This window comes from Apteryx mantelli, chromosome 5 (genome assembly GCF_036417845.1).
Source record: "Apteryx mantelli isolate bAptMan1 chromosome 5, bAptMan1.hap1, whole genome shotgun sequence".
In the NCBI taxonomy this organism is placed as follows: domain Eukaryota; kingdom Metazoa; phylum Chordata; class Aves; order Apterygiformes; family Apterygidae; genus Apteryx; species Apteryx mantelli.
The window spans coordinates 80,284,749-80,428,927 of record NC_089982.1 but is presented as its reverse complement, the minus strand read 5'-3'; the positions used below and the strand labels follow the sequence as shown (position 1 = coordinate 80,428,927).

Genomic DNA, 144,179 nt, shown 5'->3' with positions numbered 1-144,179 from the left:
CCATTTATTTGTAGATTTTAAGATCATATGGAAACTTTGCAGTCACCTACAGTGACATCTGCATAGTCTAGCAGATGCTGCCCAGCAATTCCTAAATCAGTTCCAATAAGTTGCGGTTGACTCAGGGCATCTTTCTCGGAAAGACATTCAGTCTGATTTAAAGACTATAAGCAACAGAGAATCCACCACATTCGTTGGCAAGCTGCTGCTATAGTTAGCTATAAAAAAAAGGGCAAAATCTCACCAGCAGAAATCAGAGTTTTGGCATTTGGAATTTCAGCTGCACTCACGTTTAACCTGTACATCATTCACAAAAGAAGAGGGTTAAACTTCACTTCTCCCATAAATCATGAACATCTAATGATAAGTCATCCAAGAAATTAGGTAAGCTATTTCCCATTTTTAAATTTTCTGAAGTCAGGGCAGAGTGCACAAATGCCCTTGCAGGGAGCATGAGATGGTTCATACAAGACACGTTCATTCTTTTTTAAGCCTAAAATCTTAAAGCTCAGAGGTAGCACCTATTTAAAATACGAGAGCAAATCAAGGCATAAAAAGTCAGCTCCTTTACCTTTGTTCCCCCATAGGGTTTCTTCTGAAGCCAGCAAGAGTCTTAGAAGAAACAAGACTTACACCGACTCCATTGCTCAGAAATTGCATGTGTGGCAGGACTTCCAACAGAAAACAGAAGAATTTTTTTCTTCTCATGGCCCCAGTTTTGGCCAATTGCTTTGCTATACTTACAGGAAAAAGCAGAAGTCCTTAGTTAGCCCTATGAAAAGCAGACACACCAAAATGTAAACAAAGTTTCTGTTTATTCTGAAGTCAGAAAAATCATTCCAAGAGAATAATAAATGTGGGATCACATGTATTATTTACTTATCTTTAAGAACATTGTTGTTCCCAAAACAGGCTGGGTACTTCTCACTTCTCTTGATCAACTCTAGCTGCAAATCCATCTCATCAGCTTCAGTTAATTTATCACCGCAGTTTGACAATAATCCCTTTCTTTCTGAAGATAATCCATGTTTAAAGGCTCTGTTATATAATACACAACAAGCCAAGAATATCTTGCAACATTTGGAAAGGTGGGGTAGTAATGTTCTGCCAGATTTCTCTCAGCATTTAAACACCATTTTTTACATGCCAAAAGTTCCTTCAATTACTAATAACTTGTGAGTTTTAAGACACATAATTTATATCTGAGAACAATTAGGAAAGACAGATTAGAAAAACTTGTCTGTATTTTGGGAGATGTTACCATGAGAAACATCACTGAAAGAAAAAAATGGACTGAAATTCAAACATGTCCTGGCCCTTTGGGAAGAGGTCAGTGTCAGACCAGAGCCAATTTCCTTCTGAAGATAATTCTGGGAGAGAAAGAAAGATATTTTAGACCCATCCCCAAAACAGATGGGGGAGTGAGTGCTTGTGGATTTGAAGAAGCAAAGGAGGATTGTGAAGGCAAAAAAAGGGGTTTACAGTTCAGTGGAACAGAATATCCCAGACAAAGGGAAAAGACATAAAGCCCAAAATACTAAAAAAGAGATGGAAGGAGATCTGAAACATTCACAGGACAGTGGAAAAGAGTTGAAGGAGAAGTATAAAGATTTGAGCAGGGTATTAAGGATGAAACCAGAGCTATCAGTGAGCTGGACACAAAACATCATCTTCCACCATTCATCTGGGGCTGTTAAACATGGTTTTCCACAGCTGAAAGTGGGGAGAAGAAGCCAGAGTAGCTAGAGCTTTGTAGTATCTCAGAGCAGCAGTTTGTCAGGTTTCTCCTTTGCATTGGCAGGCAGGAGGCAGAAACAAAACACAAAGCTGAGCAAGAAATGTCTAGTTAGACCTTGTGAGCAGAGAGGAAGGGTCACGAGAAGTGAATCATCAAGAGAAGGACCTGCCAGGTTAAAGCAGAAAAAAATATCTGCTCTACTGACAAAAGACCTATTGGGGGCCATGGCAGGGATGGCTGGGAGTTGGGTTCCCACCACAGTCAAGGTCAGGCTGACCCTGGGAGCTAGCACAGAGAGAAGTGTGTAGACTGGAGCCAACAGATGAATGGGTCAGCAGCAAGTCTTTGGCTATGTGACCAAAATAAGCGTTGCCCAGCTGGGAAGTTGCATCCTTTCTTTCGGCAAAATGTCTCAGTACAAAGGGCTAGCATTCAGCAGTCCAAACCCTCAGGTCAGCACAGGGGTGATAAGTTCAATAGAATTCCTGTTTCTATTAGAAAAATATCCATAAATTAGTTTCTTTTTATTCATGTTGATATATGAGAAAACACTACCAAGGGAACAACTTCCTGGTCTTCCCACCTCCCAAACATACACTCACATTTTCACAAAAGTAAAGATATTACTCCAAATTTCTATTCTCTTCCAACTTCATATTTAACTACATTGTTGTTCACTGGTTGTCTAGCTAATTGTTTTTAACCCCTCTTTGATAGTTACATAATTATCTGATGTACCTAGAACAGAGTAAAACCTTTAAATGCAGAGGGAGAAAGACGTGCAAAGGTCATTCCCTCAAATCTGACTCTTTGGAATACTCCTTCCAGATTAAACAGCACTGCAGAACTCTGATTTCCCACAAATTCAGTGGGGAAAGACTTGTAGGCTCAGAACGTGGAGGCCACCTCGAAAGTCTAAGACTGTCCCCTCCAGTCCAACAAAAATGAGAGAAACGTGATGTATATCTGCTTGTAATCCACAAAATATTCTATTTAATTTAGTTTTGCATTTCTAGACTGACTATAGTGAAGGACCCAAATATGCTTCATGACCACCAATATCTATAGCTTTATGATTAATGAATAATTTAATACTGTCATCTCAGTACCTCAAAATGGGAAAATAAGGCACATTAAGAGTAAGACACTATCAGTCACGCAGTAGGCCTGGATAAAGACTTGGGACAGAGCCCAAGTCTCTCCTGTTATTCTGCTGCAAGATGCGTGGCATCAAAGGGTAGTGTCTTTGAAACATGAACATTCCTAAACCTCTCTGAAGCCAATGGACCTGATAGCAGTCTTTTATTCAGGATAAATGGGGAAATAGTCTCTTGTTTAACAATTGGCGAAACAACAGAGGTTACAGTCCACATCACTAATCTACATGACAAGGCTGATCTATCAGTTATGTTGTCTTTGGTGTTTTTGCTGGGAACTGAATACAGCAGTAAACACTGCTCATGGCTTGGTAGAGCTGTATGTGTCTGCACAGGTGACAGAGGAATTAGTGGCAGGTAGAAAACAACGGGAAAAACACCTATAGAATGAAAACACCAAAAAGGGGTAGAATTACTGGAGAAGAAACTTGGCATTGTGAGCAAGGGCACTGACTCCTGGTTGATTGCTGCAGGTCTCTCAGAATATTTTTCAAAGGCAAACATGATTGCACTTCAAGAAATACCTGTCATCAATTTCTCCTTCCAAAGAAAACAATCCTGCACACCAGAAATATTGACTACGTGGCAAGCAACCACTAATGTCAGCAGAGGAATCAAGTTTCCCAGGAGAGAAAGGATGAGCTGATATCTCTGCAATCAAACTGGAACAAATAATGGAGGTATTCACAAAACTCAACAATGGCCAAAAAATAATTAAAACAAGATTGAAGCTATAGTTGGAGCCTTCTAGAAAGGAACTGAGTCAAAATCTTATAGCTTCCCAGAAAAGACAGACATATGACCAGCAGTTAGAGAAAAAGGTCTTTTGGGTCAGGAAGAAGCGTGTGTCTGAGTAGACTGAAAAGCTCTACTAAAACAAATGCAGTTTGGACTGGCACATAAAAAGAACATAAGAACAGCTGTGCTAAGACAAACTAAAGATTCATCTAACACAGTATCCTGTCTCTAACAATGGCCAGTATTAGATGCTTAGGGAAAAAGTATAAAAAAGAAACCATAAAATGATTCTTCTTCCCCTGCTCTTCCCTCATAGATTCTGGCACTCAGCTCTTTACGGACTTCCAGGTTGCACCCAGTAATGGATCAACATAATGACCAGCAGCTGGGTATCATGGATCAGAAAGTTTCCCATAAAAAGGGGAGACCAACTAACATCTTTTTCAGTTCGAATTCACTAATAAAATCGAACTGCAGCAATCTGGCCAGGATGATAAACAGAATCACCTCAAGTATCCAGCTATGAAAGTGACACACTGCACACCCACCATAAAGACACAGATTCATCTAAATCTGTTGGAAATCTGCCACCAATGTGAGCTAGCCAAAGAAAGGTTCGAGCTGGATGGAAAGCAAGAGAGAAGACCCTACGTAACAGGAAGACAGCCCAAGGAGACTTGTGCTATCTCATCTTCCATGGGTAAGAGAAAGAGAGACATGGGTAAGGTTCAGAGAAAGACTTCCAAGGCAAAGAAAGTGGTAATAAATAACATAGGGATGCTCATCTGAACTCTGACTTGCCTCTTAAATCAAAGAAGAGAGGTCCAAGATACCTCACAACATGGAAAACATTGCCATGGTGCTCCAATTTTTCAGTCTAGAGACCCTCAGCAGCCGAAGGACCCACTGTAGCAAGGAAGCCCCCTTCTGTGAGCCTGATAGATTGCTCTGTCCCTGTCATGTCTGAAGCAAAGAGATTCCAATTTGGCTCATGGCATTTCTGAGCTAACAGGGAAACAATGAAACTCAACTAGCAAAAAAAAAAGAGAGAGAGAAAGGGAAAATTGGCAATAATGCCAAAATTAGGGAAACAGACCAGATAGAAGTTATTGTTACAAAATTTCTCTGCTTCATGGCCAACACTGTTATATATCTCAGGCTGGCCAGAGAGAGCACCATGTGTCTTCAGTGGAAGCTTCTCTTCTACTCAGGAAATTGGAAAGAAGGAAATGAAGCTTCAGGAAGAAGCTAAATTGAACAAATGGCAGCAGTCAATTCATTGTGAAGCATAGAAACCTTATTCTAGGGAACATTGAAGTATGCCTATTCATGTTTAGGAATGGAGGACGCTCCATTTGTTATATCATGTTGGATCTTAATAGCGGACAACGGCCAAAACAAGGGAAAGACATATCAGAGCAAGCAATTTAAAGGGACAGGATTTTACTCTGGGGAAAGAACCCATTGGGAGGCATGTGGGGCAAGTATTTGATGCTTAGGCCTGTCATGGTCAGCCTATTCTTTTGTAGCCAGGTAATACCATGGAGCTCACTAAGACCTTTGAGCAGAAGTTGCTGTTTTCACTACTGCTCTCTGATGAGAAAGCAAACGGGCTGTCAATAGGAAAGTGAACATAAAGAAACATGACTCAGTTTAAAAAGGTATTTTCTAGGAAACCCAGAGAGAGGGAGAAGTCTCTTCTTACAAAAAGAAAATGGCGGCTCACTGGAAGAGTCAGCTCTACAAACATTTTGGACACAGTTTTCTGTGACATTCTTGGCTTACATGGGGTCTTTACACACAAGTCACAGAGAGCATGTTATACAGACTTTAGCACTGCCAGGAGCTCCTTTCAGGTAAGGTAACAAGCTTTCCTCAAACAATTTACTTCCATGCAGTAAATCAAATTCTACTCCAAGTCCTTTCTGTTCATATATTAACACTATCCTCACACTGTAAGTGGAAGCATGTGTGCTCCCTGAAAGAAACTCTGAAACACAGGTACGCTAATGCTCAAGATGCCCCTTGAGCCTTTTAAACTTTGAATTCAAAGCGTTTCATCAGATTTATAAGATTCTGTGGATCAGAAATCCCACTCTCGCCTCTGCACCAACAATCTGATCACGTAGTAAGATTCAAAAGCAGTCCGTCTGGTTACATGCATTAGACAAAATGAGGTGTGGATCAGACCAGTGGGAGGTAAAATACCTGGTAGACAAAAAGAAGCAAATCAAATTGTAAATAATTAAATCTCTGTCTTCTCTAAACTACTTATTTATTTCTATTAAGGAAGCGTGAACCAGGACACACTGGCAAGAGAGGGAAGCCAGGGTGAGTGCTGTGTAGAAAGCTGTGGGGATCTCAGAAATAGTCTTTGACAGACCAGCTGTCACAAAATTCTGAGAATTTAGGCCAAATGAGGGAGCAGTTAAATACCTCTGTTTAACAAGCCCTGAAACTGTAGAAGCCATAGGATGCAGGCACTGTTTGATGGGCTTACAGGTGACTGATGGGTTTGATGGCACAGGAACTTTGGCTGCAATATTTTGGAGGGATTTTTCTCGCTGGGACATTTCTTTAAAAAGGGTCAGTTTGTAGACCCAATTTGTAGCACAGTCACACAAAGAGACATACCTACAACATGCACGAGCAAACTCATGCTTGTGCACAAGCAAACAGCCAGGAACAGTCACACTGTGGTCTCCAAGAGTTTGTGAGAAATACCCAGCTGCAAAAAACACCAAAAAGGCAGTAGGTAAACAAAGCACTTGCAGCACACTTGGAGGAAGTCAAGGAAGCAATCTGTGAGGGGACCAGCCTGCAAAGGACTTGGAATTACCTGCAAGGAAACAGTCTCCGGTTTTGTTAACAGTGCATCCAGAATAATGCTTTTTGTCAAAGAATATTAGATTGCCATCTGTTTTTCCTAATGAAAATAACCTTCACGGCCCTCAGCTTGGGCTAGCTGTATAGACCAGAATGCAGCAACACTTACTGGTATGATGACACTGTTACCTGAAGGCTTCAGCCTGCTGTCAGCACTACACAGACAGACAGTAAGGAAAAATTACTCTTGGTGCCCAAAACTGTCTATAATATAAACAGGCATGGGATATTTGTAGGGAAAGGTCCAGAGGGCTGAGTTAAGCCCACAGATAGAGAGTGGAGCAAAACCAGAATCCACTTCTCATCCTCGGCTGTGTTTGATCCTGCTACTCCAGCTCTTCTCAGGAGCATCCTTCTATAGCCACCCTGCAGAAAATTTGTAGCTGGCTGTTCAAAATAAACACACTGTTTTCAAAAGCCTTAGCATTTCACATGTTGGATTGAGTGCAAACAGTTCATCACTGAAAAACTCATAAACACAAGCACATTTGGAACATTTAGCTCTGTACTCACTCATGTTTCACTCTTTATGTTGCTTCATTAGAGACTTGTGCTTAACTGTTCTGTTTTAAACTGATGAAATCAAATTTTCACGATGGGAAGAATTTACACTGAAATGCAGTCTGAGCTCATGAACTATGTCTCTAAACTGCAGACAATTTGATAGATGGTGCACTGACCACACAGGCAGGTTCAAAAGAAATTGGTTCAGAGTTCTGGATAATTTTGAAAGTATTTTTGATCAATGGTGTTTGGAAGTCTCAGGAACATTAATTCCATATCCAGTTTGCCAAAATGTCTACCTTAGACACAATTTATGAGCATACGTGTCAAGATATATTTAAAATCCTTTGAGACTTCCAAGTACATGAATAACACACATATCATTACTACCTTTTTTTAACATAGCATCATATAAATCAAGTGAGAGAGCCAGGTTTTCTTAACTAAGGAAAACCACTGCACTTAAAATAACAAAGGTAGTACTTATTTATCAATGTACAATGTCTAAAATTCCTATTAAATTCTGTCAAGAACAATTTAATGCGGCTCACTATCAGGAATTGCAATTAACACGCACTTAGTTGGAGGTTAAATCTACCACTTTGCTGTATCTGTATTTTTTATTTGTAAGCTGAAGGTTAGGAAGCCCCGTCTTCTTTTCTGAAAAAGTGTGAAAATACAGAAAAAAAAAAAAAAGGAAATATGATCTGAATTTACCAGCTGTCTTTTAATTTGGTCAATTATCAACTCTCTTGCATCAGTGTATCATAAGGTGTTTATCCACAAGGTATTTAAGGACTGTAATTTATCAGAAACATTCCCTCATGCTTCCTGAAACGGCGATTGTGAATCAGAAGGTTTTGCACTTTCTTGTTAGCCAGTTCATGCTATCTGATGGGGAGCATTGTCAGCAATCTAAAATGTTACTCGCTCCAGATAGGGGATAATGGTATTTGAGAATATAGTGTCAAAAAAGATTAGCATTGCCATTTTTAAGCTTCAGTCAGGTGGGAGAGTTACATGAGCAAAAGCTTGAGATAAGCCATTGTATTATAAGCCTCCCAGAGCAGCTATTTTGAGGGCATATCTAAGCCTGCTGAGACTCTGTCCAGAATGGACACAATTAAAGCATGTTAGCACTGTCTTTTTTTTTTTTTTTTTTTTTTTTTACAACTATCTTATAAAGTTGCCAGGAGTATTTCTATACTTATTGAGTCTTAGAGGGAAAGAGGAATCTTAACTGTTGTTTCTTAGATAATCACCCAACCAACACAATCATAACCTCAGTGTTTTGTGGGTTTTTTAAGAAGAAAAGAAACTAAACGGGCCTGTAATTTCCTTGACAGAATGATAAGGAGCAGTGTGTCACTATAAAAGCTTAACTTCATTCAAATTGGTTTCCTTGAGACTGACTCACTGCCATCTCCCTAAACAATTGCAGCTGGATCCCAGTGCAATTCTTCATAATAATAATTGCATCTATTCTTACTGTCAAGGAGACTCTTATGACTTTTTTTGGAAGATCCCCCCATTACCTTTGGCATCATTCAAAAGTCAATTCTCTTGAAGAAAATTGCTCATAGCTCTTTCTTTCTTAAAGGGCACAGCCTTACATTTTTCACTCGGTAGCAGGTATTTTTTGTTCTTAGCCTCCAGAATACACAGTTTAGAGAATGTTTTTCAGAAGGAACCACTCCGTCTACATGACAAACTGCTTAAGTAAGAAAACGGTGGACAGAAAGCAAGAATACCAAGATGCTACTATTCTCCCCTTCTCTCTCTCCTTGCAATGCAGGACACCCAAAATAGGCCTGGGGAAAGCAGATCTATAGCTCTGCCTTCTTGTGAATCATCAGCTTGGTGGAAGTGAGAAAATTTTGCTCACCATAATAGTTCTCCAAGAGATGCACTTTAGCTGTGATGGGATGGCTCCACATTGTCCTTTAATGAGTATGAATTCTGCTGGCACACAACAGCAGGCTTTCTCATTTGCTTTAATGCAGCAGCCTTTGGCTTCCCCAGGGCTTTGTCTGCTTAGGGTGCTCATAGAGAGACAGCTCTTTCCAAACCTCCACGCAAAACTCTATCCACATCCAGCTTTCCCCTAGCACTGGACACTTTTCCCCTTACTGCTTCCCAGTCGGTCTCTTTAGCTTCCCTTCCAAGTGCAAATCTCTCAGGTTTTGAACTCCTCCCCATAGTCTCTATCTGCACTCTTGTATCTCAAACACCTGCTTTCTACCTCCTGCCTATTGTTCAGCCTCTTGTATATTCCATGGTATTCAGCTTCCTTACCCTCCCCATCTTCTGCATCACTTAGTACCTCAAACCCTTAATTAAGCATGAAAATCTCATTGCACAATCATGGCGGATGGATTCAAAAGGACAGTGCAGCTCAAGGACACATCAAGATATTTGTCAACAGAGTAGGTAAAGATGTGAGCACACTGGCAGCTCATCCAACCTTTCTACTTCCTGTACTTACAAAAAAGTGTCTTGAGCATTCCTAAGAGGTGAATTGCAGATGTCCAAGTAAGAGAAAAACAGTGGCGATAATGCCAAGGTGCCTTCTATGGAGGCCATAAAGGGCCTCTGGACAAAATGCAATCTGAATAATGTTAGCCTTCTTTGCTAAATTACTTCTGCACAGTTTTAAGTTGAGTCTTCCTTCAGCACTTACTGACTTAAAGTCTAACCCGTATTTAGTAACACAATGAGTTTGCAGAACTTAAAGCATCATATTCACATGGGTCCTTGGGACCTCTGACATCTTGGAACAAGAATTCAAGCAAGAGAAACACCACACGGAAGACCATGCTACCCCAAAAAATCTTTGGAGCATCAGGTGAGGCATATTTATTGGCGTATTTACTTTTGACTTAAGCTTAAACCTATGTCACAGAACAGTCCAGACTTTAAAAGACTGTCTATACCAAAGGGAAAGTTCTAAAAGTGTTACCTTGTGCATGTCAAACAATGCAAAGACTGAGAGGCGTATATTTTATGTCTTTACTGAGAAGAAGGCTAACAAGAGAAAGGAAATTTCCAATAAAGAAGATTGCACATGACTTCTGAGTCTGGTTCGTAAAATAAATTTGTTTTGGCAAGTCTGAGCAGCAGAGAGTGTGCTGTCTGAATTTGGGGTTAGTTTCAGCTTATGGAAAATTTTATTTTTGAAAGAACAAAAATATATTAATACACTGTAAGTCAGTAAAGACAGCTCAGGACTGAGAATTGGCAATAGCCAAAGTTTTTCCCTTCTAAAATGTTGCCTGGGGGAATTTAAAATGGTATACCTCTTTCATACCTTACTTCATCTTAAAAGAAAAAGACATTACATCCACATATAAATGCTTCTTCCCGAGTGTTGGTGTAATCACAGACCATTTGTATTCTTTTTTAGAGATACTATATAGAAAATGATTACTGTAAATACTGAGACAGAGAGTTTTAGATGTCTCAGAGTAGGCCATTTTAGAGAAAGTTTCCTGCTTCTCCCAAAGATTTAAGGGCTGTCAGTAGAAAGCAAATGGAAAGAAAGGTGGTAGTAAGAATTTTCCAGTTAAGTTTCCTACCAAGTTGTCTTCCAATGGGCACAGGCATTTAGGTCTGTGTAAGGCAGGGCTTTGCTTGGAGCTGACCACTGTGAAATGCTGCAGAGGGGCACAGTGGTTCCTGTCTCCTCTCACTGGCTTTATGATCATGTCATTGACGGTGCTAGAGACTTTCCAGGCCATGTAGGAGGACATGCCTTGGCTCACAAGCGCAAGTATTCTAGTTGCCTTTTGGTTGGCCATTTCCACAGTCATATTCACACTTTCAGCAGAAGCAAGATGGTTGGGGCTAAGCCAGGATAACCTATGAGAAAACCTGACTGCTGGATTATTCTCTTCTCTGAAGATGGAGGGTAATGCAAGCAAGGTCACTAACAGCCACAGTCTTCAGCCCTGTTCCTGTGTCCCCTTAACATATAGAAAGAAGGAGAACAACACTATACCATCAGGGAGGGCATAGGAGAGTAGCACTGGAGATGCCAGACTCCTGAGTGGACATCCCTACAATGACAGGTACCTTTTCTGCAGACTCCAGGGCGTCTGCTCAGACTGACAAAGTTGCCAAAAAGTCTGTAAGCTTCCCCTCGGGTACTCTTTGCTCCTGTTTCTCCCTTGCACATCTCCCACAGTGGAATGCTGCAGCCTTCCATCTGACATGGAGATTTAACAACAAAACTGTTGGCTGCTCTGAGGAGACTTTCTCCATAGCCTTTCCTACAGCTATCAACCATGATTCAGGCAAAGTAGCTTTCAAATTTTCACGTCTGCCTCTCTGAAGTGACTTCAGAGCTCTAATCCATTACAAATCATACTTTGATGCATGAGTGTTTGTCTTGGTTTTCAGCATTTTAAGAGCATTGCTGTAATATACTAATTATGGTTACATTTGCAAAAGAGCAGCGACAGATGTTGTTGCATCGCACTGCTGCTGCAAACCCTCTGAATCTAGTCTCAGTAGAAACTAGTACTAAGAAAAGCTTGCCTAGAAGTTCAGCATTAAATTTTATACAGGAGGTAGAAAGAACAGACAGCAGATCAAATATACTGGAAACTGAAGGGAAATGTGGGGGTGGAAGAAAAGTGGAGGTATTTTGCTGTTCTGTAACTGCTGCCCCCGAGAAAGTCATTCCATCCGGAATTTTACTGATGCCATATCCTTTGTAAGATCTCAAAACCAACATTTTTAATATCTTTTTAAGGCTAACCATGTCTGAAATTTAAAGCCCTTTGGGGAAAAATAAAGGATGGACTTCAAAGTAACAAAATGCTAAATCTGGTGATTTGTTTTTAATGGAAGTAAAAACCTGCACGGTTTTATACTTTAAAGTGTAATAAGAAGAGAAATGTCATGAGTAGAGTTCAATTTTTACCCATGGAATTGTGCCCCTGATTTAAGAAATTCCAGCTTAAATGCTTCCACCACCACTGAAAAATGTTTTACTGACCTCCAGCTCATTGTACAGAAGAGGTTCCACAGTATTGCTAGGACTGGGATCAAAGAAGTATTCAAGGTTTTCACAGCAGCTAGTTAGCTCGAGGTGAGCAATATCCAGCTGGCTAATGTCTGGTAATCCAGCAAGTGCTGAAACCCCTTTTTTGTGGGCTTTTGTTCCGGATGGGTTTCTACATATTGCATCAAAATCAATTTTAGCTTCAGAGAAATGTCTGATCTCTCCCTCAGTAAAGAGCATTGCTGCACCTGGACCTGATTCCTCTTAGGTCAGACTTCAGCCTCACAGAATGACCAGCCTGAATACTGAAGTTCAGATGTACTTACCCAGAGAGACTTTTGGTGTTACGGTGAAAAGAGTCCTAGCTTTTCATGAACCAAATCTTTTCTATGTGTAACACTGCATGAAATGAAAAGATTTTAATGAGTTAAATCAAGAGCAAAATCTAGCCTATCTGCATGGTTTAAAAAAATATATTTATTTTTTATTTTTTTTCTCACCAGTTCAGTTTTCAAGTACTTGGGCCTCTGGTTTTAATATTTTGGGCATGACACAGAATTCTGAGTGCTGCCACCAAACTGATGTTTATCCTGAGACGCTCATCAGGACCTGCCTCATAAGATAACATGGATGCAACAAATATCATCATTTATATGCTCAGTCATTTTCAATTGTACATAGTGGGAAACTGCTCTCTTGGATAACAGAAGGTCTGTAAGTTATTAAATTTTGACCATTGAACCTACTGGTACTTAGCAGGGATGTTAAGATTAATGTTTATGATGTGTTTTGGAGATGAAAGTCACACCGAAACATGATTTATGATTTTGGCTGTTAAGCCAGCAGGGCTAACTGGTGAGAGCAGCCTTAAACTGCAGTCACATGTGAAGACTGATCTACTGTGCCCAGTCTCTGGCTGCAGCCTCGTGTGGCATTAGTTCTCCTTAACAGGCAATAGCAGAAGGGTGCCAGGAAACAGGATCTTAGCAGCTAAACTGGGTGGCAGAATGGTGGAGCTGTATGTTTTCAGTCTGTTTTAGCTGGCAAAAATATCAGCTAAAATGTGATGCTCAGGCAAAGGTAGAGCACATTGCAGTGACAAAAGCACTTACATGCTCTCTATAGCCCAGGTCACTTCTATGAGTAGCCGAGGAAATGAGGCGTAGCCATATGGCCTTCCACAGCTCAGTCAGGATAAATGGTAAAATGGATAATGGTAAATAGATAAAATGGTCTCTCTCTCCCTTCGTGTTGATAATCTGGATGATCTCTGCTCATTTCAGAGCCAGAGCTGTGTGCACAACCCAGGGTAAGCACCAAACTGAGCATCTCTAAGAAAAAACATAGCACCCAGCCCATGGAAGAGCCTATGATTAGGGGAGCACTAACCCAGGAAACAGAAGACCATCATTTAGTTTTCTCACCAAACTCCAGCCAACAGCCTCCTCTTGACTGTCAAGGTATGGAATAGCCTGGCTGAAAGGGAAAAGGAGGTCATGCTCCACCTGTCCTATTGAAAATGTGCCACAATAAAGCCTATCAGGCAAGAGTTATATGGCCAAGAAGAAAGTAAGATCTGGATCCCGGATCTTCCCCTTCCCATCTGAGTGCCCTTATCTGGAGGCTACAGTCCACCTTCCTTAATCATTCTCCCAGGCATAGCTCAACCCACTAATAGCTTTGGCCAAACTAGTCTTTTGAGACATGACTTATTAACTACAGAACTGTTCAGACATCCTAAAGCAAAGACAAAAAGCTCTTTTGATGACAGAATCACACAGAATCCAACAGAATCACAGAATGGTTGAGGTTGGAAGGGACCTCTGGAGATGATCTAGTCCAACCCCCTTGCTCAAGCAGGGTCACCTAGAGCACGTTGCACAGGATCGCGGCCAGGTGGGTTTTGAATATCGCCAGAGAAGGAGACTCCACAACCTCTCTGGGCAACCTGTTCCAGTGCTCTGTCACCCTCACAGTGAAGAAGTTTTTCCTCATGTTCAGATGGAACTGTCTGTGTTTCAGTTTGTGCCCATTGCCTCGCGTCCTGTCGCTGGGCACCACTGAAAAGAGTCTGGTCCCATCCTCTCGACACCCTCCCTTCAGATACTTGTACACGTTAATAAGATCTCCTCTCAGCCTTCTCTTCTCCAGGCTAAACAGGCCCAGCTTTCTCAGTCTTTCCTCATAAGAGAGATGCTCCAGTCCCCTAATCATCTTTGTAGCCCTTCGCTGGACTTGCTCCAGTAGTGCCACATCCCTCTTGTACTGGGGAGCCCAGAACTGGACGCAGTACTCCAGATGTGGCCTCACCAGGGCTGAGCAGAGGGGCAGGATCACCTCCCTCGACCTGCTGGCAACACTCTTCCTGATGCACCCCAGGATACCATTGGCCTTCTTGGCCACAAGGACACATTGCTGGCTTGTGGTCAACTTGGTGTCCACCAGCACTCCCAGGTCCTTCTTGGCAGAGCTGCTTTCCAGCAGGTCAACCCCCAACCTGTACTGGTGCATGGGGTTATTCCTCCCCAGGTGCAGGACTCGCCACTTGCCTTTCTTGAACTTCAGGAGGTTCCTCTCCGCCCACCTCTCCAGCCTGTCCAGGTCTCTCTGAATGGCAGCACAGACCTCTGGGGTATCAGCCACTCCTCCCAGTTCGGTATCGTCAGCAAATTTGCTGAGTGAGGGGGCACTCTGCCCCTTCATCCAGGTAGCTCATTGAGGAAGAAGCTGAACAAGACTGGACCCAGTACTGACCCCTGGGGGACACCGCTAGCTACAGGCCTCCAACTAGACTGCGCCGCTGAGCACAACCCTCTGAGCTCTGCCATTCAGCCAGTTCTCAGTCCACCTCACTGTCCACTCATCTAACCCACACTTCCTGAGCTTGTCTATGAGGATGTTATGGGAGACAGTGTCAAAAGCCTTGCTGAAGTCAAGGTAGACAACATCCACTGCTCTCCCCTCATCTACCCAGCCAGTCATTCCATCATGGAAGGCTATCAGATTGGTTAAGCATGATTTCCCCTTGGTGTAGCCATGCTGACTACTCCTGATCACCTTCTTTCCTCCACATGCTTGGAGATGGCCTCCAGGATGAGCTGCTCCATCACCTTTCCAGGGATGCAGGTGAGGCTGACTGGCCTGTAGTTCCCTGGGGCCTCCTTCTTGCCCTTTTTGAAGACTGGGGTAACACTGGCCTTCTTCCAGTCTTCAGGCACCTCTCCTGTTCTCCATGACCTTTCAAAGATGATGGAGAGTGGCTTAGCAATAACATCTGCCAGCTCCCTCAGCACTCGTGGGTGCATCCCATCAGGGCCCATGGATTTGTGGGTGTCAAGTTTGCTTAAATGATCTCTAACCCCATCCTCCTCCACCAAGGGAAAGTCTTCCTTTCTCCAGACTTTCTCTCTTGCCTCCAGGCTCTGGCGTTCCTGAGGGCTGGCCTGAGCAGTAAAGACTGAAGCAAAGAAGGCATTCAGTAACTCTGCCTTCTCTGCATCCTTCATCACCAGGGCACCCACCCCATTCAGCAAAGGGCCCACATTTTCCCTAGTCTTCCTCTTGCTACTGAGGTATTTGAAGAAGCCCTTCTTGCTGTCCTTGACATCTCTAGCCAGATTTAATTCCAAACGGGCCTTAGCCTTCCTCGTCACATCCCTGCATACTCTGACAACGTTCCTATATTCCTCCCAAGTGGCCTGTCCCCCTTTCCACTTTCTGTATACTTCCTTCTTCTGGTTGAGTTTTGCCAGGAGCTCCTTGCTCATCCATGCAGGTCTCCTACCTCCTTTGCTTGACTTCCTACTCATAGGGATGCACCGCTCTTGAGCTTGGAGAAAGTGATCCTTGATTATTAACCAGCTCTCTTGAACACTCCTTCCTTCTAGGGCGCTAACCCATGGGATTCCTCCGAGTAGGTCCCTGAAGAGGTCAAAGTTTGCTCTCCTAAACTCCAGGGTTGCAATTCTACTCAGTGCCCTGCCTCCTCCTCACAGGATCCTGAACTCCACCATCTCATGGTCACTGCAGCCAAGGCTGCCTCCAACCTTCACATCTCCAACCAGTCCTTCTTTGTTTGTTAGTATGAGGTCCAGCAGCACACCTCTCCTTGTTGGCTCCTCCACCACCTGTGTCAAGAAGTTGTCACCAGTGCTCTGCAGGAACCTCCGGGACTGTTTGTGCCTAGCTGTGTTGTCTTTCCAGCAGATATCAGGTGGTTGAAGTCCCCCATGAGAACCAGGGCCTGGGATCGTGAGGCTACTTCCAGCTGTCTGTAGAAGGCCTCATTGACTTCCTCTTCCTGATCAGGTGGCCTGCAGTAAACACCCACAACAGTGTCACCCATGCTAGCCTGCCCTTTAATCCTTACCCATAAGCTCCCGACTCGCTCTTCATCCACCCCTAGGCACAGCTCGAGACATTCCAGTTGCTCTCTCACGTAAAGAGCAACTTCACCAACTTGCCTTCCTGGCCTGTCTTTCCTAAAAAGCATGTAGCCATCCATGACGGCACTCCAGTCATGCGAGCTATCCCACCATGTCTCTGTAATGGCAATGAGATCATGGCCCTGTGACCGCACACAGATCTCTAGTTCTTCCTGTTTATTCCCCATGCTGCGTGCATTGGTGTACAGGCATTTCAGAGAGGTGATCGAGCAGGCAGGTAACATAGAACACACTGCTAACACAGTGTTAACAATTCAACACATTTGGAAAAAAAAAAATAAAAGGAGACTAAGTTTGGATCTCACCAAGCTTCCTTTGTCCAGATCTCCTGGAATCATGAGCACAAAATTCATACAACCACAGCATCTTTTCCCCAAGAAACAGTATATTGAGGCTTTATTTGAGGAGAGGACTGTTTCTTATTTCAGGAGAGAAATAGAGGCAGGACTGGGCAAACTCCCAGCCATCCTTTAGAGATATCCCCATTTTCTTGGTGCTCAAGACAATTAGTATACCTGTGTTAATGGTGATTTGCTAGTTTCTGTCTGTGCTCACTTCAGCTGTGTCTGAGCTGCTGGCGGGTGAGCTCCATGGCATTTTGACATTCTGGGTTGCTTAATTATCCAGATCACCTTCATGTGGAAACAAGAGCAGACACTCAGACAGTGTGCACACTGGTCTCTTTCTAATACATTGGCAGGATGTAATAAGTGCACACTAAGACCCAGCAGCTGGGAATTATTTCACACCTTTTGGGTGTATCCATTCAGTTTCTGGAGGATTTTGGTTGGAAGTTTGGCATAAACTTTGTTAGCACAACATTGCAACACTACATACATGAGTGATGTAGATTATGACCCCTCTCAAGATGTTTTCCTCTCTTCTGCATCATCCCAGATCTCTTAGCCAAGCAGATGTTCACCATTATTTTGAGCCATGGAAAAATGCATGATCCACACTAATAGAAACAATACAGAACATGGAAGATGTCTAAACTATTTTCTGTTTGCTTTGTCTTGCAAGTAATCAGGAATCTGATGTTTCTGATTCTGAGCTGGAACTAGAAAAAGGACACCTCACATTTTGGAGGGATATCACTATCCAATATCCAATATCTCCAGGCACTAGACAAGATGAAGCCTGCCTGCCTCCTGCAAAACACTTTCCCATTTTTATGAAAAAAGCAACATTTTTCTGTGAAACATTCAGAGGAAGAAAGAAGATATCTTTCTGATGATATCCACTCAGTTTCTTGCTCTAGCACATTACTGTGTCTAGTAGGAGTGTCTGTAGGAGGAAAGATCTAACAGCTCTCAAGATGCAATGGCTGCCAGACCCATTGTCTTTCTGGAGGTAATGTTTGTTCTGTAATTATATCACAGGTTCACTTTCAGACATGAAACTTTCAATTTCTATGAAATTTCAGAACTCACTTCTATCTAGTATGAAATACATCCCTTGAAGTTTTCCAGGAAAATGGTCAGAGATAAAAATCCACCTATTGTCCATTGTTGGCACCAAAGGAAAGCTGCTGGAACATTGTGCGTAGCCATTCACTCCCCCACCTTTCCTTCCCAGGATTGTCCAGTATTAGCAGAGTCATCATTGACCCAAATAAACGCATTGTTCCCTGAATCAGTCGTATTCTGAACTGATATGGCTCCTCCCTGACTATTCCCTGCTTGGACTCCATTACCACAAAGATGGTCCCCATCTGACTTGGCTGTTCCTCTTGGAATAACCCCAGATCTTCTCTTTACTCTAAGCAATTTGATCTGTTTCCTTCTTTCAGCAACAGATTTACTCATAAAGCACCAGAGAACAAAAAGCTTACCAGAGAAGGAAGGTCCAAGCAACCTTTTACTCTCCAAGGGCTCACCGTTCTTCTCCCACATCAGGAGATGTAGTAATTAGGTAGAGTTCTATTCAGCAGCAAACTAGCCTGTTTACAACACGTTTAAATGAAAACACAGCAGCTGCAACTGCAGCCATTTCACACACTCATATGAAAGGCAGGGGTTATTACGTGGAGCTCCTCCTTCTACTTCAAGCCAAGCAAAGCATTAATGCACAGCTTGCGCTGTTCCTCCTGGTAAAGACAGGATCAGGTAACCAATGACCTGGTTACTCATCAGCTTCTCAGAGGGACCCAGGGATGCTGCAACTGCTGTGGAGAAGCCAACTTTGAGGCCAGTGTCAACGACTGTCTCCTTCCTCCTCTGCCAGGCCCACTAACACTGCTGGTTGGCACATTTTGTGCAGTTTCAGGAAATGGCAGTTCTGCTGAGGGTCAGGCTTTGTGGAACAGCAGCTTTTTTCCTTTTCTGGGGATGTTTTTCACACCCTTCTCCCTCCTAACCCCACACTTCCCCTGGGCCTCTTCCAAGAACAACCCGCCTGCCATTCTCCCACCTAAGGCACAAAGAGCTTCTTTTACCAACCCACAGGCTGTTCAGGATACAAAGAAGTTAAACTAACAATGCTTCGATGGAACAGCCCATTCGAGGCAGGTCTGGGTGAGTCACAGAAGAAAAAAGACTAGGACAGGATTTAAGAGGCCACCTACCCCTTTCCTCCAAGGCAGCATAAGTATTTTCTCCTATCGCGTTTTCTTAGGCCTCTGCTATTTCTGGTCCTTTGGAGCAGAGCAAGCTCTCGGTTTCTCCCCAGGAATGACATCAGTTGTCAGGATTTATCACTCCCTGCAAGAAGTTTGCCCAGTCCTTGTGCTTATTAAGAGAATACAACACCTTTAATTTTGAAGTTTAACCCCAGAAAAAATACCATCTGAAAATAGCATTTAAAGTGCATATTCAATTGTTCCTTCTTGTAAAGAGGCTACTGATTCTTCTCTGAAAGTGTTTCTGTTTATAAGATGTTGTTTACCTGCTGGGTGAGCTCAGGGCAGATTCAGACTGAGTGAATGCCAGATGTACTATATGGCAAGTGGCATCATTTTTGGGTACCTGCTGTATGTAGAGATTTAGAAAATCTAGATTTCTAAATTTGAAGATCGAGAAAGACATCTGAAATTACTGCATTCAACTGCTTAAAAATATGCATGCTAACTCCACATCTGGGTTTGCATTCAGCCAGACAGAAGTGACATTCATCTCAGCACTACTATCATGACATCACCCATCACTTCTGCCCCTTCAGCCAGTCATAATAGAAGCATCCACCTGGTAATCCTCATTTTGCTGTACAAGTACAGTTTTACTCTATCACAACAGACATTGCTGAGACTGACCTCCAGCTCCTATCTTTTGGTAAGCCTGTTTCTTAGCTTTACATTCCCTAGAACGTGACCCCATATGTTTTATTCACCTAAGGGAGATAGAGCCCCACTTCACTAAAAGGATCAGCTCACCCTGAGGCACTGACATAGCAAGTCAAAGTCTGTCAACAACTGTTGCATCTTCTCCTCTTCAGACTAAGGACATGGCTTGTTCTGGTCTGTGAAGGTATCCAAGATTCATGCTTTCAGCTCCAAAACTCTGCAGCCTAGGATCTGGGCACAAGCAGTGACTGCGAAGAGGAGGTAGGAAGGCAAAATGGAAGAGGCATGGAGGAGTAGGGACCATGCCACAGTTGCTATGGAAGGGAGTGGCAGCAGTACCTACTCTTCTCAACACCTGGTATTTAGGAATGTGAGACCACAGAAATGCAAGGGAACTCCTCCTCTGCTGAGTCTGATCCTATCCTGTCACTGACCCAAATCACAGATAATCTCTTCCACTATCTCTTTGTGCTTCATTTGCAGACTGTTTTGGTCTTTTGTCCATGTTAGTCTAATTAGAAGGCTGTTCTCATTACTCTAATGATTAGGAACTGTCTTCTACCATCTTTTCAAACTAAATATAAACATAGTCCATCCTACTAGCCCTTCACACATCTCAGAATATCAAGCGCATCTGCAGCATTTACTGACCTCCAAACAACCTTATCTACAGTCACATTGTATAAACAGCCCCAGGACTGGGACAACATGAAGCATGGCAGCCCTGATGTGTGGGGAGGACAATCTGCCGCTGCTCCAGGGCATGGAGGTATGGTGGAGCCAGGACCACCTTCCTCCCTGGGCACTACAGAAGTGCCTGGCTGTGATGCCCTTGCTCTGTTACTACACATGCACAAAGCCTGGGGAGTTCTGCTTTTTATGTGAAGGTGAGGCACTTCCAAAGGTAGTAAAACAACCTGTAAGAACACAGAACACATATTAAAATGCCAAAAGCAGTTTGTTTCCTGTATCTCAAACTACAGAGACCACTGGGGACCAACGTGGAGTTTTCTCCGGTGTGGTGTCACATGGAGGCCAGCTGAGTAAAGAGACTAATAGCAGGTTTTCTCGCTAATAAACAAATAACATTCCTCAGAAGAGTCTGTTAAATTAAAGCCCACTACTGTTTAAGATCTTAACTGGTTTGAAGCCTGCAGCTGTTCAGATCTCCTTGCGCCTTCACCTGCACACGACGACGGCAACCTGCAGACTCCTCAGCCCTTTTGGCAGCGCTTGATGTTAACCAGAGCACGCTGGACACAATCAGGCGTAAGTAGCCTTGCTGCTCAGCTGCCAGACGTGGCTGAAGAAAAGGGCACCTGTATTCCGTCCCTGTGCCAACATCATTAAAAAATGTCACAACCATTATTCTCAATGGGATCAAAACAATTTTCACATCAAGGTCTCAGGAACAAAGGAAACCCGTCATCTACAGGGTAAATATTAATGACCCTTGAACAATTTGTAACCTAATTAAATGCTTATATGGAATATTTCCTGTGTATGTAAAACCTGAACATTATTTCAATTGGATACAAACCTCTAGGTATATTAACTACTGTAAGAGAAAACAGAAGAAGAAAACCAACCTGAAGCAACCTTTAATATTTTCATACTAAAGATATAGTTTCAATGTTGAATAGATTAAAACCAGGCTAGATGGACTTAGTTCATCCTAGACTACAGTTGCATAACACTAGCTGCAGATCATTGTTGGCTGATAGCTCTGAAATTATTTCTTTTTTTTGTTTGTTTGTTTTAGGGAGGGGACTTAAACTTGAACCAAAACTGGTCTGAATCTTTTTCTTTTTAGTTTTTCTTTCTTTTTTTTTTCTGCCTTGAACCAAAACCATTATTCTGAAGTTTCATTGAACTTGTCCTGGAACAGCTTCAGTCATGGCTCAATTCAAATGGAAACTAAACTGAAAAATGCACTGGTTCCTCTCTCTCTGGGTTTTAAAAATTTATTTTGTAATAAAGCTGCGTGGAAGAGGAAGCTGCAGAGTTCCACTTTGTGAGGGAGTCTGAGAATTCCAGACATGAGAGAAAAAATATGAGCAAAACCCAAATATTTCAAGATTTTACATGAAGGAGAATTATCGCAAATATGGCCTTTTTAGTTCACTGAAGCATGTTATTTTTTTAAAAAAGACTTTGATTTAATTTCTTCTTAAAAAGACTACAAGTACGCAAAGTAAATAAAAAATCAAAATAAAAACATGTTTCAAAATAAAAACTTAGTGAATTCCATTTCTAAAATATCCAGATGGAGTATTTCAATATTTTTATAACATTTTAATGATTTTTCCTGCTATGCATGTAATTTACTTCCTCTGCAAAATGCTTTAATTTGGGGATCTACTTCAACAGAATTTCATTCCATCAAAATTTCCCTGGCCAGTTCTTTTATAATAAAAGCTGTGTTAATTATGTGCATGTGGAAACTGGTTTTTGTGGAAAGTACAATTTATTAATGGTAAAAGCATGTGGGAGCATCATAGGATAAAATTAATTAACAATGTAGTTGAAGAGCTACTTCCATGAGATATTTAAGCATGGAATTAGCCTCATGAAATTAATGAGGATAACAGGATTCCTTTCCATCATAAAACTAATCAAAACATGCTAACTTCTTTACCGAGTTGCAACATAAAGCAGTGGATGCAGAAGATCTGGGCTGTGCTTCGACCTCTGACATAAATGTGACAAGTGACTTTTCGGCCGCACAGGCATTATAAAGATGCACAGAATTTTTGAACAAACCAAGCTTAAAAGCATGAATAAGAACAAATATTTGAAATTCTTAGGAATTCTTAAAGAAAGGGGTCTGAGCACAGCAATGTAAATGCCACAAGTAGCTCACTCAATAGAGTATAACCTCCAGGTTAGTATCCATATATAAGGAACATTAACACCTTGATTCAGATTTATGCTAGTTAAAACTGCTTGCTGCTCTGTTAATCAAAAGAGAACATTATCCAGGAAATTATAGACACAAATAATGATGCTGTTCTGAGGCTCCATCAGTTCAGAATACATTTTTACAATAAACTCCTGATTTTAGCTTGTAATAAAAACATCTGCAAACTTCCAAGGGGTTTAGTCAGCTCAGACCAATACAGCACAAGCAGTGGAGGTGAAATCCGGGCATGATCTATACAGGACTCTTTTTAATATACATTTTCCATACACAGGCTTATATTACAGAACAGCTAATCAATGGAAATATTGTGCTGGCATCTGTGGGTAAAATATAGACCTTGATGTTGACACCTTTCAAATATTTATAGTGGTTATTGTATCAATGCCTTAGTGATCTTTCAGCCAAGTTATACACACATGTCCACCTTTTCAAAAAGTGGTCTCTCACACTAACAGCATTATTTTTTGCTGTGGGCTGCAGTATATATCAGATTTGTAATAAGAATGTATTTGTGCAACTGCCCACCTCAACTTCAGAACTGACGTTTGGCCGTGAAAAAACCTGATGTGCAAAATGTTCAGTTGCAAATGTTGAATGCACCAGTCCTAATTCCACCTAAATATTTCAAATGACAATGACCGGACTTTTAAGGATGGCTTAGGTCTTGGTCTGCCCTAATTTGGTGTTTTCCCTCATCTGTTCAATGTCAGAGCAAACACAGGCTGGGTCTGGACCACAGAGCAACACCTCCAAGCTAGCCCTGATCCAGGAAATCTCTCTGCAGCAATAGTACGTCTCATCTTTACCATTTCACAGGGTCACACTAACGCAGCTGTGCAAGGCACGATCACTCCCACCTTCTCCTGCCTCATCTCACCTGCTCTGAAGCTCCCCCAACATATGGCAGCACATCATCAACAAGCAAGGATTTGGGGACCTGCGAGTGCTAAACATAACCACAATGCTGGGTGGGATTCACCTTATTCATTTACAAACCAGGTGTCTAGATGAGCTGCCCATCTCCAGCTGGTGGGGACGGAGGGGTGTGGAAAGAGGGTGACTGTCCCACAGGAGCAGAAGGACTCATCACCTGGAGCCCTCCCTCATGCTCTGCACTGTACAGTGGACCTGGATAACACATTTGAGCTGAAGGCTGAGCCCATGGAGAGCCAAGGTTACAACCCCACCTGGCCCACACTGCAGTCACCTGGCTCTGATTTTTATTTGAAGCCCAGACTGGCTTCAGCCTTCTGGTATCGCCTTGGACAAACCATTCTCTGCCTTGATTCCCACCCTTAAAATACAAAGGTAATACTCCTGCCTGCCAGCTGGTCTTGTCTGTTTAACTTGAAAATCCTTCTACTGACTGTGTATTGTAGTCTTTTGCTGGTGTCCATGTGCTACAAGCCATACTTTACTCCAGTGTCAGGAAGCTGCCCATGATGACAAACTGGAACATGGAAAAAGAGACATTACAGTCCCCTTAATAAGACCTCATTTGTCATTTAAAAGTCCCCTTTCATTTTTTTTTTCCCCAGCAGACAGGAAAGTGAAAAAGGATCCAATTTGCAGCATTCCTTGCTTATTGCGTAAAAAGGTAAAGCCCAAAAACGTCCCAGGTGGACACATGGAAAACTGCTTGTATGACACTGGCCCAACACTTTTCACAGTGCTGTGAATACTTAATTAGAATAGGCATTCGTGAAGTGCAGACACTTTCATGGGTATTTTTCTTAGGTGCTATAGTTTCTCACTATTCATATGCAGAAATCAGATCAGTATCTCATTCATTGCCCAGCCAATTTTTCTGGTTAGATCTCGTAGCCAAAATAACAACCTTATTTAGGATCTGCATCAGTGTTTTAACAGACTTGGACAAGGCTGCCCTGTGTCCCATCTCTAAATATTGGCACTCAAGCTGCACTGGTTGGAAGCAGTTGCTTTGTATACGTGTATACACACAAAGATTTTCTGTTTCTGTTGCTGACAGAACGAAAATACTGTTCGTCTACTGAGTAAGCAATGTGGATTTTTTTCTTCCATTGCTTCAGCCACTGCAGAGGTCCTTATATCTGGAACTAAGATACACACTTTTCTGGGGGGTGGGGGATGTTGTTCAGTAAAAAGTTGACAACTGAAATCTAGCAGGCTTTACCCTATGTTGTGGTTAATCTGTAAATGCATGGGGGGGGGGGCAGTGCTTGCTTAAGGCTTGTGCCTCAGAAAAATTCTCTTAACTCTTATTTGCTTGCTGTATTAATATGCTAGACCTCCTTGCAATGGTTCACAGACACCTGCAATCCCCCCAGAAAGAGTATGGACGTACAACCTTAAGTTTGATTTGGCCATCGCATTGGAGTCACCAGCATGACTTGAAATTGTTGCATCTGTGCAGAAGAGGTAAAAGTTCCTGTTTGCTTTTCATCTGTGGATTTTGATCTTGTCCCAGAAGTGAGTCCATTAACTTGCATTTGCCTGTTGCAGGTCTTCCACGAGGCACTGGCATAAGATATTTCCCAAGAATAGCAGAAGGTGGAGAATCCATTGTCACTCCACATGGAAATTTTTCTCAAAGTTTAATCGTTCTTCTGTAAAAAATGTGTTTGGCTTCAATGTGGTTGTGAGTCTGTCCATAAGAATGAAGGAACCATTGGTCCCAGTACTTTGTGTGTGTGAAAGAACATACAGACTGAAATTAATTCATCTCTTGACCTTTTTTTCAGTCATCTTCTGATAACCTAAGAACTTGCTTCATAAATCCTGCATTACAAATTATTTTCTTTGGCCCTGAAATAAATTTTGCTGCAATAGAATCTTTTTTCTGACCTCTCTCCCATCTCATGACATCTTTACTAAAATATGGATACTAGAAAGAGATGCAGTATTCCATTATCTGTCTTATTGAAGCTTTTAACTGAGGTAAAGTCACATGCCCTACTCATCCTCACTGCTTCTCTGTTTGCCCAGAAGAATCATGTCTTCTCTAGTGGTGTTCAGAAGAAATCACTGTCATCTTGTGGAGCACTTAGTAGGGATAAAATTTAACATGTGCAATATTGGAGAGATTCCCCTCACACCATGAGGAATTATTAGAAGCAGCATGTTTAACAGCTTTTCATTGCAGTTAAATCATTGGCAATGTCTCAGTGACACCACGGGTAGAGGCTTGTCACGGTTTCCATTAAATTTTTCTGTGTTTTGGAAAGTTTTAGATTACATTGCGAAGAAAAACGCAGCACTTGTTTGCCAGACAGGATGTAAATGGCTTTGCAATTTTCAATAATGTTCTAAGCCATACTGAGTGTAAGAAAAAGCATAATGTTCCCACACATGGGGTTAGCTTACTATGATGAGGACAGTTTTATGGCCTTTATTTACTTGAAATGCATCAACAAAATATGAGAGGTTTATTTCTGTTGTTTAAGTGTTGCTTGATCAGCAGTATGACTTCTATTTTTATGGACATCTTCTGGGAATCACAGAGGACTCCAGTAGGCAGGTGCCCAGCTCTTCACAAAAACATTAGTATATAAAACATTTAAGAATGGCACATTTTCTCCCAGCTGTTTGTCAGCCATTTGAATTGAACATTTGATTGTACCACAAGCTGCCAAAATGTCATTTAAGTAAATTGTTTTCGGAAGAAGAATAGAAAGATACAAGTCATGAGAGCTGCTAAACTGCTGGGGGAGAAGCATGCGCAATCTTCATTTTTTTCATTTCTGTAACAACAAACAGCACTTGATGACTTTTTCTCCCAGCGCTTCTGGAGTTAGATGCAAGAAAAATGTCTTGCATGGGTAAGGAGTTAGTTTGCAAGCTATTATAGGTACAAGCAATGGTACCATCGAGCACAGCAGACACCCAGAGTACTGCTCTAACAGACATTCCTTACCTCCACATAGTGTAACTTAGCTTGTTATTTTACTACATATGTATGTATGCCTGTATGTATAGAACCACATTACTGTATGTGGTAGAGTGCCAAATCTTGGGCACATGTTTTCAATATTACATGCAAAAAATTTCAAAGCACAGAGATACACACACAGTCCTTGCTGGTTGGCAGGCTGGGAAAATGTGCCTTACAGAAACATGCCAGGCACTCACTTTTCTTAAGTTCTCAAACAGATCAAGGGGAGATATGATTTCAGTGTCTAAAAGATTACACTTTTTCTTTAAAGACAGTATGTATCAGATATCAAAAGGCTTTTTAATATAGCACAAAAACAGACTGAAAATTAAAGGCGAAGACATCCCAACGAGAAATATGGCACAATTATCTAACTGCCTGGGTGAGTCTGAGGAAACAAATTGCCAAAGGAACCGGTGGGTTCCCCTCTCTTGAAACATCCCTAGATGCTATCTGCTTCACGCAAACACGTCATTTGGCTGTGTGTAGAAGTAACTGGATGATACTCCATGGCTCTGTCATAGCGAAGGGCAGAGACAAAGCAATAATACCTTAAAATATGTGACTATGAGGTTGAACAACCTCTCCTCTCTACCCTCAGCTTTCCCAAAATGTCCTAGGGAAATTGGCAATGTTGTTTACTATATGCTGTCTGTGTCTATGCTGCCATTTATTATTAATAATTTTTTATTATGACAGCACCCATAGTGCAGGAGGCACTATCTATGCCACAACATGATAACCATCGGGAAGCCAGATTGTTTCCAGCTAAGGGCCCTTGTGTTGAAATCCAGGATCAAAGACCCCTTCAACCATGTTATTTCTTTTTAGAGCTAATGGGACTCCACAGAGGCCTAGGATCACTCACAAGCAAATTCCAGGCAGATATAAGTGCTTAGGAAAGCAAGCAAATGTAAAGAGGAATATAATCTTCACGTATACTTGTAGATTTTTATATACACAGTTAAATGGAGAAATCTGTAGCCAGTTTTCCTGGACTGAGAACTATCTGCTTTAATGTGAACATGCCCCTTTTTTCGCAGAATGGGGGAACTCTGAACCCCTTCGCAATTGCATTTGTCTTCAGCATTCTCTCTTTCAAAATATCAGTTGTCACCAAATATGTGCAGACACTAAACACCTTGGGTGGGATTTTCAAAAGCCTCAGTCTCCTCTTAATTCTGCAGCTACTGAGGTCAGCTGAAGTTTTACAGGAACAGATCTAAAGGATTGCTAAAAAAAACATTTTTCATATTACCATAAAACAGACCCTAATCAGAGCATACCTCACAATAACTCATCTAAGCTACCAATCTTAGGATCACAAGTGGCAGACTGTTGTATTGAACTGGTTAACATTTGCCAGAGCTTGGCTTTGTGGATGGTCATATATTGTTATTGTAGACTTTCTTTTCTGCTTTTCATTTACAGCGTTTTCCCTCTTTAAAAATCTTTTATGTTTTATTGCCTCTATTTCAAGATTTTAGTATTTTGGATATTCTGAGGCATATTTTTAGGATATTATTCAACTCTATTAAAAAGATACATGTTTCCAACCATGTTTAATAGGAATGAAGCACTGCAATTTTTTATTCTGTTGCAATAGTACAATCTATAAAGGTTTGGCTTTCTAAGCAATATGTTGTTTTTAAGAGTCTCTTTTAACACACAATGAAATAAATGTAAAAATACATATGGGCCATCAAACTAACCAAAGAAAAAGAAAGAAAAAAGATAGCTAGACTTGCTCAGTGGGAAAATAATTCATATATTACATCTTCTTTCCAATGTCGCTTTTTTAAAGGAAATTTCCTTGACTGCTGATAAAAATGAAGTTCTAATAAGATTTTTTTCTCTCTTCCTCTATCATGCTCCATCTACTTCTTCTACATTACATTTCAGTTAATTCACAGTGGCCCTAACTCTGTTACTTTTGCCATTGTTACTCTAGGATGCACAAGGCCTTCATGGTGAATTTACAAGTTCATAGCGCATGTGGGCACTGGTGATCGCAGACAGACCCAGGCTGGTGGGATGTCAGGTCTGGAACCAAAATAACTGATGCTCTCAGCTTCAAACTGTCTCAGTGCAGAAGTTGCTGGGCTAAACAGAGTGCCAAAATATCAGACTAGGTGGTCATGATGGGTCCTCCTAGGTTTAATTTCAATGAGGCTCATTATGTCACAACAAACACAGCTCTGAGGGAAAATGTGGGGATTTTACTTTGACAGTTTTGCACTGCCAAGTCCATTTTCAATCACCTTTAGTACCTCCTGTATTTGGCAGCATTTAAAGAGAACTACACTTAAACCTATCACACATAGTCACTTGTACCACTTGGAGGTCTGTTACTCAGGCACATTATCAAAGATATCTTGCTGACTGTGCTCTGACATGCTAGAAGAAGCTTCACTGTTTATATTCAGGTGCAGAGAGAAAAAGAAAAAAGAAAAAAAAAGATTGTTCATATTTTATAAAGAACAGTTAGCCCTGAATTCATCCTGCCTCACAGAGCTGCCTACACTCCTTACATAGCCAGCGGAGAGACGGCCACTTCCAAGGATGGATTTCACCCACCCAAAGATCTGAATCACTCCTGGAGGCCTCTGTCTCCACACCATCTATAGAGGATGACCAAGACAAGGAGGCTGCTCCTAACTCAGTGTTAAGTTAGGTGAGGTAAATCAGAGCTAAAACATGTGAAAAGTGACCCAGTCCTCCAGGCAGTGCAATGATGCTCTGTATCACATTCAGGGCAGAGCACTGGGAAGGCGATCAGCTCCTCTGAGCATTACACTTGACTTTGAGTTCAAGTTCTCAATGAGCTCTTATAGACCGGTTTATAAAAGGGAAAGGGTCCTATCTCACACACCACAACAAAAGCATTCCCAGAAAGCACCTGCCTTTGGAAAACTGGTAGGTTCCCATAGGTTCTAACAGTGGGAGCTGCTGAAGATAACATCTGAGAAGTGAAAGCAAGACAGGAGGGCATCTGTGAAACCCCCTTAACAGCTCCCTTACGAGCTCCTGTTTTGTTGATCTGAACCCCTGGTAGGGAGATTTTCTGATGATATGAATCACAATGACATGACAAACACATTAAATCAGCAAAGTCCCGTTTCATTTACAAGGCTCAGTTTTCATTACTTCCCATTGCAAAGGAAGTGCAAGACTAAAACATCTGCTCCTGTCGATGGGATTTCTGCCAAAGCTTTAACGTCTGCCACTGAGCTGAAACAACAGCAGCCTAATCTCAGTATTGTCTTTAGCCTTTTCAAATTCTCTTCCTCCACAGTGAGACAGAGGAAAGAAATCTTCTCTCAATGTTTCATTTCAAGTACAGGGCATTAAGCTGCAACCATGCTCCAATAAAAGATACTTTCCTTACAAAATCCTGCCACTTCCTAAGAGCAATAAATGTTCAGAAATAAGCAATTAATTTTTGTCAAAAGATAATTTTTACCACGGTCAGTTTAACAGGAAGTGGTACCTTGTTTCTGAACAGCTGGGAAACTCTCCCGGGGAATGTGGGAGAACAGTAAGAAATTCATAGGTCCCAGCAGAAATCAAAGAATTTTATCTCTGGGATCCTGGTAAGATCCATGGAAAATGTATTTCCGACAAGATCCAAATTGGAGGGCCCATGGTCCACACTGTGCCTTGACCCAGGTAGCCTCTCAAACATATAAAATTTTACACTTCTGCAATGTCCCGGATGTCATTAGTGTGAATCATAATTGAATTTAGCACCTCTAAAACCAAACATCCATGATAAAATAGGGATAGGAAAAAGCTGGGTGGCATCCTGAACAAGATATACGTAGGCCTTTTTTCTTAGCAACAACATACAAAAAAAAAGTTCTAAAAGCTCCCTGTTCCAAGCTAAACAACTTCTGACTTTTTCAAGAGAGAAGTCTCACAAGAAGCAGATTATTTTCCCTGTGTCCAGAGGCATCTCCAGCACTCTCTTCTAGAGTCCTAGTTGCTGCCTCTCTCCAGAAATCAGATGCTGGATTGTAGGATCCTGCAGATGTTTTCTGTTCTGTTTTTTTTCTGGCCTGGCAAAACCTATTTTCTAAATAATAATAGTAATGTCTAAAATAGTGCCTGGTCATTGAGAGAGATTAATACAACTATCATCTTGCAGAGAAGGGGAGAAAGAGGTGGAACCAATGGAATCGATCTCCAGCTCCACTTGTGATATTAGCAGCAGCATCAATAGTGATTGCCCATGATCTCCTCTAGGAAAAAGCTGGCCAGGGAAACCTTGAGAGGGGCAGGAGGCATCTCTGTGATTTACCAGCCTGGGCGGCTACTGGAGATACTCCAGGGAATAATGACCAAAGTCATTTCTTTCCACCATAGAGCAAGAGCAAGAGCTGAGGAAGAATTGAGACTCCCTTTGGCTACATTCACATTAACAAGCAGTCCAAAGGGAGAAGAAAGGAAGAACTAAACAGAGGGTGCTGAGGACCTGATGTTCACACTATACCTTTCTCAGTGGGGGTTATTTCAGCCTGGCTCCATCCCGGGCATGTGAACCGAACACCCATTAGCAATAAAAGTACATCAGGTGCCCTCTTGGAATATCTTCAGTTTAGTTTCATCCAAAATGAACTAGGTTTCTGCAGCCCAAGATGACTTAAACCAAAAGCAGGGTAAATGGGGATGGCTAGGAGATTGGCACACTCCAGATCTGAATTGAAATGGTAGTATAGACTCACCCTTAATCTCTGTCCATACTTTGGTCTGCAGCAGAAGCACACATGCTATAAGAGTTGGCAGCCACGTGCAAGCAGACTCTAAAAATGACAATTTATCTGTCATTTCTATTGTTATGTGATCTCTCATCCAACTCTTACCTACCCTGCCATGCAGTGGCCATCCCCAAGCTGGTGCTCCCAAGCGAGGAAGCAATTTGCCAGGGCTCTTAGGCAAGGTTTGGAAGGTGAGCGTATTTCACTGTTAAATGAGTTGGCCAGTCTACATTGTGTCATCTCCCCCTATGGTGATAAAACTAAAAATGTTAAAGAAAAACATCCCATTTGGATTCCTTTTTAACAGATGGGAAGGTTTGAGGATTATTTCTCTTTTTAATGATTACATGAAAACTGTAGATTTAATTGGTTTCTTTGTTAAGACCATTTGCCAGACTCTGCAACTAATTTTCTGGGTTTGACAGCATCTTGCCATACGAGGAAACTGTGCTGCAAGAGTTGTAAAGAGGGCATCTTGAAGTAGTTGGTTTTCTGCTCTTGTGGGAACTTTTCAGAATCCTCTTTGGTGAAGGACTGTCCCTCCACAGTGAAGACAGTCACAGGAGATACTCAAAGACAAGTAGTCCAGGCAGGACTCAACTGTGTCTCCTGCAAGATGAGACTTTCCAGCTCTAGGCTTTTCTCTAGCACCAGGCTGCAGTGTTCAGCCAAATCTAACCATGCACCACCTGTCACATTGCCAATGACTATTACATTATCACAGGAGAAGGAAGGGGAGAGCGCTGATGTCGCAGCAGAGGACAAGGTGCCTGTTTTGCTAGAGAGAGGGGACAGTCCCTGCCTGCGAGACTCTCCAACTGTAAGAAAAGGGATGACAAGTGGCAAAAGACACACAGAGCACGGGGTGCTACAGCCTTCAACTGCATGACCATGCTCCAACACTTTGCTTTTCCTGGGATATAGGTCCTACAAAGAGCTCCAAAGTAGTCCAAGGAGAAATAAATAAAATAAAAACCTGGAAAACTTGACAGATGGAGGCAGTGCATAGGGCAGACCCAGACCAGCTCTCTCTTCCTTGAGCTGGGTAGATCACAACAACACCGGCCTAGATGTCCTCATATTAAAGCCATTTTCCTAAGAGACAGGTGCTCCCCTGGATATCTGGGGTTTAAATGTCTGTGCCTCATCTTTCAGATAGCAAAAGTTGATCAAAAACAACTTAAAGGGGTGAGAAATGATTTCTTCTCATTAAAAATGTCCAGCTCTCCAGGAGTTATGCTAATACCCAGGTAATTGCTGTTTAAGCTCCAGTGGCAATTCTCATGCAGATTGAGCATTGCAGCACTGAAGAGAATTCGTTTTGTTGCAGAGAAAAAGCCTGACATCCAATTTCAAAACTCTCTTCTGAACCGCTATTACTGCTCTGGATGCGGGGAAGTATTTCTCAAGTTAAACATGTGACAGCAGATGTGGTAATCTCACCATTTCTATACTCACTGGCAAGACATTTCTGGATTAGTTTTCAGCAGACACTTGAAAATTCCCTTCCTCCCAATTCCCCCTTCCCCACTTCCCCCGAAGCAGGCAAACAAAGTTGAACACCTCTGTACACTCAATTTAGCTCATCTTATAAGAGGCAAATTCCAGACAAGCCATTTCTTTGCTATTTCCTTCTTTTTTTTTTTTTAATCTCTCTTAGAATAGGAAATGCACAGAATAGGCCAAAAACACATTAGTAGCTTCTTTGTATGTCTTTGGACGACAATACTTAATAAGTTAAGCTTAGCCTATAGCAAAGTGGCCCCAGACAACCAGGTCTGTTCTAAATAAGTCACTTTTACGAGGCCAGGTTGTCTAAAAGAAACACACTTCATAAAAGGAGAAAATGTGCAAGCCAGAAAAAGTCCAGAGAAAGAAAATCTCTCTTACAAAACTACTAGTGTTCAGACTCTGTATAAACACGATTATCAAAGACATACTTGGTTTTTGTTGGTTTTTTTTTTTCAAGTCTAAAAAGGCAGCATTTTTGTCAGATATTTATACATATGTTTCCATTCTTCCAAAAAGGAAAAACCTCAAAGGTTCTCTTTGCTGAATGTGGAAACATTCTTGATAAAGAGACGTTTGAGAACCCTAGCAGTGGGATATGCCCTTACTATTAATAAATTAGCTTACTAAAATTGTATCATTTTTCCAGAGAAAAAGGTCTCAAGGGTGCATTCATTTGCTTCCTGCTTACAAGGGGGGATGTCTCCTTTAACGCATGTAGACCTCCAACCTAAATTGTACTGTGGCTTTATAACATGGAGATTTAATCTGTTTTGCTTGCCCTTTTGCTTTCAGAGACATCTCAGTCTATTCTGAAAAAAAGCAGGCAAACAAGCAAACAGATAAAAGTTTAAAGGTTCAGTGGCATTAGTGAATAGTGCAACCAATGGAGCACAGAGGTGCCTTTCTCCATCAGTTAGTTGTTGCCAATCTTGAGGAAACAGGTCAAAAATATTAATCTGTTCCTAATCTTATTTAAAATAACTTATTCCATGAGCAGCAGGACTACTGGTACCTGCTTTCCCATGAGTTTGTGTCTTGTGGTTGGATTCTCAAGAGTCTAATAAAATGGAGAGTCTCACTGACACTCAGTCAGATTTTTCCATAATATGTATACCCTGTTATCTAAAATGAAAAAGGGCGTGCTCATATTGCAGCCTGTTCCTTTGTTGCATCTTTTACCTGGACAGCTTTTTTCTTGACACACAGAATTTTGTATCTACTCTCTCCGTCATTCAGTTCTGGTTGAATGAGCTTGAAAAGACTTACATGACACAGCCTCACAACCAGCCCCAGGTGGTCCCTAAACTCTTGTCTTTTTGATAAACCAAACCAAAAATACAAAAGAACAGTATACTATTGTTCCTAGTAAGAATGACCAGAGATTGTCCAACTTCTTTTTATTTTGATCAGCTGAGCAGAAATACTATTTCTAGGAAGCTAAGAAACTTCGTCTAGATGGTTCTGAGTCCTTAGATGTGCATTTCAACAAATGCCCCAACTCTCTATAATACAAAGTCCTTAACTCTATCTATTCTTCTAATTGGAAAGGGGGACCTTGTGCTCATTCGTCACAGAATGCCTAAATTTAAGAAAAGCTGTTTTAACAGTATCAACATTTGATTAATTAGGACTTATAAACAGAGTCAAATGTTGCCATCCTGTGCTGCAGCTCCTCATTTTTAAGCATCCTGTTGCCCTCTGTCATTTCACAGCCACACTTCTGGTGCCCACGATTCCCCATATCACATAATGGGAAAAATTAGTTACTTAGGAACAGAGTTCACAGACATCAACAAGCTAAGCAAGAAGTCATCTAAATGTGCCACCAGAAAATATTAAAAGGGCAAGACTTCAGCATCTCTCAGAGAGTAGATGCCTTTACCTGTATTTGTGCTATAAACCTTCTCATGCAAAAAAGTTGAAAACTCAGATCAGCCCTCCCACACATGGGAAGAGAGTACAACTAAATGCTGCTATTACACCCCATAGTCCAGCTATAAAACAATCCTGTAAAACCAGAAATGCTGTGGATATCCCAACATGTCTAGAAGACTTAAGCTCAAAAGTCAGAATCCAAGATCTCCTGCAGACTCACCTTCAGGCTCTAAATATCCTATGGGAACTCTGCAGCGAATCCAAATCTTACCTAGTAATACCTGAATGAGTAGTAGCCAGGTAGACACATCTAAGAATAGATCATAGAAAACAATCCATGCACATGATATCTTCCTACCCTCATGCTGCACCACCTCTCAGCTCCTGGAAGGCACCATGGGTCTCTGGGAAGGCATTGTATACATAGCCTGGGCAGAAGGAGTGCAGCATAGGCTGTATCTCCATTCATGCAGAATCAGACCTGAGGAGACCCTCATGTGCTGTCTTCAAAGAGCACTAGGCACTCTCTGAATTTTGAGATTTCCTGATTCAGTAGGAATTATAAAGCGATGATCACAAGAAGATGGTGAAAGAAAGAAATGGAAAGAGCTGCTAACAGTCAAAGTCCCTTTCCCTGTGCAAAAGACAACAGATGGTTTTCATTTTCTGATGTGGCACCTCATTGTTAGGAACAGAATAGCCAAATTGATCTTTCCCTCACTTCATGTTTCTTCTGTAGCCAGCAGAAGAGAGAAGCACCTTCAGAAAGCCAGTGAACTGTGTCAGCCAAAAGAAAGCCAGTAAATCCCTCGAGAAAATATCGCAACAGCTAAGTCTTAAAATGGACTATTTCAAATTTTGTTTTGCAGCAAAGTTGAGTTTAGGTATGTAACTACTGTACCTCTAAAATGTTAACAGAAACAAGGAGCAAAACAAAAATTTCCATTTTGAATAGAATTGTTCTGTTTAGCCTGGAGCTAACTTTTAGTGGTTGTACAGCAGGGACAGTGGTTTGTTCCTTTTCCATGAGAAAATTAATAAGTTTTAATTTCAGGCCAAACTGGGACAATTTTCCTTTTTAATTTCCACTTCCAGCAGCAAATTGAAAAATCGATTCTCATCATAGGTCTAATTGTGTTGTGTTTGTTCTTTTACCCACCACTACAGAACAGAGCACAAAAATTGGGATATAGATATAGAAAATAGACAGTGGAAAATCCACTACCTGCTAGCTTATGCTGAGTGCACTGTGAATATAGGGGGGCAGGAGGCAAAGCTGAACTGAATCTTCACATCCTGCCATGCCCACTGTCCCAATCCATCTGCTGAGACATGGGTTACTGTTGTTTCTCTGTAGTTCTCAGCAAAGATTTTTGCTAAAGAGATCATGTGAAAATCACAGACCCCTGATTTCTACTCACTATCCCCTACAAAGTGACACAGAGATTTCTTCCAAAATACGGCAAGGTACTGAAGACCTCTTCTGCAGCCAATGCACTGCCCTGTTCCTCATTCCCAACATGTTCAGAGGCACTGTCTCACTTCTAGTTTCAGTGTTTCAGAGGATGCTGAACAAATCCATCATGCGAGGGTAGGAAGTGCAGGTATTATCGACACAACATAAATACCACGAGCGCTGCTGAGTGAATTAAACCCTGGAAAATGACAAATGTTGAATGTGTGAATTACCTGCTCCAATTATTTCATCATGTTAGGTGGAGTGTAATTATTGATTAAATGCTGGAGCATCAATTGTCAAGCAATGTTTAGCTTTGTATCATCCCCAGGCATCTCTTACCATGGCAGTATTTGAACATTCTCTATTGGCAGTAGAAACAAGACAGTTGCATTAAGCTAAACCCTCAGATTAAATCTGGTCTCCAGGGCAAAGGCAAAGCGATTAGTACTCCTGGTTATAAGCACAGTTGCTCTAATCTTTTCCTTATAAATTTTCTCTTCCATCTGTTATCCATCAAGGAAGTGAAGTTTTAAGAAATTGTGCAGATGGCTTTAAGGCACAATGCTTCTTACACTAAGCAAAGTCTTGGCCTGCTAGATGTGGATCTTGGAGATGGAACTTAATTTGCAGAACTTGCACCTTTTCTAACCTCTCCTGTTTTCCGCCCCAGACCCTGCACTGAAGTCCAATACAAGGCATTTTTCACCGCCTCTTATCAATTGAATATGGGCTCTACTGTGTTGAAAGATACAATGTGCAGTACCTGTGCCAAAGGATTAAACTTTCATCATCTTGGTCTGATACTTTGAAAGATTCACAAGAGGAAATGAGTGCTAAGCATCCACTGCATGCCAGGATATATTGGAAGATCCCTTTAGCAGTCCATGCTAATATTTTAAATTAGGGTACATTAGGGTCTTTTGCACTAGAGAGTATTCTATCTTCTTAGAGCAAACCTTCCTCATCACGCCTGCCTTTTTAGAGAAATGAGGCAATTCTCTGCAATTTTTAGAATTATAACAATGGAAAGGAGAAAGCAAGAAAGCAGTGCAATGCAATTGCAGTGCAATTTGGCACTAAGAAAGGACAGGATAGCTTTGGGCTGCCCGCACGTGCAACGCAGATATCACTTCACAGACAGGGACATAAATACTACCGGGGAAATTATTCCCTTAAGAGTCCTGGAGGAAAAAACAGGCTTAACCAAAGTCGGTGGTCTTTTGCCATTGATTCCTGCAAACCCAGGATTTCACATCAGAGTTCACAAAATGTTAGGATTCAGGTCTGTTACAGTCAATTCCAGCCTTGGAAAAAATTTCCAGTCTTAGCCAGGTAGAGTTTCCATTCCCACAGATGTCATTCTAAGCTGTGTTTCTCTACTCGTTTACCACCTTTGGCGCAAACAACTAGGAAATGCTTTAAAATATCATGGGAAATCTTGTGCCATTTGACAGAGCTACCTGACCTCACAAGTCTTAAACTTTCTTACTAGGACTCTAGGGGAAATAATCTGTAGGAGTAAGGTGACAGGTGTTGTGATGCCTGGGAATATCACAAGAAAGCTCAGATATCCAGCCCAGTTTTACAGACTTTAAAGTCCATATGATTTTGATATCTGTCTGAAATGGGCCTTTACCAGCTCCATACCTTCTCAACAGAAAGATGACCACCCAGAAAGACGAAAAATGACTTAACTGCTATAAACAGACCACCATGTGCCAGGAATTCACAAGTTTCAGCAAACTCTGCCTTGTGAGCCAGTGTATCCGAGTGTAGTGACTGATCTTGCCACTATTTATGTCAGGTAACTGGCTGATAGCTTCAGTATCTTCATCACAGTTTCATCTCTGCTGATTTTCTCAGTGACAAATGAAAATGCAAAGTGCCGAGACCTGTGCAAACCTACAAAAAGCCCTATGCAGGCTAATGTCCATGTCACTAAAATATCTGTTATTAAAAACTGCAAAGAACCGACCTCAATCAAATGAAAAGCACCAAAAAATTCTAATCGCCTCAAGGAAGAGGGCCTGATGGTCTGCTGCAAAAGACAGACATTAATCCACCACTTTTTCAAGGCTTCCCTTGCAAAGTACACTTACTTTCTAAAAAGAGGGGGTTACCCTATGCACAGGATATTGTCACCGTAAAGCCATGTACTTGTTTTCATCATAAAGGATTTTAATGGTATGTGCTTTTAAGATAATTACTGCTTATATATCTGTCTGGTTAGACTCTTCTTCATTAAACCTAAGCCATTCAAATCAAGGCTAAAAGCTTGTAACTTTGGATGCAAAAATTTGAATTTTCTGTGTTGTCTATAAGGCTGTTAAAGAAAAGTCTCTCTTATCACCTATTTATTTTTAGAAATCTAACATGGGTAGTCAAATCTGGTTCACAGAGAACAGTTATTTACTAAGACATGATTCATAAGAATTTTAAGAATTCTTTAAGAATTTTTTTGTTTGAAGAAAAGAACTTTCTTGCCATTAAGACATGGAACCAGGGCCAGGAAAGCTAGGCTAAGTTCTTGCTTTTGTCCTAAATTTTCTATGTTACCCTAGACAAATCACTTCACTCCTCTGTTCTTCAGTTCTCAATCTGTAGGATGAAGACTATAGTGGTTCCTCACTTCTCAGTGTGCATGTGCATATAAAAACATATTAGAGGTTTTGTTTATATAAAGAAAATACTAATTTTTAATTTGTGAAGGTCCCAGGAAAATGGAGCTATCTTGGCTGGGCTAAGTGTCACTAAAATGAAAATATAAATTACTCATTTGAGCCATTAGCACTCCAATTTTTCATAAAGTGAGATTCATTTACCCAGCTAAAAGCTGGAAGTCTAATCTAAGCTGGCCATACACGACGGAGACAGGCATCTCCAGAGGGTGATTTATCCCACTGATGGTAGACACCTGGCACTCTACTTCACTGCCAAAACATTAGCATTTGTGTCACTCACAATGCTCTTGTACATCCCACTTGGTCTCCAGCTGCCACCCCAGAAGGACACAGGCCTCTGGGATGTCCCATGTCACATCTGCCAGTCCTGTGCAGTTGTCTCAGCACCTACCACTTCTCAAAGCCATTTGGGAGCCTTTATTTCAGTATCTGAATCTTCCAGCAAGGTGGGATCCAGCTCACAGATTAAGACACCTAATTTAGGTGCATAACATAGGTGTCTATGTATGCATTAAGAGCCCATGCTTCCACCACAGGCCAGGCAGAGATGCCATCAACACAGTGAAAGGAGTGCAGAGAGTGATTCAGCTCCCCTGGAGCAGATGCCTACATCTGCCAGCTGAATAGCTCTGTAGACTCCTACAACTACATAGACCTTAGATTATCTAACATTTTGGATTCAGAAGACTTTTTGCCCCTTTTCCAACAGCTCAGAATTTACTTAAGAAATTAATTTAGTTTATTTATTTAGGAAATAACAGGCCATTTTAGGCATGTGAGCTCTTTTGCTCTATTAAACAATGCACCAAAACAGAAAAATGATACAATACGTAATGCGTAAAACTTTACACATAAAGAATGTGCGGAGTGAGCAGATGCTAATTACAGAAGAGTGCTAGCAATGCTACTCTTTGTTTTGAGTAAGAGAAAGGAAGCCTTAAGTGCTCATTCCTTGTAATAGAAACATCTGTCTCACTAGTATTTCAGAATTAAATTAGTGTTACTCCTTCAAACTTGTACTTATTTGGTAACATGGCAACCTTAATGGAAAATAGCACTTATATGTCTGGCAATTTAGCTACAATGTTAACGGTAGTGATGGGGAGGCAAAAAGGGTGGGAAGGGTTTAAACATAAGCAGCAGCAACTGACAAGTTTTAAGAAGCATGGTATAAAAGGCTGCCTCCAGAGCCATCTGCCAAAGTGTCGAGGTGATGGATTTCTAAATGTAAATAGATTTTTTTTTTAAACACTCCATTTAGACTATAGAGCATGTGAGAGCAATACAGCAGGCGCAAAAAAATAGAGACAACTGAACCACACAGCACCTTCTGTCATCAACCTTGAAATGTTTGCTCATTTATTTAGGTGCAAACAGGCTGAAGACACCATCAGATAATAGTCTAAGAGCACCCATCTTGCAGAGACCATGCCAGATGCATCCCATTCTCACTGGTTATTCTGGTGATATTTTGGTGAGGAAAGACCCCTGGAATAGCATCAACAGAAACTTGCATAGAGGAAGTAGCAGGGTTTTCCAAATCTGCTTGAAGGAAATCTCTCTGCCTGGACATTTCTCTCACTTCAACTTAAGGTCATATTTAACACTCAAAGCAGCCTGAGTTCTTTGTTAAAGCTGGATGCTGGGCCAATGTCTGAGAAGCAGGATATGGCTGTTTCCACCCCTGCCTGGTGACCTTGGACTCTCACTTTTAGAGAAACACATTTTTGTGTTCCAGTTCAGAAAGGTACTTAACTGTGCCTTATTTTAATAAGTGAGTAGGTGAGTGAACAAGAGTCTCAAATTGCAGGTAAAAGTAATTTTACAGGTAAATTACAGCGAAAGGTAATTGTAAAGTGCTTCAGAGAATAAAATGGAAGCTTTGTGTTTTGAAATAATTCACTCACCTAACTTCAGCCTTCCATCATATAAGGGGAAGAGCAGAACAAATTCTCATTCTTATATCACCTGTTGTGTGATGAAAACCCCAACCTCTTTGACATCTGTTCAGTGGCAGAATTCAGTAGTGATAATTGAAATACAGAAAGAAAAATATAAGTGCCAGATGCCATGCAGCTACCAGAAAGGAGACAAGAAGCATATAAAAATACACTTAGCTAGATAACTGATCTATAAATATATTAGATAAATGACTAATAAATTATAAGATAAAAGATGATGCAACTATTCTTAAACTTGAGAACTAACTTATGAAACAGGAACTTAAAGAGGAAATGGAGAAAAAAATATCATTTTTTTTCCCTAGAATTATTAGAATGTTGAACTGAAATGGAGAAGATATTGGAGAACACATCTCCATTTTCTGTGCATATGGAGGGTAAGGACCAAAACTGAACCAATACTAGGAAAACTGAGAATAGGGCAATTTGCCATGTACAATGCCAAGGGAGCACAGAAGTCTGAGAAAGGGTTCGTGAGCTTGCAGGATCATGCTGAGTGTGGCCAGCGTGGAGAACACCCAGGTCTGGCTGTGCTGCCTGGCTGCATGCTGAGTTATGACTCGCTGTGGCTACCTACCATAATCCCTGCACACCTGGTTTCCTTCGGTGTACTCCAGCAGATGTGATCTGACCCAGACACCTGGGCTTTGATTCAGGTGCCTGAACATAGTTATCTGGCACTCTCAGGTATCCTGGTTGGCCTCCAGCTGCCAGTCACAGTCCTTGGTCCTATCTTCCAGCTGTGTTGATGGATTGGATATTGCAGTGCATCTCAAATGGCACTAAATAACCATCTTTAGGCAACTGAATCAGTTGAGCCCTGGGGGACTAAGAAAGCAGGCTGCAATGCAGAGTGTTCCTATCCTCAATCTGGACACAGTCATCATCAGGGGAGCTTAGTTCTGTGTGGAAATGATGGTGGGACTTTTCCTGGGGTGAACTGAGGACTAGAGGCTTGGAGCAAAGCTCCAGAGTGATGCCTGGATGGTTCCTCTGCACTGCTGGCCTGGTAGTGACCCAAGAGTGTCAAAGGAGTAAGAAATGCTCCAAAGTTAAAAAGCAAAGGCATGGCTGGCCTACAGTGGGTAAGTCTGAAGTGATATTCATTGCAACTTGGTCATGTGGCAAAATTCAGAATGGAAAAGAGAGGAAATATTATCAAAATACTACAGTCTCTAACTGAAAACCCAGAATGTTTACACTTCTTTCTCTTTCACCAGGGTGAACCATGTAAGGCTTCTCTGACATCAGTTGCATTGTGTCCACTGTATATTAGCTAACTTATGGTCCTTAGCCATGTAGCTACAGCAGCACATAGCTCAGGAAAGGCTCCAAAACCTACTTATGAAGCAGAATAGTAAGGCTGCAAAATCACTTGGTCCTCCAGCCTGCTGTGGTGACATTGCTAGGGCACCTGAGCTAGTTCAGTGTCACCCAGGTACATCTATCCGTGCCATGATCAAAGCAGGGCCCTTGCTGTTGACCAGTTTCAGTCCAAATTTGCTCTTCTTTCAGGTTGCCTGGGATTGTTAAGACAATGATAAATTCAGGAGGAAAGTCTGCTGGGCTGTCTCCCAGACTGGGGATATGGGGGAGCCAAATGGTATCAGTAAAAGCAATGGTTGTTCTACCTGGAAATCCTCAGACTTAAAAGCATGACTTTCACCAGCCTCTGGGTTCCAGAAACACAAATTATTAAAGGCCACTCCGTAACTACCTACAGGAGCTGGTGATTCAAAGACTAGCCTTCAATTAAATAAAACATTTCTTCTCTCCCCCCCCCATTCCTATAGGTCTTTAAAATAACTGTGCCATTTTAATTAATTGGGGATGCTTACCCCAGACAAAACAAATACAACATTCAAAAAGGTTTGTCTTGACTATCAGAGTGTTACCTTTTCCCCTTCTGGTAGATAAGTTGAAGGAGGAAAAGCAGTTGTTGCTTCTGCATCCCCTGCTCTCCCACACACAATGGGAATGCTATTACAGCCCTGCCATGCCCCCGAGGGCAGCATAAAAAGCCTCTTTCTACTCTGTCTTACAGCATAGGACATCGTTACTCAGTGAAACATAATAGCTCAACACTTACACCTGAAACACAATCTACTCCCTTCTCTCTTCATTCTAGCCACAGCTACTACAGCTCCCTTGTTCCATTATGTAGGATATTACTTTCCCTGTCTGCGAGCAGGAGGGAAGACATCAGCTGTTATCTTTCAGCTGATAAAGATCTTCATTCACGCCTGACGGATTGCAATTTAAGAAAAAAACATCCTCCCTTGGGCTCTGCGAATGGCAGTGCAATAACATAGTGTTAATAGCTCCCAGTCTAGATAATGCCATTACTTTTTGACAGTAGGAAACCGAGTTTGATGGTTGCTGAGATGTTTTGATCACCTGTCAGAGAGACATTATGTCCAAGTTTTGCTTCAGTAAAAATATGCCATTAGCATTTGCACCACATTTCTTGCCTAGCTTAAGAGCTGGTACCACATACAAGCACAGGCCTTGGGCATAAATCCACATTATAAAGATGAAGGAATGTGGATGCTGAAATATCATTATATTTAACAGAGATCCTGGGAGATTTTTTTCCTATTCTTTTCACAGACCTTCTCTTGGAATATCTTTTGCACCTCAGGCATGCTGCTGTGTCTCCTAATTTCCCCTCTTGCCATTGGGAGATAAGAGCATTTGCTCAAGAGGGATTCAGCAACTTGTTAGATGTAACCCCCAAACTGACAACCTGATTCAAGGGGAAAGAAGAATCCCAGAGGACCTACAGTAAAAATTCAGTCTGTAATTCTGTATTTTAGGACTGTCTATATTTTAGAATTTATGACTTTTAGGACTCTGTGATTCAATGATTCTAAGTGGTAATAAATTAGATTTTCTCTAATCTGTCAAAATAGGGGATGCAAGGCATTATTTCAGCCTCCTTATCCCTGAACTCACTGCTTAGTTTTATGTTTTCCATCAAGAAAATTGCTCTGAGTTTCTGGGCACTGACGTTGCAGGAACTTTGGATATCGGACAGATGTTCCCATTGCAGTCATCTCAGAGGTGACAAAATCAATTGTTTGTGTGAAAAATCATCCTGGAAAAATATTTTGTATATTGTGATTTAGATTTCTATACTCTTGATCAGCTGCAAATTAAGCATGAAGTTTATGTCATATAATCAGCTGGTTTGGAGGACCAGCTGGGGCTTTATAGGCCACTCTGTGACCTACAACCACCACCAGAAAGCCCAAAGACAGACAGTCTCTTGATCAACATCCATTTAGCAGCACTATATAAATATTCAGAGATAAAGGATCTCTTCCAAGCATTAATGTCAGAAGAATTTGTATTTAACACTATCAGGAGAGGGGATGTATCACACAAATAACCTGTCAGTGGCCTCCCTTTGTACACTGAAGAAATGAACTCCATTAATAAAGATCCAGTCAGCTGCAGCTGAGCCAAAGGGCACGTGCAGGTATTTAGGAGCCAAAGGAGGCCAAGCTGAGCTATCTCAGAAAACCAGACTGCAAGCCCATAATACGTTTGCCATGTGCAGTATTCACCACCATAGTAAAGGACAGCATTCCTCCTTGTTTCCCGAGAGGTACCACTGAACGCTAGCAGACAGTTCAATGTTGCTATCAATCAGGCCAATGCTTAATACTGAGGAGACCCTTTGCTGAAGGTCTGTTGGTTGCCACCATCACAGTTGCCTGGGTGACCCTGCCCACTAGCGTCCCCACGTGCTTCTGCTCTGATAATGGGTGACACGGGGTGTGTCAGTCTCCCCCCACCGGAGCAGCCCTGAGGGTGAAAGCATCCTGGCAGCTGGAGCATGCTGTCCCAAGGGCTCCGCAAGGCTCACCACAGGACCCAGGGAAGCTGCCGGCACTCACCAAGACTGTGGCAGTCAGGGCAGTGCTACTCCACTTTCCAAGTCTGACACAAGTTTCAAAAGCAAGCGAACTAAAATTAATGCTCTGTCCAAAACCAGAACCACAGAACAGACCCATTTAAAAACAATTTTCTGCAAAATAGTTTAGGGTGGAGCTTTGCTGTTGATGTATATATTTGTGCACATGTATTTGCACGCTAGCATACAGCTGTACACTCACACATGTATTCCCACACTTTGCAGACACTGGCATGTACAGAGATGAACCAATGCACAATAATTCAGACATCTAATGTGGGACACACAGCTGCCTTTGAAATATCAGCCTGTACCATTTTGTGCTCTTCTACCCACCAGAGGGAGCTGACAATCCTTCGCCGTATTTTGACGGCCACAAGGTTGTTAACAAGGGATCGACTTCGGCATTTTTTTTTCCACTTTAGAAATACCTGACATATGTTTTTCACAAAGCTGGGGAAGAGTAGACAAAGTGAGGCAGATGAAAGTAAAATAGGGAAAGAAATTAAGCCTGTTTTTTGTTTTTTTTACATATGGCCTGGACTTTGAAAGTAAATTTCTTTTTCCTTTTTTTGAGAAAATGGCTGATTTTTACCCCTATTGCCTGAGATCCTAGAGGGCTCTGACTTTACAGGATAACTTGGGCTCAAGATTTTTGTATTAAATCCAACCCAGCATCTGTGCTGAAAGCATCTGACAACAGGTACCTTTATGTGGTAACTCATGCTCAAGTCTGACTCTAAGAATCAGTGCAATTTGTAGCTGGTAACACATAAACCTTGCTGTAGCTGACATTTCCATATGGGAAACTCAGAAGAGACAGCCAGGAAAATCAAATAACCTTTACTGAAGACTGGAAGCCTGTGTGTCCATCAGTGAGGATGGCGTCAGGAAAAAACAAAACATCTTCTTGGGTATGGCTTCTAGGGTTGGTGCTGCAGGGACGTGGCTCTCTGACTGCCTTTGGGAGCCAGCTGGATGCAGGCCAGGTCACTCTACCCTGTCCCTGAAGATATACTCAAAGTGGCAAAGATAAACTGAGTTAAAAATAGGAGTGCCCAGTTAATGGACACTGCTCCTCTTCTCTTGGATGAAGAAGTGTCTTCTCAACACATTTGCAGGGCTGCATACCACCCTAGGGCTCCTCTAATTAATAACACTGCAGAACCAGTGCAGTTTGCTCTGGGTTGTTTCTTACTGAGAAAAATACAAAACTAGCAGTGTTCAGAGCAGTGTCCTGAACAGCCTGCAGAAATCCTGCCCACCTCCCATCTCCTCCAAAAAGTATTGCCCTGCTCCCTGTCCCCACTGGTTGCCCCCTATGACAACGTCCTTCTCACCAGCTCTCAGTCTAGGGGGCAGCACCATACTGTAGTCCCCATCTGTGTTGGGCAGATGATGAAAGGACTGAACAAACCCTGCTTGAAGAGCGGGTTGCTGTAACCCTTGTCCCCATGGAAATGCAACCACAAGCAGAAGGTCAGGAAACCGTGTCCTAGGGTTAGGAATGGGGAGTGAAAAAACGGCTTGTGATTTGGCTTTCTGTGCCTAAACCCAACCCCAGTCGAGTTGCACAAACCCTTCCACAAGGGTGGATGAGCCTCCTCCCATTCAGTAGTAGCTTTACCAACAGGACTGGAAAAGTCTTGCATTGCATTTCTTTCTCAAGCAAAATTCCCATAGCTACTAGGACTGAGAGAAGGGGGGGAGGGGAAAAAAAAAAAAAACAACCAGGATCAGCCTTTAAATGCAAACTATACTCAATTTTAATCTGGGAAGAGCATCTGGTGATATTTTTGTGTAGAAAGATACACTCTCACTGGTTCTGTTCAAAGATATCAGTCTAAACAAAGTGAGACTACACCAAAATAAAAATTTGTCCTATAAAGACCTGATGAATGACAGAACATGGCGAAGCATATTTCCAGTGTATATATGCTCCTTGACCTGTCATAAGTTATTGTAACAGAAAAGGTATTGTAGCTGTGGCAGCATTTTTTTTCCATTTAAATTCCCCAGCAGACAAGTAACACTGTAATTTAGCATTCCCCTAACAACAGATCATTGTAAACAACACCTAAAATGCTCAGGAGCTCCCATGATGTCTCTCTCAGGCCTTGTACCAGAGCTCACTGAAGTCAGGAGAGTTTCTTCACTGATTTGAATAGGCTTTGGTTTAGGCCCTTAAACATGTCGCTCATTGCACTACATCTACTGATTGGAGGTGTTTTAGCAGTTTGCTCAAAGAGAAACTAGTGTCATAGCCTTAACGTACTCAGTGCTTTGCAATAAAACATGGGGCTACAGCTGAACTACTGTAAAATACACTTTAATCTAGGAAGCCATAACTTCAAAGGTGTTCTTTGAGGCACATTTTGTAATTGCTAGGACTGTATTACAGTTTGGGTGAGGCAGCCAGCTGGAAACCTAGCAAGAGCAATAGGCAGAAATTAGCTCCCATGATCACAATCAGACAGGCATTTTCAACTCAGGGGCACCAGTCCTATCCCTTCCTCACTTATTTTGGAAGCTGAACAGCTAGTTGCTACACAGAGGAGAGAACCCACAGGATCTGGAGATGAAAACTGCCCCTGCGAAGGCCTTCATGGTCAAAACACAGTCTAGTGCAGACTGAATCATGAAATATAATCTGAAAGTTGTCTTTATCCCTGAGGCAACAAGACTTTATTTTCATGAAACAAATTATATTTTCTCTAGGAAAGCAAGTTATAGATGGGAGCAAATTCACAGAAATATATTTATCCAAGAAAAATCTCTATTCACTGTAAGGTGCATTTCCCACATTCAGCCAGGCATAGTAATAGGAAAGCAGAGCCAAGGCTCTCTGAACTGTCTTGCAGACAGTTATGGCTCTGTTGAGGAGTTTCTATTAAACAAATTCTGGTAAAGTTAAGGAATTTTCCATATTTGACAGAACTTTCTTACCTATTCCCTCATTATTTAGGGATTTCTAGGCACTACTGCTCATTGTGAAATATCTATATCAGGTAATTAATTTAAGCAAATAGTTTTCAGGGGCTTTTGCTGAGTGTTCATTTTGTGCTCTCTTTTCATTGTGTCTGCTGGGACTATTGAGACTTCTCACATTGATTTCAAAAATTTATTCCCTTTGTTTTAACTACTCCTCCAGGTGTTTATTTGACAAAATAATTATCTAGCCAAAAATTCTTTTAACATTTAAACTCAACCCACCAGGGAAAAAACAATAGTGTTTATTAAAAGGTCTTCCCAGATTCCACTTTGTCATCTCTTTCCCAATCCCCTCGGTATATGCCTTTTGCCTGTTCTGTGATCTTAGTTTAGGAAGTCATTATACACACAAAACAGTCCTGCCCCACTATCTGGCAATGACAACCCCGACTCCCAGTTAGTGTGCCTAGATTGGATGCCACGTAGGAAAATATCATGGCTTGCCTCTATAACGTGTATGCAACACACCCCAAGCATAAGTGCCAATGCCTTTATATTGTACAGATATGTCACAAATATTACAGAAAATATCTCTTTTAACTTCAGATGTTATTCTATGAACACAAGCACAGTGGAGTTCATTCTGTCCTGTCTTGGGAATGTCAAAAATACATGCCTCTATGCACATTCCCACTAATAACACATTTCTCTATAACACCTACCTCTAAAGCTAAAATACAGGCGCTGCTATAACAAACTTGGTAGGGTGCTTTTTTTAATCAGACTACTTCTCTGGATGTCGAACAAAGTGAATAAGATATTTGAGTTTTGGCAGAGTACTCTGAAGAGAGATCGCCTATATTAACCTACATATCAGGCTGAAGTTACAGAATAAACTATGCAGTTATTCAAATAATCTTCTAGATTGTTTGCCCAAAAAAACCAATGTCCATATGTAGTTTAAAGAATGTTTCAGCTGGAAGGGAACCACCCTCATTATGCTAAAAGCCCTGCATTCATCTTCATGCAGTAAATTTGAAAATAACCTTCTTCACAACTGGAAAATCGTTCCTTGTCTTTCTCTGTTTACCAACATAGTTTGTCACCACTTGCATAACAAGTTTTCAGGATTCATGAACAAACTGTACAGTCTCTTAAATCCAACTTTTCCTCCAACACACACAGTAAAATTTTATTTTATTTTTTTAATGAATAGCCCTGCAGACAGTTTATCTTCACAAAAATGCTCAATATAATGCAAAGACACTGACAAACAAAATGTTGCCAGTTACAATAAAAATTCCACCTAATCAGTAATTATAGTTTAAAAATCAAAACTGCAGAAATCAGAGTATTTTCTCTTGTTTATTTAAACAAGTTGAACCCAAATCCAAAGACCTTCTGGAGTCAATGGAAAAGTTTGCATCCTCAGAAGTACCTGGTTACAGGTAACTAAAAATCATTGAGCAGACCCAATGGCCCATTAAATGCTCTTCCCTGACACCATCTGCCCAAAAAACAGCAATTACACAAAAGTTCATATGAAGCATAATGGTTTGAACTGACTTCCGTGACTCTCAGCCATGGACCATAGCATGGATATAATGGCATTTAGCCTCCTATTAAAGCAGTGTAATGCCAGGATGCTTCACCTCAGTCATGGGCATACTTGAACACATAGTCCTTGGCAAGTGATCTCACCATTGTGGATTTAAGTCAGACTTCTCCATGTTTTGAAGAAAAGTGGACTGGCCTCTCTTTCTTTCTTGAAACTTTGGCTATGTTACATTAGTATTTTGGTTTGGAGCAGCTATGTAGTCCTGAAACAACCTCTGAATCTTTCCCTTTACCGCAGAGTTCACAGAGTTTACTCAGTTCACAGAGTGGTTTTAGTGCACTAGATTCCTTTTGTGGGAGAGAAAAGCCAAAAGCCTTTGCTCTAGGCATACACCAGACATTTTCCAACAGGGACATGAGGGTCTGAAACAATGTTCTCTGGATATTGCTTCAACCCACAAGCCTGGGGGGGACATTCTGTCTAGGAGACCAAACTACATCTAAACTGAAATAACCCCCCTGAACCACATATTGTGTGGATGTGAGGACCTCAGCACCAACCACTTAGAGCTACAGATCCAACCCTATTGTGCAAAGTTACTTGCTATTATAGAAATAGCCTTGTTGAAGCGCAATTCAAGAGTTTTGTCCCTTTACAGAGTTAGTAACAGAGACTATTGGGAGCAAGGTTTAAGATCTAACTTGTCCTTAGCACTCTCTACTGCTAGAGGTTTTGCTTTGATTATATTTCTAGCGAATCCCATTCTTAAGTGTCTACATGTCCACACACATCAGTCACCTGGACAAGCCAGGATCCTAACTTCCATTAAGCAGCAAAAGTACCTAATCATCGGGTGCTACAATGCAACAGGACTTTTTTTCTGTAAATCTAGCCCATCATGCATACTCTTACGCTGTCATACACAGTTCAGTCTGTTGGTGGCACAGGGTGGCCAGACATGTTAATTGTGCGCATGAATCCAGATGACAGCTACTGGTGAATAAATGGTTCCTTTCTAGGACACTACTGGTTTCAATCCCAGAATCAGCATTAGAAAAGCCTAGCTGATGGGAGAAGGCTGGGTCTAGGACAGTACAATGAGAAACAAAGAGGAAGCAAGTTTTCCTGTGGAGAAGAATTAGCCTTAGGTGATGTTATTTGAATTGACTTTCTTCTTTACCAGATAAAGCCCCAAAGGGAATGCTTGTTGACTCTATAAAGAACATGCAGTTTACCTGCAACTACAAGGGATCCCATCAAATCCCAGTCTATTTGTACTCTTTTCTGATGGTGTACAGTCTGTTTGTATGCTGATCGTATAACCTGCACATTACCTTTGAAACATCATAACCTGTTGTATAACTTTTTTCTTTTTATCCTGGTGAAGCTTGCTTTAAAAAACAGCTGTGTCTTTTCTCCTGAGGTGAGGCTTTTCAACGAGGTAACATTATGTAAACTTGTATTGTTACATCCTCAAACCTGCAGTTAGTCAACAAAAGATCAAACAGACCAAAACACTTTTCATGGTAGCCATCAAAGTCACTCAGACTTTCTCAGAGAAAGCTGCCAGCTTGTGCCTTTTTTGTACAAAGGCAAAGATAAGGCTATTTGTCTTTCTTCCGCAGTTGAGAATAAATAAGGAAAAGGAGGACAGTGATTTAAAATGATATCTTAATCAAATCCGTTTATCTAGGAGTTTGTATTTCAAGCCTTTACCTGCATTCCAGACTGAAGTCAAAATGTCAAACTTTCCCCCTTTATCTTCTCTCCTCTACTCAAGAGGAGATCCATATCTTACGAAATGAAACAAATGTTTTCCTTAAAATGTTTCAATAGGCCTCAATTTTGTAAAACAAGCCACTTCTGTCAGGTGCTTTGATTTCACAGAATTGAAGTAATTGCCACAAAAGGACTGACAAACCTCTCAGCTGCTGGAGTAAAAGGAAAAGGAACAACTGAGCTGTGTGTATGTACACAGCATGCCTGGGCAGGAAAAGAGAAGGTGGACAGGCAGTTTTTTTTGGTGTTGAATCCTTTAATGTACTTTCTTTTCTGCACTATTTGACCCATTCTGGTCCTAAGTGTATTTCAATGCATCACCTGTTTTCTCCTCTTCCATAATCATCTTCGCCTACTGGACCAATTCTGTGTCCAGAGAAGAGCGACAAGCATGGTCAGAGCTGCAGAAAACATGACTGCTGAGGAAAGAGTGCAGAAGTGTGGTTTGTTTAGTCTTCACACAAGATGACTGAAATGAAACAACATAGACTTCAAATACTTATAAAGTAGCTGCAGAAGAAAAAAGGACAAACAGTTCTCCATATTCACTGATGACAGGACAAGAAGTAATGGGCTTCAGCAGCACTAAGAGAACTTTAGGTTGGCTATCAGGGGAGAATTTCTTGTGATGTGATTAAGTTGTGCAAGAAGAGCTTGTCCCAGAACCCGTGAAGCCTCCAGCACTGGAGGGTTTCATAAACAGATCCGTCAGGAATGGTTTCATTGTCCTAGAGAACAACTGATCCTGCCTTAGAGAAGTAGGCTGTATGATAAAACACTTCTTTGGAGATCTCTTCCCAGATTATCTCCCAAGGCCACGCTTATTTTCATCAAAAAGCCTTGGACTAAAACTGGACTCATGGCTCAGACCTGATTCAAACTGAGGGGCTGTTCATTCTTTAGCCAAGACTTTGGTCTGCACCACTTCACTCTGCATGAACTGGGAAGGTAGATGAGAAGGGATGAAGTAGAGGGAAAATTAAACTCGGATCAAGGTACTACTGCAGGGAGCGCCCTCAGCCAGCATAGTCCTCACAAGCAACCACTCCCCTTCTATTAAGATCGCAGGGGGACTGATCCAGCCTGTTACCATCTAATCCTCACAAGGCTTAATTTGAGTCCTACTCCCCACCCCTCTCCTTCCTTTTCTATTAGAGTTGTACACCCTCGGGGGCAGGAACCCAGGAGTATCCTAATGTGTCTGTGCAACTCCTAACTCCTTTTGGATACTGTGCTGAGAAACGATATCATGGACAGAGGTTGCTGAACAGTTGCTGGTTTGACACCAATGGGGAATGACTCCCTGTGCTGCAAGAAGTCTCATGACCACCAGGCATCTGCCTTTCCACACACACACACTTCCCTTCCCCCCCCCCCCAAAAAAAATTTTGCCCAGGCTGATTTTGAGGACTTTCACATGTTTGTCCAGAATTTCTAAACATCTCATAGCTTGAACAGGAATGTAGGCCCAGTCAAAGCTATTGCTTTGACTAGAAAAGAAGGCCAAAGAAGATCTGCTTTGCTTCCATTCTGCACACCCATATGCTGAAGCCCTAAGGAGAAAGAAAAGGCTCTCTCACCTGTCTTGCATCTCCTTGCAGTTAATGAGATTATCTCTTTATTCTTAAGAAAATGTATCACTATTTACATTCATGTAGATAGTATGCATTCCTGGGGAACACGCACAAAGACAAAATTTCTCTCTGCAATAGTAAGTACAACTGACTAACAAAAGAGCATGCCAAACACAGAAATAAGTTTCCACTGCTAACGCACAGCCAGAGAGAGGTTAGCAAAATATTTCAATGCCCATGAAATCATCTGAAAAAAAACTTCATTACAGTAAACTGCTTTTCTTTTTCTTCCTGTTTAACACCTCTGAGTATATTTTAAACTGGATTTTCTTGAGTGTTCACATTTAAATTACTTGTTTCTCCATAGAGAACTTACTAGTGCTAAATCTAGGCTAGCCATGTGTTCCTTGACTTGAAGATGCTCAGAACACCCAGAACGAAACCTAATGCAAGCCTTTTGGAGAGATAGGAGAAATTAAATGGGGTGGGTGTAATCGTGATATCTGAATGTATATCCATTAACATCTTTGGATTGCTACGTTTCAGTTTCAAAATAATGTCACGGGCTCCCATTTTGTACACCCCTCCCCTCAACGATGTTCCCTGTAGTGAGATTGTGCAGAACACTCCTTTGCAGATGCATCTTTTTCAACCATCCTGCAGAAAACGTTCCTGTAGTACTGCATTATACATAAAATATATGAAACACCTAATCTAAACATTTAGCAAGGACTATCAGTCAGACAATACATGGACCTGTTCACTCTGCATCACATGTGCACTGTGGCTACACTGCTATCCAGGGTAACTGCCACTTTCATCTCTCATCAGGCAAGCAAAAGTTACAAAAACACAAGCCAGTCTGAAGCTGGAAGATTTTTTGAAGAACAGCGTCAGGTTTCATTTTCTTGCAGAGCTGACAAAAATCAGTTCTGAACCAACTAGAACTGCAGGGCTTGAAGCTTTAGAGAACAATCCGGAGGACCATTTGGTGTTGTAGTTTTCACTTCAGGATCTGATTTTCACTTTAGGATCTTCAGGATCCTAATCTGCTCTTAACAGGAAAATTGCCCTTTTCCCCCCACCCCCTATCTTTATTTTATGTATTTGGACACTCCAGCTGCTACCATTCCCTTCCAAGTTTACCACCATTCTCTCCTTCCACTCCTTTCTTCATGCTCCAGTTTGCTGCTCCTTTCACCTTCTTGTGCCTCACTTCTCTGCTGCTTCTATATCTAGAATGTCCTGCCAGTGTCTCTGTTTACATCTCTCTCCTTGTTCAAGTCCCTATTAACAAGTTATTCCTTTCAAAATGCTCACAAAAAGAAACTAATAAAGGGCCAAAAGAACACCACTAAGTCAGTCATTTCTTTTCAGCTTTCATACATCCTGTCTCCTTTGTTTAGTTCTTTGGAGTGTGGGCTGCCTTTCCTCTTTGTCAGTCCTGCCCAATGCCAAGAAACTTCAAAAATAATTAGAAGCAATTCGGTTTGGAGAATGAAGTACTGACCTTGCTCTGCTTTCGGCCCTACCATTAAGCTGCTAAATGACCTTGAATAACTTTTTTTAACCTCATCTGTACCTATCTGCCTCATCCTGTGACTTTTTTCAATGAAATGCATAAGCTCCTGGGATTTTGTTATGTGCTGTTAAAGACCCTAAAACAAAAGGGCTCGTTGGCTGGCTCAACTGGGATTTATCCCCTGCAACCATAGACATCTACGGTGTTAATATCTACACCTGAGCTATTTATTTAGGTTCCCTAGGCAGTCAGAGAAGAATAGGTACTTTTAGGTTGAGATTCATCTGACCAAATGTAAATATCACTTTTGCAATGAAATGAATTACTCCATCAGAAGGCTTGTATGTTGAAAATAGCCCCCCAAATATTAGCCAGTTGAAATTAATGGGTGAATCTGGCTAAAACTGCTAAATTATTTTGCACCAACTAGATAATTTTTTTAATAAATAAGCTATTCATTAAAAATAAATAAATCACTTGGTTGAGACACACTAAACATGAAAAGAGAGATGATTTTCTAAGTCTTTAGAAGTTTCTTTGTAAATGGATCTTTGAACTTCTGCTTCATGAGCAAGTTATGTCACATTTCATGCTCTTAAAGAGTTTTGACTGTTCACAATGCATGTAGACATATAGGTACCAAAAATGGGCACACCAGACCTATCTCAGATATCCTATTGTTGGTTTTTGGTAAACAGAAAGCACAGAGCTCCTTAACATCTCAGGAACTAAATCAGGACCTAAATACAGGCGTATGTAACAGCACAAAAATAATACCCGAGAAAGACATTTTTCTTACCTTACATGAGAACATGGAACTTCCATGAAATAGCATCTGCTGAAGAGCTCATGAGAAGGAATATTCTGTTTTCCTATCCAAAGGAAGGAGAAGAGAACAGGCCTTTTGCAATGCAACCAAATGGAAAGGTCATGTCACTTACCAAGTATGCAGAAATGGAAGAGCTGAATAACTAACTAGCATGAACATTACACCTATCACTGCTAATCAACATCACTTCATACAGCTGAAGTGTCATTAGACCATTGGAGTGTCTTTGAATAAAGCTAAATAACAGAATGAGCTTTTGAAAAAAATTCAACATTTTGCCAAAACCTATTACATGCATACTACAAAGTGGTGTCTGTGAGCAACTAGGAGAGAAACAATAATAATAAACTGGAGGAATAGCTTTCATTGGATAACAAATGAATTGCAAATAGCACACATGTCAGAAACACTAATTCCAAAAAGAAAACTGTTCCAAAACAGAAATAAAATGAAATTGTGACTGGAACAAATATCTTCTTCATCCTTAGAAAAGGAGAGACACTTTCCTGAGTAAGGAATTAAAACAAACAAACAACAACCCACACAACCTTAGGAGCTCTAGTGTCATTTTATGTGCCAGAGTAGAATAAACAAACCAACTACCCCCAAATCCCAAACAACTAGAAACACACTAGAAAAATCTCCATAAGTACCTTGAGGTCTTCTATAGGATACACCCAAACTATTTAAGGCAGGAGAGTGGTGAGTAAATAAGTACCTTCCTTATGCCTAATCTCTTCCACATGTGATTAACCTCCCCAAGAGATTATTAGGATCCCCACAAAATATGTGCTCTTCAGCCTACCTGGCCTCCAATTCCCAGTCCAAGAGAAGGTCTCAGAGCACACCTGAATCTGCATTAGGTCTTGTATGAGGCACAACCAGGAGAACAGATCTAGCCCTAGAAGTAAACCTTCCCTGAAGAAGAAAGTTCAGGGATTTCCTTCAGATTATTAGTCACAGAATCATCAAACACAGCTGTGCCAGCAGCACAAGGTTGGAGCAGTCACTGTGGGCAATGGAAAATGGAGATGAATGTAGATCCTGTGAAGGAGATAGGGGAGTGAGAACCACCTGGTGAGTCTCTTCATCCCAGCACTCCTAAGGAAGGACTGGTAAAACATGGAGCCTTAAATATTTCAACTGTGTGAGGTCGATACTCCAGAGAAACATTAGGGTGGCCTGTAGTTCTGAAAACTGGATGTTGCTCAGCCAAATCCTTAGTTTGAAGTGAAGGAATCAACCCCTGCATACAGCAGATGTAAATAAGAGAAGGTATAACTAATCAACTGCAACAAAGGCTTCATCAGTCCCCACATCCCTCCAATCCCATGCCACTGCATTGACCTGTAGATCACTTCTAAGGAAAGAGAGGGTTGTCTGTTTATAATAACTCTCCTGAGACCACTGAAATACAACTATTTCATGTGAACACCTGGTAACTGAGGACAGAATGGAGGCAACTAATCTCATTTTGAATGGGCCACCAGCCCAAACACCATTTGCATTTACTATCAGGCTGGACTGGACTTCACCTGGACTAGGAAAAAACCCTTCATCTTCCAACAAGCCCCCTGAGGCATCCTGTTTGAGAAAGAAAAGGAGCTGAGGCATCATAGTAAGATAATGGAAAACTTGGAGTCCTCTTTCTCACATCTTTGCTTGAAGTACTTGTCTAATGTATAGAGAGCTATCTTTCCTCAGTGGTAACATTATGCAGGCCTACAAAAAAAACAAAGGCTACAGATGTTCAGAAACACCCTAGGAGCAGCCACAGATGAATCCAAACTATGATCTTCCAGTCCTCTTTGAAGTAGAGCCATGACAACCCTGCATCTTCAGAGACTTGTATTGACTTTTCCTAGAAGAGAATCAACAGCAGGCTTGGGATTGCTTAGGAGTCCTAATACGGAAAAGCCTGTTAGTAATGAATAGGGCTAAAAACTGAAAAGATTCCTTAGAAACTAGTCTGGAGAACAACACAACTTAACAGAGAGCAAAAGCCTTTCTACAGGAAAACTAAAAATTCTACAGTGAGGACATAATTGTCTATGAAACTCCACAGAAGGATGTAACTAGATTAAATACATTTGCTAGTTCAAATGTAACAAGGCTGCACTACTTAGATTAGTAAATAAAATTCTGCTGCAGTGCCACTCTTTGTGAGTGAATCCTTTAAGATTACTGCTTACTTCCTTCCTTTGGCCAATGAGCAGTTTGGATGGTGGTCACTAAAGGAAAGGGATGTTTGAGAAACAAAAGTCAGAGGGTGACTTTGTAATAAAGATTCATTTAGACAATTGGGTATCGATTACAAGCAAAAATCAGACAGTGTCTGTATGCAAATGTAGGGGGGTAGTGAGGGGGAACCTTCACTAAAAGGGTCCTTTTTCTTCATTAGTGTTTACAAGGCAAGTAAGTGACATAAATTCAGAATAAGACCAGAAACACACTGGACGTGCCATTCATGTCACAGTGCTCTCAGACCTCTTGTGCTAGCACCACATGCTACTGTCACATTCAAGTGCCCTCTTCACCTAGGCGAGTTATCATCATCTTCAAATGGGTCTGTAACCTCACCTCAGTAGGACACACTATGTGCTGCTGCACCCAGGGAAAAACTTTACTCATTAATTCTTCGTCCCTTGAGCAGAATGGCTGCACTTACATAGAGGTAGTTGGAATATTCTCAGATGCCTTCAATTTTTTGCCATGACTTTGCTCTCTGTGGCTGGAAAGCAAGGAGAACAGAGGGTGAGACTGAGAAGGACAGTGCATGATAAGGGATAGAGAGCATATTCTAAGAGGGGATGGTTGTCTTTGCCTTCAAATTGTGTCAGGAAAACAAGCCACAAAACAGTCACAGACCATGACAGTAGCAATTATCCATATGAAGTCACCTCTGCTATGCTCTGTGATCAGCCTGTGTGAATGTACCTAGAGAAGGGATGGGTGCAAGAGAGACAAAAGCAGTGGATAGCCTTGTACTTTAAAGCAGGTGCTTTAAAGCAGCTTCCAGGTGGCAATAGTGCGGTATTTTTTAACCGTCTCAAGGAAGAAATCTGCATCTGTCATTCAGACAGGGTTTCTTTTCACTCTCCTGGAATCGTGTGACTTTATTTCATGGGTAACAGTAAGAAAACCACCAGGTGAAGATTTTTATCAGTTACTGTGAAATGGTCAGAACTTCTTTATTTCAATTCTGTTGAAATAGGAGGCCAGGGATGAATGGAAGAGCTGGCAGTCTGTGCAGGCTGAAGTGAAAAATAATTTGCTGAGTCCTGTCATTCAGATAAGGACAAATAACCAAGTCCAGCTCTGGGGTAAGAGTGTACAGCTTCTATTGCTTAAACAAGTGTCTGCTTTTTGGCAAGAGTCAAGGAGGCATAAGGGTACAGGTGGGGAGATATTTCCAAAGGGGGGACTGTGGAAATAGTATCTAAAAGACAAAGTATAGAAGGCAGTGAATGCCAGTGAAGGGGCCTTCTAGTTTCTTGGGTAGCTAAAAAACAAATGCAAGCCTTTTTTGCAGAAAGGAAGAGACAGAAAATCTGTAGTACAAAACTAAGTATTCAAAATCTTTCCACCACTTTCATGTAGCTATATTATTGCTCAGAAAAAGGGAGATATTTTAGGTGCAGCTTTAAAACATGCAGTCAATTCCCTGAAATTACACAAAAAAGGCTGGTTTTAATTTCCACGCTGAAGCACTTTCTTTTGCTTGATGTCAGTAAGTGGCCAGGACAACATGGCTCAGAAGAACAGTAGGAAGCTTTGTAATGTATGATTACAGAATGGAGTTAACAGGGAAAGTAATTTGAATGTCTTTAGTGACAGACCTAATATTAATGCCTTTCAGCCTAGCAAATGGAATTGGAATATACTGTTAGCAAGGATTATATTATATGCCATACTATAATTACAGTATATAATTATTACAATACTTACATATAATAAATATTGTTATAATGTAGCAGTCCCCATCTTGGCCTCCTCATGCACAAATACATGAGACAGTACACTTCCCACGAGTCTTTTGACATGCCAGACAAATGGTTGTTCCAGAGAAAAGACAAAAAAGGAAATTAGATCAAGGCCAGGGCAGGGGAGGATGGGGTAGCTCGGGCCTCACTATAAAAATGAAAATTGCCAAATGTAAAAGGTGGAGAATGGAGAGGCAGGGACAAAAGAAGTGGGGATATCCCAGAGACAAGCAGAGGCAATGCAAGGCAGAGCAGGAGGCCCTAGGGGCACCATGGGCAGGATTAACACAAAAAGAGCAGGCAGCATGGAGGGGCAAAGACAGGTTAATTGAAAGAACAGGGAGAGACAAGAGGAAGGAGTGAGAACAGAGAGCAATAAAATGGTGAGTATAGGAGGTCACAGGCTGTATAGAGAGCAGTGCATGGCAGTGTTCAGTCACTTGATGGAGGAGACACCCCACTGCAGGGCGCTTCTTCTGCACCTCCCACCCTGCAGCCACCGTCGTGGCCCCATCGGGCCATGAGAGCAGCAAATGAACAAGATGAGGAACTGACAGTAATGTGGTTAAAGCATGAGTTCAAACTAAACTGCTAGAAAAAGGTTTTAATTTTTTCTAAATCTCAAAATATTCCTTAAAGGCAGCTCCTCAGCAGGAACTGTAGGAAAACAGGCTGCTTATGGTTTAATGAACTAGTCCCACAGAGCCTTTCATAAAAAAGTTACAATATTATAAATGAGAAATGTTGTAAGAATAGCTAAAATGGGAATTTACACAAAGTATGGTGCCTTTTATTTGCATATGACCTCAATGATTATGTGCAAGATTTGGCCCTCCCCATAAAGTGCCACATTATGGTTAGAGAAATACGATGCCTTTGTTTTGGCAGAAAATAAATCTCTTAAGGTAATCAAAAATTCATGTAATATATTCTAAAAATATCCCCCCCAAAACTCTCTGTGCCAAACAAAACAGGATAAAATATTTGCCTTTGACAGAATATTGATCTACAAAATGTTTTTTTTCTTCTCTCTCCTTTGCCCTCCTGAATTTCTTCCAAGCTCACTTCTGGTGTTTTCAACAGAGCGAAGGGTCCTTCCGGGAAGGAACATCTTGAAACTTAACTTTGCCTGCTATCCCCTGATTCTTATTTATACTGAGGCCCTTTGTGCTGTTCTGGATAGAGAGGATTAAATACATATTTAGTTCTTTAGACTCCCCTCAGCATCTATAAGGACCTTAGCACGAACAAGGACTTAATATGCACATTATTGCAAAGTTGTTTTGGGTGCCATCTCTCCTACACAGAAATAAATGGAAGTGAACCTGGAAAAAATGTTTCACTTCCTATGCAAGTCAATCCACCTAAAAAGAAATCCTCATAAAGAGGAACACTGCTGGAGGCAGGGCTCTCTCTGAATAAAGTATCTGTGTGTTCAGTTGGTGGATTTCACATTCATTGCTGTACACCACTTGCTTTATAACGCTATGGTGATGCAAAGCACTTATGCTAGATCAAAAATATAAAGCTTAGGATCACTGGATCAGCAGTGCAAAGTAGCTGGGATACACCAGTGTATCTGACACTTGCTATACTGGTTGTGGAAACTAATTTAGACCAGCTGTGACCTCCTTACATTAGCCACCACTCACCTCACATCTTTTTGGCTTGGGGCCTTCCCTCCTTGTGAGGAGAAATTGCACCACTCTCCCTCCTGAGATCAGGGTTTTGTGTAATGCCTGCTTTTCTCCAGAGGCCCAGCTGTGTTAAGATACTTTTGGAAGTCTCTGACTGAACAAAGGATTACAAAACAGGGCTTTTCTGGGGTGGCGGAGGTTGTTTTTTATTTAGTAGAAACAGCAAAACACTGGGGGATATGCATTTCCAAACAAAAATATTCCACCTGTCTCTTTGACCTGGCATCCTGTCACACCAGCATAGTGATGGATTAAAGTTTTTATACAGTTGACTGGTGTTTCTGAGTCTCATTTTTCCATCAAAGGCTCTGTTTCCCTATTAGCAAGTGTTTTTATTTGTGCAGACTACAGGGCTTTGTTTGTATGTGTTTGGCAAGTGCTGGCTATGCCTGGTGAAAAGAAGGTGGAGACACAAGCCAACCTTTTTGTGATTATCTTTTAAAAGATCCAAAATGCTGCTGATGGATGGCTGTCCCTTCTGCTCCCATGCTGTACTTCAGGCAGAACAGTACTGAGATAAACCAGTCTAACCTTATATTAAGCATAAGCTGACATATGGTGTAAAAGGGCAGCTTCAAATCCACCTATTTCAATATTGCTTTTGTGGGACAAAATCAGGTATGAAGGAGCTTAAATATTGAATTTTCTTGCACAAACTTATAATTTCTTTATTTGTGAGGAAGAAAAAAAAACAGGGCTTATTGGGAACTAAGAGTTATTTAATTTCAAAATACAGTCAGTCAAATCAATATATAGTAGTTGCTGGCAACCAAAACGATGTACCAAAGGAACCATCATATTTTCTAGCAAAGATGATGTAAGGAAATCTGGTTGTTGGACCATTTTTTTTCCTGGAATACTATACTTCTAAAATAGCAGCTTTACAAAACACTAGGCAGATCAAGGAACATATGCTGTCAAATACCAAAGGAAGCATAGCGTTCCTAAACCGTTAGGCCTCCAAAGGCCTAAAGAAGCATCGAAAATAACCTTTCAGCTTCCCTTTCTCTTCTTTCTGGTCTACTTCTTATTTGCAGTTTTCTGCAGATCCAAATCCTTGTTATGAATGCATTCTCCTAACTCTTTATTCACACTTCCATGTAGAATAGGTTTAACATTTGTTCAAGATCCACGACATAATCTGGCATTCAGAAATCTGTAAAAATATTCATGTATATCTACGCACATACACATAAGTACCTCGAAGGTAGCCAGCCACTCAGGTAGCAGATTCAGGCTAAGGATTTCAGCCTTAATATTCAAAGAAACTCTTCAGATCTTCAGATTTTGTGACAGGGCTTACTGTTTCCAGTGAACTTCAGGAAGTTCTACCAGATTCCTAGCTGTTCTTTCCCTCTAGCCCTCAGAGCTGACAGGTCAGCTTTCTAATTGCTGGTACTTCCCATATTTTTTGGAGTCAGAGAATTATTAAGGGAATCACAGCTCTTCTAACACCTGCTAGGATTCTTACTGTGACTTGAGCAGACAATGGACAGTTCTTTATGGGTTTTACCCAGTGAGAATTTTCAAGAAAAATTCAATGAAAGGGTGAGCAGGTTATCTACGGCTTGTAACCTGTCACCTTCTCAGTGCTGGAAGGCTGGGCTAACTAATCTTATCCTGACACAGGAAGACTGTGCCTGGGACCCAAGACTGGGGCTATGCATAGCCCCATTCTGTGCCATGGAGTCATAGTTATATCATTCAGAGTTTTGTCATGCACTCCAGTTGTGTCCGGCTTTTGAGGAGCAAAACGAACATTTCCATCTCCAGGTTCAAATCTGGAAGCAGCCTGAACCAGTGACAACTCATTGGCATAATTCTTGTCATGGACATCAAGCAGGCTGTTGGACATTGTGACAGTGCCAGCTACCAACCACTTTTGAAATGCAGCCCCAAGACCCAGCTCATTGCAGGCACCTAGACCTGAGATCACAGAACCATCTGAATCTTGTCACGTTCTTGCAAGATTCTCACCAGGGAGAAAATATTGCAGTTCCTCATGTGATGAAAATGGAAAACGGTTGTGGCTACTCCTGAAAATCTGTCATACAAAAAGAGCTGGGAATTCATGACTAACAAGAGTGCTTACATATACTGTGACATTAAAATGGGTTTCTCTCTTGGGAAAAAAACTCTGCATGCCATACTTCCGTGAAATACATGTCAAGTAAGACAGTTAAATTGCTTTGGGAGAGTGAAAGGAACTAATATCCCTCCTGAGAAGAGCAAGATGTCTTTCCTAAAGATGCCACAGCTTTTCCTTAAACGGTGTGTCCAAATCAAGGAACTTGCAACTTTCATTGCAAATGCAGGAGGGAATCAAATGTAAGAATCACTGCGTGGAAATAAGAAGCTTTGCACAGCTTGGCTGAGTTCCTTCCTCTACCCTCTTGTCCCACCAGATCCTCTTAAAAGAGTTAAAATAACCTTGTGAGACTATGTCTTACTGACAGTTCACTAGACTAATTTGATGCTTTCAATTTAAGACTGGAGATGTTTATGCCATTGATAAATGATTTTGTATTTTTACCAAAATACAGTGCTGTAGGAGTGCATCATTTCAGTAACATCCTACCTTTCGCCTATGCTTTTGGTCCCTTTCAGATTGTAACTAGAATCACTCTCTAAATGTATTTATAAAAATAGGAAAGTTTCGCAAAGTACTTAGAAACTCCCTCATGCAAAGCTTCTCACAACTTAAATGCTAAGTATTGGTCAGAATGAAGAAGGCTCTAATACTTATGGTAGAATGGGACAGAATTACATCTGACAGGTTGATCTTCATATCTCCAGGATCAGTATTAACAAACCAGTGGAGTAGTTTCTCATTAGATATTTTGTTAATTTCTAGTTTTATTACTGGGGCAATATTTTTCTACACACTTGTAGAAACACAGTCTTGTTCAAAACTCTTCAGAAATTTGCCAATTTATAAGTACTTTGTGATCTGTAATTGCAAAATAGTCATGTCAGATATTAGTGTTTTATGGTAGAACTTTGCGTATCTGTGTAAGATCATGCACATATATGCACAGAAGTGTATATTGTTGCATGAACAGCCTCTGAATTGAAATTTCCCATAAATGTAAACTATTCCATGCAAGTGATATAGTACAAATGCAATTACATCAGTGTGTTTCTTACATATTTTGGCAAATTACTAGGATCTGGTTATCAAATTTATGATGCTCTGCTCCTGTAATAAATAATCTGTGAACCCATTAAAACTATGTTTCTCATATGTCATTAACTACGAATAGACTGAGCACATGTGCAAGCATAATCTCCTTCCCAAAGCCAGATACTGTACATCAAACTTCAGGGCTTTCCATGTTGCCTGTTTGTAACATTCTTGGAACCCAGGGAATTAAAATGTTTGCTATGTATTTGAGACCTATAAAAGATTGGGTTCATTTCTCCAAATGTCAAGTAAGTTTTCCCCGGAAGAGATTAATCTGAGTTCTCATTGAGAATCTCCTGCCATCATATTCAAAGCTCAATCTGCTAATAACCAGCAAAAAGTAACCCCTCCAATTTTAACTTGCATAAAATTACATCTAGGCAAAATATGTTCTGATAATATGGCATCTTCCAGCTTCAGCCTAAACTCACAAATGTCAGATCACTTTTGTTCTTTTCTATCCTTATATCTACCTAGTTTACAGCCACTAGCAGATAGTTTTATTTTCTTAACATCCCACAGCTATTAATCTCCAGCCAATTTTATTTCCTCTAGCATCAGAAAACTCTGCCTCCCCCATAAAAAAATAAATCACCCTGAGAATGAAAAAAACAGAGGGCAAGAAGATTAAATGATTTGCCCGTGGTTGCACTGGAACACTGTGATCAAGCCAGCTTGCAGAATTGCAAGTGCAATACAGAAAAACACCCTTCCTTTAGGTAATAAGTATCAATGCTTTTGCAAATATTCATGAATTCAACCTGAGAAGAATTTTGATCTTTCTGCCAGTAAACACCACATCTTACTGTAGAACAAGCAAATTGCAGTTTGAATAAGAATTGGTAGTTTTTTTATCACTCTATGTTACTCTGTAGCAGTGAAAGTCACACTCTATCTTCCAAATATTCATCTTTTCTTTCCTCTTGCCCACATTTAGTTGTGAATTTGTGAGAACAATTTTACCCTGTTCTGTTTCTGACAAAGCTCAGAGAAGAAATTTGAGTGATATAACAGCCATCTAGCATAATGTTTACTAAATAATTCTTTCTTTCATCCCTCCAACTGTTTTCTTTGGAGGAAAACAAACATTCTTACAAATACAACAGATGACATATGAAATGATAAAAGTGCCTATTGGGTAAATAAAAGATCTCCTTTATTCTCAGAAACATGCAGCTTTAGAAGTCTAATGCGGAGTGCTGTACTATGCCAGACACATTTGGAAACCATCCCAAGTATCAGTTTGAAACTCAGCCTATTTAAAAGTTTTGGCAACTTTAATCATGGATACAAAAGCTTCAGCAAAACTGCTGTTTTAATGAGGTCAGTTCTGCCAGGAAGTGACAAAGCAACCCATGCCATCTGTTTGCATCTACCCACATTTAAACTATTAATGTGAACCAAACTTACAGTCATCAGTATTGTTTTACTGGTATCATTATCTGGCCTCAAAATAAGCTTTGCTGAAGTAACTCTACTTAAATCAGCATTGTTGCACCAGATATAAGTTTGACCCAGTGGGTTTTTTTGGCCAGAAAAGAAAATAAATAGGAAAAATTCAGCTCCATATGCCATGCCATGAGTGCAAGTGAACCTTGGCAAAGCAGACGGATCCTTTTTTTCGCATATGCATTACAAGCTGAGAACTAACTACACTTGTGGCTCACACTGACGGTATCTGGCATCTCTATGGAATTTAAGTGTTTAGAATAAAAACAAGTCAAAAAGAAATCATCTGTATTATTCTCATGTTTCTATTCAATGATCCAACATGCAGTAGCTAAATAAATCAAACTGGCTTCTTTTCTGTACAAGCTGTAGATCCTTCAAGATTTTTTCCCTATATTTTCCCCAGCTATAAAGCCTTTGGACAATTGTGCTATTAAAACATGATTATGGGCATTAGCGGCTTCCTTATACTTCAGTGCAAGACTTAAAATCACACATTGATTTCTCACTCCAAAGATACACATTGCTGAGAAACTTCTGCTCATATGTCATGACATCTCTGTCTACACATTAAAACGAACTAACTAGCATCACTAATGTTGAGTGTAAACTGCAGGAACCTGGAGCATTTCTTGGTCTCTAATTCTGAGTATGTGCTCCACTTACTTATGTCCCAACTCCAGCATAGGGTGAATCCTAAGTACAGATCTGTTCTTCCCACCTCCTTAGTCCTCCTTCCCCCAGCCTGCCATCATCTAAGCTCTCAGAAGAAGACACTGGCACATGGATCAAAAGGAAGTCAAAGCAAGATTCAGTAAGTGCCTTGATCTGGGCAGCATCAGAATTGTGATGTACCATAAAATACTTGTCCTACAGTCTATAGGTATTAAAAATGCTTCAAAACATCCCAAAGGAGATGCAAGGCAAATACCTGTGCCAACCTATGTCATGCTGATGAAGATTAGTCTAGATATCTTAAGCAACAATGTGGTTCCATTCACAAATCTGTTTCTGAGTGCCACCTTCCAAACAAGGAGAAAAAGCAAAAGAAGAAAATTCATTTAACAAATGATGGTCTGTCTAAAGAACGAGTGAAGGTTTTCCAATGGGGATGATGTGAGTTTGTGAGAAATAAAGAACTTTAACACTGTTGGCAACACAGCAATCCTTCATGCTAGAATATTTAGGCCTAGAAACAGGAATTTATTTTTTTCATTTTTGACTGTATGACATTATACACACAAAAAAGAGATGGACAGGCAATATGTTGTTTAACAGGTGCTAACACAAAACAGATCTAATCAAAGTAGAGGAAGAGAAACTGTAAGATTTTAGTTAATATATTTAGGATCTGGAATAGGTCATTTCTTAGAGGATGGAGAGGCAATTTTTCCTGGTTTCCCTCTTGCTTTCCACAGTTGAGAGTGAAATACATGTGTGCAATCACTATTCTCCAGCACTCTTAAACATAATTTAATACAGGAAAGGTGTTAGTTTAATTGGCTGACTAGAGACATTCTCCTGCAATAGGGATAACTCTCCCTGGTGGTAGCTCACAGAACAAAACACCTTCCCAATTCCTTGGGCCTTTCATGATTTAATTTTCTTATTTATTCAAAAATTAGTTATTATCACCTATATCCTCTGAGTTAATGGTACAATTTTTTCATTTTGGGCAGCTTATGTTATAGTTTCTGAGATTATACCGAATATAGGAATTTCAGTTTGGTCTTCAGTGGCTCATATGTATCACAAATCCAACACATATCACAGGCTAAAAAAAGCATGCAACAGAGGATGGCATGTCTGTAGAAGTCCAGAGTGCTGTAGTACACTGGCAGGCTAATGTGTCAGAACTAAGTATTATTATATTCATAAGTCTACACACAAACAGAATTCTCAGACCTAAATGAAATTACTCTGGTTTCATGTCAGTGCTACTTAGATTACATTATCATACATTACCCATGACCTTGTTCTGGCTATAAATGATGGCAAGCTCTAGTGCCTTATGGAGCTATATTGCCTGTTTACTTTACATACTAGAACAACAGGCAAAAAGTAGTCTGCTTTGTAAAGATCTGGTACAGCCTGATTTACAAAAAGACTATGTCCTACTTTTTGATCAAACTTTTTGAATGTATCAGTCTTTCCTTTTCTTAAACATTGCTCCTTTTATCTTGCATGCCTGATTCTTAATCAATAGGATTTAACTAAGCTGTAACATTAACAAGTGTTTCCAGAGTTTTGTGCCCATTTAATGCCAACATTCACAGGGGTTTATAGATTTTAAATTACCTCGTTTGGTTCACATTTTATTTAAAATCTCAGGATATCATGTTCGGACTTTGAAGAAAGTTACAAGGTTTAACTTTGTTTTTTCTTTAATCACAATAAATCACAGTTCTGAAACCAAGATTACCTCAAATGTCGCTGGGCTGGATCACCCCAAAGGCACAGGCACTGCTGAGATCCTAGGCAGAAGTGTAGAGGTCAGCACAGAAGTCTAGACGCCAGTCCGTGCCAGCTCTGATGGTGGCTGTTACACCAGCCAGCCACTGCAGAAAAAAGGTGCAAATGAACAGGTTTAGGGTGACCTCCAAGGAAAATTTGTTCCTAACCCACCAAGCCCAGGGATTAGTTTAAGCTCTGAAAAAATATATCTTTCCAGGTCATGCAAAACTAGGAAAAAACTAACCCAGATTATCTTCAATACACAGGTAATCCATACCCACTCAGCTCTGCTCTTCCTGGGCTGCTGCTTTCTGCACCTCTTGTTTCTTCCAACCTGAGTATTTTTCCTAAATAGCCACCTGCAGTACTACCATCTCCTTCCTATCTGTGCAACATACAGCATCCCCCGAATGAAATGTCTTCTAACTCCCACTTTTTAATTGCTTCCCTTTGTGTTTTCCTTATTATTTCATTTTCCTCCCTGAGGTCTCAATATAAAATTTCAGAGGTATGTCTGTCTGGAATCATCTTCTCTCTAAATCAACGGCTCTGCAATGACTGCGAGTATGGCAAGTGACTACAGAGAAACGAGAAATGTATTTTTTTCCTATTTTACTTCCATATTATTTTGTCAGTGGGAGAAGAGGTTCATGCTAGCCTTTGGTAGCATGCAGTGGGATGGCAGCAGCACAGGCAAGGAAACACCATTTAGTATTTGCATCTAAAAAGTTCTTGTTACTAATAGCAAACAGATTTCTATATTTTTGTATGCTATGCTGTTATAAAGGGATACACAAATAATTCACCTGAACACACCAATACAATCTCTGCTGTCTATCATCCATAAATACCTACCTTAGTCCCCAACTACAAAAAGTTAAACTAGGGTATGTTTGATTTTAAAACAGTAATAGAACAACTGTTACAATAACATTTGATACTTATTTTCTGAAGCTAAATCCAGAGCAACATCCATATAAAGCAAACACTGGAGCATTAGTAAACTCTCCAGCCCTGGTTCATCAGTGCGGAGCTGGAACGATGCAGCAATGAATCAGTTACATACTGTAGACCACACTCCAGCTGTCTTACAACAAACTGAACTGCAGCAGCTCCAGAAGTTCACAGTAGCGGTACTAATTTTTACCAGCTGAGGACTTGAGCTTTTATCTTTTGTTTAGACTTCAGAACAGACCTCAGATTTCTGCAGTGTGATTCTCTTCTAAACAAAGGGCTGATCTTTGGTTTTCCCCTTTTCCTCTGTTGCTCCTAGCGCCAGCAAGCAGGGAGAACTCTTTTCCAGTAAGCAAGGAGTGTTTACATGGTTCATTCGGCCTCGGAGAGCAAGATCTCCCTCACATTGTGATAGCATGCAGCTCTTATGACAAAATGTCATTTAATATCATGAACAATGCTGCCATGAATGCAGGAAATAGAGTACCTACCACATGGGTGCTACTGAAATGAAACTCGTCCCATGTGCCAGCTTCGCAAAAAAGAGCACTTTGTTTTTGCTCGGCCTTGGCAAGCTTTTAACCCCAACTAATTTAACATTAAAGCTACACTAGCTGTCTCAGATCCATATTGTTAAAGCCAGCTGGATATGCCAAAAACTACAAAGAGAGAAAGCTTTTTGCCTAAACAAATAATACTGACTGTCACTTTGTATCAGGACTTAATCCTGTTAATGAGCTACAGGTGGGGCAATTTCCCTGATTGAATGCATTTTTCAGAGACCATTACCATTCAACGTATTGCATGCTGATAGCCATAAGGTATGTACTGTAATCCTGACCTCAGTCTTACTCAGCAGTTCATTATTCAGAGTGCCTTTTGCCTTTACATTTACTCAGCCCTGTTATCTATATCACGACTGTAAGGAAATGCTGTTCCAGTTTATAGCAGGGTTTGCAAGCTGTGTTCAGATTTGAACCAGACTGAAGATCCACATTCTGTGTTGCTTAAAAGTTTTTGAGGGATTTCAGCTGGTATCATACTAGATCTACTCTACTGTACTGCATATTGGAAATTTCACAGGATTAAACTGACTGGAATGAAAATGAGGTACATACTTGGGTTACTCCACTTCAAATTCTGAGATCTCACTTTGTGCTACATTGAAACATGCCCTTAGACTAGATAAATTTAGCTTCTAATTAGATATGAAAATTAGTACAGAAAAGCTATTAATGTTAATAACAAATTATTTTTAGTTTTAGTTTTTAATTTTTCAAGTATATTGTTTAACTTCTGTAATTTTATAATCCCAGAGTGTTTTCATGGATCTAGAAGGAGCTGGAGAAAGGTTTTCCTTTCTTTTGAGACAGAATGGTTGAATTCCTCTCCCTATCTATGTCATACGGTCATTCATGGAAGGCAAATCCATCCAGTGCTATCCAATGGAAAGATACCACTTTGATCTAAGGAAGCCCCTGCCCCACAACCCCTTGTAACCTGGGCAAGTACTGGGAGGTATTACTGTGCACTTGTCCTGTTCTTGTATTTTTGCTGCTTAGGTGCAGCATTCTGGGTGAGGAGGTTCTTTGGCAAAGTTTTTTGGTTTTATGTGCCATCCTGACTGCCCTAACTCCACTTGCTCTTTCAGGAAGGCAAAAGAAAAGGAAAGCATGAGGAAAAAATAAGGGAGAAGAGGCGGCCAGGATAACCTATATTACTGTCCTCTGAATGAACACATTCTGTTTCAGAAACATTGTATTTTTAAGTAAAACATTTGGGGGTTATGATCTTTTGGGTATTTTTGGTTGAAAAGTGAAAAAATATGGTACACAGATATTTTTTGAAAACATGACCAAGTTTTTCACAAATCACCACTTTCAAAAGGTCATTCATTTTCACTGAAAAATGGTTCTACTGCAGAAAACCAGATAAAGACCAGTGCTACACGCACGGATGGGACCTGCGCACCTATCTTCCTTAGGCTGTTCTGCAAATCGCTACCACAAATGATTTGCATATTTAAACTAAATACTAGACAAAAAATGGTTATTTTGGATTAGATTAACGAGCACCTTCCTGAATGCATGAACTAATAAAAGGCTGGCCTCCAGCAGATAGCTATCTCAGGCTTTGTTTGTTTTTACCTAAATTAGATTTGTACTGCAGTTCGATTTCATCCTTATTAGACACTAGGAAGGCCTTGCAATGTAGCGCTAAGCTCAAGGGAAAGTTCATGAGGAGTTCGCAGCTAATTAGACATCAGACATCCCAGAACCCACATGGCAGAGAAACCTTACAGTCACCTGCCCACATGGCTTCTCTGGTGCCCCAATGCTATTGCATTCGTCTGGTGGCCTTCCCTCCATGGTGAACTAAAAAGTGCTCTCTCTCCTCTACCTATTTGCACAAAATGTATAATAGAAACTCACTATGAACTCTGTTTAAAAAATATCAGGGTTATATGTCACATAAATATTTATGGCAGAACAGCATCCTAATAGCTGGACATAACTGGCACCCCAAGCAAGCATGTATATAACTGCTGCTGTTTAATTTAATTTTCTTCTGACTTTGCTAAATCATTTGTAAAATTAGTGGGTTGCGGTTTTTCATTCTTTTTTAATTTTTAACCTAAATAATCAGCCCCATATTTTAAAGATATATTCAGTATTGCCAAAAGAATAATATCAGACTTATGGAGAAGAATTCAAACATAAATCCTACTAATTGTCAAGCAAAAGTTTGTATTTGTTATCTTTCCAGTTATAAGAATCTGACTGCCAGAAACTTGGTCATTTATGAAATTATCTGGCAAAACATATTCACATATCTCTTGTTAAACCACCAAAACCCAGGATGCGCTTATGAATGGTGAGCATGGCCTGCAGTGTTTCACCCCTGCTTGACTTTCAGAGAAATTGTTCTTTCTAAAGTATAAGTTACTTGTTGCTCTACTTTAAAAATAATTGTTGGCAGCAAATAGATATATTCCAACCACCTCTGCCCAAAAAGTTTCACAAAAAATAAAATTCCCTCTTGTGCAGACAGCCAGACTCACGTATCACTTCTGTCCTACTTAATTACATTTTCAATGCATGAGTGGGAGATCAGTGGCTCACAAGCTGTTTGCTGACAATCTTTGCTGGAGTAAATTCACTGTTGGATGCCAGATCCTTAGATGGTAAAATCTGGCCTATGCCCATTGACTTCAGTTTAGCTGTACTATGTTAATATACTATTCCAGGATCTGCTTATTTCTGCTTAATAGGAAAATGTAAGAGGTTGTATTCCATGAATAGCCACAGTTTTCACTATCTCGGGGTATAAAGAATGTGGATTAAGGACTATGTAAATTTGGGGAAAATATATAACTACTATAGCAATATCTCATTAAAAGTGATCTATGCAGTAATACGACATCATATATGGTATGTTCAAACAGTTGAATCCTGATGAATGATAATTCAGGTAAAGTAAAATATTGATTAGCATATCTTGAGAAAGCTCTAAAACATTCTGCATAAACTTCAGGTTTTCACTCATGAACTAATTAATTTTTTTGAAAACACTCTGCATTTATGAATTTTGGAAGCTAAATGAAGCACAGCAGGGACTCCAGTTTATTGCCTAACAAAAACTATTACTCTCTTTAACAGTTCTGACAAGCACAGCTAAGTCTTACAAGAGCCATTCCCTTCTCTCCAACCTCTTTTTTTTCTTCCCAAACACTCTGTTGCCATATTAACAATCAATTTAGAAAATCTGCAGTTACATCAACAGCATATTGTAGGGAGCTGATTTTCTGATTTATATCTCTCTCAACTTATTTTCAAGGAAACAGTGTAATGAAATAACCATTGCAAATGACAGGAAGGCTTTTAATGTGTGTGTGTTTAATGTACAATGTACATATATTTGTGGTGTTTACTTTATAGCCTGTAAGTTTAGTGATAATGTTTGTAGCTCTGTCGTCAATAACCGAGGTAAGAGTTTTAAGGGAATAATATTCTGAAACAAAAATTGTCCCAAATAAAGAGTGCCCAAATTCTAATTTATTCAAATGTTTGCACATATGAACAATACTTACAAAGTCACCCTTTGGTCTGGATTATAGAACAAGAATGATTGGAGCAGATTTCACTGCAGATGTGTTACAATGATTAATAATAGCCCTTAGGAAACTCATTCTGAGTGTTATGGGGAGAGGAGTGAAGAGGCACTACGACACAATGATTCAGAAGAGTTTTCCTAGCTCTGGCAAGGGGATGGCTTTCTGCCCCATCCACGTACTCCTACAAAGACTCCAAAAAAATGCCAATTTCAGCCCACTGGTGAAACTCTGAACTCGTTATTCCTGAAACCAAAAAGCCTGCCTTCTTGTCAGTGTGCAAAAAGGCTTCACAGTCTGCCTGTAGAGCATTATTATTTGCTGGTTGTGATTTATGGTGTGAAGGAGAGTGACTGTGGCTGGGGTGTGGCTTCCTCAGTTTCCAGAATGGAACTGAACTGGAAATATGCAGCAGCCCTTCTGTAAAGCTGGAGACATTCCATCATATTTACAGGAGCAAGTGAAGATACAGATCTGCCGTGCCCATGTGCATCCATGGCAGGATATCAGTTGTTCAGCAGATGCTTGCACACATGTACCCCTGCATCATACACACCCTGCAAAATGTGAATGGACAGACTCTTTGATAAAGAAATTACTTTGAGGGCTCATGGAAAGCTTTTAGGAAGACAACATTGTACTACCTAGCATATTGTATTTGTCACAGGTTGTGAGAATAGCAATGATATTAAAGGAAAAAACTTATTATGTGTGAAAGCTGCTTTACATTGCATTCACTCATTTTCCACAAGAACTATTGAAAACTCTGACAAACTGATATATGAGCAAGTAAAAAGCGAGTTTACTGCATACAGACTTGCACTGTTTCTGATACAATTTTTCTCAAAACCCACTGTGCCAACCAAATGTCATTGATATGTGACTTTCCATGGAGATACATAGTATTGCAGTCTTTCAAAATACTAGACTAAGGCTGTTAACCATATTGCTTTAGACTTGCACCAAAATCAGAGTACATGAAGAAAGCAGACAGTTGGCAGAACTGGCCTTTCTACCACATAAGATCTATATCTTGGGAAAAGCATAGTTTGTGGAATAAAACTCTAATGTATTTACCATATGCTATGCTTGAAGCTTTTTAAATTCAAGCTAGTAATCTGCAAATTCAGTAATTCACACACACAAACTGGTACTCTTTTTTCACATTTCAGCAAAGATTTAATGTATGGTGTTGTAACATTACTAGGCTTTATTGCTTTTACCGAGCACACTGTAAAAAGTCCATCAGTATGCTGTGAAATGCTGTCAGAAGTAATGATAACTACACTATGTTTGTGAAGATGTGCAAGGCCTCCTTTATACAAGGGGAACAGGCTTTGCTTCTTATTCCTTATCTATTTATTCCTTAATTAGAGAGCTGAATATCTTTTAAAAAGACCTTCTAACCATTACTATGAACTACAAAGATTCTAATAGAAGGGGAAATAAAAATATGGAAAGCTGGAGACATCCATTTGAGAGCTCACAGTGAGAGAAATAGATAAGGCAGTCCAGGTCTACGTATCTATTCCTAGAGGAATGATTCTAAAGCTTACACCAACAGTGTGGGGCATTCGGTCAGCTCTCCTTTAGGACTGCCCCAGTCCATCCTTGCTTCAAACACCTCCAGGGAGCAGGCCACCACTAGTGTTACATGAGCAACAGTGGAAAGGAGCAGTTATGCATTAACACCTGAGTTTGCTCATGGAGAAAAGCTGAGCAAGAGCGGAAGGCTGTTTGCATAGAAAACATTCCCTGATGTTCCAGGCTGCTTTTCTTCCTCCCGCTTTCCCTCTTTCCCCTTTTCTCCCAGCTAGGATCTCCTGCTTGTCCCCTTCACCATCTCCAATTTGTAATGCTAGTGTGTTGCCAACAGCCCCTACCTTAACAGTTCAGGGGTAACCCACACAAAGCTGTCACTCTGCCAGGTCAGGTCCTGTTTGTGAGCATGTCAAACACATAATTGAGATCAGTCTGAATCATCCTGAATGTCCCATCTGGTCCATACTTCCATCCCACAAAGCCTTGCTTACTGTCACCCACTGTGACTCTTGGAGCTGTGTCCCACCTGTTTGAAATCAGTTGAGTTCAGAAGAGCTGGAGATGGCTGTTTGTTCACCATGTTCTGCACAGTCATATATAAAAAGACACAAGCTTATTTAGACCATCTCCAAAGCCAGCTTCCGTTTGGCTCAGCAGTGAGCTGGGCAAGGAGGTCAAACATGGCTAAAATGCACGCTAGGTTAAGGTAGGGGCCTGAAAAGCCTTCAGGAGAGTCTAGTAAGACTAGTTTTCCTCTTCACTCAGGCCAAGAATTCTTTTGTGTTATTTTCTCCACATGCCTTAATACACAAATAGAATGACCTTGATTTTGTTATGGCGGCTGACCTTATAGGAAATGTGTTGTATGCCTTCCTTTGTGAGCCTCTGTGTTGGTTAGGTTAAACACCACTTGCACAGGGTGATTCTTTAAAACGCCAGAACTAAAGCAGATTCTCCCAGCATTGTATATCTTCTGCAGATTGTTTTGTATGTGGGCATTGGCAGCACAGCTGGGGTAAGTATCTGCTTTCAAAGTATTTCAAGGTGTCCCAGGATACATAATGCCCTCTGTCCAGGCTTTGGTGGCTTCTAAATGGCCCTAGGCAAGGTCAAGCGACTGCTGTTCTCTATGGGCAGAACTGTGTGCTTTCCCATGTCCTCTGTAGAAAAAGAGAGCAAACCAGTTTTTACATTGGTACTTTTGACACAGAGACCACAGAAGGAGAGAACTATCAAATTGCATTTCCTCAGGTCACAAGCAGGTTAAATTCTAGAGGAAAAGTAGTACCATCACAGATAAGCCAAAAATGCTGCATCTTGATGAGTTACGGCATTCTTGTCTGACTGGTACAACATGAGAGTTCAGAAATAAGTGGTAGCAATTTGGCATTTAAATTAGCACAATTGTAGAAAATGCTACTTGGCAAGTATCAGATATTATGTCTAACAGACTAAGCATTTGTCTGCCACAGACTTCCTTTGTATGACAAAGCAATAAATAGACATGATGTTACTTTATATGGTATGAGTGTCACCTTGTGAAGAAGATAAGTGATGAAAATATGAAGTGAAGCTAAAGTTGGCAAAGATAAAGCAAACGAGGATATGTTAAAGCGTCAGCAGTGACCCAATTGCATGAATAGCATGATTCTGACTTGTAATAAAATCTTATGCTATTGTTTATATGTGCATAAAACACCCTTCTAGTGAAATGTATATGCTTTTACGTTCTCTCCCACAAAACTCTACAGAAATTAGTGCCATCTTACGACCCAGAGCCAGAAAGCTGCAGACACAAAGACTGAAAAGAACTGTTGGCTCATTCAGCCTTGATTCTCCACCTTTTTCAAAATTTTACACTGCAGCATTACCACCACCATCTAATCTCTAAGGTCTTGAATACCCACTGTGATGGTGCATTGACCCTATTCCTTGAGAGAATAGCCCATTGCCAAATTACTCTGACTGTTAATAATGTTTCCCAATATCAAGCCCAAACAATTTCTTCCTTCAGGCCACTATTGCTTACTGCACCAGGGTGACTAGTCTCTGTTTCCATTACTGGTACCTTTCACATATTTATGGAATACTGTGTCTGAATTACTGTTCTGACTTTCAGTTTCATTTGATCCCTCTCATTTGTTACCATCAGATGTTTTTCTGATGTTTTATCCTCAGACTCCAACATCATTTTGTTGCCCTCCTTTTTATTATATGTAGCTTTTCTATATAAGGCCAGAATAGTTCAGTTTTTATTCTACATACCCGAAAGAGTGAAATGACTGAATAAAATAAATTTGTTTAGAGGTAACTTAGCACCCTCTGGTGCATCATTAGTGTACTGCAAATTTCCTTTAAGATTTAAAGGAAGGTAACTCATCACAAAGCAAGAACAATTTAACAGGAGATGCATGCTTAAGGGAAGAATAGATCTTTTGTATTTAATGTCACATAGAGGATTTTCTTCTCTTCTTAAAGAAGAAAATACAGCATTAAATATTTTCAATGCTGTTTTGTTTCATACAAATTATAAAAGCATTGAACTAGGCACATTTATTTCCTCGTATGGCTTTTATTATTTAGAATTTAATTTTGCTAGTAATTATTTTGTATGATAAATTAGACCCAGTTAGATTTACATTTTGAAAATTTCACATACTAGTCACTTAATTGATTTGCCTCATTGAAATTTTTCACTTTACCTGAACTGGGAAGCAAGAGGTGATCACTTGAAAGGCATTTCTACTCAAGATGTATAGCTCCTATGCCATTTCTTTTTAATTGACTCAAATTATATTCTGTTTTTTCTTCAAAATCATTTCAAAGCTGCAAAATCTCCAAAGCTGAGTGTGGGTTTTTTCCTTCAGAATTAGACTGTAGGCACAAATAGATTATGTAGTACCTTTTAAGTAAGTAGAAGATACTATTAGATACTATTAGGTAGTTCACAGCAGAAGTAAATAATATAAATACCAATTTCTATACTATATTTCTTTTCTTTATTGACGAGATGTTCCAAACCCTCTTCTTCTCAATCTACGACCACAAAGCACACCCTGTCTGAGCAAAGCTTTTACCTCAGAAAGGGAAAAGTGATGATGATTACCGGACCCATTAAGATTGTTGTTGAATTTGTGTGGAAACCACTGTCATGAGCAGCAATATAGAAACCATTCTGCTCTCTGTGTGTATGTATACACATCTCTGAATGACAGGGTGTATTTTTTATCATTGTCAATTCTGTAGAACAAGTGTCTCTGAGAGAACAAACATGATTCTTCCCAGTGAACCTTCAGGCAAGCCCCTTTTATAGAGCCAGCTTTGTTAACTTTATCAACTTCAAATTCTGTCTTCAATTGCATCCATGCAATTCCAGAAAAAAAAAGAAAACTGATAAACCCTAGATATTTCAACTGAGTGTAGAATCTAACTTTTAGCAGTCACAAAAGCTATAACCTGACCTTGCAGACCTGGATGATGACTTTGCAGTACAATAAAACAGAAATTAGAAAGAATACCTTCTTGTGATCCAAACAAATTTGACAGGAAAACCTTTGAAACACAGTTCATGTGGAAGATGGCAATTATATTTTACTAGCCTCATTTTTCATCTATTGCAGCTCATCTTGAACAAGAGAAGAGTAGGAATTTGTAAAAAGATTATGGATAGTCCTTTACTGTATATGTTTATGTCTTTCTAAAACTAAACCTTTCAAACTAAAATTTTGCTTGAAAATTAATTTACTTAGACATTCCATCCCTGAAGTATAAAGTCATAGTGGAGAAGAAAACACACAAACTTTCCCCTGGTAAAAAATAAAAACAATTACTCATTTGTTTGTAATGGGTTTACATTTAAATAAGGGAAACGTGAAGTTTAAAATTTGTTATGGAAGCTCCTACTCCAGAAAGATTCACAAACTAGGTATTTCTTCACCTATTTTACACTAGATCAAGTGGCACACCCACCTGTTCAAACTCAACTCTGTAGACAGCCAGAGGGAAGATATGAAACAATGAAATCAAATCCAGAGCTAGTTAAAACAGTCATTCACTTTTCAGTTTTCTAGATGAAATACTCTTTTTGTCTCAGCAAAACAAAAAACTCCTTCATACTCCCCTTTCTATTGTGGTTTTTCTTTTTCCTTTAGGTCAAACAAAACATTTCAACCCAAAAGAGAATGTATCATTTACTTAGAGGACTTGATTTCAAATACAAACAAACTTTTAGTTTTAGTATTTTTAGAACAATTAAGGTAAAGTTAGTGTCAAAACAAAACAAAGTAAAATTCTTTTCTTTCAAAATTTTCAAAATGTTTTGAATTTCAAAAAAACCTGCCAAGTTTTTACAAAAAATGTGCCACAAATTCACAAATAGTTTCAGCAGCCCTCCAGCTGCATATTTACTGACTCAGGCATACAAGATTTTGCTCAGACATACACAATAATGGTGGGAATCTCAAAGGAAGAGCTACCCTCAAAAGAAAAAGATGTCATTCTGGCACCCTCCATTCAGAGCCTCTGGTTGCTATTCCCGAGGGAGAGTAAAGGTAGCCTCCAACATATTCTTTCTTTTCATAGCTGTTCCCCCATTTCATCTCATTTTGGGAAGAAATCACTATTACCTAAATCAAATGGTAAGCTTCTTGGACTGCGGTATAAATATTGCACTTATAAACTCAGCAGTGCTTGTTAGAATGTAATATATCCCAAATCTTAAGTCTTTCAACAGTGCAAACAAAAAGTGATCTACTGAACAAAAACCCCAAATTGAAATTCTGGAATCAAATACTCATAAATTAAAATATATTTCAGGCCTGGGGCTCATCTCTAATACTGTACAGGCACAACCATTTATACACAGAAGCCTACTGGAGGTCTATGCATTCACAGCAAGAAGTGTTCACTGAGTATATAACCATGTTTTGTCTTAACACTTAGTTAATAAAGGCTGTTTATTTTTACAATACATTTTAAGCCAAAAATTATAAAAATAGCTACAGTATTTTATAGTCCTGTTTAAAACTACCATAGATGTTAATCAGCAATATCAGCAACATTTTAAATAGATTATTCAAGCTGAATAGTTAGCTGTTTATGCCAGTTTGACATTTTATAGAAATTACAAGTACTCAGAGATCCAAAGACTGTGTAGGGCTTCTCCAGATGCATACTGAACAAAACAAATCACAGATGTTTGCTTATCTTTCTACTGAATGTCCTCCAAAATTAGTAGATCCTAGAATAACAATAACAAATACAAATAGAAGTATTTTTAATAATACTAAAGGAAAACTTTACTCATGTAAATATTTTTGAAATCTACTGAAGAAAATGGAAAGTAAAAACTATCAAAATTTAAAAATATGAAACAGACATTTTGATATAAATTTTTGTATAGCTGTTTTTATCAATTGAAAAATGTTCCTCTATATTTCTATAAAAGAATTAGAATTCTATTTCTTTAAAAGAATTTGTGCTGTATTTGAATTTTGGCTACACAGGTGAATGTCAAAGTAAATACTGTTATTCTGAATATAAACTGCAATTAATTTATAAACATACAGTTGAAATCAGACCAATACTTAAGTTCAGTATGGCTGCTTATTTTTATTTACTCAGATTCCTACTCCATTATTTACAGAATCTATCTGGTTCATATATTATATCACATGGTATATCACTATCCAGAAACTTCCACATGTAAAACAAATATGATGTAAGCTTTCACAAGCTATAAGCATTCAAAATTTGAAAATGATTGAATTTCCTAAAACATCTTCATTTTGCTTTCATTAGGTTTCTTCGTATCTACAGAACAGTTTAGCTATAAACTCCAAACTGCTTGAGTTGTGTTGCCCTTGGAATAGAAAAGTCACTTTTATAAATAAAGAAAAATAATTAAACAATTTTAGTCTGAATTTTCCTTTTAATGTAAATAACAAAGTTTTCACTTGTGATGTAAACTTTGCAATATGAAGAATCAATTTGCCCCAGTGGAATTCCTAACATGACCATACACACCTCTTGGGCTAGTCTCTGTACAGCTACTTTTGCTAGCTTTATGCTGCAGTTATTACCCTGCATATTTATGTCAGTGTCTTGATGACAGATAGACTCGCAAGAAATGTGAGGTTGAAAGAGAAATTCTGGCAAATGAGGGAACAGTACTAGGACTGACAAGTTCATAGGATAGGGAAGATTACTACTAAAGACAGTGATGAGATAATAACAAGCAATAACAAAAGAAATACAATTAATATAGTATAGAATATGGGAAAGATGACCAGAAATAAATGATCATATATAATCATCTAAGCCTTTTCTCCCAGACTGTGAAGATGCAGAGCATGTGATACAGAAGTACAATGAAATATCTAATAATAATTATAAAATACACAAATAATACTAGAAAATAAACTGGTTTTGTCATTTTTAATTTTATTTTCATCATTTCTTTATTCTTTGGTCTAAGTCTGTTTGCTGTAATTATCAGGGCTTCTCTTTTATACTTTTCTTGCTTCCCTGGAAAAACAGACTTTAGTGTCCTCTCATCTTTTTCTTTTGGTCCATCCTGTTCCCTTTTTTACACAAATATTCTGCATTCTTATAGCCATTCTTCATCATTTTTTTATTCTGTTTCTTCTATAGCCTTTGTTTTATATCATGCATTTTTCTGTACTCCTTTTCTTCTCCAAACCCTTTTAATATCCTCACTTTTCTTTTCCATTCCTGAATATGCCTTCCTTCCTTTTCTGTCTCATCTGTTCGTTCTCTATTCCTTGTTTACTTCAAGAGGAGTTTGTTTATTTGTTCATTTCCATTAATTTTCCCAAGTTCCTAATAACTAGAACACTAATACTTCACTTGTTACATTCAGAATACTGCAGTTTCCTTTTATGTTCCTTTTTCTCCACTGGACATGAGAGGTCAGCTGTCATCCACTTTCTACAGCACTCCATTCATTCATGCAGGAACTGTCTCAGGTTCATTCTTTTCATTATAGACTATTCTTTCCTTCTTTCCCTTGTGTAAATTCAACCATTCTTATTCCTTAATTCCTTAATAAGAGTCCTTATTAAAGCACTCCTGTTGACTATCTCAGTCTTATCTGTGTTCATTACTCCTTACTTCCAGCTGAAATACTCTGACTTACTATGACTCCCACTGAGTCTACTTCTTCCACTAATTGTCTGCTATTCTCCATTCTTTACTTGAGAGTTGTTGGAAGATTAGTTTTTGCCAAATTATTATATGCTTTGCATTGTTCAGAATTGCTAGGAATTTGTCAGATTTAAATCTTTGTAAAAACATTGTGGGAAGTGAAGCAAGAACACATTCTCATAGCAGATATTCTATTGTACAGATGGATAAGGCTAAATAGTGCTAATAAACCACAAATTTTTTCATATTTTTTGATAGCTTGCTTCCAGTTTTCAAATATCATTTCTACCCTGTATAATTTGTTTCTCTGAGCTCCAGTAAACAAGCAACAATTGTATTTTATGCTGAAAATTTTTCAGTAGAGAGAGTCAAATTTTGTTAATTTATAAAATATACTTGCCTAAATGTTGTCTCTGCAGAAGGCCAGGGATGGTGATTGGATGTCTTGTTCCTGATGATTGTGAGGAAGGTGATGTAAATGGATACAGCTGCGGTGTTCTGAAGTCAGAAGTAGCCCATGACCCCATTCTACTACTTTGTGATCCAGATGATGATGTGAGTGGACATCCATTATGTGGTAGTCTTATAGGTGTGGATCTATTAATTAAATTAATTTCTGAGTAAGATTTGAGGCTACTTTTGTACTACAAGAGATTTCAAACCTTTTAAATTCACAGTGCTAACATTTTAATAAAAAACATTATAAATTGTTATGTTTTACAGATTCCTTATTCATCAGACATTTAGATATTTCGGATTTTTACACATTCTAAACAGTGGAAGGAAAACAAAAGGTATGAGAATCAGAGATAGAAAAGAAATATTTTGTTATGTATTTTAAATTTATGCTAAGAAGGTATATTGTGCTTTATGATTATGGGGAACAAGAGTTTATACTTTCTGGATCCATTTTAAATTTTTTCTTCATGTTGATATTTCTCACAAATTGAGACCTTTTCAATGTTTAGATGAAAAGCCTGAAAGAGCTGCTGCACACTGCATGACGATGTTCAGGTTACTCAGAGAATAGCTCTCTGTGCAATTTCTCAGTAAGATGTTGGGGATATTGTGTTGCAATCTCTGACTTTTAGAAGAAACATAAAACAGAGACGTTTCACTTTCTTAATAAAAATTCACCACTCTTTATATAAAGTACTGTGACTGTAGATGTACACAACTACAGGAACTCAGATTACCTCTGAACATTTTGAAGAAAATAATTTCAAAATGTAATCTTCCAGCAATCAAAAACATATTCATATAGGTGATAGTTAGCTTACACAATAACATTTCTTATTTAGAAGACAGATACAGAATATAGCCTTTAAGTGTACAGAATCACTGAGGCCAGACAAGAGTTAAATTTCAGTCTCCAATAAAAGACTGTAACATCTTGAAAAGCATGAGCTCTATTTAATTACCTTGTAGATCCTGCTTTACTATTTTGACTTGACATTATTCCAGATGGCTGAGAACTTCTGTAGGATACACTGCCTGTAAGAATTATATTTTTGAATACAGGATTAAAATGAATTACCCATTTTACTTAAGAGATATCACTTTGGAAACAAGGATAAATACCTTAATTACATTTTCTGGGCCACATTCACCATCAGTTTATTCAAGCATGAAAAACCATAGAGAATAACAATAGAAAATGAAAGATAAGGGATGAAATAAAATCCGGACAAAATAAAATCCTCGTAACACTTGAGGAAAGATCAAAATAGCCCTAAAAATGAATAATGCTTTGGGGGATTTAGCACATACAAGACATCTGCTGAGGCAGCATTTGTTTTCCAGTATCTTTTGCTAGAAGTCCAGCAGAAGTGAAAGCTCTCATAACTCCTCAGCAGTACTCCAACAGAAGGTAATGGTGAAAAATTGACTTAAATCTCAACAGATTAATCCCTACATAGAGCTTAGCTGTCACAAAAAACATGATATTGTACCATTCCTGCAAATCTTTTCCAAGATTGACACAGATAAGTTGGTTTCTTTCACCTGCTCTCATTTATTAGAATATTAAGGTAGTGCTGCTGAGGTGCTTCAGTTCTTCAGCTGTTTTTTTTTTTTTCTGCCTCATCGATCTCCTTTAAAAAAACTTTACTTGCTGTACCAATAAATCATTGTTTGTACTGACTCTTACTTTTATAAATATTAAATCTATTGCATGACTGTGCTTTGATTCATTCAGCTTTGAACATTGCAAGACTTTATGGGTTGATTCTGAAATGTGCTGAGCACATAACTGTTTTACATATAATTTTACTATCAAATTACATATCTATTTATATTCAGACAAAATGAAAAAAATGTTTACCTAGACTATGGCTATCTTGTTATCCATAAATTTATACACAAAAGTGCATTTAGAAAGGATCTGAACATATAAATCAGACATACCATAGAAAAAATCTGACATAATATAGAAAAAAGCAATTTTTACTTATTACAGAATCAGAGAAGGGTTGAGTTTGGAAGGGATCCCTGGAGATCATCTAGTCCAACCCCCCTGCTCCAGCAGGGTCCCCTACAGAAGATTTTCTAGGGCCCTGTTCAGACAGCTTTTGAATATCTCCAAGGATGGAGACTCCACAACACCTCTGGACAAAAATTCGTTACACTGTGCATTGCAATTGTAATTATCCCTATTCCAGGACTTTTACACCATGTAAAAGCATAAGAGTGCTAAAAGCTCCATTTTTTGGCTGGAGATGGATCCTCTTAACAGCTGAATCCAGCTGTAAGGTTGCCTGAGAATGGACTGGTATAGGAGCATGCTGGATAGAAAAATGAGAATGAAAGGGGCCCATGAATGGTATACCTGCAGACCACTGGAAATTCTGTGAAACTCTTCACAAATAAACAATGCGCAAGAAGATTGTAATAGTTTCAACTGGCTGTCATGCATGTCTTCTTTACTTCAGAGAGCTACAACAGCCCAGGATTGAAAGGCAGTCAAATAGATAAAATGTCTCATACCCTAATATACTGATATAGTAAAACCATCACCTCTTTCTGAAGAAATTCCTGGTTGTTACCAAGTATTTTTGTAACTTTCATTCAATTTTCCCTTATTTTCTCATCTGATATTTAAAATGATTTTTATGGGCAGCATTAATCTCTGGTAACTATAAATCGGTATAACCATGAAGACTAATGGAGAGCCAATAACATATACTGCCAGTATGTATGTTCTGTTCTACCATATACATCATTACAGTATTTTCTTTGCAACTGTTGACTATGGTTGCTCAGCAAACATCATTTTGGCTATAAGAAATTATTGATAGAACAGAGCAGGTAAATACAGAGATTTATTTCATTCTTCATTTTTAACCATTTCTCATCTGCTGGACTGACATCTACACGACAAGTTCCCTACACCTCAACACAATCCAAGCTTGCTCAGTAAACTGCTAAAGCACGGATTTTAATTTTGGAATACTCTTAAAGTAATATAAATTTTATCTAGTTATAAATTTTATTTTTACTTACCCATACGTCCACCTTGGGGTGGAGTTATTAGTGATAGTCTTGTTGGACCAGTCAGTGTCTCAGGCTAAATGAATGGCAAGGTATTAATTACAGTGTAATAAGTACACAAATTAGTAAGATATTTTAAGTAACAGTGTTCTAGGTTTGAGGAGTACAAAACCAGCAGACTTTGGGCTCTCTCCATTGCTCTCCTGCAAGGCAAAGATACTCTAAGAAGGGTTGCCCTTAAGAGACAGAGATCTCCTAGACCACCATTCTGCATTGCTAACTTCCAAATTATCCCTTCCAGGTTTGTTCATAGCACTAAAATGCAAAACTGTGGAATTAAGTTACTGTTTTTTTCAGAGATACACAGGGAAAAAAATACATGTACTTGAGTTTTATTCCAAAATGTCCTTTCTGTCACATTCAGATAAAAAATTATCATATGCTTACATCATTTTCTGTGCTGAGATTCCATCCTTAAGCAATCTTCTTTTCCTGGATGTTACCTCTCCTAACCGGGGAAGAGTTCCTCCCTCCATTTTCCTCTTAGAGAGGTCATTCAGAGCTTAAAATGTAAGGTTTTAACACTGCCCTCAGACTGGTGACTGCTACCATCTAGCTTTTTCTTAACATGTGAAGATGTCATTCACACATTGATGCCCCTGGACATAGCCAGAGGCATCATCACCTGGTCAAACAGCAAATAAAATTCTTTATGAAAGGTGAAAACTAATGACTGGATAACTAGCTTAGATCTGCACTGCAGATATCTACATGAGGTCGAATGAAGGTGGGAATCTTATGTATACTTCCATTCCTTAATATATTTGACTTTCAAATTTAATCCTAAGTCTCAGTTTCAAGCAATAGCAACATTTATTTTGGAAACAGTTACAACATTCTTATAACGTAAATATACTTGGAACTCAAGAATTTGCTATTTAATTTAGCATCACAAGTTTATAACCTTGTCTATGCCATAGGGAGAATAAAATTATAGAAATCAGTGTTGTGATTTATCTCTTACTAGTTCCTTTTGGGAAGTATTTGACTTCTACTAAGCATCAACCATAGCTGAAATCAGCATGCATGTAAGAATTGTTCTGAATGGGGGGAATCTACTTTTTACAGTAATTAACAGGGTAGAAGAAACCAAAAACATACATATATATATATAAAAAAGGAACTTACTTTCCTCATTGGTGAAGGTACAGGATCAATCTCCATTGAATCCATTCTTATAACAAAAATCAAAGTAAGTATGACGTAATAAAAATAACACATTCATTATAATGACTAAAATTACATTATATTCCCCATGTTTAATTTGATTAATACATAATTAATAATGCTTAATGCATAATACATAAAAAAGTACTTATCACCTGTTCCAAAACCCACTAGAGGTAAGAAAAATCAAGTAAGATTTAGTAAGAATCTTACTAGAATCCACATTCTAGTAAGAATCTTGGTTTAGATACTTACAGAGAAAGTTATTTTATGACTAATGATGTTATACTTCTATTTAAGCCAGAATAAACATGCACATTTATATATTTGTCATTTGTCTTCACACTAATGGCATTCTGAAATTTTTTTTTTTAAGTGAATTAGTCATAGGTAAAGAAATCTTTTAGCTTGAACAAGCTATACATTCAATTTATTTAAAATTTAATGAGCATTGAATGCCTAGCTGGGGTTGATCCTATCTAACTAGATAACTACAGTGTAAATATGGATGTCTGTACTAGTCATTCAGATTTCCTGTACCATCAATGGGAAGAAATACTCACCATTGGAGCTCATTTAATCAGTCTGTCCAAAAAGTCTTAGAACAAGGTGAATCATGCCTTAAAGTTTTTTTTCGGTGAATACCAAGGCAATCTATACAGCTAGCTAATATGTATATTAGGATATACAAAACCCTCCCCAGTACTTTTATATATACACAGTTTGCAAAAGGAAACACAAAAATTAGAAAATATAGTCATTTTAAACTCACTGCCAAAAGGATACATACTCTACAAAATAAATGGTTTTAGGTGAAAAAATTTGTAAATATTTTGTTATTGTAAGGTTTTTATTGGAAATTAATGGTTTTGTACCTACATTTCAGAAGTAGAAGCATGACTAGGGTGGAGAGAATATGAAGAATATCCATTCTGAATTTTTGAAGGAACTGAAGTTAGCAATAAATGCAATATTAGAACATTGTTATATCCAGTGATATATATTACATAGTTAATATTTTAAACTAACACTTCTTACTGGAAAGTGGATTTCTGCTTGTACTGGAAAGTGGCAGTTGAGTAGTTTGTTGAGGAGGTTTCATACTAAAAGCAAAATGAAAGGAACAATGGATATAAGCTAAAAATCGGTTTGGTTAACTCATTTGTATAACTGGTCAATAGAGCATAAGATCAAAGTATATTATCCATCAATAGCTTTCTACCATGTCACAGTTCATCATGAAGCAAAATAAGCAGTGTATTTGATATATCAGTCATTCCATGCACAATAATGCCAATTTAGGATAACATTATGGCAGAATACTTTATGGAACAACAGGTATTAAAATACAGTTATTAACTACAACTGCCTCTAAAATCTTCATTTTGATGTGTAAATTTCCCAAACCTTAAAAATCTAGTTCTCTAAGGAGATGTTGGCATATTTCTACTAATCACCAACTGTTATAAAAAACTGATACCTTTGCTAATAATCATACGCAGGAGCAATATGTCTCACTGGGCATATGAGGAGAACCACTAGGTCAAACTCTTTTGGTAGAACTTTGTGAAAATCTAAAATTCAGTTAGAACTCTGTAGTTGGTAAAACCAAGATGCTATTTATTTGAGATGCAGATAAGGAAAAGGAAACAGAGAATAAAAATATAGTTTCCTTTCTACTCTTTATCTTTGCCATCTTACACCAAGCACCATAAGAGAGCATAATCTAGTACACTATGTGCATGTCAGAGTCAGAAGAAAGTGTATATTAAAAAACACAGAAAAGGAATGACAACACAAGATATTGCAATTAAATTGCTGGCTCAGTGAACTGGCTTATCAAGGACGTTTCAGGATCCTACTATTGGAATGCATAAAGTGGCATTCATGGAGAAAGGTTTCTCTCAAGAAGATGGATCCATGGGAAGTAGTACATTATAACTACACAGTAAGAACTCTGATACACTGATACCAATACTCACTAAAAGGAAAAAAAAAAAAAGGGCCACGGCTGTTAGATTTTTTCCCGTAGTTTTTGAAGTCTTAGAAAGGAGAAGAATAAAATACGATATGGAAGCAAATGGAAGATGGAATGAATAATAATTTTACCATAGGAGATCACATCAGATTGATTGGACATTTTTTTTGTTTTGTTTTATTTTCTGGTAAGCAGATTTTTTAAACAGTAGTAAGATAGTACATTTAATCTATGTTAATTCAATCTAAGCATTACAGTGCTGTATAGGTCACTTAGTCTTTAAAGCAGAGATAAGAGGGATTAATTCAGTTAACTATGATGTAAATAATGTTAAAAGGGAAACAACAACAAAAAAGGGTTAAGAGAGTGCAGAAGTGTTATTATTGATGTCTCCTTCAGATTAGTTTTGCAACTGATTCTATTTAATATATTCATTATTGACTTAGACATAGCCAGCAGTCTGTGAAATCTGTAGACAGATTTAGAAAGTATCATCGATATGAAGGAGGACAAGATAATGATAAAATAAAAATAATGTGATCTTTTTGAATAAAATGATTGAAATAAAATGAAAGCTAATAAAAAGTAATAGCACAAAGCACACTTAGAAGTCAATAATAAGAACTGCTATAAGTTGGAAATTCAGCAATTGCCAGTAATAAAGGATAAAAAAGATTTAGGTGTATCAGTCAATGAGGGGATAATAATAAGCTACCTCTTAGTGCATTTGTGCAAAAGGCTATTTTGAGATGAGCTGAGTAGTTTATTTTTACTACATACAAGGCAGATTACAATCATTTTACAAAACTTTGCTAATTCAGCAAGTGGGCTAGTTGTAGATATACTGGAAAAGATATTGTGAACCTTCTAAACTGATGCTGGAAAACTTGAAAAAGAGCAACCCAAATTCATGTCAGTGCAAACAGAAATATTAAAACTGCATAAGCATTCAGATGTTTAATCCATCATAATAAATACCGCTTGCTAAAAGTTCATTTTTAGAATAATTACTGACTTGAATTTTTTTTAAATTATTCTTTCCTGACAAGCTTGATTAACATGAAGAAATGGACCTGACAACAAAAATCATTATTCATTTATTTCTATAAGGTTAAAAATATACTTGATTTATTTATAGAACACAATATCAAAGAGAAAAGCAAACAAAGCATGATTTTTATCATTTTATCAATTAGCCCTGCTGTAATCTGATTACAAAGAATGTTCCCCATTTATTTCTGCTGCATTAAACCTCTTACCATTGTATCTGATGCAATTGTTGCGTTGCTTTCTTGAGAGATTCTTCCAACTTCAGTGTCTGTGATGTAATCAGAGATTTAAACAAACTCTATTTGTGTAATACACAAATCCATTTTCATACAACTAGTATTCTAAACTGTTGAAAGGTTGTGTTTTGCTGGTTTTAATCTTAGATATCATTGCCATTCCAGATTTATTATTAGATAAAAAGGGGCAAGACTATAGCTGTTATATGGATCACTATATAGTCAGTCTGAAGAAGATGAGCTTGTTTGGGGCAGTTATAGACTTAGTGTGATTATCTTTTGTGAAGAAATGCTTTGGTAACACAGGATACATGAATACTAAGAACAGTGCTTAAAAATAGTTTGCTTCTGTTTTTCTTCATCTTTTCCATATCTGATAGAAAAGTTAGCATATGTAAATTAAAAGCATCTTGAAAAAATACCAATACCATTTCCAGAATACCAAGATCACATATTTCTTTTTTGAGATTCAAAATTTATTCAGTTCTTTGCGGTATATCTACTTGCAATGATTTATGTGAAGAATATTTTCTATTATGTAGTGGACATAACCAAAAAAAAATCTCCATTAAAGAATGTTATTAGCTTGCAATATTGAAGATTCCAAAGAACTTTAGGTCAACTCTCTAGTATGTGTAATTTTTTTTACAGGCTACATTTTTATTTTTTATGGAGGATGCAAAAATTTACTCAATAGTCTCGATACCATATCTGTATTTTATCCTTAACTTCCAGTGTGTGACCTTAGTCCTTCACTACTTCATACTATTCATATTTTGACCTGAAGACAAATTATAAGTCTTCATGTTAACTTTTTGTGATTCTCCTTACAGTATTATTTGAATTCTCTATAAACATTGATTGATTTACCTTTATAAAATCAAATTGGTTGTGGAAGACATTATGTTCTTTTTGCAGATGAGAAACTGAGGGAAAACAGATTAAGGACAAAGTCTAATTTATGTAGGATCTGATTTTTTGCATATTTTCTGTTAATTGATTAGCATCAGACAGGTAGCCTGAGATAGAAGAAGGGGTAGAATTCAGTTCTCTAAAATAGGATTCAGCAACACTTTTCTTGCAATGTCCTATTTCATTCACGACTTTTGACTTTTAACTCACAGAGGAGGTACTTTACAAACAAAACCCTCTTTTTTCACACAGTCCTGTGTCAACCCCCAATCGCACAGATCTTGTGGGAAAACCATGGAATCATGTACTTCAGGACTGCATCATAATATACACAAGTGGGGAAAAAACTCCTGAATGTTGAATGGCTGCATGTACAACTTGAAAGTTCTTTTAATGTGTGTATTTTTTTATGGAAGTCAACTGAAAAATACCAGAAAACCTATTACATAATTCATTAGTGAAGTTAAAATATTAACATCTATCACAAGTCTATTGTCCGCAACATAAGCAAACAGAATAATTACTAGCAATGGTGTATTTGCTGTGTGCACAGGCACATAAGATGATAGCTCTGTAGTATATGGAAAATCACTGGAAAATGGTCAGTATCACTGTAAGAATAACCTGTAAGGCAAATGCTGTAATGTAATACCCTTAGAATGTTCTAGTAAAACTAATCTGAATCATTTGCAAAGAGGTAAAAAGGTATCCAGAGAAACAAAATTTGTATTTCTCCTCTTCTAGTGTTATATATTGAAGAGTCATATTTTAAGCCTCCAGTAAAAACTTCTCACTGTGGGATCAAATTGAGTTTCTAGAAATTACCTCTGGCATATCAAATCTGGTCTCATATTTAAGTCAGCCTTTTTGTCCTTTCTGCTCCACTGTCTTTCCAATCCATCACTGTGTATATGGAGGCAGTTCTCCCCATCCCCATCTCTGACACCGGTTATTGGCTACACCTCTTTTATCCGCAGATTGTTTCAAATGCAAAAGAAATTACTTTTGTATTTTATTGAGTAGGAATTCTACTGGCTTTATCTTTCAGTCCTCAGACCCCTGAACTCCTGTTCTTTTTAGAGTCTTCAATTACGAAAAACAGACAAATGGCCATAATGATACAGATTAAGGGTTCAGCTAGCCCAGTATTCTGTTTCCAGCAGTGGCCCTGAGTAGACACCTGGGAGACAGTAAGAACAGGGCAAGACTACAGACCACTGCCCTAATACTCTCCCAGTCTCCTTTTTTTCAGCTCAGGGGATTTAAGGAGACTGTTGTAATATATCTATTTGTCTAATAGATCTGCCTGGCAAGAACTTCTTCTGCACATCATTCCTGCACTGAGAAGGCAGCAGTGTAGTATAAACGCCTCCAGACAGGGGTCAAGCTTCAGGAGAACATATTTCTGAAGCAACATAATGACCACAAAAGTCCCAGAAGATTTTTTTTTCCCTAATGAGAGTTAGGTTTGATCAAGAGAGTGGCTGGTGGAAATGTCAGGAACAATGTACTTTATCCTGCCTCTTTCTAGGACTGGATGATTTAAAGGCCAAAATCCCTTAAAGCAAGTGAGTAGCTATTTCTTTCTTAATATCTCTAGGTCCTATCAGAATATGTGGGGACTAGACTCTTCAGGAATACGGACATCAAGTGCTCACATCACAAATCATCATCCGCCCCCCAGTATCTCTGAAACTCACAGAAAGAGCAACAAAGAAGCTTTCACCAAGGTCATGAAAGCTGTTAGTTGACAATGATAGTGAGGACATATTAGAAATAAGGAAGGAACCCACAAAGATAGACAAGCATGAGAACCCCCGTTGTGCATTTCATTATGCAGTACTCTGCCTTTCCCAAAGGCTGTGGGCCAAGGCCTGAGAAGTGGAGGGTGCCAGGAAGAAGCACTTGGGTCAAAGGGAAGATTTATGCTTCCTCACCTCCCTCCAGCTCACTGCCATTTGTCAAGCTGTTTACATGCTAGGCCATTCCACCCTTACTTCATCCCTTCCCCCCTCTCCTCATCTCAAAGCCAGCGGCAGGAAGACTTGGATGGAGATTATCACCCTGACATGAACATACACTCACTCTCCACTGTCCCCTGTGCCTCTGCCAGCTGCAATCTACCTCTCCCCAGCTCCTTCAGGCTCCCTGGCAGTAGCCTTGACAGGGGGAGTATCACTAACTGAAACTCACAGGCAGGAGATTGGTATATTGCTGCATGGGGAAATTCTTATCTTCCTGCTCACCTCAGCCTCACTGCCAAGCCATTTCTCCAACAAAACAGCCTCACCAGTGCTAGCCTTAGCTGCACATAGGATGTATATTTCAACCACCCTCTTCTGACCCTGATCCAGTGCAAGCAGTTTTAAATTATAAACAAATACACAGAACAGAAAAAACAACAATAAAAAATACCCAAACCAGTGTACCATTGAAAGAGCAACCAGCCAAACTTTCAGCTGTCTCCATACTAGCACCTGAACACCTTCCTCAGCTCAGCAGCATCCTGGGTGCCACTGTTAAATGACTATCATAACAGTAAATAACTAAGAAAGTTATCATCAAAAAGTATCAAGTATAAAAAGTACCAAAACTCTGCACAGATTGTCTGGAGACAACATTTCCACTTGTGGAAAAACTATTAAGAGTTTGTCTTACTTTGCCTCCGAGTCTGAATTTTTACCATATGGAATCAGATCAGAAAGGACCATGAAATCAAATGAATTCCTCTATGGCCTGGCCTTGAAAGCAGAAGGACAAGACTTTTAAAGAACCACCCACTCCAAAGTAAACTAGGACTGATCCCAAAATGCAGTCATGGAAGCTAGGGGAAAATGGGCCTCAAAACATTTAAGTTTACAAGCTGTTTCATAATTTGGGACCATATCATATGCCCTCTTTACACCAGAAATGTCCAGCTGGCCAGCATTTGTTTTTGCCTCTGTCATTTCAAACTTAGGACACCTACTGATATGTTGATCTACCAGTACTGTCAAGTAGCTTTAAGCAATATAGCTGGCCATGTCCTTAGAGATGAATAAAACAGTCATCTATTTGCACAAATACTTGGAAGTAGCTGAGAAATGAAAAAGAAATCTTGGATTTCTTTCCAGCTTGCAGAGAAAGAGGCATAAATTTCACTACTTGTTCTCCAGAGAATGATTGATTCTATTCCTCTCCCCACTGCACTATCCCTATCTCAGGGCACCAGCCTTTAGTCTTGTTCTGCATTGCTCAAGTTTCTCATTTAGTTTGTCTTACTTTAGTTTGTCAGTCTGGGTCTTGTTTTCCTCTAGGCTCATCATCTGAGAACCAACATCTCTTCATTCCTTCCATTGCCTCCTCCCTGTAGTGAATCATCTGTCTCTTTTCTCCCTGTCTTTTACTCTCCATTTAATCTCTGTCACTCCACAACTAACAGCCGTCTTACTAAACCATAATCAATAAAGTCATCACAGATTTTAAACAGTTAAAAACTGGCATTTATAATGACAGAAAGGAGGAAATCTTGATAAGCTGTGCCAAGTAATCCTATAAAAGATGAATGTATTTGCTAAAAATAAACCAAAGTAATAAGGCAAACATAGCCAACAAAAATAAAAACGTCAAACTCAGAGTTACCTTTTGTTTGTGGTATGCTACTAAATGTCTACGATGTTTTTCCTGAAATTCTGAAATCTAAAAATAAAATTTTTACAGTTATACCAATCTTCACCTAAGTACATTTATGCAACCTCAGAAAAGACTAATGGAGAAGAATCACTTAACAGAATTTGTGTTTTTCTATATTCTAATAATTATTTAACATATTCTTTATACAATCCTTTAAATCCTCATGCAACAAAAAAATTTCATGTCCAAGTTATTATCACTGAGGCAGAAATTCTTATGAAGTTTATTTAACCTAGTATGGTCTACCATAGAGTTAGTAGATTTATTTCCCTGAATTTGTATTTTAAAACTATGTTCATTTACAAGGTAAAGAAATTGGAAAGGCAATTACCTGTGGTGTTTCTTATCATTAGTGCTATGCAAACACATAAAATTAATGGCAACATAAAATGTAATGTGTCCTGCTGGCAATTATAACTTGTCTTGTAAAAATATCCTATTAATTAGATATAATTGTTAGACACACTGTCTTGTGGTGATTTTAGTAAGCAGCACTTCTGGTTATGTCCAAATGAGGATCATAAACCATGACAGGTTAAAAGTAAAAACATACATGCTAGGCAAGGAAAGAGCTTGAGGAACAAATTACAAAAGGCAAAAACTTACTAATAAATCTCTCTTCTCATGTGCCAGGAGTAAGAAACCTGTCAGAGACTGTGTCAGGCAAGAAGAAACACTCAGAGAAAAAAAGAAACCATAGTGGAGTAGCTAACAGAAATGGTTACTTTTGGTTCACTGTAGAAGAGCCTGGGAGGTTCCCATTGGATCCTCATCAAAGGATCAGAAGTGTCTTCAGAAGAACTGATAGAATAAACAGCCAAAAAGGAACAGTAAGGACTCACCACATCTTTGTATGGCTAACTCATTCCTAAAAGATAATAAATAGGTAAGCAAAAAATCAGTTTAACACAGTTGAGGGAGATCACCAGTGAATTTCCACAAAGATCCATTCTTGGACATTTGCTGTTCAACACGTTTATACATGATCTTCAGGAAAAGTGAATAGCAAAGATATTATTATTATTCTTATAGCAAAGTTTGCTGATGGTATTAAGTTAATCAAGAGCATGCGGTGAAGACGTTCAGAATGACTTTATAAGATTGAATGGCTGGGTAATGAAACCACAGCTGAAATTCAATATAGATAGCGTGAAGTCATGCACAGAGGGGAAAAAATCTAAATTTACTCAGAAAATAATGGGCTCTGAGCTGACTGCTACCACTCTGGAATGAGTTCTTGGGCCTATAATGGGGAGTTCCATGAAAATGTCAGTTCAGCACTCAGCAGTGGTCAAAAAAGCAAATCAAGCCTTAGGAACAGTTTAAAAAGGAATAGAATAGTCTTCATAGAAATAGAATAGGCTTCATTATTCCATTGTAAAAATGTATGATGCTACTGTACTGAGTATGCCTAACATCTCAGAAAGGGAGTAATAGATCTGGAAATAGTTCAGATTAATCAGAGGTATGGAGCAGTTTCAGTACAAAGAATGACTGTGATTATGAGTCCTCATGGCTGGAAAAAAGACAGTTGAAGAAGGGATACGATACCAGTCTAAAACTAATGAGTAGCACAGATAGGGTAAATGAGAATGCTTGCTTTTTCTTCCAGCACAGGATGCAAAAGCATCAAATAAAACTTGCAGGTAGCAGGTTAAAAACAGTCAAAACAAAATCATTCTTCAAATAGTGTATAAGTTGTGGACATCCTGTCCATAGTATGTGGCAGACACTAAATATTCAGACAACAACTTGATAATTACATGGGGAAAAATATCAACTAAAAGCTTTTGAATGCAAAGACACCATCTCTACCTTTCCTAAGTACCTGTTGTGTGACAGGACATTAGAGTAGATAAAACCTTTGCCCTAACACAGCACAGGCTGCTCTTATGTCTTTTGACACTGGTGGAAGTTCTGAACATTCCTCAATGCTTCCTATATTTTACACTTGAGTATGTTGCCTTTACATTATTTTAGACTAGAGAAAACTCACCGGAGTCTCTTGAAATCATGTCCTTTTTTACATTTCTTTGACACATTACAGAAGTTTGTATTCAAGTGTGATTGGTGTTATAGCTCTCTGGATTTCACAGTACACAGTTTACAGAATAAATACTGTTCATTAGACATGCTGTTAAAAACTGTGTGTCTGGGCAGGATAGAGGAAAGCTTCTTGTTTACCTTGTGTCAGCTGTGCACCTTAGGAGGAGGAGGGCTAAGGAAAGGGAACATGCTCAGCTTTGGAGAAGTTTGTGGAGCACAGAGTAGAACAATTACAAGTCCATAATCAACACTGTCAATTAAGAGATTCCTAGGATGAAGAAAGCAAATCGTCTTTCCTGGGTTAATCTGCTAGATCAGCAAGCTTACCACAGGGTCAAACAAGTACCGGTGCAAGGGAGATGAGAACACATGGTGAAGGTTGCCGGTGGATTGAGGGAGGACACATTACTACAGTTCAACTTAGAGTTGTTTAAGCTGCTATAGAAATGCTCAGTAAGAGGGACAGGGACAAGGACAAGTCCCAAAGCAAAGCTGCAGAGATGAAAGAAAAGAGGATCCAAAGGGAGCTTATATGTAGTTTTTTTAACTCAGTAAGCTACTAAGTTGCTGGATTGGAAACTAAAACCAAAGGAAGGGATCCTCCTTGGAGGTTACAGTAAGGAGGGAGGAAATTTACCTTGAAATCTTTCATTGCATCTGTGTGAATAAGAGGCCCTGAGGTTTTTAAGAATTATATTGTTCTTATTTTTAATAAAGCCTAGCTTTTGAGATTAGACGTCTTTGGTATTTGTTGACTTGCTCACTTTATTAAAAAAAAAGCCAGGAGAAATATTCACCTCAGAGCTTTGGCCAGCTCAGGCTTCCATTGTGTAATTTTTTTACTGCTGTAATTAGTGTACACTGCTTGGGCCTGTTTAAGGTTCTGCTGGATCTAATTTTTCATTGCATGGTATTGAAAGTTATTTTACATCATTAAAATAACCAGAAATAGCTGTCTTCAAAGGTAGTTTGGAAACATAAGCAGTGACCCTGATGAATAATTTTTGCTTTCCTAAGAACTTTGAAACTGTGGAAGTAGAGCAGTAAAGATAAAAACAGCCATACATTCATTTTCATACACACATACATTCATTTTTCCCATTTAAATACAAATCAGTAGAAGCTGCTGGTTACTTTCTACAGTTAAAAAATTTAAGAGAGACTACAGAGAATTGCACAGCACAAGAATACTGGCCTTGTCATTTCCTCCACCAGAAAAGAAAACTTAGTTCTTATGCCCTCCTCCCCATCCTGCTTGATAAACAAACACAAATATACGTTCAAGTATAATGAAATTATGCAATGGGTGTGACTGAATTTACAATGAAGAAAGAAACACTTTATCTGGATTCTGACTGGCAGATGGAAGCTGAATCTCACAGACATTTTTCACAGGACTCACCTGTGTTATTTCTTTCGAATACTTCTTGCATAGCGTATCTATTCCCATGAACAGTGATTGAATATCAGGATTTGTCTAACAAGAAAAGAAAATATATCAAGGCTAGTGCTTTTGTTTGCAGACTCTATTAAATAAAATATTTGTGAAGTGTTTCATAAATAGATTGATTTATATAAGTCAAAAATGTCAATGAACAAATTGGGAGTAGGATGATGCATAGACTGAGAAGAAGCTCAGTTTATTTAATGTCCATGTTAATCATCTGGAAGGCTTTATGCTTTTGTTTAAATATATTACACACATACATACATTCTTATTGCAACTAAGACAGTAACAAACTGTTTTAAGAGACCATTCAAGGAAGACGTAGGTATGTGCTGTCCTGGATCAGGCATTGCCTTCAGATCAACAACTAGGTTTCTGGCAGCCCCTTTGCTTTCTGGGTTTTTGTTTCTCCCTCTCCCCAGTCTTCCTTCATTTATGAAGATACCTTTCAAAATCCAGTCAAAAAGAATAGAAACTATTGCATACAAAATGTAAATTAAGATTAGAAGTACTAAAGAATCTCAAAAACTCAAAAAAATTGAAAAATGAAAGAAAGGTGAGTTATTTAAACAAATAAGTGGACCGCCTGCAAGTGAAGCAACAAGTCTTCTAGCCTGATAAGAAATTACGAGGATTTAAATTACCAATATTACACAGAAATCAAAAAGAACTGGGCTTTGGTCTACTTGGAACTGCACAAACATACAGAGAGACAATATTTTATCCATTCCAGGAAGAGTATAACACTAACATAAAGTGAAATATCCAAGACTAGATAACTGTACTTGCCAAACCTATTTTCAATCTGTACTTGCATTCTGTATTTTCAGTAACGGGAAGGAATTAAGCCTTACATGTATGAAAAATAATTATTTGAGCAGCTAACTTAATAACCTGGATTTGTAACAGATTTGTATTTTTCGTCCTTTCGTCCTTTGTATTTTTGCCCTTTATTTTAACATCATCAGCTACTTTCATGTCCTGTGAGCTGAGCAGAGATGGCATGTATTGCGTGGTTACTCTAGAACTGCACACATAGCTGCCACTTCTGTTTATTGATGAGGTGCAGTTGCACTTCTGTCATCAGGAGAACTAAACTGGGTTTCCTTGGTTTCCCCAACTACCAGTTTTCACAGAATTTACAGGAGGAAATTAATTGCATTTGAGATTTCCTCTGCTCTTTCAAATTTGGTTGACTTTAGCCAAAAGGGTTCAAAAATTACCAAAGGGTGAACTGGCACACTGAGAAAGAGAAAAGCAGATGTACAGACAGCACAGTCTAACCTATCTATGGTATTACAGTAAAGAAAATAGAAGCAAGACAATAAAATTTCATCCAGAAAAATGTCAACATACTCATAAAAATATATTTGGCTTATTTAAAATATGAGGCAATCTCTAAAACCTATTTAGGGTGCTAGCAAAGAAAGGACCTTGGTTTGAGTCACCATTACATATATCCAAAAAAAATAAAAATGTACATTTTACAGCTTCACTGCTGATTTATATACTCTTTAGAATAAAGGCTTGTAGAAAATTGCTCAGATTTTATTTGTTGCATGGAGGAATAGCAGATGTTAACATGATATTCTGAAATAATGAACAGTGAGATTCTGATTCATCAGAACACTTCACCATCTTCTAAGAAAAAGCGAGAGGGGAGCATGAGACATATAAGGAAAATGTAAAGGTGACAAGCATGCATTACTGTAAAGATGAGAATATTTAATGCGCAGATGTTGATTGCCCCAATATACAATTTAATGAGGAATTTTACCACATTTGTAGGGCCTCCTACTCATTGGGAATTTTGCTATAGCATCAAGCTCATAAAGGGTATCAGGTATTTTTCCACTCAGGTTCCTGAATTATAGACCCATATGATTTTTTTTCTGTGCATCTTTAATTATCATTCCAATCATTTTATCTGTTTTTAATCAAGGTTAAGTAATCATCATTAATGTCTTTTTTAAAGAATATGGTAATTTGCTTCCTTCCAGTCCTCCAGAGTAGTGGCAGGTTCTAATGAAACATCTAATATTTTTGTTAGTATCACAGCCACAGCATTTTTAAACTCCATCAGTATTTTTGAAGTAGATTAAGTCCTGTTGAAATGTTGCAATTTAAGACTGGTTGAACCTAGATGTTAGCTTTGTTCTGAGCACGGGGTTGGACAAGATGACCAGAGGTCCCTGACAATCTAAATTATTCTATGACTGAAATTAATAATAAAACTTGCAGCAAAGGTAGGCTGATACTGAATGCTTATGAAAAACTCTCCCTTAGAGATTTTAAGAGTGTTTTGTTTTATTTTGTTACCATATTCTATCAGCCTTTTTATTTTGCTGGCATTTTATTGTTTTGCTGTAATTTCTTTTTTTGGGGGGGTAGCATTGTCTTCTTCACCCTATTTCAGTTCTGAAGGATTCTGTATTTACAAATATAAAATATAAAGTAACAGTATTCTGCTTTTTCACATACAGCATTCAGAGGTAGCAACTTCTGTATTTAGCTATCCATCAGCTTAGTTTTAAAAATGTCTAGAGAAATCATGACCTCCTTCAATGTTACCACCTCAGGATTAGTCCCAAACAGTCCTCCATTTCATATACATGATTGCCTTATGGCCTTGTAGGATTAATGTTTTAGCTGTATTGAGTGTTCTTAGTAATTTTCTTTTATCGTTGTAAGGCAGGCCTGCCTCTTAAATAGGCAGTCTAGGAAAATATAAATGTTTTCACAACCCACTTATGAAATCAGCTAAGGAGAAGATGGTTCCTGGAGAAAAATAAGAAAATTAAATCTTTCTAGTGATTTCTCAAGGAAGGGAATAAAACTATTCATTCTCTAGTGAATGAAGACAAGAATTCCCTACAATATTCCAGATCATCTCTTCATCACAACAGAAGGCAATGGCCATTACAAAAGTAGTTTCGCTTAAGAGAAAATGGAAAAAAAGGGCCAATACACTTGAAAACATTGATGGGCCGGCATGCAGATTTTTGCTTCAGTTCATTACGTGAAATAATTCATTGCAGTCCACTTTTTCTGATATGCAAATGCCAAAGTCAATACACATTTTTCCACATTTTGACAGTGGTCATTGATATTATATAGCAGCCATTCACGTTCTTGAAAAATTTGGAGTGATTTGTAGTCCAATAGAATATGAAGATCTAAAAAGTTTACATAGACTTTTACATAGAAATTTGAAGAAATCCATAAAACTAAAAGCTGTATAGTGCATAAGTATCTAAGCCTACCAGCCTATCAACAATAAATATTCATGTCACAGTTGGCAAACAAAAGAGAAGTATTTTGTAACGCAAATAATTTAGCTGTTAAGCAAACCACAGATTAATGTAATACAATATTACTAAAGCTTTCATTTACCTGTTTTGAAAGTAACAACGTACGACAAGGAGTTCTACAGATCAAACATTCATCTTTTTTGCCTGTAGGATAAAGACACATTTAAAATGTACATCAAACTGACTAGAAATTAAATACATTTTTAATCGAATTTGATGTCTACACCTTTCTTTGGAGCCTGTGGAAGGAATCTGAGGTTTATATATGAAATGCAAATAAACACGAATAAATAATTTGATTCTAAAAACATTAGCATACAGTTGCACAGGAAAAATGTGCGTGAATATCATCAGGTCTTAATCCTGCAAATAAACATTCATGTAAATGATTTTATGAATATGATTAGTGTCACTGAATGCAGGTGACTTTTAGTTCCTTTGATTTAAATAGGACTACTTGTCTGGTTTAATTAAATGCATGCTTATGTGCACTAATGAGTTAGAGTCAACCAGATATATGACTTTTTAGTTTGGGATTCAGACTTGCTCTCTAGATAAAACATATGAAGTCCTAAATTCAAAGAATTCATAATTTTACCTTATGAATTTTTCCAGTAACTTCATCATTTTTTAAAATCTCTTTTATTATTTGCAAATACATTTGCAATTATGCCTATAAAATGCATACAAGTGCAATATTTATACATTCTTTTACCATCGTTGATAATTATATGTCTCCTTTCTAAGGATCAATGTTCATAAACATCTTTAAGATGAAATACATTGTAAAACTGATATTATCATTATTACTGAGTTCACAGCAATAAAAAATTATAGTGTCTCATTTTTTTCTGCCAGATAATATTAACAGCACACAAGGAGGCTGTGGTTCATGTTCTAGGAGTCTTCAGGTTATATTGAGAGGCTGCACTTTACAAACCTCTCTCCTTAACAGCAAAAGTGCCAAAACTTTAAAGGTCAAAAGACTTCTTTTCAGTTTTGAAATACAGATGGAGCTCTTGTTCTATGCGTCCTGATGAAAGACAGAGCTTTTAGCATGACCTCAAAGGGAAAAATACTGGTGTCTGTCTGACATTTTGTCTTTTGAAAAGAAGCTTCCTGATTTCCTTACGTCTTTTTCACAAATCCTCATCTAAGCACATCACAGGAGTCCCAGAATGTGGCTCAGGTATCACATACAAAACACACAAGTTTCAAAACATCACCTCAAATCTTCCTAACACTGTCGAAATTTCTCTAGTGTTTCAGTGACAACAGTGGTGAGATTTAAAGTATTCGAAGACTACTAGCAAAATCTGCCCCCAAAACATTAATCCAATGCTTTGAAAATTGTTCTTTAACTGATGAAAAAGCATATCCTTCCAGGAGGAGTGAGACCGCCATCTTATCTTTCTTTTACAGTGCAAACGTGGATCGCAAGTATCGAGACTCAACTATTACTCAGTCCTCCAGTTTTCAGAGTCTAAGGCTTGTTTGCAAAGTCAGATTGCTCTAGCAAGACTCACATGAAGGCAGACTCAGGCTATTTTTACAATTTAGGGAAAATCACTAGCAAAAAATTTAAAAAGTTTATGAACAGCACTGGGGTGATAAAAAGGAAAGCCCGTGGCGGCGGCGGCGGGGGCAGCCTCCGGCCCGCCATTACCTTTCTGGAGGCAGAGCTCACAGACAACATGGCCGCAGCTGGTGAGGCTGAAGCGCGGGGCAGCCTGGCAGGGCTCTCGGAAGCAGGCATTGCAGAAGGCCAGCGCGGCCATGGGGTGGTGGGCAGCAGGGGCCGGGGGGGCGAAGTGGGCGACGGAGGGCGGACGGCGGCCCCTCCTTGCCGCCCCCCACCCCGGGGCCAGGCCCTACGGGCCTGCCTCCGCCATGCTGCTTCCCCGCCGAGGCCCTGAGGGGGCGCCCCGCCCCTCCCCCACCCGCGGTGTGTTTGTGGGGGGGGGGGGAGGCAGCAGGATTTGCCCCTCTGAGGAGGCACGGGGAGGTCTCCTGCCCCTGGCCACACACCCAAAACCAGGCGGAAGAGGGTGCCCACACGGGACGCCCTGACAGCAAGCTTCCCCCCGACGCCGCGGCGACCTGAGGGCCCCCCAGGAGGTGCTCGGCCGCAGGGCTGGTCCCCACAGAACCGGACACGCGGCCCCCAGACACGAGGTGCCACCGTCCCTGCAAGGGGCACACGGAAAACGGTGGTGCTTTTTCACTCCCTTTAATTTGGAGGGTTTTTAATTAAGTGTCGTGGGAGGTTTGTTGTTGCTGCTCTTGGAGAAGGGGGGAAGAGCGCCGATCGAGCATCTCGATTTTCATTGTTTAAACCGCAAAAAAAATAAACCGAAAAAATTTCAAATTTTCCTCACAGAAGATTTAAGGGAGACCCTACCCTTCCCCTGCAGGCCTATTTGTGGTTCTGGATATAGCTCTGAATATGACCGAAAGATGGGTCGGAGCCACAGACCGCCCAGGGGGAACATCCAGCTTTGAGCTTCATAAAAACCCACTGTTCATAAAACTGCCGCCAAAGTACCTCGCAAAAGAGCGACGGTTCCACTTCCCTTTTATGGATTTAATTAAAATTGGTTAAAGACGCTAAAAACATTTCATGAAAGCCAAGATATTTAATGATAGTTCTAGATAAAGATCGAAGCACTCTCAGACTGCAGTCAAGGCTGACGCTGTCGGCGCTGGTTTGAGGTTAGGCCTAATTAATACTAAAGAATATAATAGCCCCTTCATAAATTCTCATGTGATGCTTGCCCCTTTGGTTTTAAAGCTTAAGTGCATTTTAAGTGAGATCAATAAAGTTTATAATTGGAATAGTTAGGAGCCTTAGGCTGAAACTAAGTGTCAGCTAAAGTCTGAATCACAACCTGATAGCAACCCGTTATTAAACTTTCTTCTTGGACTTCATTTCTTATATGGTTGTACCTCATCTTTCCTTCTTTCCCACCACCAAAGAATTTATTATAATACATGTTTTAAGAGAGTGCTCTATAAAAGTGAACTTAGTATCACTTATTTACCGGACGTTTCATGTGACAATTCTAAAATCTCCAGTCTTTTAAATACAGAACACACATCAGTGAGCAGCTTTATAAGATTTTATTTTGATTGTTTAAGTCTGCAGAACGCTACTTTTTGTCTCCATTTCATATCTGCTTTATGGATTCTCACCTATTCACAGATGTATTTTCATTTCCATACTGTAAAAGTAAATGAACTTAACATACAAGGTCACTTCTTTGCTAATGAAAACAAAAGATGAGAGGACAGAGGAAAAGAAAGAAAGTATCACCTTTAAAACAATAATTGGTCTGCAAATATTTCAGCTTGCACTACCTTTTAGACTAGCAAAGGGTCTGGAAAGACAAGCAGGAAGCCAAAAACTGTAATGTTCTGCTGTCACAGTGCTCTCTAGAAGACCTTTTTTAAGAATGTCCTTTTACTTGCTAATCAAGTGGTGAAATGGATCATCTTATAGCCACCTCCAACCAAGTCAGATTTATCTTAAATTTTCTTAAATTACAAACCTTCTTACACTACTGCTGCTCAGACGAGCTCATTATCTGAATTTTTAACCACAGTTCTGGCATAGAATTTGTACTTGCATGATGCTGTAGCTGCTCTGCTAGCTGTACATAAGCTAGCTAAATTAAAACAAATCAGGTATAGCCATTGAAGCTGCAATAAGTGAAAGGGAAATATATGATTAAGTCATAAACTAGTAAGTTCCTTAGCCACTCAGTGCTACAGTTGCTAAATAATTGAAACAGAAATAATTCTTCTACACAGAAACAGCCTGAAGAATGTAGTGTAAGAATAACTTAAAATATATAGGCACAGATTCAGTGCTTAGAAACAAACCTATGATTAGTATACTTTGGCATACTTCATGAAGACTATAATTTACATAAATAGCTGTGGGAAAGGGCAGATCTCCACTCTGTAGGCTAGTGGTTAGGGTTCATCTGCAAGCAGAAAGTAATTGTTCATCCAGGTCTCTCTCTCTTCCACAGTAATTGTTACAACCACTGATCGTAATGTAACCATAATATAACCAAGGGTGGCCTCAACCGCCATCCAGAACTTGGAATATTTTAAAAGAAAACAGTCGCAATTGTATTTGATGAAAAGCTAGGTGTTACACATACAGAAGAGTATCAAGACGCTCTTAAATTAAGCTCCACAAGGGTTATAGGTGTTTCTCTGTCTGGCATCAGAAACCTGATCAGGCTGAAATGCTAAGCTGTTCGTGCTAGTACAGAAGCAGATGTCTAAGTGAGTAGAGAACTTTAAAATATAGGAAATAGTTTTAGATTTCAATATTAGATATAACAGTCCTCAGCTGAACTTAAATCCTGCCTTAATCATTGAGTCTTTCTTCTAGATTTAGCTTTACATCTGTAGAGGAAAAGCAGGTGATTGATTGATAAAAGATGGGATTCAATGCATAGGATGTAAGAGGGAGCTAGATACTATGATACTGATGGGGAAGGCAGAGTTAGAATAAAAGCAGGGGTAGAAGAAGAAAAGCGTGATAGTTATATGAAATCAGTTTTATTACAGAGAGAGAGTTTGCTAGATTTTCTCTGAGCGTTTTTCATTCCAGAGGTTATTTTCCTAATTCAAAGATAGTTCAATATCTAAATAATGTAAATAATCTGTGTGTTTATATTTAATGTCTTATTAATTCAAATGTAAGGCATTTCATGGCGTACAATTTTTGAATCTATGCATTTACTTTATAACACTTAAACAAGCTTCTTAGCTATAAAGAAATCTTTGAGAGATTTGATTTGCCAGATTCCAACGGAGATAAGGATTAATGTTTGTACAATAGCCCACCACAAAATATTGCTGTTGGTTTGTTCACTTGTCTTCCGAAAGTTCTCTTCGCGTTCCTGATAAGAGAGAAAAAGCATAGTTGGTATTTTTCAGCATCTACATACTTCATGCTGCTAGCCTGGTAACTAGACATGCATCCCTCCTGTAAACGGTAGTGAACAAACACTCTTCATAATGATAAAAAAGAAAGTTTATTCTTCTTATCCATAAGGTTGTCAGATTTGCTTATCAAAACCGAGAAGCAAATACACTGTTGTCCTGAAGCAGAATTGCAAGCAGAAGTTTCCTGCGTTCTCAAAATATGTTCTGTATTAAATATGTTCCATTAGCACATGCTTAAGATGTTTTAGGCTTACAGTCAGTTTCATATTGCATTCAAGGATAAAACTCAGGTGCCAACCAGGATCTTTTTGCACCCAAATTTCTTTCCTGAGGAACCAGATAATACATTTCAAACACATGACTGCACGCATATCTGAAGAAAGTGCAGACAATCGGTGTACTCTTGTTTGAAGGAGGGCTTTTTTTCTAACTGCAGAGAGACACATGAATGCACACTCTATCATTTCCTTACCCACCCCAATAAAGTTTAGTCCAGCATGGAAACAACAGCTGGCAACAGCACCAACAATGGTACCAGCCACCTGCTCAGCTGCTGTTATTGACTCTGACCAAGAAAACTATATTTAGAAATTCCTGCTTTAAAATAACATATATTGTTATAAGCATGAATTCACAGTGATTAATTAGTTTTTATGTTCTTTCACTTTACAGAGTAAACAAAATTTGCAAGCTAATGTGGGTTTTTTTGGTCAAATATTACTAGATTTTTTATGAGTTAATGAAAAATAATACTGCAATTAAATAATAAACCTTGTAATACTTTATAAAATAAATAACCCTCTGTGCATTATTTTTTAATATTTCAATTAGGAAATACATACTCTTTCATAGTTTTGTTCTTTGGATATGTGATGAATTTGCTCAATCAGATGTCCCAGTCTAAAGTTAACTTCATTCACTTTGTCTTTGGCTTGAGCAACAGCTTCATCCAGAAAATGTTCTCCAACTCTAATGTCCAAATGGATACGCTGTGAACATAAAAAATATTCTCATGACTGTATATTTTCCCCATTTTCAAATTCCTTAGAAAAAAAGAAGCAAAAGACAATTTTTTTTAAGCTTATTATGGGAAAATGGTTTTAATTACTTATAGGAATCCTTACTAAAGTTAGAATCAGCTGTGATATTTAAAGTATTTCTTAATTTTATTTTGAAATTAATTATACAAATTTAAAATCTTCACTAATGTTAGGGCATTGTTTTATACTAATATTGATTCAACCAGTATGAAAATGTTTTCTGTTCTTTGTCCAGACTAGTAAAAAAAAGGAAAATTATTAGGACTGCTCCTTGCATTTCACATTCCATCCTAATATTACAGAAATCACATTCTTCAATAGCACTGCAGAAACCTTTTAATAAATGTGCTTGTAGGTTTCCTCTGCCTAAAGTTAGGAATATAATACTGGAAGGAGACCAGCTGTATCATTAATTGCAATGTTCTCATAGATGTTTACGCAGAACAATCCATAAGGTATCTATTTTATGTCTCCACACACCTTATCGGGTATGAAATGACTTCCAGTATCCTGTTGTAATTGCAAGATCTATAGCAAATATATCCCAAAACCTCAAAACTGTAGACCCATAGAAAGAAAACAGAAGAATGTAACTTGCAGTATTATAAAACTGATTTGGGTTTAAATAAAAATCTTTGCTAAAAATAAAAGGGGAAGTGACCCCAGAAGCCAGCTCATAACTAAGAGAAAATAAAAGTTTTAGCCCACCAGATAGCCTGCAGAAATCCTAGAGCTTGGTATTGACACAACAGAAGTTTGTTCCACAACAAATGGAGACTCTATCTTCTTTCAACTCTCTTTTAGAGTTAGTTAATTGAACATCCAGAAGTTCCTATCACAACCTTATGATAGCCTTTGTCCATGAATTTATGAAGCTTTGTTTTGAAGCAGTTTAGATGCCACCACTGCATCTGGTTCTTCCAGAAGTCCACTTGATTTAATTTAGCTTACAGAATGCTTTTCCTTTTCTGATTTTTATTCCTGCAGATATAATTATAGAAAGCAATATTTTTCTTTTTAATTTTTGCATTGTTAAACTAAACAAACAGTGCTTTTTAACTTTAGCTGTTAATCTTCTCCTTCTCTGCATTTTTTAAATAGGATGACCAAAACTGTACATGGAATTCTAAATGGCATCTAGCCAATGACTTGTAAAATGGTATTAATACCTCACCATCTATACTAAATAAAAATCTCCTAATATATGCTCAGAATTACATTGATGATTTGTATTTATACATGACCAATCAGTACTTTATCTCCCTTATTTTCTCCAGTTGATGCACTTTAAAAAATTATTAGTAGAACCTAAGTGCTTTTGCAATGTGTACGATTAAATTTCAACTCATTTCCACAAGAACAGCCCATAAGAACACCTAATTATTTCTGTGTAACAGTCCCTCTACAGTACAATTAATATTTCTCAGTTTTGCGTCAACTACGTGTTTCCAAAGTGTGCATCTAGCATGGGATTTAGTTTAACTCACTTCACAGATTTACAAGATGTATATATCTAGCTGGTTATCTAATCCATTTTTATAGTCACTGAAAGAAAAAGGCAACTCAAGAAAACAATTCTTCTCATGCATTTTAGTCAACTACCTTTTGAGAAGAGGCATATAGATAACATTTTTAATACAGTGTTTATGAAATTGTTTGCTGAAATAGAAGTAGATTAGAGTCATGATATCACCTTTGATGGCCCTTTTTTTCCAAATCTGCTTTAAGACCAACTTCATTGGCAATATCAAGAATGGTAATATGTTCTTAATTTTAATATCTTTCAGAAATTTAAATGCTAAATTTTCTGAAAGAATTCAGTCAAAATAGTGGAGCCATGGAATATGATAAGTAGTTTTGCAACAGTATTTGTCTTAGTCTTATATATCTATCCTTTTTAACCAAATGGCTCTTCTTATTGATCAGAATCTTTTCATATTCAAAGCACTGTACAAACATTAAATCAATCTATAGTTATTAGTCTTACCTCCTTAATCTTGATTTCTTACATATTAGAACAGAGTCTCTTTATCTCTTCATCTTCATAGCTCTAGATTTATCTTCTTTAGATGCCTTCTTTATCCACTAGGAAATGTGGGATTATCTCCTAGAAGTTGAACCAACTTCTAATCTAATTTTTTAAACTCTGCAGTTTGTCTACAATAGATACTATTATGATGAAGAATATTTAAGAAATACACTTACCAGTTTACTTCCTGCAAATGCCACAAGCCTTGTGGAGTTCGACTGTAAACAGATAACATGCTCCCCAGATATATAAGATGTAAAAGAAAATGTTGCTTGTGGCCCATACAGTTTTCTCAATAGTACCTGTAATTTAGATATTATGTATATTGAGTATTTATTTAAGTTCTATGTATACTGATAAAACAATCAAAAAACAGTACTGTGTGTTTCATGTAAAAATACTAAATTGATTAATCCCCTGAAAACAGTAAATTAATCTGAATTTCAGAATAGATTTAGAGAATAATAAACAATTTTAGCTCACAGTACCAAAATGCTATGAATATGTGCAGTGGACAAAAGCCAATGTTCTCTAAAATAAGCATTTAAAGTTTGAAAACTAAGACCTTATTTAGACACAGAAATAAGTAGTCTATTGTTGAAAAAGCTCAGCACCTCATGGCAGTGCAGGCAATTGCTATGGATGGTGGCTATATGCAGCCTCATGGTTAACTTCACTTTTGCAGTTTAATTTATTATCAGCCTTTCTTTCAGCTGCTCAAATACTTTCTGTACCATTTTGCTTCATAAGTGAGTTTACATTCCTTTTAAATCTATTGTGTTTTCGCAATTATATCTTTGTTTTTTTAACGACATATTGTTTTCTGAATCTAGTAGTAATGTAAAAAGTCTTGCCAAGATTAAAGAAACAGAGGGAAAAAAGGCAAAAACCCTGGCTGATTAAAATAAAATTTCTAAAACCATACAAATAATTACTAGACATTGCCATTTGTATTTATTCTGAAGGCAGCCAGAAGGTGCTTATACTTTTCAACATCAAAATATTTAATTAGCTGATATACTATGATTTTACATTTTACAAAAAAGTGTCCATTTTTTTAGATAGTGTTGCCTTCCAGTGCCAAAGGTCAATATATAAACCCTACAGAAATGTTCACGATAACAGATTTACCTCAGCAGTAGGAGTTGTGACAGTCACAAACATTCCCAAACCAGGAGCAGACTCAAGAAACTCTTGCTCACGTATATCCCACTGTTGTACTTTGTAATTTCCTGAATAAAAACATAGATGCACATCTTCTAAACAAAAAATAGCTTAATAGTAAACATCTTTATTATTTTTTATATCCATTATTATTTTTATATCCAAAAATATGGATATAAATGATTAATAATAAAACATGATAGGTATTTCATAGACTTATGCCTAAAAATTGCTCGGAGGCATTTTATAACACAATGTGAAATGCAATGAAGTTTATACTACAGTAGAAATTTTTCTAGAATACTATAAGAATGGTTGATTGACAAATAATACTTTTTGATTACCCCTAAGGCTCTGGCAATATTAGCATCCAGAAAGAATTCAGAGACCTCCAAAAGAGGGTGTAGGTACTGTACCCAAATTACATTTTTAAGATTGTCTTTCACGTAGATCCCAATATTTGTAAAAGCTGATTACATACTTACTTTGACTGTCCTCTTTTAATCTTACCTTTCCAATATAGTAGAAAGAATTTAATGGGCTTATGATACCCCAAGTGGAATGGTACTTTAGTATGTCTTGAATTGCTTCTTCCCAGCTAGTGTTAAGCAAAAAAAGTAGCTCTCCCATTCATATGGGGAAACCATGTTACAGAAGTTCTGGTATGAATGACTAAATCAATTAGAATATGTAAAAGCACATGTCAAAATAGCAATTCCACTGCCATAAAATTAGAAGATAATTTTTTTCTTAATCCAGTTAAAGATGCTGAAAACTTGCACTGCTAAGTTAGATTTGTATGTGTAATGTACACACACAATGTGCGATGACACTTTGGCTTGCCCCGGCTGCAGGGGCTTATTTTCACTGTGCCCTCTTTCTTATCACCACAATTTTACCATACTTACCAGTCACAGATTTTCCTGTTACATTACAAGCTATTTTTATTATTGCATACTTTAGATCATCATTAAAGAGCAATGACAGGTACCTACCAATTACCAAGGTGTCACTGGGAACGTCCTCAATTATACATTTCTCTTCTCTTTCTCCACTATGAAAATACAAAGCAGGTGAGAAAGAAATCCAGAAGTTCATAAGAAATCCTATTAATTGGCTTTTCATGATTTTTATGTATCCCAGTTGTACTGAATTTGAAGATGACTATTTACAAATGTATGTAGTCCTGTAGCTGTTCCTTGTTTGCTGCTTATCAGTGTGTTTTTGAGAGAAAAAAAAAAGCTGTGAGAAAAGACAGCTGGTGGTTACACATTTAGAAACAACTACAGTATGTTCCACAGAATGAGATAACAAGAAAGAGATAATATGTAAAGTCTTTCTTCTTTCCCAGCATCTGGATCAAAATTTTATTCTATACACATAGAGGAATATGGAACTGAAAAGGTACTTGAGATCAGTACCCTAGATTACTGTAAGCAACCTCTTGGGCTATCTATCTCTTTCCATCAGCTACTCAAATTTCAACTTAAAATGAATTTGTTTTTCTTGTATCATTTCCCATTTATCCTGCCTGGTTATTCCAGAGCTTCACTCCTCCCTTATCTAGAAATTTTGTAATTTCCAACTTAAATTATTGGAAATATATATACCTATGCAAAAAACATACAGACTACATAAAATGGCTGAAAGAAATATGAAGAAGAAAGTCAAAAGAACCTGATTAATAAAATAGTCTGAAACACTAAGTGATATGATACAGCAGAAAAATTTAGAATTAACACTTTATCTAAATAAGATTTTTTTGCATTAGAATGTCTTTTTCTTAGATACTACTTAACAAATTCTCTAAAGAAAGTTATAGTATAATTCAAACAATTATTGAGATTTTATTATTGCCCTCTCTAGTATCACAAAGCCAATAATCTATATGCCTGATGCCTGACCGAGTTACTGCTCAAGTGTTCCTCGTCCTTTAAACTGAGATACCTGTGTCTGAGAAGCTGGCCTCGGGGTGAGAGGATACACAATCATTTTCCAGTGGGGAAGACCCACCTTTGGGATCATTGCCTTATTCAGAAGCTCGCTGCACTCCTGCCATAAGACTTCCATCTCTCTACAGTCTGATCACTGATTGTCCCCATCTCTGCCTTGTTTTTCAGCAGCACCTGGCATTTTCAGGTGAGATTGTGCAGTGAAGTCCTTGAACGTGTCTTTGATGAAGCTCTCAGTTCACTTCAGAGGTCTTTCACCTTGCCTTCAAGATGGAGGATGTAAGCTGCCTCTACTGCACACACACACGTGCTGTGTATGTCATACTCAGTGCATTCGACTGGTAACACCATCTCCTTGTCGGACTTCCAGCAGCAGTTTTTTTACTTGAAAAGATGGATAGGTAATTGGATTTTCTTTCGTGTTTTGCTTTTGTATAACTGTGAATTGCTGAGCTGCACAAGTTGATCCTCAACACTATGTGCAGACCAAAGGATCGTGACTGGCCCTTTCCCCTTACTGTTCAACACTTTCTCTGTTTCCTTCTTCACCTACCTCATAAAACGTCCTGTTTGCATTTATTGCATTATAACCATGAATTTATTAATCAGATACTGTAATTGAGATCACCTGATAAAATTCTCACTGATGTCAGTTTGTAACTCCCATGCTCTGAGATTAGTTTATCTTTAGCAAACTCTACTGTAAGGTTTGGAATTATTTTTGTCAATTGACTCTAAATACTGTGCACTCAACTTTTGACTAGGCAAGATGTATTGTCTAGTGAAGTTTTAGAAATTAATTCAGTTTTTATTTGGCTACATTTATATTAGTAAATAAAACCATATCCCTCTCCCTATCCATTTCTGAGCAGCCCTTCTGAGAACCTGAGATTCTACTAGTGCTAGTAGCCATAGAATTGGCTCCATCATACTACAAGACCATTTCTTTTCCTTGTATCAAGAAGGAAAGGAGGACAGTGACTCATCCTTTATTGCTGGAACATAAATACCTAAAATTTCAGGATAGTAGCTCTTACTGGATTATTGCATATCTGAAAACAAAAACTGATTCCTGTTTATTGACTTTCACTGAACCTGCTATCTATGAAGTTGTCCAAGTAAAAATGTTTTTGTCTAACACTGGCCCAGGCTCACAACTATTATCAATTCAGTCTGTTCCACATCACAAAGTATCTTCACCAAAGTTCTGGTTCAAGTATTAGTGCACTTCAGGCAAAATACAGTATACCTATAGTGATAAAGAGACAGTCAAAGGCCAGGAACCTTTGATGCTCACTCTTATTCTTATAAACACTAATTCTTTTTAGTCACAGATCACACCAGTCCCTCTTGTATCCTGACTTATCTACAAAGAATATCCTGATTTTTCGCAATCAGTGAACACTAAGCTGCTTCTCTGGATGTCTGCAGGGAAGCTACAGCCCACAGGAAAGCAAAAATGTAGACATAGCTTCAGTTGTCAGATGAGCTTTGATGTATTCACAGCTAACTGTTCTTAAATTTCTTTTCAGGCAATGGACAATCTGTTCTCAGTAATCAGGTACTCTATAACACTATGGGAATTGAAATTGGTATCCATAATTTTTGTAAGACCTCAGTTCAAGCCTGTGGTAACCTTTTTGCTGCTACACTTACCTCTGAAGGTGTCTTCCATCATTGCAACAGTATCTGCCCGTATAGCTGATTCTTCCTACATGACATTCTTGCTAAAAAAGCATCTTTACAGATCCATTCTAAGTTTCTTTCCAAAGTGTTTTCTGAGATTAGTTTAACCCAAAAAAGAATTTACCTATTCCTTCCCTAAATCCCATGTGGTTAGGACCATGGTATCTTGTCTGCCAGCCATCTGTAACACTGGATATAAGGGAAAAAGGAAGGAAGAGCTCCTCTCTCAGACCAGCAACCAGGGAACTGACTGGATAAGAAACTTTTCCTTAAGGAAAGTTATTTATCACTAATTTGAGTTTCCTGAATTGTGTTGGCCATTTGCATAGTCACTTCCCTTTCCACCCCACCTCCGCCTCTTATTCCTTCTCTCTCAGTGTCCTTTGGGGAATTTTTGCCTTCAGCAGTTTGAGTTAACACTGGGAATGCCCCAGTATCAGTTCATATCTTGTAGGACTGAGATCCTACATTCTGGACTTGTAAGCAGTTGCAAACAAAGATGCTCTTCTACAGGACCTAGCCCTTTGCCTCTTCTGGACGTGGCAAGAAGCAAAACTCTAATGCTTAAAGAACTTTAAGGTTCGTCCAAGGATAGCTTGCAGCTGAGCAAAAATTTATATGTTTGTTTTCCCTAAGTCATAATTTAGACTTGCATCTGAATTCTGCTTAGGACTTTACTGAGTTTAGCCTATGATCAGCTGATCAATCGATCTGAATTTAGTTCCTGCCATCAGAGAATACTTAGATCTGTATTTCAATATATGCTTGCATTTTCTGAGATGATGATAATACTGTGTAACTACATAATAAATAAGTTTAATGGAAAAGAAAACATAAAATGAGGAAAAACTTCTATGAAAAGAAGACAAAGAATGGAAAAGGTGGAGAAATTAACTAAACACAGTATATGGAAATGATAAAGAAATAACACTATTTCCCTAAAATAAACACACATAAAAAATAATCAGGTGATAAAAATGGACACAGGAGAACCTGAAGAAAAATAGATATATAAAAAGAATAAGACAAACAACTTTGAAAAACAGGCAACAGTGGAAATCTGAAGAATGCAAGATGTAGAAATAATAGCTAAAATTTCCTATTCTGAGCTCTAACAGCTAACAGCTGTGTGTTCATCAGTGTTTGTATGACCAGCTTAGGCTAAGCTGATAAAGTCTGAATTTCTCTGGGACTTTACAAGACTTATCTCCTGTAAAAAAATATAGGGAACAGTTTAAATGCTTCTACCCTAAGAGAATACGCTGTGTTCCTTTAAGGGCATAATAAAGTTGTTGGTATTTGACATATTTCAGAATGAACCTACTCAGCCCAAGGTCTCTCATTCAATATCTATACTGTATATTCGTAAAACTGTAGTGTGCTACACTAAAAGCTTTGTTAGCTGACTGTATTTTCTACTCAGCTTTCTTATTTTGAAATTCTTTTCCTAGCTGGTAGCCAAGGCTGTAAGTCACATGTTACTTTCTTCTTACAACAAAGGATTGTTTGAGCATTAAAATTTGCAGTCTGGAACAGTTTCTGGAGAATTATGTTTACTTATATTCATGTATACCTTAATTTCAGATAATTTTAAAACCTCAGTAAGTTTTCTCTGTACAAAGATCATGGTGACACAAGTAGCAACAAACACATTTAAAGAAACATGGACACATTTATTGCGTATATAAAGAGAATGATACAATTTATGTTGTGGTCAGCAGTGTTAACTTTCTATCGATTATTTTTGAGGCGGTTGTCCCATGAGGGACTCACACCAGCCATTAGTCAGTTTTTAAATCACATCTAACACTTTAAATTAAGTTTAGGGTTTTTCTACTAGTATACAAACTTCTGATTTCTGCTTGTAATTTTCTTGGCTAAGTGTCCTTATGGGAGATATTTTTCTCACTTTTGAGAAAAACAAACCTTTTCATGCATTCACAAGACTCAAGACATGTTTTCTTCATTATGTTATTGTCATAATCATACTGCAAACATCTGATCACTCTGAGTAATGTAAGTAGTTTCTGAAGTAATGCACGTTAAACATGTTTAGAAAGACAACAAACACGCCAATAAATTATAATAAACATAATTTAGAGAAAAAAATTAAATTTCTAGGTATAAATAGCTTTAAATCAACAAATTATAGTATTTAAGAACATATTAGCTTAGATTTTGTGATTGAAAGATTTGTTGATATATGTGAACTGCAATCTTTCCAAATGTCTTCTTTTCTGCCACTAGAGGGTACTCCAAGAACTTACAGTATATTTATAACAAGGATTTATCTGCGTTTTTTGTTCTGTAAATGATCAAATACTGTTGTTATACTAAACCGTAGGAATTTAACCCCCCCACAAAATCTTGAGATAAAAAAACTTTCAAAACCAGTCTAAAACACCTTTTCAGTAAAATAGTACAGCGTACCTGAATTAGAAGGAACATTGACTGATATGTAGTTTAAATTTATTTAAACTTATCCTACTTTTAAATTATCTAAATTATTATCTGTTCTTTATTTCAGACACAATTATCTGGTTCACATCCTGTTTCTTCATCCAGATTTGGACAGGGAGTTCCATTATTGGCAGGCTGAAGAAGTACAAAGCGAGTTCTGATCTTGGTCCCTGGTTTTCCACAAGGACCTCTACAGAGACCCCATGAAGACCACTGTGAAACCTCACAGTCCAGTGGTGTTTCTGCAATATACACAATAAAAAGGTAACTTTACAGAAATTTGTGCTTAAGGCAAATACATAGTTGGCAAAGCATTAAGGAATGATGATCAGATAGTGTCCTTTCTTATACAAAAATACATGTGATATTAATAAAATCCATATGTTGTCTAATAAATAAAAGCATTTGTTTTCAGCTCCTGAACTCATGGATATAGATATTATTATTATTGCAGTCTACAGACTGTTTGAGGTACTAAATCAGTGAGTGTAGATATTACTTATTGAACTGAAATTATAAAATTCACATCGAAGAAACCTATGTTTGAAATGATTGCATTCAAATGATTGCATTCAAAACATTTACTATCAATGTGATAATTCATTTACCATTGCATGGCTTACTAAAAACATCAGAATTAAATCTTTTATCTGGTTTATTTCTTCCTAGATAGATATTGTTCCTTAAGTTGTTCATATCAAACTCCATTTAACTCTTGTTCCAATTTGCTTCACAAGTAAAGAAAATTTCCATTTTTTAGCATTATATCATCTTGCTATTTTTTGGCATGTGCACTGCAGTTCTCATCACCAACAAAGATATCCTATAACTATAAACCTTTTAATTCTAAAAGGGTTTTTAATGTACTTTTAATTTACTGTAACCAAAGAAGTCAGAAACTCTAGAGTACTTTGCATAACATATCCTTGTATTGTAAATATCTCTCATGAAAATACAGATGCTTATTCCTTAGCAGGTTAAATAACAATATTGCTTGTCAGAGGAAATTGCATCAGTACTGTTTATGACAGCATTTGAGGATAAAATAGCTGTGCACAAACCCAGCTCTAAATGGTGCACTGAACATGTGACCTCTGGTATAAACTTCCGTCACTGTGCTTCCTCTTAGAAGACAACTGACCACTTCTGTTGTAGTCTCTGATTCCCATGCTCCTAGTGAGAATGTGGGACATGATTTGATCTCTGGTAATTGAATCTGTCCTTTTGCCTCTGGAATAAGTTTTTGAATAGACTGATGTACTGGTTAATACACAGTGAAGTGGGGGTATATGATTAGAAATGTTTTTTGAAATACCATATTTTAAATACATTGCTTTAACTTTATATCCTAAATAGGGCCAAATGTTCCTGTTCCAGTCTGTGTAGAGAATGAGCTTTATTTTACTGGTTGTGAGGTGACTTTAGCACAGAGCTATAGGCATGCAATCTTCATTCCGGAGAAGCCCTTCTTGGAACATGGCAGCAATTCTAGGAATACACTGGGGATTTAGCCCATTGCTCTCTCACATAGGATTTGGAATGTCAATCTTCTTATTCTTAACTCTTTCTCTTACATTTACATTTACTTTATAAAAAGCCACTAGACAAATGTAAAGAGAATATCCAGGTAGACACCATCCATCTGTTGTCTTTCCCTCAGAGCAAATGTAGTAGTTGTTGATCTGGAGATTTGAAAATTACATTTAAGACTGACTTGAGTCAGTAGTTTGTACACCTTCCTACCCAAAAAAAGGTTATTTCCTAGCTTTTTAAGGAAAAAAAAAAAGAGAGAACAATCTTTTTTATGTGGGGATGTGTGTTGCTATCATATATATGTCAAAGTCAATTTCAAACCCTCTGACCCAGAAAGAGACAACAATAATACTTCTTTTGCTCCATCATCATGCAAAAACCCATGGAGGAGTATTTACTTCAAAATTTACAAAGAATTTGGGGAACTCTGATTCTGAATCAAGTATTGTTTATTTCTCATAAAATTCACAGATCTACACTGATACTAAGACTTGAATAACCCTCACTGTGGATCTAACCCAAATGTTTAGACTCTAGCTCAGATATGAAATTCATTCCTTATTGTTCTTTCAGATACTCTCTTCTGTGTCAACTGGCTTGTTTTATTTCCTGTGCGTGAGTCTGGAAATTATTTCTATGCAGATAGACTATTCAGCCTAACCGCATCTGCATCACCTGCCAGATTTCCACATATTTTCTGAATGAATGGAAAAAAGAGAATTGAGCATATCAAAGTAATAATCACTCACCTGAGACAGAGTCTAATATTTCATTGCTTTGAGCTGGCAGATTAAGATTAAAGACAGGAAGACCTGGTTGGTTTTTCTTTAATTTCAGCATTGTTACTTGAGCAATAGGTGGCAAAATTTTGAGTTTGGGATAATAAAATGAGTTTGCCGGGTGACTTGGAGAGGAACAAGTGATCTGTGAATGAAAAAGGGAACCTCAAAGGAAGTACATCATAATATCAATTAAAAAAAAAAACCTTTAACATCATGTTTACACATTACGTGATACTTCTTGGCAAGTAAAATGCACCAGTCTACAAACCCCAACATGCAGAACTACTGCAGATAATCCCAGATCCTTTGTGCAAAATACTCTGGGAACTGGGCACAATGAATTGTGCCAACCTTTGGATGGAGGACTGGGGTGGGATGTGTTGAAAACTCAGAGTAATGTATGAAATGGTTTGATGGGGAAAGTGGATATTATTACAAGGTGGAAAATGCTAGAATTTACAAGAGTATTAAATGATAAAATATTAAGTATGCTATAGCAGCTGTCATATGGATACAGGAGGTCAAATGTAGTTGGTTTTCAGCTTCTCCATTTTTTCTCATTACTCATTAGTACAGCATTTGGCTGTAGAAAAGTTGACCTTAAACATGAGAAAGGATTGTCTGAATGCTTATGGTATTCAAAACTGCTGAATCAAGATGCTCTGTTTCCTACCACCTTTAAATGACAAAAGCAAAGTATGAGGAATACAGAGCATAGAGTGAGAAAAGAGGTTGAAAGTGGGGGCACTGCTGTAGCAGCAAAAAAGTTCTCCTCTGCTTTCCCTTGGCTCCCTTCCCTCAAATCTAAGTTTCAGGTTTCAGCAATTTTTTTAACTGAAAACTCCCACCCCACATCAGTACATGCAACAATTCTCTACTTTCTGCTTTTCTACGAGATTTCCCATTTAGATACATATTTAGTTCTGACAGGACTTTTGTGAATATTTTGATTTCCTTATTGCTTTAACAGTCATTAAAAATCATCTTATAATACTCATACTTTACGTTAATTATTTTAAATGTAGGCCAAATTTTCATGATCCATCTACGTTTACCTAAATGAATTGGAAAGATATAGAAAATAAATAAAAGCTGTAGAGTTATCAGCTATGCAGAAAATATACATAGCATCATCACTCCCAAATACTGAAGTCAGTTTTGCAAGAAAGAGTCTACTGTGTAATTATAAGATAATTGGTCTCTTAAAGGGAGTACTTAAAGTATATAGCGTAATGTGATAAACCATGGACATATACCTACCTCTGTAACTGTGTCCTGTGGAATAGTGGCAAAATTTGGAGAGGAAAATGTGAAACCACTGTCAGTTCCAGCATCATATGGAAATAGATCTACTGATATTTCTTCCATCCAGTGGTCTCCTTCACAGAGATTTAGGCTGTCAATACCCACAAACCAGTCAGGACTTGGCACAATTCGTACAACAAATGAAACCTAATGAAACAGAAAGATCCATCAGGATTTCATCACTTATTTCAAAATGTTCCAGTCATATTTATGATAATTTTGTAAAGAGGAAGAGTAAAATAGAACATTACTTTTGAAAATTCTAAAATAAAAACTATACAGCGCTCCTTGCATTTTGGCAGACTTTTTTTAGTAACATAATTGCATTATATTGTTCTTACCAGTGAGAATTCAAATATTTAATTTTGTCTGCTGGTGACATGATATAAACCTTTAAAATCAATATGTTAATTACTTACTAAGGGATGTCTTGAATGCACTTCTAATTCAGTGGAGGTTTGTCCTGTACCACTGGAAATGGCAGGAGCAGAGAAGATTCCATGTACACTTTGAATTTTCTCTCCAGCTTCTTCTATTTCCTTCATTAATGCCCATGCTTCACCCTTTTCAGCAAAATCACGAACACCATTGCTGGCATATTCGTTTTTTTTCCACATGCCGTAGTCAGAACTATGAGTAACACCTATTTGAGTGAATACATTGCATGACATAAAAGTCTGTTTTAGATTGTCCTTTTTTCTTCAACTTCTCTGTTTTATTTCTGAGGTTAAAAATTTTGTGTATAAAAATGAGTGGACACTAAAACATTCAACTTATCACTGTTTATTTCAGCTTTAGCCAATTGAAAACGGAAGTCAACTGAAAACAGCTGCAGATTTTGAAAGCATTGTAGATACTGCAATTTGTGCATTTCATTCCTAGTATCTCTGGCTATTTTCTTTCTTTTTGCATTAGTTGGCTTAAAATTGAATATTAAGAAGAAACAATAATCACAGTAGTCAAGAGATTTATCTGTTCTTAAAACTGTACATACTTCACTTACCTAGCATTGATGACCACTGTGCTGGGGGCCTATAAAGTGGATACTGCTTAGGGAAAGCAGTCTGACTCCATTTCCCGGTAAAAGTTATGCTGTACTTAGCCAGTTCCTCTGCTGTGCAAATAGAATCATCACCCACAGGCAAGCTGCTGGCATAACCTAGAATTGTTATAAGCAATGTCCAGATAACTTTACAGGAGCAGTGGACAAACATCAGGTTTTCCATTCCCTTCCACATGAAAAGATAAAAAAAAGATTGTTAGCCATATTAGTCACCCTAAACTCAAAATTGAATAACGGTTACCTATTAAAATGTAACATAGGATAAGTTATAACAAAACCAAAGCCTATATCCAAAACACTAAAAATTGTTATGCTTCTAAAAACATTATTATAATGCTTCCAGATTTGATATTTCCATGCTATATACAACAAATCTGTAACCCTACCCAGGACAAGTGTTTCTAATGAAAATAAAAATATCTTAACCTTGTTCATAGTACTACCTCTGAGAAAATCTGTTTCTGATTTTCTGTTGAAATCTTATTAGAGTCACATCTTGAATTAATTAGAGTAGCAACTGTTTCTGTGGAAAACATTAGTGGTATATTTATTCTTCTAAAGATTAAATTGCAGGTTACTTTGCCAAAAGAAATGATTTATTTTAAATTTGTGTTCTGAAAAGGTTGTTTTATGGCATAATATTTAAAGTCAAATACATTTCAAATTTATATAAATTACTTTGCTGTCATAACTTGTGCATTTAAAAAATACATTATAATCACTTCAGATGGTTAAACTTAAACATTTGTTAAAAATAATATTTTTAAAAAGCTACTGTCATAGGTTGTGCAAATTTTGTTTTTAAATTAATATAGTAATTCCATCAGACTGTTGAACTCAAGCAATTGTTTAAAATAACAGCCTTAAAAAGTTACTTTAAAATGCTTTTGTCCTTTGAGAAAAGTATACAAATGTGACTGAAATGCTAATAATATACAAATTTGTTAAAAGAGCTGTAAATACTCACTAAATATTTCCTCTGGAGCACTGGTAGGGGGAGAGCACCTGCTTTTGCTGGCAGTTGAGCTGGTCTGCAAGAGAAGACAGTAGGAGTCTTGCTATTTATGCCTGAAGAGGATCCCTTTGGTCCAACAATTATTGTAATCTTTAGACTTTCCAGGTTTGCAAAAAGCATGCCATCTTCTTGCTTGCAAGCTTTTTGGATGGACTATCAGAGGTTTCCTGTAGGTCAACTGGTTCACGCTCCTATCAGAAGTCTGTGATGCCGAATACACAAAATGCTTTAAAAAACCTTGAATTCTTACTAACAGTTCAAGTTTTCTGGTGACTGTACAGTTTTCTGTTCTTATTAATGCCTCTAAGCTATACGAATGAACTGATTCCAACACTGAAATAGTTCTAGTGAATACTCTTTAAATGAGAAGCATGTTTTCTTGTAAGTTTTATTGTCTGACAGATGCTCCTTCCAAACATTTACAGAGAGCTTGCTCACTCTCACACACCATATGTATGTGTTCAAATAAAAGGGGTGAGGCAGCTAAAAAAGTCAGAGGAAAAAAAAGTTACATTTCATAATTGCATATACTCACACAGACTGTGTCTCCTGCAAATATGAATTAATTTAAAGTAGTACAGTGTATATTTTTGTGTTCTACAGTACCGTATGCTGGATGATGAAAGGGCTCTGTAACACTGTGGTTTCTTTGGAAAGAGTGGTTTTGGGAAGCTCTGAGATTTTTCTTAGCTGTCTTCAGAGTAAAAACCCCAAATAAAAATCTTATTATTACAGCTAAATCAATAATCCTCTATAACACAGTACACATACTTACTTAACTCACTAAAATTATCTGGCAAAAATTATTTATAATACAATGACCCGATTAAGAAATAATGCTTAATATTTATTTTAGATTCTTCTTCCCACCACCTTTTAAAAAGCCCATAGGGAAAATAAGGGCTTTGTGCCATCCCTATAAGGTTAACAAATTCTATTGTGGCTGATCAACAAAGGAAGTAAGTTCAAAAGTTTACCATGCACCATGAGGGAAGTCTTGCATGGAGTCTTCTTTTCAAATTGTGAGGGATATCACTTAAGTACTTCCACAGATCTCAAATATCATGGTACAGCATATGGAAAAAATAGTTACTGCTCAGATGAAACTCCCAGGCTATCATAGCTTAAATGATGTGTGCTTTCCTCCAGAAGGGGGTTACCAATCAAGCAGAGTTTTATGGCCCTGTAACTGGAAACTTAGTCTCCCTTTTTGCCCCTTCTTCCACCACCCCCACCCCCACCCAGTAAATCAACAGGAAAAGTCCAAAGAATAAACTGAGATGTCTGAATGGCATTTCCATTGATGGAAATGGAATCTCTAGCAACTTTCAGCATAGATGGATTCAGCACCCAATATCCACAGTTCCTGTATGTTTGGATAGCTTTTAGGAATTGCATAACAGGTTAAGCTATCTAGACATGGACATGCCCTTTAATTCTAAGGCCTTTTCCTCCATCCTGTGTTCATGCCACTGAAAATATCCATGTTTTCCATAAATTATTTCTGTTCCAGGAGCCAGACTCCCTAAAATCCACTGGGTAAAGAGACTTCATGGATACTTTTAAACCACGTCTTCACAGTGTTTGTTGCAGGATGATATGTGAATTACATCCAGAATTCCAGATCCACACGTGGTTCCTTAGAGAATTCAGTCTACTTATATCAGAAGGGGGTTATCTTTCCATCCCATTCAGCCCTCTGGAAGAACTATACAAAGGTCCCATGACTATTCAAGTATGTTGCATATAGCACTGTTAAAAAAGAAGTGCTTAAGGATACTACCAAGTCAGAGTTTTAGCTTTAAACTTCAGTCAGTGTTGTTGTAAATATCTTTGTCATCACTATTACTGAGCCAGCTAACCTCACACAGTGAAACTGTGAGGACTCCAGGAAGACACTTAAAATGAGAGCAAAGTGATTAGCTCTGGATCCAGGACAAAACTGATTTAATATGTTAGACTATCTTTCTCCTGTTGAAGAAAAATTGCTGCCAAAAGAAAACAGATTAGATAGTTCTGGTTCTGTGACTACATGTTATGAATTTATCTAGGAACGGGACAATACATGCAGCCTGGATAATTTGGCTCAGATATTATAAGAAGAACATACTAAATGATAAAAGGTACTGAAACATTGGAAGTGATTAACTTGGGAAGTCATCTGAGGTTTTCAAGCATAGAGTAGAGAAACAAATATCAAGAATAGCAAAAGTTATAGTTGATTCTGCCTTGGAATATTAGTACATGATCTTCTGAGATGCTTTCCAGTTCTACAATTCTGTGTGATCAGTTTGTTCTTCTTCTAGAGCTCAATTACTCCCATTTCCTGAGGTCATCAGTCTCTTCAGCTTCAGAAATACAGCTAATGGAACACAACTCAGGCTAGTTCTTTTACCTTCCTACCTTGCCAGTGCAGGAATTAAAGAGACTTTGAAACTTTTTAGTTTGAAAAAATGGAGAGGGATTCTTTCTTCAAAGACTGCAGATATTTACAGGAAAAATGGGTTTTACTGCTTTTTCTTTCTCACTGATCCTGGTCCAGAATAGACCAGGATTCTTACCATTCCTATACTGGTCCTTTCCCTATTTATAATGAGGGATCTACCATAACAGAGTTTGCAGGAAAGATTAAAATCTTCAGGATTTTTTTGATTCCATAATGAGATTGTTAGACAAAATACAGCTTTAAACTTTAATTTAGCATCCTTTTTTTTCCCCCATGGCTGAAGGAGAGGAGAAAAACAGAAAAAACACGCGTAGTTGTTGTCAGAAAATACTAACTTGAGGACTCCCCAAACTTATTTCTTTAAATAGCAACTGTGCTAAGCATAATCAGTCTCTGACATTGTGAAGGACATCAAAAACAAATTTAGTATCTCATAGCTGGGGGGAAAACAAACAGATTTCCACTCAATGAATTACTTTCATGGCTGGGAAGCCAAATTTCTGGGATGCCAAATTTCTGTGGGCCAGCAGTTGGAGAAAAAATTGCTGTGGGATCAGAACCTATGCTTGCATTCCTTCTTCAGTTTGTATGTCCCATTAAAAAGCAGTTGAATACTCATGGAAAACTGGAAAAAGATCTTCCATTTAGAAACCATTTTCCATATATATAAAATTGGATTTTTTTTCTTCCCTCTTTTACAGCAAAATAGCTTTTGTTTTTCAAGTTTATGCCTCTTCAGGTACACCTATTTTCCATCCACATTCATACCTGTATAGCTCCTAAATGCTTGAAGGAGTATGCATTAAGATTTGTTTTACTTAAGCATCAGCGCTTTTACTTGTGCCTGTGTGCAATTTTTGCTGCTTTTTGTCAATAAGACAACAGTCTTACAGTTCCTGCAGGTTTTCCTAAGAATCACAGGATGAAAGTTGGAAAGTATAAAGCAAAAATGGTGTGCAAATTTTTTTTTAAATCACAGTCATAACTGTGTCTAAAATATTCTGTTATTTTTATTAACTTAATTAAGAAAACAAGAAAACAAACACTTATCAGTATGGTCAATATCATACTGATTTTTCAATCATTTGCACCATATGAAAACATTTATATGAACATTTTTAGGCCATCACTTATACATAGCACATTAAAAGGGTGCAAATTCTGTTTTGATTAACCAGAGAATAATTTAGCCCTTTCTCTGGTAAGCAACAGGACTGACGTGTTTAGTTATGACTTCTCTGTTAAACTGTAAGATTAAGAGAAAGGAAATTTAACTAAAATGACCAATCTGAAGTTAATTTGCCCACCTTAAATCAAAACAGGAGCTCCAGAAATCCTTTTGTGTTCATTTATCTATATTTCTGAACTATTACCACACATTAAAATTTAACTGAAACAATCTCCATTTTTCTGGTAAGGAGTATATGCACAACTCTGAATATGCACAAGCTGTTTAATATGCTTATAAATAGCTAGCATCTCTTTGTCTACCAAGAAAAACATAACATGGTATTACTTAAGAAGGATTATGCACTCTACTTTCTCTCCTGTAGTTACCATGGATACACATACTGTTATGGACACTCAACAATGCCAAAAGGTTTACTCTCAATCAAAACCCTGTGAGCTTTAAATCATAAAATCTCAGTAAGCGGAAAAATATTTTATCATGGAGAAACTGTGGTGTTGTATTGGAAGCTTATTAAAAAATGCAGCAGTTACAAAGGAGGATGAAGCATTCCCAACAGTACACAGTACAACAGTAATGAAGGCAACTTTGAATCTCAACTTATGCTTTGAGATAAGGATTTCACGTGCAGATTACACACCTAAATTGAATGTCTATTTATGAACTAGGCATCTAAACTGCCACTATATATAAAACAGGTCTAGTCATTATAGTCAATAGAATCTAAAGAGGTATTCAGCTCACCATTGAATACATACCTGCATTTGGCCAAACAAATAACTGATGAGTAGCTCTCTAGTCTCCATTACCTGTATTGATAAACTCTCCATTGACTAGATACCTAGCTCACACGTAAACATCTACATATAAACAACTGATTCAGGCATCTTGATCTTTTGTTTCAATGTATGTTGATGACAATAATGGAGATGAAAACAAGTTGGGATGCAGAAAAGGGCACGATTTCCTAATCTGGAGGCAGCAGGTTTAAATTGGATTAAAGTTGTCATGGCCTAAATGATGTGACCCGCCTCCCAAAGAAGGAGACCATAGAACATTGCCTTACGCTGAAGCTGCAGGGTGAGTATCCAGGGAAACTCTAAAGATCTCATTGGCAGAATTTCCTCTTAACCACCTAATATAAAAAATGTACTGACAGCAGTCCAGGTATTATTTGAACATTACCAGATTGCTCCATTTTTATGTTTTTATAGTAATACTGTTATTTATGAAATGTGGGAGTACTGCGACTGAGATGGTTTTGGTAGTACTGATTAGAGCTTATTTAAGAACAGCCAGTACAAGGATTTGTGTGGCTATACAGCCAAACTGAAGAACTGATCCAGTTAACAGCAAATCTTTCGTTCTAAGTTAGCATTTAGCCAAATGAGTTCCTTCATTTGACTCCCTGTATAGTTGTATGACTATTAGTTTTGATACAAGGAACACACCACAACAAGCAGCTCCCAACAGAGAAGAGGATGGGAGTCACTGGCAATACATATTTAACTTATATGAAAGAAGCAGTATAATCATAGATTACCCATAGGTTAGTGAGACTAGGGATTGTACCTGTCAGTTCCTCCTTTGCCTGGGTGTTCTTTAACTATTCTAGTTTGCTGTGCTCTCTACTACTCAATGTGTATGACTCTTCTGGATAGTCATCTTCAGCAGTGCTTTTGGTTCCCTAATCTATTCCCTGATCGATCAGCTATCACATTAATGCAGCAGCTGTCTTCTACTATGTAAGAAGAGCCAAGAATCAGCTGGTGTCAGTAAAGGTCAGAGCCATTTTCTTCTGCTTCACTACAGTCCTTCAGACATAATATGCATAGCTTGTCATTCTTGGCTCTCACAGATGCTTAGCAGTTGAAACACCCTGATAACCTAACCACAGAGGTTATCTATCCAATTTTTCTGTAGCAGAAACCATGAAATCTTCATATCTAATTATGAGTAATGAAGAGAGTTATCTTGACAAAAATAAACTCAACCAGAAAAAAATAATTTAACCCACCTTCCCCAACTCATCAGCTAAACACAAATCAGGGATCTTCTTCCCTTGACACTATGGTTAACATTCATAATAAGTATGGAACAGACTCACAAGGCCTAGGCACTCAGGCAGTTCCTCTATCCTGGACTTCAGTTGTTCGGACCCCTGTACCTGCAAAAGCCAGCCAGTGCTGTTACCACCTCTTTTTCCTTCCAAAATATCTTGCAACAGGATGCTGAAGCAGAAATTCATTTCATCTTTCTACCACCAAAACTCCATGGACCTGGGAAAGAAAACATCTTCTTCCACCTGTTCATCAGGCTGGCTGAGTTGTGGGATGAGGGCCAGCTTTCGGAGCGCTATGCTAATCTGTGAAATGCCTGCACCAGCAGTATTAGCTCACTGGACTGTGTAGCATGCATGCCTTAGCAAAAAAGCTAAACATGAAAAAAAGTTTAACATTTAGAAAACCTTACAGAGCTGAGTCAGACACCTGTGGACTCCCTACCTTTAAATTAAGTTTGTTTGAGTAATTGCAGGAAAACCTCTAACTCAAACAAGAAAAGCTTTGAAGAAAATCCAGCATATATTGTACTGCAGCTTCATTAGAGTAGCAGACAGGATATTTTCATGGTATTGTGCACACACATAATGTAAAAACAGTGTACTGCTTAACATATTACTTCATTCCATCATTCTTAGGCTGGATTGGGCTCACAGCCTTTATAGAACATCATTCCAATATGTAGTCATTCCAATATGGTAGGTTTCAAGTTTACTAAACTTGTTTAGTATATTGATTTGGGGATTTTTTTTTGTTCCACCGTTTGTAATGTAAACAGTTATTTTTTTAAATCAGATTTACTCTTCTCACATCCTTTTCGTGCTAATGGAAGTCTTCATTTCTAACTCTAACTTGTTGATAAATTCAATAGTTCACTATTATCTGATAAAGAATATTAAAGAAAACAGTCTATACTAGAGCTTAAGAAAAAGAAAACTGAAAACCAAAAATGTGGCTAAAGAAAATGAGGGAAAAAATAACAGCAAAATAATTGACATAATAAAAATTTGCTCACATTTTGTGGAAAATATGGATTGCATCTTCCAACAAATCCAATCTTCCAATTACAGCTTCCAATTCATTTGTAAACTGGAATGAACCTGTACCATTAACATTTTTACTTCTTTTTTGCCATTGAATTTCCATTGGAGAGAGGCTTAAGCACTAAATAATACTGGTGAGGAGTCAGTGCAGATTTAAGAAGTGGAATGGGGAAGTTGTGGTCAACTGGCAGGGTGCAATATATTTTGGGGACCAACATATTTTCTTTACCTTCCCCATGGAAATTATCTAATAAAATCAGTACAACTTTCCTGTTTCCTGTTTGCCTATATAATTCTGTCATCTTTCTTTAACTTGGTCATAAATATGATCTAATCACACTAAGAAAAACTAGGAATTTCCAATTTAATATGACAGCTGCTAAAAAAAATGTTATGCCATTCAAAAATGCAAGAAGATTTGGGATATATTAAAGAGCAGAAGCAATTACAGTATTACATCCAGGACTTGTTAGACCCCAACTAGAATACCATATCCAGTTTTGCACCCCCCCTTCCCTCCCATACAAGAAAGATCATTGATAAACTGGAGTGAGTTCAGCAGATGGCTGCCAAGTTGTTCAGTGTGTGGAGCTCGTGCCCCATGAGGAGAGGCCAAGAGAAATGGGCTTGTTCAGCCTGGAGAAGGAAAGGCTTTGGGGGGACATGATAGCAGCCTTCCAGTACCTATGAGGAGGTCATCAGGAAGATGGAGCCAGGATCTTCAGACTGGTGCATGGTGGGAGGATGAGTGACAAAGGACGTAAGTTGAAACAAGAGAGGTTCAGACTGGATATAAGGAAAAACTTCTTCACCATGACAGTCTAGCACTGGAACAGTTTGCCCAGAGATGTAAGGCATTCTCAGTTCTTGGCGACGTCAAGACAAGACTGGATAAAGCCCTGAGCAACCTGGTCTGACCTGAGAGATGACCCTACTTTGAGCAGTTTAGACTAGGGACCTCCTGAGGTCCCATCTAAACTGAATTATCCTATCATCCTATGATACTATGAAGAAAATTTGTTTCTGATCTTAGTTCAGTACCTCAAGTCTACAGCAAAAAAACTTTCACTTGTCCAGTGGTCGCATAGGGTCTCTCCACATTAGGAATTTCTCTTTCATAAGTAGTATTGGGAACTTAACTGCAAAATGAATATTTATAAAGGAGAAGGATGGAGGGAGGATTTGCGTGGAAGAGCTGTATGCATGTCTACACCATAAAATTACAGTGCAGAATCCCCTGAGCTAGCACCGAACAATCTATCTCTGAAAAGTGTCTCAATCTAGAGACACCGGAGCTAAATAAACATGGTGCCACACCTGACCTAATTAAGATCTGTTAGGTCAGAAACACTGCCACACTAACACAGTTATATTGCTTTGGAGTTCTGATGCACATCTCCATGCAGCTATCTCTGTATTATGATGAATGACAACAGTTTCTGCAGAGGTGTTCACATGCTTGTGAAGGATCTCTGGATGAAATACAAACAATCCTGTAGAGAAGTAAACACATCCCCCCAGAGTTTATTATGGAAAACTTCAATATAAAAGTCTTGTGATTTTCCTCACAATAAGTAATATCACAGCTTTTTTTTTACAGTTTTTTATAAAAGGGCTGTTATGCTGTGAAGTCAACCCCTATCAAATGGATACACTTAATTAGCAATGCTACTATCAGGATCCTGAAGGAATCAGATAGTCAGCAATCTTCATCTAAGACATTTAGAACTGGGATGTTATCACAGGGACATTATGCTTCACATATAAGTCATTATTTTATAACTTGGGTAGAAATATGACCCAATGTGCAGAAAGAAACTTTAAACAGAATTACCGACTGTGACAGCAGATAGAAAATAGATGTCATGACATTTCATACCCAAGAACAAAAGAAGGTCTTAAAGATAGTAACAAGCAGGAGAAACAAGACTATTCTATAAAAGAGATTATTGTTTCTGACCACTGGCCAATATCTCTTGTCTACAACAAAAACTTGCACTCCAGAAATAATACACTAAATAAACTGTTCCATTTACCCTTTGGTTCTCAAAACTCATGACAATATGAAAACTGAGAAAAAATTCTTTCTAAGGCAGTATTTTTGCCAATATTGTAGAAAGTAAAATTATATAAAAAAAGGTTTGTGATTTTAAAGTTGAAGAAAACTGCTGTTCAAATAATGGGATATGTAATTTTTCATCCCTGCATTATTGAGAATCGTAAGTGCCTGAGTATGAATTTTATTTCTGAACTATTATAGTGAAAAAGTGAACTCGACAGAGAGATTATGATTAAGGTTTTCTCCATGATATTCTGCATTAACTAAAAATTAAAGATAAGGTGATATCAATTTATATTTCAGGAAGCTGTACTACTAATTTACCAATAGGCTTTTACATTGAAAACTGAATCAGTGTCAGGTATCATGCTAGGAGGCACTGTATTGCTACAAATGCTTGAATGGATTTTTAATTCTGGAGCATTAGCATAAATATAAACTAAGATCACTAGAGAATCTCTAAGATTAGGCCAGCATGAACATAATCAGAATCTGACATATTCTTTTTAAATATGCAAAACTCAGATCCTAATTTCTTTTGTCAATAGAAATGGCATTGTCCTGACCATGTGCTAATTAACCACCTTGAATTCTGCAGATTCCATTAAAAGAGGATAGTATTCTTCACTTCTTGTCCTAACCTGTTGTTTCAAAGTTGCACTGCAGTTTACTGAATATATTGTCAATCATGGATACTGAGAATCTGTCCTAGCAATTGTTTGGACAACATTTTTAAAATTATAAATAAAATGAATTATTAGAAGCAAAAATTATTACATGAAAGTAATACTGTTTATTAAAACTAAGGATAAGTAAGCACAGAACTGGGAGAAAAGGCTTCAGTGATAATTTACATTCTTCTCTTTCTCAGTCCCTATGGAGTTTGTTATATGGACAATAATAGCCCTATATGACCATTATAATATGACACATTTCTAGCAGTCACTTGAATTACTATAATACAAAAAGCCAGAATAGTCAAAACTGGAAGTTTAAAAGCATTGATTTACTCATCTAAATAATGGGCTTAATCTTCTGTAATGTATGCTCAGAAATAGTAATGGAAACTAAACCTGAATCTTGGATGCATGTAGAATGTAGAATCACATTCTTTAGTGTTTAGTTTGACACAGTAAACCAACGTGGTTAGCAAAGAAATGAATTTTCTCATGTGTTTTGTGGACAATATTTAGTAATATTTAATCAATTTATTTCATAGAATCATAGAAACACTTGTTGGAAGGCACCTCTGGAGGTCTCTAGTCCAACTTCCCTTTCAAAGCATGGTAGTCACCAACACTAGGTCAGGCCAGCTCTGGCTTTGTCTCGCTGAGTCTTGAAAACCTCCAAGGTGGGGATTTCCACCACCTCCCTAGGTAACCAGTTCCAGTGCTGCACCACCCTCCTCATGAAAAAGTTTTTCCTCCTGACCAATCTGAATCTTCCAAGCTACAAACTGTGGCCATTTCCAAAGTTTTAGCTCTGCCTGCTTTGATGGCAAACACCCTTCAAGTAGTTGCAGGTTGCTATTAGATTGTCCATAACCTCCTTTTCACTAGACTAAACAAGTTCAGCTCCCTCAGATGCTTCCTACAGACCATGTACTTTAGGCCCCTGACCATCTTGGTAGCCCTCCACTGGACCCTCTCCAGTTTCTCAACATCCCTCTTGAATTGGGAAGCTCAGAAGACGACACAGTAATCCAAGCATGGCCTCCCCAGTGACAAGTACACAGGGATACCAACTTCCCATGGTCTGCTGTCCCTGTACCTCCTAATGTAGCCCAGTATGCATTTTGCTTTATTCATGATGAGAGCACTGCTAGATCTCATTCCGCTTGGCATCCACAGTAATCCCCTGGGGTTTCTTTAGCAGGGCTGCTACTCAGCCAGTCCGTTCCCATTCTGAGCTGATGCATGGGGTTATTTAGCCCCAGGGCAGAACTGTGTACTCCTTGTAGAATTCTGTGATGTTGGCCTATTTTTTAATATTACGATGGTCTGCCTGAGTGCAGTTTTGTTGTTTGTTGTTTGTCTTGTCAGCCTTTCCCCCGATTTAGTATTGTCAGCAAATTTGCTGAGGATCCATTGTTTCATCATATTCTGTATGTTTATGTATGACATAAAGAAAAAGACTTTTCCCTTTTTTTCAGGTGTGAATCCTCTGCCTTTTCTGGAAGTCCTCTAGTCCTTCTCTGGGAGTTCTTTTAATAAGCTTTTGATAGTCACTACCAATACTCTATATAACTCATTTTTTTGCTGTTGCATCTCCTACTTTTCATGTTCACTATTTTGAAAGCTACATCAGCATTTGCTTTCCTTACTGTCCTAATGCAGAGGCAGATGTCTTTATCTAAACTGTGATTTGACAGTTCTCCTGGCTAAGTAACTTTTGGCAATTTAGAAAGTGTAAGCAGCTTTACTATCTTAATCCTTGCAAGTAAAATAGTCAGAGATACAAGCATGCAGACAGCAAAGGAATTCTCAAAAGCCTTGATCTGCCAAACTTGGGATCATCCCCAGCAACAATATCAATATTTTTCCTTTAATAGTTATTCTAATGTTGTAAAAACTGATATAAATACAAATAGCCCTGTCCTTGTATCTGCAGATAAAAAGGTCTCTTCTGATTCTTGGCATGAAAAGCTACCTTTACAGATGCTTACAATGGTAACAGTAGTGCCTGACCTGCCTTTTTCCCACCATAATAAAATAAAATAACATTTATATTTCTGAAAATAACAGTTTGTGTAAAATGTACTTGTGAACTGCATAGTAATTTATGAAGATAAGTCTAGATATAGTATAGCACAAATCCCAAACCAACATTGCAGCAATCTCACAGTTGGACACCTCAACAAAGGCCCATCGAGTACGGCAAATCAGACAATCAGAATTGAATAAACCACATAAGCCAAGCATTATTCTCTCACACTAATCCATTAGCATCTCAGCTAAACTAGTGTTATAACGGATGTTAGCAAAGCACAGTATGATGCGACTCAGTAAGGACCATGCAAGTAGGATGTAGGTGACAACGCTTCTATAAAGCATGTGGAATCTGGAGTTCAGTTCATGTTTGGTAACGCTGTCAAATATCCCAGAATAGTTAAGAGGCGGGGGAAGAAAGGCTGTGCACAATGCTTGAAGCTCAACTTAAACAGGGATCAATGATTTTTGTTGATTGTTTGGTCCTGCAGCTGATGCATTTATTTTTCTGTATTGTACTAGGACTGTGTGAGGATATAGGACAGCGGAGAACTTGGCCCAATGTATGACACAAGTCTATGCATTTGCAGTATTGAACCACAGATACGTTGGTGACACGTTAAACAGAATGGAAAATATACGTTGTTTGCAGTATGTATTATACGATAGGTGCTTTCTTGAAAAATTGAAATGCTAATTAACATAGAGATAGAAAAGCAGGCAAAAATTCTGGAAAACAGAAAACATTATAAGAGTATGCTATTAAATAACTTATACTAACCGGAGACTAGTTGTCATCACTAATTAAGTCAACTTTAAACAGCAAGCTTATTTTTCCATCATTTCTAGTCCATTATGGTAGCTATTTGTCTCCTACCACAGGACTAGCCAAATAAATTACATCAGGGATAATTTACTAATATTTCTATAGTCATTTCCAAATAAGGAAGAGAGGCCCTCTGTTCCCAAAAGCTTATATATAAACATATGAGTTTATGAGGTTATGATGTGATTCTGAGGAGGTCTGAGCCTTTAGGTGGTACTAGCCAATCTTATCTTTAGAATGAGCATACCCAAAGACACTAAAGTGCTTCTAATGTCTGTGCTTTCTTAGAGCACAGGCAACCCCTTAAAATAGAGCAAATGCAGATCTTCTGGATGATACACACAAAATGAAAGTTTTGAAAACAAATCTTCCCCCTGTTCTCCATTTCCTTTCAGGATGAGTCTCTCCTTCCAGATGCTTTCGATTCCAGCAATCTGCACTGCCTTCCTGGGTTGCAGCAACCTTCACACAGTCTCCCTCCGGGTCTCTAGGAATGTATCCTCTCCTTGACCTCTGAGGCTTGGCTGTAGGTCTGCTCCTTTGCTACAGGCAAGCCATGTGCTTATTTCAAGTCTTTCAATCTGCATCCAGACATTATAATCTCCTCTTCTCCCTCCCCGCCGTCCACCTGACACAGAGTGCAACAGCCAGGAAAAAGCAAAGAGGCAGCCTTTCTCACTGCTCTTCTGTCACACTCTTTTAAAAGAAGAACATATAATACAGACTAAACAATGAACAAAACAGTTTTATCATCTGTCATGAAGGCAAAAAGCAGCAGGAATTAGAGGCGGTTTGTAGTCCCATCTAAACTGCAAGGGCTTTCCCAGCTCCCAGGTTCAGCTGTGCACCCTGACCATTTTCCTGCCTCAGCGCCAGGGTGAAACCTGGGTAAGGCCATGACCCATTAACTTGCCCTAGGCCCTGGTTGTTGGGAAAAGACAACCCAGGTGTGTGAGCCAGAATGGTGTTGTGGAGCACTCCAGCTTGCCAATCTGGACATGCAGGAGACTTTTAAAAGCAGGCTTACACTGCAGAGTACTCCTGTTCCAAAGTCTATAAGACACTAGCATGGTCCAGAATGAGGATGATATGAATACATTATACATAGACAATACAGAAGAGAGCAAATGGATAGATATCACAGAATAATTAAAATGCACCCACCACTTTTTCTCGCTCCTATAGTTACCACCCAAAGATGTTATCAAATAATTTTCTGCCTAGCTTCTAACACTGCTGACTGTTGTCATGAGATCTGATTGCCTCCTAAGATAATAATATACAAAGTTAATTCCAAACTGTGCAGGTGAGAAACAAAGAATAACAAATTAAAGTTTCTGCTGTAGAAAATAACATATTAGAGAGTTAGATGCTAGGATGCTAGGAGAGAAAATAAACAAGAATTAAGAAATGAATCGCTTTGGTAATGCAAGTGGCTCTGGATTTGCTGATTGTACCTCCTATAACCGTACCCCACCTTTTTTGTGAGCTTTTCTCTTCTGCAGGATTCTTTGGCTCTATCAGACTTCAAAAACTCTGTCAGTGAGGATAATCTGCAGGAAACTGAGCAATTCCAAACCCTGCTTTCTGCTGTTTACCAGCTTCAGCTTTGCTTAATCACGAGAGAGATTGCCACTGCTGGCATTCACCAGGGCCTGTGTATATGTCAGTCCATATCCTACTACTCACTGCTTTATCTCACCACATATTTCTTGTTGTCTATAATCTCAACAAGCAAATTAGATTCATTAGGTCTTCAGAGTATTTTTTCTTAGACAGACTTTTTCCTCAGTGATGTTTCCTTCAGATACACTGTAAATTCTTTCTTAAACCACCTTGAAAATCTGTTCCATGTGCTATACACCAAGGGTATTTCATCATTTTATATCCATGGTACCAAATATCTTGACAGTCATAAAATAATTCATATCCAAAATGTCAAGGGCACAACTATTTTTCTACTGAGACTTTCCATATGCTATTGACAGCAATTTTTTACGAAAGCATGCTATGATACTGCCATTATTAAGCCATTGATAGCATTTAGGGTGTATGTCACTGGAAATCAGGCTGTATCACACTTCAATGAAACAGATTTCCAGCTCTGACTTTTGCAAAATAACTGCTATTCATAAGCCCCATACATTTCTGAGGAGATAAAGACTATTTATTAAAAAATAAAACAATTTCCTAGTAAGCAGACATTTTTAAGACATGCTGTCTATAAACATATTCATTTCATTCCTGGTCTTCCCATTTCCTAGGGGAATTTCAGCACAGAGGTTCCAGAGATCAGACAAGAGAAAGCAGAAAATGGCCCACCTTTCATACCCACCTTTTGGTCTTCAGAAAAGGGAGATAGAGTTTCTCTAGAGATAGTACTAGGACAAAAGTCTGTGGTAGAAGAACACACAAATTACATGTACTCTTAGATAACACGTATATGGAAAAACAGTTAAGAAAGTCAGGAAGTCTTGCTATTGATAAGTAGCCTTCTATTTACCAGGAGTTTAGAGTTCCACTTTTCTGCGTAGAAGAAGAGGCAATATGACTCACCAATAGGAAGACAACGATATCTGCCAGACTATACTAATGTGAATGGAAAGCATGTTATCTACTGTGCTTATCCTAAAAGGGCAGCTGAGATGTTCTGTATATACAATACTGAGAGGAAAAGAGTAGTGTACTTTTAAAAGCACATCTCCTTTAATAGCAGACTCTGAAGAGACTTATTATGATATCAGAAATCTCTTAAGTTTTTACTAAGCTCTAAGTTTTTACTCAGAGACAAAGATAGGGAAAGGATGTGGATAAAGACACCTTTTCACTGTGGCAAGAAATTACTAGAAACCAATATTGTTACCATAATCATAACTCAGGTCCTAGAAAGAAAAACAAAATAAAGCCAAGATAAAAAAGAAGTAATTTTTCTGGTCTAAAATCCATATGGATTTTTCATGTTCAGATACTGAACTCTAACACTATTCAATTCATTCAGGTGCTTTCAATATCTGTTGTTTATATCCTGTATTTTTCAACTCTGATGTAATATATTCCAGGGCATGAAAAGGCTATTAGGGCATTGATGTACTTTCTCTTTATTTCCAGGATTCTCTTGCTGACCTCTCTTAAGTAATAATCATATATATTTATTTCTTAAGTATGTCAGCATTACCAAAGCACAAGAAAAAAAGGGGTGGAAATCTAAACAGCTTTGAGAATCTTAGACATCTGCAGATATCACATGGACTGGTGCTTATTTTATATGTACAGTAATGAAGGAAGTTCATTTCATATTTTGAAAAAAATAATTTGAAATATTTAGGTAAGAAGTATCAGAAATATCCATTCACAGAGTACCTCTCATATGTCCATGATATATTCCTGGAAAATGTAAGAAAGAGAATATTAATTCACTCAGAAGTATGAAATAGCAGGTAGTGATTTTAGTAAGTTCATGATGTCTTTGAAATACCTGCCTGCCTGAAACTTTTAGTCATATTTATTCTTTAAAATCTTAATCTCTCTTTAAACTCCTTACATTGGAGTGTATTTAATTTCATAAAATACTTTCATTTTACCCATATATATTTAGAAACACTGCAATAAGATATTTCTTCTGTCATTTTCCCATCATGTGGAAAATTCATGAAAATGTGAGAGCAATGCTATGGATGGATGCTTTTGCTCATAAATCTGGCCAACAGAAATTTGAAATATTTACTAAAATAATTCCAAAATGCAGCAATATTTTCAGAGCTGGGCATGTATTAAGTATTTTGTTTTCTTAAGCTGACTAACCTTCCATAAATCAAGGGCATCCCTTCTCAAGTTAGAGTATTAACTCTTTCTATGCAGCTTTTCAATGAGCTACTACAAAACAATCTTACCATACTTTTCAGACCACTAAATCTGCTTGCTCATACTAGCTTTTCAGGCAAGAACATCAATATTCTCCACCTTTTCACAGAGGAATCCAATTATTTATATGCTCGTTACATTATTTTGGTTTTAAGAATCACAGAGTGAGTCTACATCAGCATTTTAGTTCAGGCATGATCTTCTGAAGCAAATTGCCTAATCGTTCTCACTTGCCGTGCTTTGATTTGTATTATGGAGTGGTCTTGAAGCCTCACGCAAACTGGATTTCTTAAGAATGAAAGTAACCAGAAGGTGAGCTTTGGTCGGCATTCAGTCCCCAAGGTACGACTAGAACTAGTCCGGCGTTAAAGCCTCCTGAAATGTGCATAGTGTGAATGCCACTTATTTGTTAGCTCTAACAGTTTCATTTTAATAATCTGTTTTTATTGGTCTGTGCTACTTAATAATGTGGACATAGTCTCTGATTGGACTTAGACTTCATATAGTCTCACAAAATGCAGAACAAAATTCTACAGTGATTTAGGCTTCTAAAAAAGTCACAATAATTTAGATAGGAGTTAACCTTCTTCGGGACTTATGAAAATTATCTACACCTTTAAGTGCCTAATCATCTTTGAAAATCAGAATCTTGTATCTCTGTGCCACAGTTCCACTTTCTTAAAATGGGGGTGAATAATAATACCCAGCCTGACAGAGTCCTGTGCGGATAAATATTAAAAACTGTGATGTGCTCCAAATCATACAATAAAAGAGTTGTCTCAGTCCCTAACACAGCTAGCTTTCATATCACAGATCAAGGTTAAACAAAGGCTAAAGCTCTGCATGCATGATTTACAAATGCAGTTATGCTAATAGCATGATGATCATAATTAGATGATCAGCCGCATATCTGATTTTTGATAATAGGTCCTAATGTGACTTGCTAATCAATGTCAGTTATGGGAATAGAATGCAGAATTTCTTACTTGTGAATCCATATACTAATTGCTACAGCAAACTGCTTCCATAATGTCATTCTTCATTTCAAAATGTTCTATCTTCTGCTTGTAGCATATCATGTATTATTAGAACAGCTTTTTGTAGACCACAGAATGTTAAGACCAGAAGAATTCACTATAATCATTTTATCCAACTTATAAACAACATGGACCAAAAAGTTCCTCACTATTTCATAGTGGGATTTTTTTTTTCCTTTTTTCCATGAATTAACATTATCAGTCTAATTTTTGACTAGGCTACAGAGTATTTTTTCAAAAAACATCTAATTTTGCTTTAAAGGCTAGAAATGATGATGAATTTGTCACTTTCCAGGAGAAGCACCATCAATTATTAATTGCCCTCACTGTAGTGAGATGGTAGAAAATGAGTCCAGGTTCACCCTGTTTTTAAAAGTAGCATTTAATCACCATCATTGTAAATGTTTCTAGCTTCTGATTTCAGCCATAGCTATGTCTTGTTATGCCTTAAACTGCTAGATTAAAGATTCCTACATATCAGATCACAGACCATATAAAGAGTATGAAAGAAAATTAATCACTTTAATCACATTGCTCAATTCACTGTGGGAAGTAGCTCAATACCTACAAAAATAACAGAATAGAATAGAATTATTTTAGCTTCAACTAGTTTTCCTCATAAAAATAAACTATTACATAAAAGTATTTTAAAGCGAAACTGAAAGATTTACATGAATTCACCATTCTTTCAGATGGACAATCCCTCTGTTCTATACCAGAAAGAGGAAAAAAAAAAAAGAACCAATTTTTTCCTCCTGGAAACAGTATGCAGTTGTCAGCTGTTTCTTTGGGTTTTGTCAACACATCAGAAAATCTTCTTAACAACTGGGATTCCCATTAATTAGCTCACTGGAATAAATACAGCTGTCAAAGCAAAATAGGGTATTGTGGAATTTCCACACACAATAAATCATTATCTCTCCAATGGATGAATGTTAGAATTAATAAAAGTGAAGAAGTATGTGAAGCTGAAATGACAGGAAAATAATAAATTTTATGGTAGCACACTCAATCTAATATAAAGAATCTAAGATTTGTCTATATGAAAGCATTATTTGAAATATTAAAATTTTATATGCCAATATGATGCATGCATAAAAAATTGCTATCAATCAAAAACATTCACATTAAACTGAAGAGTAAGAACTTGAACTTACAGAAAAGGCAGAGAAGGTACTTTTCCATCTGAATGCAGAGTTCCACAAACAATAGTGCCATAACATATGTAATATGTGATGCCTGTAATAAAATCTGTTATACCTATATGTAACTTTATCTCTACAAAATAAAATGTTAGTAGATTGTGACCTAACTTTAATATGACATGTTATTTTTTATATTATGCAGAACTTTACTGTGGGGAGGGGAAAAACAGCAAGATGTTTCTCATTAAAAAAGTGCATGTTTGCCGCTGCAGCTGCAGCTTTGGCTTCATTTCATAGCTTGAGCTCTCAAAGGGCATAGAAAGGAACAGTAATAGCCACCATGGCCCCAAACTTATCACCTCCTAAATACAAAATGGAAAATTTAGACAGGAAGAAAATTAGGCTTGATTTCTCTTCTAGTAAAGAATTTTCAGTAGAGAAAAAATACACATTTAGTTATATAGTTAAGCCATTGCTAATGAACAAAATTCAACAAAAGAAAATAAAGATTTTTCAGTAATTTTGAGAATCTCCGATTTCCTTTCTTTTTTCCTTTGTTGTGTGCTTTTCATATCAGTCTGCCTCCTTTTCACCTGGAGAGCCTATGATAAAGAATTGTATCAGCAGAAGTTCAGCTCCTACTGAGGAAAAAGCATGTCATTTAGTTATTTTGAATATGTACACATTCTTGAATATATACACATGTATACCTACAGACTCCATCTAGATAGCAGTAATATCTACACTATAAATTACAGAATAATATCAGAACATCTATTTACCATGAACTTTCAACTCCTCACCTTTGCTCTGCTCATGAATCCATTCCTCTTGGGATTAGTGGAACAGTACCAGATGGTGAGAAATCCACTAAAAGTGGGAGTTCTGTGAGACTGAACAAAAAGTTGATTTGCAAAGCAAAAATAACAGGCAAAAAAAATCTATAGGGAAGTCCTGAAAAATAAGGGGAGGGAAGATCTCTGCCTCTCTTTTCTCAAATGCAAGATTCACCTTTTAGCATTTTTTCCTAACTAAAATACATGAAATAAATAAACAGAAAAAACCTGACAAAACAAAACACTACAAATACTGGGGCTGAAAAGGGAAAAGAATGAACCACAGATAAACAGCCTTAATCATATCTCTTAACTGTGTGCTGGAAAGTGCTCGATGATACAAGGTTACTTTACAAATTTGAATGGAACGGAATGAAATCATTTATTAAATAATAGATAAGCAACTGAGTAATAATGAATTCCTAAGACTCAGGAAACAAAAATTTTAATAATTTAAATAATGAAAGGTCAAGAAGTTTTATTTAGATAGATTAAAATCACTTTGTGCCCTATATTAATGTGTTTTGTAAATCCAGTGATTAATGTTCTAGAGAAGGAACATCTTTGTTAAAGATTTATTATGCTACACTGTGAAACTAGCCACATGCATCTTATTAAGCTCCCAGTACATCCCTCAGCAATACCAGAGAAGATCTGAATTGATGTTCCTAACATTTACAAGGTTAAAAATAAAACATACTTTAAAATGCATATCTCCTAACAAATGAAAAAGGAAGGCTGATTTTAAAATGCTACCTTCTAGAAAATCCTCAGGAGGCAGAAGCAATTCTGCAGGAGATTAAACAGAATGATTTCACATATAATTAAAACTCTGAAACCATTTCTTATTTACCAAATTCAATCTTAGTGTTTAGCCATAACAAAAGATGTAATATCTCCTTTGTCCATGCATTATAAGCACACATCAGATATTGCAGAGGGAGCATCTGGTTTTAAGAGGCACTTGGTTTGGAATGACAGGCTCAGACATGCAATGAACTGAAGTGATACACTTTCATTTCTATTACTGGCCTTCACAATTATCATCAGTATCTCTATAGTGTGTTTCTCCTATTCTGCCAAACAAACCATATTTCTGTTAATTATATGGCTAAATTAGTCATTTCAAACTTAATATCTCCTAAAACCATCAGCAGATGTTCCCTTTATAATTGCTGGTGTCATTCTATAAATGATTGAAAAGGAGCTGTTAAATGCAGTGCTATGAGTAAATGCTAACTTCGGAATTCCTCTTGTCTAACTTCAGCTGTCCAGCACCTCAGCATCTGGCCTGCCTCCATCAAACGGCTTCTCTCCATGGGCAGTGGAGGGAGAGTGACACTTGCAAAAGGCAATTCAGCCTGTTCAAAATACATTGTCACACTCTCCGCTGACCATAGAGGCAGCCTGACTGTTTAGCCCAGGCTAAATTCCTAACGTTCAAACAGCTAACAGGTGACTGATGCCATCTTTGAGCTGAGTGTGTTAACAGACTGCAGGTCAGATTCAACCTTGTTTTCACCTGATCTTGTCACATGTTGCATTGAGATTAGAAACTGGCCCCGTCTTGTCAGGGAAAAGAGGTATATCTGCATGGTAGGTGGTGCTACTCCCAGGCACTTCCTCAGGTGGCCTCCCAATCAGATGCAACAGTCAAGTGAAGCTAGAGATAAATACTCTTAGACTGCGGATGCTTATTTTGAAGTCAAAATCAACAGTAATAAGGTTATTTCACTTATGAGATCAATATAAAAATTTAATGCAATACTTCTAAAACACGGAGGGCGCAAAGGGAGCGGAGATGATGGGAGGAAAGGGATTTTACTTGCTCTATCTTTCAGTTGCATCCTTTAACAATGCCATGTCTTTGCTATTCACTTTCTTGCTGCTCTATCAATCTGTACTACAATTTACTGCTAAATGAGTCTGCAGGAGGAAAAAAATACTGTTTTCCCCCTAAATAGCTATCAGCATGTCCTTTCTCTATAAATCCTAGTGAGATCCCTGGTGGTGGCGTAACTGTTAACAAATACAGAAAGTGATATAGAATAGCTCCATTTCCCCAGCATATTATAACTACAGTTGTCAGCGTTTAATGTCTCTGATATCCTTAACCCCCTACAAGTTGTAGAATTAGCTAAAGCTTTGCCTCCAGGTATCCCATCAGGATGCTGCAATGCAGAGATTTACATCCAGTGTAACTCTCTGGGAGTAAAATATCTTTTTTGACATACTTAATGCGTCATAATAACTGCAAATTTATTGTATCAAGCATTAACCATTTTCTCCTTCATACATGCCTCGAGCAAGGAGGAAATATCACCATTACCATAACTACGCTACACTGAATGAACAAATATGTATAATTCCTACTGCATACTTCAATCATTTACATTATTTTTAAATGATATAATTTTAAAATATGTTCTTTTTGGAGTCATAAATGAGAATGGAACAGATGGTTAGAGCTTAATTTAAAGTAATTTGTCTATTAAAAACACTGTGTTGCCAGTGAGTCTTCATTATAACACTAACTCATTACAAGGGAGTTGTAATTTATTGGGTAGACTGAAAGGTATTGGACCTTTAGGAAAAGCTTACTATCTTAGAGGTTTTGCTAGCAGAAGTGAGCACAGATGAGCTTTTCAATATAAGATTTCTGAGGAAAAATGAGAAAAGCAAGAAGGACTTAAGCTAAGATTTGTGGTCCTTTCTGACTTCCCAAAGTTCCTAGACAGAAAGAATGTGCACATGCACAAACAAAAGGAACCTCTTTATATAATTATCTCCATGTATTTCTGAGTTTGCACTGACTTTTAACCATTTATCAATATAAAAGATTACAGTTTTACATTACAGTGATAAAGCCATCTTTATAAATAATTTCTTAGAAGTATTTTAAATAAGCAAATGATGCATACTGGAATTCATTATTGTATCATTCTCTGTGTTTTAGAACTTATTTTAATGCTTTTTATTTATATAAAAGTTCAGTAAGGCTATTAATGTTTTCTGAGAAAATCTAATTAGAATGGAGAATGATATTATTTGTGCAAATATAATTCAGTATCCTAACAGCCTATATTAGAATCAATTGCATGTTAATTACCTATCTTTGGGGAA

The 144,179-nt window shown here is 38.2% G+C and overlaps 3 protein-coding genes across 3 annotated transcripts; all 3 read right to left on the bottom strand.

Annotated features, from left to right (window-relative positions):
* Window positions 1–79,521: 79,521 nt before the first annotated feature.
* On the bottom strand, window positions 79,522–102,630 carry RNF212 (ring finger protein 212). Its single transcript, XM_013942266.2, has 12 exons — window positions 102,519–102,630; window positions 100,935–100,996; window positions 97,497–97,571; window positions 93,998–94,054; window positions 89,438–89,496; window positions 87,239–87,303; window positions 87,080–87,149; window positions 86,162–86,207; window positions 84,986–85,049; window positions 82,906–82,978; window positions 81,885–82,081; window positions 79,522–79,559 (listed from the first exon to the last, which is right to left on the bottom strand). The coding sequence occupies exons 1-12, from the start codon at window positions 102,628–102,630 to the stop codon at window positions 79,522–79,524; spliced, it is 918 nt and encodes a 305-aa protein (XP_013797720.2).
* A 2,991-nt stretch (window positions 102,631–105,621) lies between these two features.
* LOC106484137 (transmembrane emp24 domain-containing protein 11-like) lies at window positions 105,622–111,175 on the bottom strand. The gene is made up of 5 exons (XM_013942273.1): window positions 111,046–111,175; window positions 110,018–110,118; window positions 109,063–109,188; window positions 106,660–106,806; window positions 105,622–105,771 (listed from the first exon to the last, which is right to left on the bottom strand). Exons 1-5 carry the CDS (start codon window positions 111,173–111,175, stop codon window positions 105,622–105,624), a joined length of 654 nt encoding a protein of 217 aa, XP_013797727.1.
* A 4,165-nt stretch (window positions 111,176–115,340) lies between these two features.
* SPON2 (spondin 2) lies at window positions 115,341–122,107 on the bottom strand. Its single transcript, XM_013942270.2, has 6 exons — window positions 121,799–122,107; window positions 120,772–120,997; window positions 120,188–120,411; window positions 119,724–119,915; window positions 118,431–118,605; window positions 115,341–116,390 (listed from the first exon to the last, which is right to left on the bottom strand). The coding sequence occupies exons 1-6, from the start codon at window positions 121,964–121,966 to the stop codon at window positions 116,212–116,214; spliced, it is 1,164 nt and encodes a 387-aa protein (XP_013797724.1). The 5' UTR covers window positions 121,967–122,107; the 3' UTR covers window positions 115,341–116,211.
* Window positions 122,108–144,179: the final 22,072 nt, after the last annotated feature.

Bases quoted from the DNA above. Each gene is read 5' to 3' on its own strand.
- RNF212 (XM_013942266.2), bottom strand. From the start codon at position 102,630: ATGGCCGCGCTGGCCTTCTGCAATGCCTGCTTCCGAGAGCCCTGCCAG. The intron at 94,055-97,496 runs GTGAGTCCTGTG...TTTTATTTTTAG, and splicing joins ATTCGAAAGAAATAACACAG to ATTTCAGAATTTCAGGAAAA. The intron at 82,082-82,905 runs GTAATTAAATAG...TTTAATTAATAG, and splicing joins AGTAAAGCAGGATCTACAAG to ATCCACACCTATAAGACTAC.
- LOC106484137 (XM_013942273.1), bottom strand. From the start codon at position 111,175: ATGAAAAGCCAATTAATAGGATTTCTTATGAACTTCTGGATTTCTTTC. The intron at 109,189-110,017 runs GTAAATCTGTTA...TCTAAATTACAG, and splicing joins TCACAACTCCTACTGCTGAG to GTACTATTGAGAAAACTGTA. The intron at 106,807-109,062 runs GTAAGTGTATTT...TTATGTTCACAG, and splicing joins CATTTGCAGGAAGTAAACTG to CGTATCCATTTGGACATTAG.
- SPON2 (XM_013942270.2), bottom strand. From the start codon at position 121,966: ATGCTTTTTGCAAACCTGGAAAGTCTAAAGATTACAATAATTGTTGGA. The intron at 119,916-120,187 runs GTAAGTAATTAA...CTGTTTCATTAG, and splicing joins TGCATTCAAGACATCCCTTA to GTTTCATTTGTTGTACGAAT. The intron at 118,606-119,723 runs GTAGGTATATGT...TTTCATTCACAG, and splicing joins CACAGGACACAGTTACAGAG to ATCACTTGTTCCTCTCCAAG.